The sequence below is a fragment of the Uranotaenia lowii genome, chromosome 2, assembly GCF_029784155.1.
Source record: "Uranotaenia lowii strain MFRU-FL chromosome 2, ASM2978415v1, whole genome shotgun sequence".
Lineage (NCBI taxonomy): Eukaryota > Metazoa > Arthropoda > Insecta > Diptera > Culicidae > Uranotaenia > Uranotaenia lowii.
The window spans coordinates 6,114,169-6,224,814 of record NC_073692.1 but is presented as its reverse complement, the minus strand read 5'-3'; the positions used below and the strand labels follow the sequence as shown (position 1 = coordinate 6,224,814).

General features: G+C 36.6%; 3 protein-coding genes across 8 annotated transcripts; 2 read left to right on the top strand and 1 right to left on the bottom strand.

Annotated features, from left to right (window-relative positions):
* The first annotated feature begins 2,672 nt into the window (after positions 1-2,672).
* Positions 2,673-19,471, top strand: LOC129745514 (uncharacterized). The gene is made up of 5 exons (XM_055738626.1): positions 2,673-2,865; positions 2,932-3,364; positions 3,429-3,764; positions 18,918-19,051; positions 19,109-19,471. Exons 1-5 carry the CDS (start codon positions 2,702-2,704, stop codon positions 19,359-19,361), a joined length of 1,320 nt encoding a protein of 439 aa, XP_055594601.1. The 5' UTR covers positions 2,673-2,701; the 3' UTR covers positions 19,362-19,471.
* Positions 19,472-19,481: 10 nt separating this feature from the next.
* Positions 19,482-98,090, bottom strand: LOC129745513 (apoptosis-resistant E3 ubiquitin protein ligase 1). Of its 6 annotated transcripts, none has more exons than XM_055738624.1 (9): positions 85,554-85,790; positions 76,084-76,488; positions 35,812-35,968; positions 22,871-24,287; positions 22,642-22,792; positions 21,963-22,576; positions 21,712-21,906; positions 21,581-21,648; positions 19,482-21,514 (listed from the first exon to the last, which is right to left on the bottom strand). In XM_055738624.1, exons 2-9 carry the CDS (start codon positions 76,154-76,156, stop codon positions 21,412-21,414), a joined length of 2,778 nt encoding a protein of 925 aa, XP_055594599.1. In that variant the 5' UTR covers positions 76,157-76,488; positions 85,554-85,790; the 3' UTR covers positions 19,482-21,411. The 6 variants fall into 6 exon arrangements, with proteins under 6 accessions (XP_055594599.1, XP_055594600.1, XP_055594598.1 ...); XM_055738625.1 differs by having other exon boundaries at positions 22,880-24,287; XM_055738623.1 differs by lacking the exon at positions 85,554-85,790 and adding an exon at positions 84,941-85,430.
* A 7,730-nt stretch (positions 98,091-105,820) lies between these two features.
* On the top strand, positions 105,821-106,470 carry LOC129747561 (uncharacterized). The gene is made up of 2 exons (XM_055741840.1): positions 105,821-105,981; positions 106,053-106,470. The coding sequence occupies exons 1-2, from the start codon at positions 105,970-105,972 to the stop codon at positions 106,269-106,271; spliced, it is 231 nt and encodes a 76-aa protein (XP_055597815.1). The 5' UTR covers positions 105,821-105,969; the 3' UTR covers positions 106,272-106,470.
* Positions 106,471-110,646: the final 4,176 nt, after the last annotated feature.

Here is a 110,646-nt window from a genome sequence, read left to right as displayed (position 1 = left end):
CAATTGACTCTCCGGGCATTTTCACCAAAGGAAAATATATTTGCATAGATTTGGTTCATGAAGGAGGAAAGATATTGAAATTCTTCGCGGTTTACACACTTTTTTCCCCATTGTGCAATGCTTTAAAAAGCGATAAAAAATCGCAATCAAGTAATTTCCCGTCATGAGAAAGAAAACTTAAACACTAAAGAAAAATAAAATTAATATTTTTTAAAAACGACGAGACGATTCTGAAACACTAAATTTTATGGAAATCAAATCCAAATTATTAAGAATTCAGAATTATTCAAATTCTTAATCAAATTTTGATTAACGACTAAAATGATTCACGAGTAATAATTTCAACTCAGAACTTAAGCCAAAACCTCGAAATCTTATTCCAAGTCTTTAATTCTACTATAGTTTTTCAAAAAATTTCTCACTTATTGATAGAAATTGAGTCCAGAATATCGAATTCAAATAAGATAAGACTTAGCTTGTCAGATTGCCCAGATGTTGCCCGATTTTGTTCATTTTAATTGCAAAATCAATCGCGAATTTGAATCGATTCATTGAAAATATAATTGAGTATTTCATGTCCAAATTTTTTGAGGAAACAACATCAAAATTAACGATTTTTATGAATCTTAAAATATGATTTTAATTGACTGATGTGTTTTGAAATAAATTCTGGATTTTGTAGATCCAAATATGCTTATTTATAATCATTAAATTCGATGTCTGTGATCATATTTCGGATACTTTATTCTGTTTTTTTTTGTTATTGAAATCCAGTTTGGATCATAAGTGGGGAAAAACCTGATTCAAATCTTTATTTCACATTTGAAACTTCAACTAGGGGAAAGGTTTCCTAAATGGGCCTATCGGGTTAAATGACCCTACGGCTGTTTGATGAAATGGCTGACTAGACAGCTTATCTGACCAATGCATTTTGAAGGTGATACGCTTAGAACATAAGGCAAGAAAGAATTTCATGAATTTACAAATTCAAAAAAAATTAAAAAATCATACAAGGTTTTGATACATTTTGATGTAATATTTCGACTTTTAAAAATTGTACGTAAAAAAGCTTAAAACAAAAACTAGAATTATTTTTGTTTCTTACTCAAATGAACTTTAGAAATTAAACATATTTCAGCTTTTGTGGAGGTTTAATAATGATTATATAGTGGAGTAATAGGGTGTTTTTGTATGCCCCCATCATGTTTGTAAAATGCCTCCATCCTAAAATAACAGGTTAAATAGAATAAATAAATGATTTTTATCATTGAACCTTTAAATCTAAGGTCTGAATAACATCTTAAGAGAGAATTGAAGATCTAAAAACAGATTTGATACAGTTTTTCTCATGGATGAACTGCACCCATAGTATGGCAGCCCTAACTTTTGTTTTATTCCATAAAATTATAATATACGTAGATTTTTATGAAACTTCAGCTTTGTCGTACGGAAATTATTACTTTCTAGCAGTTTCAATGAAATTATACGAAAATATTGCCCAAAAAACAGAAATTTTGTTCAAAACATAAATAGGCGCATTTAGCCCGCACGGTTTGAGGTTCGGCATTTTAGACAACACTTATAATAAAATCATTTTAATGGAAACAGAAGAAAATTTTAACATAAAAATTACTCCAATATATAGAAAACAGATGCCTGCACACGTGTATATAGTTTTTGTACACATATTCGATGTGATATTTGATTAAATCAGTGTTCTGCTTAATAGGCGCATATAGCCCGCTCCTCCCCTAAATGCATTTTCCACATCCGGAACTCATATTCGAATCTTCCATTTCGGAATCTGAAACAAAAAATTAAAATTCAAACCATTACAACATTTAAAACTTTTAATCCTTTTGCAGAATTGGAACTTAAGAAAGTTTCATAATGATAATCCACAATTATAAAATCCGAAACAGTTCCATCATTTAAATTTTTTTTTGCTTTATAAATTGAATTTCAAATCCTAACTGAAGTAAGAATTCATATTTAAAGGTGAGAATTCAGAATCAAAATAAGAGATTTCTGGATGAGGGTTTTGATACACATTTCTATTATAAAATAAATCCTTAAAAATCCATTATTTATTATTTGAATCTTTATAAAAAAAAAGAATTTGCATTTAATGACTCTTTAAGTAGCACTAGTTCAAGCAAAACCGATATAAGAAAAAATTGTCACCATACACCCAAAACCCTCCCCCCCCCCACATAAGCTGGTTTTTCCTACGGCCCTGAATTCAGGTGATATGCACTGAAGTTTAAAATGATTATTTCTAGCGTGAATTCACGTCACAAAAGAACCCGATTACAACACAAACGATCTAAATTTTATTATGACCAAATTATGCCAATTTCTAAAAAAAATTATTTGAGACCATACCTGGTACAAATAATTAGTTCAGAAATTCGAGTGTAGGAAGTCATTTTTAACGTAATCTTTTTTTTTCATTTTTTATCCCAAGAATGAAATATTTTCTTTTGAACCATTCTATCAAAAATAGATCTTTCAAGTCACTTGCTGGCTCTAATGAAAATTTTTTGCCTACCTTCCGGGCGTTTTTTCTACAAGCTTGCCTGCTTATTTTTCATACTCTCACGTTCTAATAGAAATTTCGCTACGAGTATCTACCGTTAAAAAATCACAGTAATCCATGGTTAATTTATCTTTTCTACAAGTTAAATAAGCGAAAAGCAAAATGGAGAAGCACTCGAAACCTCGAATCAACCGTTCCAAAACTGACAATTTGCCACCTTTGACGACGCGTCCGGGTACCGGAGGACTTGGAAGATCGAATTCCGACGTTAGGCCCTCACAATCGCGACCTGGATTGCTGAAAGCGGTCCGATCAGCTACAAATTTGTAAGTTTTCGTAGGATTTTTTTAAAGGAAAAATCAAAATTTTGAATCGAAAATTCTTGGCAACAGAGCTCCATCAAAAGTTTCAAGCAACAGGCCTCGGAGTAAATTTACCGTTAGTAGCACCGGGAAGAAAGAAAAGTTTTCTACTTTCACCAACGGGAAACTATCGGTTGAGAAGTCGAGTCCTGCCAGTTCTCCGATACGAAAATTTCCGATTGAAAAATCTCTAACGATGTTCGAAATAGGTTCACCATCTAAGAAATCTGCCCAACAGAACGACCCGGAAGCAAACGTGGACAATGAACGGAAGCAGCATTCCTGCTCGACCAATGTTCTTACGAAAGTCGGCATTGGAGGTGGTACCGTAACAGGAATTGATTCGAATCATACCAGCAAACTGGTCTACGAAACTGGCTTCAAGATGCTAATTAAATGTTGGCGCGAAAAGAAACGGGAAATCGGTCGTTTGAATGCCCAGTTGAGTGTCAAGGATAGTAACGTAAGTTTGAGTTGAAAAATTTATATTTATAGAAGTTTTCCTATAACTCAACTTTCTACCGCAGACTCTGAAGTACAAAAACCAGCTAGAAACAATCCAATCGTTGTACCGGTACGAGCTTAACAAGCATGAATCGAGCAATTCCGAGCTCAGGGCTCTGAAGTTGAAGTTGGAAACACTCAAAGCCAATTTGCTGGCCGAGAAAACGGCCCACCTGAAGACGGTTTCCGATCTGGAGGTGTGTTCCATCGAAAGGGACAAACTGCAGGCCCAGTTGGAGCACACGGAAAAGGAACTGGCGGCAGCCATACTGAACTGGCACAGCTTCGAGTACAAGTTGGAGCTCCGGGAGGAGCGCTGCACTCAACTGGAGAAGGAAAAGCAGGAGCTTTTGAAACAGGTAGGGCATTTTACATTTTTGTCGTGGGAGTTGTGGAGGGTGGGTTATTTTTAGGATCGTCGCGTGAAGAGTCCGTCTGCCATTTTACTGTGTTTAAACGTTGGCGGCGAATTTACTGGCGACTTATTGGTAAATTATTACAGGAGACAGCCTGGTCGGCGGAAGGTGTTGAGTCATTTCGATGTCACTTGATACTAGGAGATATATTAAATCGTTATTTTTACGATGCACGATTGTAGAAGCGGAAAAATAGTGTTAAAGAACTCAACGTAATTTCAAACTCTGACTTTAAAAAACTAATCTACTAAGCACTTAACATTTCAATACGGTGCTCCAATTTGTGAAATTTCTAACTCAAAACATTGAAACCAGCATCTCAAAAAAAGTTATTCGATGCAATACTGTTCTTCTTTTTGCCTGACTTTTGAGCTGATCATTTCACCCAGGATATGATGCAATAAACAAAGATTTCATTGTAGATTGTAGATTTTTATTAAATAGGATGTTATGCTTTTTCATCAACCAAAAACTAATAATGCCGTTTTCGTTTTTCTCCACTAGCTCGGGGCAAAACTTTTTCTGAATAAACAAACAGAATCGTTACCCGGGACGATGAAAATATATGGTTGCTATACTCACCCTTATGTTTACCCCCAACACTGACAAATTTTACGGGGTGCAACCGTCTGCTTGAGGTTCAAATGTCATGCAAAACTAGTGGACTTCTGAATTAATAAACGAACACAATAACAGCAGTTAGGGCAAAACTCGTGGGTAACTAGGTTGCCACTGCCAATAAACGAAAACACTATAATAAAAATACAAATATCAGTCACGTCAAAGGAAACTAGTTCTTTTAAGTTATCTGAATGAACAAATATTCAAATAAATAAATTTTGTCACCTATCATAACTGCTTATCGATTGCTTTTTCAGCAAAAAATTTCTGTAAATTTAGAAAGCGTTTCATTGAGTCATGATTTATCGCAACGAGTTCAAATTTGGTATGGGAATTTGTATGGAAAATCCAAATTTTCTATTCAAAGATCACCAGCAATGTACTAATGATCCCAAACAATATAACTTTGGATGCTCAATATTTCTTGGTTCTTGCACAATATTTTCTTTTTTAAAACCTTATAAACCGTAGAAAAAAATTGCAAAGATTGGCAATTACGTTATATGAAATTATTTAAAACGCTATCAAACAAAACCTGGCATTTGACATGCTTTTTATTACATACGAATTTTATATTTTTAAATAATTTTAACCATAACTTTTTTTTGAGGAAAAATTAAGCTTCTACTCAAATTATCAAAAATAAATAATAATGAATTAAAACAAAAAATCAATAGATATTGAGCAACGTAATGAATTGTAGTAAACCCGGTTTTTTTTTGGAAAGTCGCAAGCGTTTCAAGAAATGTGAATTCGAATGATCTTGGAAAACCAACGAAGCTCATGTGAACTGATATTTCTTTTCATACAAAAGTCTGGAATACAAGTAAGGCTCATTGTATTCATTTTTGGGAAGTTGAATGAATATAAATTTAAAAAAACTTCGTACTAAGTCAACAAAATTCACATATTTCGCAGGTTCCAAGAATTTAAGAGCTGAATTTGACTGATCAGCTATCGAAGCAGCTCTAAAATATTTAAGTTGAAGGTTTTTTTTTTAAATAGGTAATAGGTCTTCATCACTCACGTTTTGGTAAAATTGAAAATTGTTTTAGGATATTTAAAGTAAAGTTTTTAGGCCAATGATAGACTTTCTTCAAGACGTTGTCGTATTCTTAAATTAAGCATTTTACCAAATCTAGAGGCTTACTGGATGAGAATGCTGTTTGAACTGGTTTTCTGATAAACTCTTTTTCGTTGTAATAGGCAGGCTTCTTCGATTCTCTTGATTTATGCTCACTTTTTCTCATCTTTTTCTTTTTCTGCTTGTCAAACGCCTAAGAGAAACATGCTTTCTCACACTTAAACCGATCTAGCAGCCCACGTTTTGTTGCAGAGCATTTCAAAAACGCAGTCACCCAATTTAATTCTCGAAGGGAGAATGTTCATAAGGGGGCATCCATAAATTACGTAACGCTCCTAGGGGGGAGGGAGTAAGCTCGAGCGTGACGAATTGTGACATAGGGGAGGGGGGGGGAGGTATGCTCATTGTTACGTAACGATTTTTTCTTAAAAATTTCAGTTCACTTAATCGCTGCTATTTTGGTGTCATACAATTGTTGCAGAATGATAAACAAACCAAAAAAAAGCTTAAAATTTGTAAGCTTCAACAAGATTGAAAATGGTTTGTAACCTTTCATCTTTAAAGATTTTGAGACAGACTCCGACATGTGTATGGAATATCCGTGAAATATCCGTTGGAAATCGAATATTAGATACATTTACCCCCAAGAGCTCAATTCAAACTTTATAGATAATATTTTACATATTTTTCTCACCGCCGAATATTACGAAATTTAGCATATTTTGCATAATAAGTTATGCTCCTTAAACAAAATAAAGGAAACAAGATAAATCATCACACGGTGTGCCAAAATACGTTATTAAAAAGAAAAAAATGACCACCAAAACGGCACTCGACATTCGAAAGATATAGTATTCAGGCATCTATCCTGAAAATTCGGAAATGTTTCATCGGGCTTTTTTGAAATTAGAGCGATTTTAAATTTTAAGTCAATTTGCATTAGATTTCCAATGAGGTTTTTCGACCTAATGTTCTATGACCATGGATTTTGCTGACTACACAAATTTTATGACAATCACCCAGTTCAATGACTTTATAGAAAATTTCATGCCCGACAACTTTGTGGAAGACTGGAAAACGATTTGAGTTGATCCTGAAAAGTTACTGGCAATTTTCTAAAACTTTATTAGACTGATTGAAATATTTCCATGTTTCTTAAGTTTTTTTTTCAATTCCTCTTCACTAAAAAGCGAATATCTTTCCAGACGTAGTTTGAATCGTTTTTGGGTCTTCAACCATTTTTTTCGTGTTTAAAATGTACTTAGTCGAATAAAGTTAATAGCGTAATATTGGCTTTAAAATAGACATTTTTGATTACCTTCTTGGATTCAACCATAAAAATAAACTATATTTTTTATTTGAAATTAAAAATCAACACAGATGACCACTGTTCTGCCGTGATATGCCGAAGTGACGTATATGCCATTCCCAGATCTCGTCATTAAGAGTGTCTTTCTCCCTTCCCCCACTTTTCACTTCTCCGGGACCCCTCATAAAATGTGATCTGTATACAGTATCACATTTCAAGATTAGTCGTGGAGAAGTGGAAAGTGGGGGAAGGGAGAAAGACACTCTTAATGACGAGATCTGGAAATGGCATATACGTCACTTCGGCATATTACGGCAGTGTTATAGTCCACTACAGCATTTAAGAGATGATCATAGTACAACTTCGATGTATCGGGGGTTTGATATCGTTTCCATGTTTCTGAAAAATCATGATGAACACTCTCCGAGGCTTGCTCTCCGAATACACCCAGCGATTTTCCGGTGTATTCGCAAAAATCCTTTACATGGAATCGCAGAATGTGGAATTTGGAAGAGTTTGGCAGTTTAAGATTCTCCCACACTGTAGAAAACTCATCAATGAGTGATGTGTACTCGAAATCTAAGTTTTCCTTAAAGCATGCCTTGCAAGGTTGCCGAAAAAAATTCTGTGTTTTTGAAAAAAAAATCTGACATTCTGTGATTTTACTCAAAAATTCTGTGATGGTTTTCTGTGATGCTATTTCCTTTAATTTCATTGAAAATCCGTGATACATTGGGTCTTTTTTACATTTAAGTTGGGCAAAATCAATTAAAATGACTAATATTATCAAACTTTTTCATTTCAAAGCAAAAGATCTCAATTTTATATAGACAAAAAAAATTATAATTTTAGAAATCCATTCAAAATTAAAAAAATCTGTAAAATCTGTGATTTTTTCAAAATTCTGTGTTCTGTGACACAGATTCTGGGTTGAAAATTTGCTCAAAATTCTGTGAATTACATATTTTTCAGTGTTTTCGGCAACCTTGATGCCTTGTAAATCTCCTGGAGCAGCTTCAGTGCCTGCGATATCGGTATTTTTACAGTTTTAAGTGTTTTTTTTATTTATCGTTTTTCTTGATTGTCCCCAAATTTTAAGGCACAGATATCCACGTATAAAGACTTTTAATTTGCTATATATTCCTCAGTATTTTCATAATTTTATTATTTTTTCTTAAAACTACCTTAGAAATACTACCCAAAAAAATTTCTAAAAATGTTACCTACCTATGATTAAAAACATGATTGAAGGTGGACAATTAACCCTTCATTTCATGATTCTTTATTTTTTCTTGTAAAAATTCTCAATAGTGCGCAATGATGAGTACATGAAGGGAAAAATAATGAAAAAAGGTGAAAAAATGAGCGAAATAATAACTAAATAATGTTGAGAGCGCAAGTCATATCCGGTTATTCGATATCTGGAAACTATGAGCTGCTTGAAAAAAAATACGAAAATCGTAACACTCATTTAGTTTTCGAAATATTGATCTACCATGCAGCCTAATAACATTGAGGATCTTAACATTCTTCCTTTCAAAGGCTATCGTATAAGCTCAACGAGTAGTTTTTTCTTATGATTGATAGCGTTGCGTGACTCTTGACTAACCCGTCTAGCTTTTCGCGGGGGCGTCGTTAAATCACAATTTCGAATAGCTAATAAACCTCATATTTGGCTGAAGCTTACGAGTAATGATGTTCAAGAGGAGTGAATTCGAATTCTGTTTTGCTGGAAACTAGCGGTTTTACCAAGCTGATAAATTCCGAGATGAATAGTTTTCTACATAGGAAATTAAGAAACTAGCTAAGAAGAGGAAAAAGTTTTTCATTACCGTACAGAACAATCGAAAATCTGGGTTTTCCAGAGGTAAATTTTTGTTTGCCCCTCTTTATGTTTTGATTCGTGGTCGGTGCTTTTCGGTTATCCAAAAGCATGTTACAAGCAATATACCTAGTAATCAAACTAGCTTTTTGTTTTCCCAAATCGTTCCACCAACACAGGATGATGGAGAAAATTCCTAGAACTGTCGTTGATCCAAACACTGTTACAATTCATATTGCCAAATGGATTCCAGGAAGCCGAAAAAACAGCAAATTCAATTGTGCTCCCCTCATCGGATGCACTTTTTGGGGTAAAATGCAAAGTTCGTGGAATTTAACCGACCAAACCCATTTTCCGTTGCTCCAGGAAAGCAGATAATGTTTCCCTTGCAATGTGGCCCAGAGCGGGAGATATCGATTTTTCCTAGCAATTTCCGACCGTTTTGCTTGTTCCATTTCAGCTCCGGCCCCTTTCCAACTGACATTGAACTTGACCGAGTACGCTCGGTGGGCTCGATGGGAAAAGTTTTCCTTCTCACTCCCCTCGTTGGTGGTTGAAAACCGGATGTGCATGTTGGGGTTGCAGAAGGATAATTTATGCATGTGCCAGTCAGTGAGTCAAGTCGATGTGATACGATGCAGTGCAGAAGGAGGGGGAAGGTTTGATTGTCGAGGCATGATGATGATTATTGAATCGGGCGAGAAAATGCTTTTCCCATCTCACAAAGCATGAATGAACAAATGATCGTTGCAGAATGACGTGAAGATAAAATATTTGACAGCTTACACGGAATTTGCAACTGCAATCTAACTACTACGGTACAAAGTTCTGATGAACCAACGGAAGCTGAATCAAATTGGCAATTGTGGGATGCATGAATGAAATCGATTCAGAATGAAAATGGGATTTTCCCAACCTGTTTTTCGAGAGAAATTGTTTCTCAGAAATTTCACATAGGGTAAGTGAGCCCTATATTGGCATGGTCCTTTTCTTGGCATGCCAACATGTCTTTTCAGGTTTTTCAGGCCCAAATTGAGCTAAAAAATTTTGAATATATTTTCATTGCGAAGACAATAATTTGTTTCAAATCTGTGCATACCGAATTTTTTGATTGTTTGTACTTTATCAAAGTAGTTAATTTTTTTCGATCTGCATCCGAGGCAATTATGTTGGAAATCACCGTACGATAATCAGATGAAATCACCTTTCAAGTGCAAATGTTAAATTCAAATGCGATTTCAAACGCGGATATTCATTACAAAAATTTGCAATAAATACGCATACCTACAGTTAATCTCGGATAAAAATCGAAAAATACTAGAAAGACAAAAGAACGAATATTTATTTAGGTTTTGAATAAAAATTTAAAACTAATTTTGTTCCTTTTCTTGGCATGCAAGTTCAATCGAAATACACCACCAGTGTTGGAAGCAGGAAAAAATACATGTTCATTAAAGAGGTATTTTTGGGCTGATGTTTTCCCTAAAAATTCATTTAAAACTACGCACAAATGTTTCCATACTAATTGGGTTGTATGATAGGACCGTTTCTATCAACTTAAGCTTCAAAATAAGTTGGAGAACATAAGTGATTCGACTAACTAAAAGTCATATCCACGCATTGAAAATTCAAAAAATCGCTATTTGGGAACCATGAATCGAAGGTACATTGGTATGCGTGCTAAAAGCATTTGCATTGCAGTCTGCCGAACAGAGACCACGTGGTCTCCTACAGAACACAGTGGTTCGAAATAAAAAAAAAAAAACTAAGTGAAATTAAGCAACTCACAAGACTTAAGATGTTTTTCGTATCTTAAAACTGTTAGATCGATGGCAATTTATGACTTTAGTATATAAAATACATAATTAATTGAGTTTTGGAATCGTTTTCTATTGCTTGGGAACCATATGTATACTCAGATTTAATTTTTTGGATTTTTGTTCCAATTTTTTTCTTGGAAACAACAGTTTTAAGTTCAGGAAAATATCGTTTTCTTTGAAATTATTCCTTAAAATTTTAGGTGTGAGTCGAATCAAAAATTTTTTTAGCAAGGTTTATATTCTAACATCCATTTGGCGTGCCAAACCACTGCGCAGCGCCCCGGGCATTCGAGATGGCTCTTGCTAGAAGCTCATAATCTCAGCTAACAAATTCAAAAGGGCAAAATTTCAAAATACCATTCAAGGAATTTTTCAATTTCTTACTTTATGAAGCCAAACTCCACAATATGAAGATAGTTATTTGGTAGTGCAAATATCCCTATGTATCGCAATCGCAAGTCTCCTAGAGTATTTTACTATCAACTTATGATCAATAAAAACTCAAAAGGAATAATTTAAACAATGATTTATAAATGACAACAAATCATGATGCATAGATCCATAGAAATGTCGTAAATGATTCTGTCGTTAGGCTAAGCATTCCTGAATTTGTCCAGTTAGCATTGAAGTCAGGAAATTCTCCAAAATAAAACTGAGAAAATCTAAGCAATTTTTCCAATATTTGGAAAAAGCTTATCGATGAGAAAAGTTCAAAATAAGATATTTCAATTCAATGTTACAATACCACTTTCACAACATCCACGTTCAAGTCGTTTTTTATAATAATTCGATATGACACGGCTCAAACCTTTCAGTATTACTCCCGTTCAAGTTATGTTTCATTTTTATTTTGAAGAAAATTTCTTAAAAAACTTCGCAAAAAAGATGGACAGTTACATCTCTTTAAAAAATTTCGAGGAATGTGAATCACGGAATACGGTGAATACGGATATTTTACCTCAATATTCTGGCAGCTGGACCACACCAACTTTTTTTTAAACTCTGCGTTGAAAACCTGGGCTAGTCTAGATAAGCCCATGCCACCTGAAATACTTTTCCTAGATTGAGTGGCTTTATTCAGATTATATCAGTCCTTTATAAGTAATTAACTGTATACACATTGGAGAAATTTTTTAAAGCGTTCGGTTTAAAAAGTTTGCTTACAAAATATGTAAGTTTAGACTTCATCAAAGGGATAAAAAAGGGGGGGTTTGGTTGTCATTCATAAACCAATGATTTTTGTTCATACACAAATATTCTGAAACAATCTGAGGTGTTTATAATCATCACTTTGTTTAAATGAATAAAAAGTTTAAAGTTTTAAAAATTTAAAAAAGAATTGCGGAAATTCTGGACTTCCGACTTTTTGAAATAAAAGCTTATTTTGTACTTCCCTTCCAACCAAATTTCATCAATGTTTTCAAAAGCAGTTTTGTTGTATGAGTGAAGCCCGGTGTTCCATCGTCGCATAGAACTTTACGCTGAGCTGACGTCATTCTGTCAGTGGCCTTATATTCAGAATAGCCAACGATTCTGTTAACTGTCAATTGAGCATTGTTGGTAAAGATCTATTGCACATTGCTAGTGGCCAAGAATCGGATCATCAAAACGGCAAACAATTGGTACGGCGGCCAAGTAATTGGAGCACCGCAGTGAGTACTTTGCATGCATTTTGCTCACATTAATGAAAGTTCCATAGAGAAAACATATTTTTGTTGAACTCTAAGCAAGTTAGCAAGTAAATTCTTCAAAGGATGTTCTATGGTGCACTCAACAGGAAGGTTGGAATGTTGAAAAAAAGGTAAACCATGCCTTAGGTGCCAAGGTCGGGTACATTTACCCTAAACTAGTTATAATTTAGAAAGTTTGTTTCTAGGTTTCCCAAGTCTTGGGGGTCTCTGGAGCGGGCAAGCTTTAAATCCAAATTAAAACCATAGCTTTCCTACTAGATTTTCTCATTTCTCGAATTGAAAACACTAAAACAGATATAAACATAAGAACAAAAGGTTTAAAACAAAAACGGTTCAAAAAAACCTAACGAACATATTCCAATAAAGACTTTGACTACTTAACCCTTTATTTACTATATACTACTCCTTTTTTCCAAAGGACATCTGAATCATCATAATAATTGAATCTAATCGAATCGTATGATACAAACATCCTTCTCGTTTGGCTGGACCTGAGTCATCAACCGGCTTCCAAGAATTGGCCAGACATCTCCTGGTTGCTGCTGTTGCAAATAAGAACATCGCAAAGCTACGACGGCATCGAGCAAAAAAAGGATCAAATTTTCACACGCCGTGGAAGCTCGCAAGGATATGCACGTACAGAGTAGCACATACAATCAAAATGCAAAATCATGAATGAGCTGATAGTATGTGTGAGAGTTGGGCAGTTGAGTAAAAAGCATGCTCATAGCATAAGCGCGCCATTTTGCTACGACCAATTGCGAAATAGTATGACGTCCTCGCGTCTGCGATTGGCCAGCACCATCCTTGCAATGTAGGAGAAAGGAATTCCTCAAAAAACGGTATAGCGTAGTAGAAGCAGTAAAATGTGTGCCACACTAACTTCTGTTTGGGCGGAATTCCTTTGGCATGAGTCACGCAATGTTAGATGGAGTTTGTACTATCTCATTAAAATGCAAAAAAAAACCAATGGAATGCGGCCGTTGATTGACTTTCTCGACGAATCAAACATGGAAGCCAATAAAACTAGATTTAGTTAGTTTACATCATAAGACGATTTTAAATTACCGTGAACTGGGGTGAATCGACACAAAAATTGGAAAAGTTGTTGTGAATTGAATTCCATACGTTCTAAGATACAATTTTGCCTACCTGCAAATCGAATACTGTAAACTGGGGTTAGTTTGTTTGCCGGGGTAACTTTGATCAGCATAACATTAATTTTTTATTTGCTATTTATTTCTGATTAACGGATCACATATTCATCCAAATGATTTCATAAAATTTAAAAATTAAACTAAAAATTTAACTCTCAAGTCCCTCTTAGGTTCCCTTAGGCCCTTATCACTTTTCTTCGTAAAACATCCCTGGAAACATCGAAGTCAAAATGCTCCAAAAAACGGTTGAACAATTTCATAGCACCGATGAGCGCGCTGTTGGCTCCGTAATTGTTCATTCGAATGGGAATATACAATTGAAGATCCTGATTTCTGAGACCATTACACTAAGCAGAATAGCTCCCAGTAGCGTGAGACAGTCGATCCGCTATGTCAAGAGATCGGCGACGAATGAGGCACGTGTTGCATGGCTGCGGGCTTGCAGGGTATGAATATCTATGAGGCTACATCGATTTTCGTAGCCTGGCAGGGTCTTGCCAGTTCAGGTGGCTAGGGGCGTATCGCAGAAATCGCCGCTGGATAGCCTCGAGCCCATCGACACCGTTCTTGTAGTAAGGCACCAGATAGCTGATGCATATTCAAGGGTATAGGCTTTTCAGGCAATACACGTCTTTGAAGTCCTTCGCAGAATGAACCGAGACTTCTGGATGCTTTGTCAATCACGTAGTTGGAGTGTACCTTGAATTCCAGGCGCTGATCTAGGATTACGCCAAGATCGTTAATGCGGTTCACACATGCGATGGGTTCGTCTCCGAGGAAATATTCCGCAATTAAGGCTGGCGCTTACGAGAAAAGCAGATGACTGCACATTTTCTGCGGTTTAATGGGGTCCGGGTTCCAGTAGTTTCAAGACTACACAAAGCACTTTCTAAAGATCACTCTAACGGCCTTTTTTTAGTTGCATGTCCACCATCATGATTAAAGTCTTTTTTTTAAGATTTTTTTTACTGGGAGCCAACACTTTCCTGAGCTTTAATATATGATAGCCACTGATAGGATTTCATCTGATAAATTCTATTCTTTCCACGATTATTTCAACTTCTCTGAAATCTCTTTCGAATATATTCCGAATTAAATTCTTGTGTAGAGTTGAACCTTGTACTCAAACACCCAAAAGTAATACACATCACAGATCCCAACTAATTTTCGTATTTGTATTCAATTCTTCAGTTGGGCACTTTTCTAATGCCAATCGTGTTATGATCTTTTTTCTGTTCCAATTCTGGCGAATTCGATAAACTTAACTATCTTAAATCGGAACTGGCAACACAAACTAGTCTAGTTTTCCTTATTTAAGCCCAGTTCTACTTATCTCCCTGCTGAGTTTTGCACTCATCGCTGTGTTTCCTACACTAGTGATAAACATGGCTTAATGCTATTGTCACACTCTTGTCACACTTGATCCAGAGCTCTTCAACACAAGAGATACACGTAGCTTCCTGCTACATTCAATGTTATGTCTAGGCTTCCTGATCTTATTATTTTGCTCACTCTTAGGGAGATCGCCAATAGCCCCTAGTTGTTGGTCAAGCTACGGCAACCGTCTTTGGTGGGCTTCATACGCCTCTTTTTCTGGGCCAGCTAGAGTAAAAGAAACTTTTGAGCTCACGGTCGGCTCTCGCTGCAAAGGCACTGGTCGGATATTCAAGGAAGAACACAAATGTTCTTTAAAAGCAAAATGTTATGTATTATAAACTTACTCTGTGTAGTGTGGGTGTGTAGGGTGTGTTCTGCTTTGCTGCTGCTGCTGGTACCGGCCGGCCGTAACAGGTCTATTTCGTCGCTGCCCTTCCAACCGCGGTCATCGACTGATCATTCGAATCAAGGGAACCGGGGGATGTTGCTTGAATTCTCGCGAACCCGTTTGAAGGGATCAAACAACACCTTCTGGAACCAGATCGAGATGAGTCTGTTTGGCGGTTATGGTTGGCCGTCCTCGTGGTGGATGCCAATTTCCAGCTGGTGCTCTGGATGGTGCCCGCAGTGCTTACGCTCCGCAGGCTCCTCGACAGAGCAACGGAACCCAACCGATTACTGTAGGCTCTGGGCTGCTGGGGATTTTTCGCTGTAGTTGCCCACTGTTTTCGCTGGATTCTTTGCCTCTTGGGACGGCAATTTGGTGGACCCAACTAGCGGATGAACAAGGGATGGTCGGAACCTTCTGACCAGTGTTTCTGCTAACCTGCTCAGTTGCCACCTGTAACCGGAGTTGGTTGAGTCGCCTTGGTAGGATTCGTTGCCTGGAATCCTCCTGACTCAGGATGGCAATGGCAGAGTAGCGGATTGAAATGCGGTGATTTACTGGCCCGTTTGCCTCGTGCGAACGGAAGCTCTGTGGAACCCACTTGGCGGGATTCTATGGCCTGGCTCTTTAGCCAGAATCTTCAGGCAAAATCTTAAAGGGTCCTGGATGGTAACTATAGCTAAATAGGAGGGGTACTTTTTATGGATGCTACACCATACTCACTTGACTTAAATGCTTTCGAATTTCACTCTAACTTTCCACTTTTAAAATAATGATCTTAGGGATCATCCATAAATGACGTAGCTTTTTTAACGAGTTTTTATACCCCCCTCCCCCCTCGTAGCATTTCGTCACAAAGTCATAGACCCCGCCTAGATAATAACGTAGCTTTAATACCCCCCCCCCCCCCCATTTTTAAAAATCGTTTTTTATTTTTTACTTTTATTATCAGCATTTTGCAAGAAAAATACAAAAAATAACAAAAAAAGGGAAAGAAGTTATAAATGAAAGTTTAAAAAAGCATATCAATCAGTCAAAAAAAATCAAGCTTCCTTTCAACAAACAGGATAATTAGTAAGTATTCAATCAGTTGCGTCGGTCCAAATTATCTCCATTTGGGATTCCAATGAAATCGTTGGGCAGCTTTCCTCCATCGACTGTTTTTTTTTATTTTAATTTTTTTTTTAATCTGTTCGGCTGGAATAATTGCATCTGCGATGTTAGCTGCCTCCACTCACTCTCTATCGTCCTCCGGAGTGATGACCAGCACTTCGTGTCCTCTTTTGCCTACAATTCGCTTTGGACGAATTTTTCTATCCGAGACTGGGGCCTTGTGAATTTTGCTATGCTCCTTTTGGAGAACATTTGAAGCAAAATATAAATTGCATTTCTTGCATGTACGCTCCTTAATACGCTTGAAAACAGTCGGGCAGTAGGAGTCAAAAGCTACATGTTCCGACTGGATTGAATAAGGCATATTTTTGCTCAATTTTGATTTTTTTTATTATTTAATTAAAGCTACGTAGCTTTACTTGAACCCCTACCCCAACTCTCGTCACACATCGTCACACAAAGTCAAACTCCCCCCCTCCCCCTCAAATGCTACGTCATTTATGGATGTTCCCTTAACTGTCTTGTAACTTAGTTGTAAAGTAGTTAACAGTGCGCTAAATGCTGGCCACAGGTGGAAAGGAAGTCTTTCAGTCTTTTGTTAATGAGTTGGCAACCCCCCCTTATCCAACATCCGTTCCATTTTCCACTGACGTTTAGTTGCTGTCATTCCCGTTTCGTTGAGTTTGAGCTTTGTGTGTGTTTTTTAATTTTAAATTTGAATCTGCTGAATGTTTTCCCTGATATCATTTTAATTTGGAGTGTCTAATATATTTATATTTTTAACTTACTGAACCTGTCTAATCAAACCTTTTACAAATTTTGTTCCTGTGAAGCTGAGTTCTATCGGAAAATTGTCGATGAACTGCTTGAACGCTTTGAGTGATCGGAATGAACACTTCAAAATGGCTTGCTCTATGGGGATTTAACGGGGCAAAATAACCTAAAGGTTACAATCTAGATCAATCCTATTTAGCTCGCTAGCTAGTTTATCTCGTCTCTAGGCCCATAGCTCTAGAATTATCATATTTAGTAGGCACATTGGCATCTTTGACTGTACCAACCAAGTTTAGCCCTAGTCAGTGATTTGTTTGTACAGTGAATGCAGTAAGTTTCCGAATTCGAACGGCAACTATGAGTCTGTGGAGTATCGAAATTGTTTGCAGTCAGCAATGATAACCGGCGCTTTTAGCGTTCAACCCAGCGACAAAACGGACCGAAAGGTGAATGATTGAGTTCTATTAGTCCTTTGAGCGCCACCAGAGCTGCTAATGGTCGGACCACCCCGAAAGTTCATCGAGCGATGAAAAGTGTCATCTGGACAGTGGTTAAATTTTACTATTTCAAGTTTTTTAAACCCTAGATAAAGCAATGTAAGAATTTCGAAATATGTTCGTAGAGTAAATTTGGCATCAAGTGTTACGCTTGATTGTTAGTTGTACCTCATGCATCAGCCAAATCAAAATGTGTGCAGTCACCCAATGCTATGCTATGCTATGCTATGTTTGTAGAGTAAATTTGAGAATACTGTTTTATCTTAATTGACATTGTTTCTTCAAACAGGAAGGTCCACTCGCCTTACGGTAGAAATTGCCCAGAGCGTCAATGGACTTCAAAACTTAACAAAACATTCGAATTCAGAAACAAAAATTATGGGGATTATGAGCTTATATCGTCTGAAAAGACCAGGCGATTCCATTTTTTTTTTAATTAGATCATAGAAATAGAATCTTATTCAGCTTTTGACTGGCTCGTTAGAGGACGAATGACCATGCGGGTTAATTTATTTTGAGTTATTCGTCGATAGCTATAGTTAAACCCCAATACAGATATTTGTTAAACTTTTTTTCAATTTGTATCGTCACCCGCTGAATGTACATGCAAGTTCTCGTGTGTTGGGAGGGTTCTTATTCTTGGCAACTTGAGGACAACTTGAATGTTGTTGGCGGCATACCACTCCATGGCATTTTTTTTCCATAAACGCTTTCGATGACACTCTTTCATGTAAATTTCTTGGTAGACAATTCCGGTTGCACCGAAAATGTCGCTTTTCAAGCTACAGGTACAGTTTTTTATCCATATTCGGATTCGAAGTTCTTAAACTTTATTCTTATGCAGGATTCAAACGTTATAAAGCTTTTAAATGGCAAAACAGAATCTAAAACTTATAATCATCATTCAAAATTCAAATTTTTATTCAGATTCACAAGTCGGATTAAAATAAATGTTTCAAACTTTGAATAACATTGAAACCCAAAATTTGAACAACAGATTCATAATTGAAGAGTTTAAAACATTTTTTTATCGCAAATTTAGCATTCTGATCTGGGATGTAGATACAGATTCAAAATTAAGAATTTAAATTCAGGTGTTATCGGTGAAAAGTGATGTCCTTTTTAGTGTGAACATCTTACAGACTTTGAAAATTTATAGACGAATAGAAAATTAGAAGAACTGAAAGATGGTGAAAATGAGTGTGTCGAATTTTATTTAGAAGCCGGTTTTTTTTTTTAAATCAACCTGGAATAAAATTTTATAATTATTGAAATATTTAACCAAAATTTGCCTTTCAATGGAGTCCGGTTATGGATTTTAGAATATGGAACACAAGTTAGAGAAATTAATAGAAAAAATCCGAAATTTGAGGCGCTAAAGCAAATGAAACGAAATAATCTGAGTAATTCGTTCTTAAATAAAATTTTTCGTTATTATTTCAGATCGATACCCTTGAAGAAAATTTCCGAAATTTTGAAAAAGACTTCGAGAAAACCATTGCAGTTCAGACGAATAGCACAAAGTTGCTCGACAGCCGATTGGAGAATTATCAGAAAGAACTGACCGAAGCTAATAGGTAAGTGTGATAAAAATAGGAGTTTATTTACAATACGTAAACCATCACTTTTCGCAGTAAACTGGAAGTGTATGAAACCGATTGTCAGCTGCTGAAGGAGTGGAACGTGCGTTTGGCTGGAGAATTGGCCCAGATCAAGAGTACCTACCAGAGCAGCTATTCGTATCGTATGCGCAAATTTTTCTATGAACTGCCCCGGAAGCCTGCGTTTTATCTGCAGTATGCCCTTTATCTGATGGTTCGAGGAACTCCCGCGCCCCACTGGCCCCAAGCGGACAGAGTGTTGCTTCCCTATTCGAGTGTTGTCTGATTTGAATTCTCGTGTTTTGCTTTTCGAATGAGTTTATTTTGTATGCATAGTCAAGTATGATCATTTTTAACAATTGAGGACATGTGATAAAGAATATTTTAATAAGAGCTACAACTGATCTAGTGTTTGTTCTACTTAATGAAGGTATATTTATTAATATATTTATTCATTTGTCGAATTTTCTATCCCAAGGTTATTTTAGCAAATATCGTTTTGCAACCACATTTTTCGAATCCAATTACAATTTATTGGTGTAATATTTTTTTCTTATTACTACGCATTTTGATTTGGTTCAACTGTGGAAATCTATTTTTTTTCATGCTAGTTTTGTTGAAGAATTTTTAATCCGGTTTGAATCAAAGCGAAAGTAACCTTCGCGTGAATAAATAACTGCATTTGTTTAGATGTTGTCACCCAGGGTGATTTGCTTTCATTTTTTCACATCGGTACTTCGAGTTTTCCTATCTCCAGTATTATAGCACGCAAAGTATGAATGAAAAGCTCAGTTGCTATAACTTGTGACGAGCTTTTGGCTTGAAAAATCAACTGGTAAAAGTGGATTCCGATTGAGTTGGAAACTGTAGAGAACAACTTTGACGCGATTGGATACATGAATAGTTTAGCTGCAGGATATAAAAAATGAAAGAAGTAATGTTGCGTCTCTCGACATTGGTTTTCTTATTTTTAGTAAAAACTATAACTGTTGATAAAATGCTCATAATTTCTTTTATTATTGAACCTACGACGAAATAAGAACCATCCATAATTTCTTATCGGTTTTATCTCTTAGTTTAAGTTTATTTTGGTTTTCTTTTTGAACTATCACAGAATCAGAGTTTTTGTGTCAGATTCTTCCGTACTTTTTATACTTATAATTCTACAATGTTGTGCTTGGTTTTGTATTCCGTCCCCTTCCGTCGGCTTGAAATCTTTGCTTGACATGGAATGATCTGTAATATTTCTTTTTTACTCTCTTTCCCCAGCTTTCGTTTACCTATCTTCCGCCTCTTTGCTAAAGCTTTTTACTTCCGATTTCCTCTAAACTCATCGATTGATGGAGATATTCAGTGAAATGTTTGCTTGCGGTTTTGTTTTTCTGTCTGATACGTTTCGTGTGAGCGATGATTATGTGTTTTGTGTTTATGTGTGTTTGGAAATGAGTTTTATAATATTAATTTTAATGTTTGGTATATTCCAATTAACGCTTACAGAACTACAAATCACAAATTTGTTACTTATTTTTGCTACCTTGAATTATTATGTTTTAAATTATGCCTTTACGAGATTTTCTCTCTTCAATTTATTAATTATCGGCTAAATCTCTTAAAAAGATTTGTAACTCTGCTTTTTTTCTATTTCTTTAGTAGATTTTTAAGGCGCATTTTGAAATATTGTTTCCCAAATGACATTTCTTGGACAAGACCTATCTGGTCGTGGAAAGGATAGTATGAGGGTGATGTTTTGGCACTATTATTTGGAGTAAATGAAGGGAGGAACGGCCGCTACGTGGGATGAATTGACCAACTAACTTGCACCTTTCGAATGAGTTTGCTTTTGGCACCAATATTGTTTATGGAAAGTGTGGACCGATTGCTGTTGACTTGATTCTGCGATGAAACTCTAAAAGTGTAAATGCGCGCATCAAGAAAGATTTTGTTGATTCTATCATAAATTTAAAACTGCTATTATTGCAAAAGCGATTTACAGGAATCAATTGCACCGAATAAACAGGTTTGGTTTCAATCTGTTGAACTTGTTCTACGGAACTAGGCGGCTGAACTGCACTTTAATTTTCTGTTAAGAATAAATTATTAGGTTGAAATATTCTGAAATCAACTATCAATGTTTTGTCAAGTATATGTTTGTGTTTTTCGATTACGATCTGTATTATTCATGTCAGAGAATTGACAATATGTGGTTTGTGGTTTTGGTCATTTGATTTCACATTTGTGCATTGGACTTCAGGACTATTGTTGCTGTTGCAATTATAATGCATTTAAAGGTTTTTTCCTTTTAGATTTTGGTGTTACTCGTTTTCTATCGATGAATTTTAGACCATTCCGAATCCTTCGGTTCCCTCGCTGATGGCAAACATCAAGGCCCGCTCAAAGTGCTCGTAACTCTCGTAATCTGGCAGGCAGAGCTGATTGAAGCTGAAAACAGGAAACTTTCACTATGAACTACTCCCAATAAGGTTTATTTTTTATCACTTTACTTACCACGTATGAGCAGTAGGAAGATTACCAAACGTTGGAGCTGCAGTGATTTGGAACCGTGGGTTCAATTCCTAAAAAGTACAAAATATATCATTAAATATGTCTATTGATATAACAACTCATCAGAAATCAACCTGAAACCCGCCAGGAGGAAGCTGTGAACAACCCGTGGTGAATTGAAGCAATCGAGCCATTTCGGTTTGGGAAAAGTTACCGACGGCAGCCCAAAACCAGCCCAGAACTCTTCGAAACTCGGGCGATCCTCCATTGATTATGTGGTTGGCTCGGAAATCGGCAATAGAATATTCACCAGTTCCACAAAGGAGTAGCTGTGAAATAAGGAGGTTTAGAAATGTTGTAGTTCTATTAAAAAATGGCACCTAACCTCCAGTTCATTCTCGTCGAAAATGCTGAGTAGATTGTCCGGAATGATTCCGTTCAGTCCTTTTAGAAAGCTGTCGACCTCTTCACGTACACTATTGCATAGTCGCTGCTGTGCCAAGGCATCCAAATACTGGTTTTTGGTCGCATTGGTGACCCTAGTTTTGGCCCCGTTCGGGATCAGCTCGATAGTCTTGACCAGCTGTCCACTGGTGTCGTAGATTTCCTCGACAAAGTACAGCTCTAGATTATCGCTAGCATCCAGATCGGTGTCCAGAATGTACTTAATTTTGGAAAGATAAAGATCCGGGTCGTCCTGTTCGAAGTATTTATAGTGCACTCGCAGACCGATCAGTTGAGCTAGGAACGATCGGGAGAAACGAGCTCGCACCAACTGCCGGTAGGTTCCTCCGAGTGCACTTTCATAGAGACACTTTCCTACGACTTTCCCGGCAAACTCGAAATACTTCAGCTTGAGCTGAGCCGGTCGGTTTGGGTTCGGGTGAACCAGGGCTTGCCGTTTGTCGTGGAATGTACAGAACAGCCCACCGCGAGGATCGAACAGGGCACTGCAGATCAACTCGAACCACTCCCGCCGAAGGCCACCCCAATCGATACCTATAGTGAGAAAATGGGATTGTATTATAAGGTTTTTCGATTGAGCTTAAGGTTTATCAACTTACCTTGTTCACCCTGGAATGTAACCTCAAAGTTGCCACACCAATCGGAAACCGAGAAATGTTTGGTGGCCTTCATGCTGGACTCGAGAATCTTGTCCCGCTGCACCTTGAGGGAAATCTTCTCATGGTAGTAGTTGGAATGGAATTTTCGTACCTGAAAAGTTGAATGAAAAAAGAAGAAAAAGTTAGGTTAGGTGTCGTTTTGTTCTTGAACATTTGGAAACGAGCGTACTAGTCTTACTTCGTGGTAGAAAAAGTCCTGCTTGTCCTTGAACGTTTCCGATCCGCCAATGTTCTTGAGCAGGAAGTGTGTGAAGGTGGCCGCAATCACGTTGCGATCCTTGGAGGCCAGCTCGATCTTGGGCTGGCAGCCATCGTCGATGATGAAGATGGCCCCGTGGTTGTTGTTCAGCTGAATGTTGGACGGTGGCAGAAACTGGAACTTTGTTGACGGGCAAAGCCGAAAAGTGGCAATCCGTTTGGGAATGATTTTCAGGATCATTTCTTTGATCGTGACCTGCTTGGGGCCCACGTAGCATAGCACCTTGCGAGGTTTGGACCATTTTTGCTGACCAAAGATTCCAAAAAGTTTGGCTTCATAGCAAATGTTGTGCTTCCTGGAAGCAATATTCTTATGTACTAAGGTCGTATCACTGCTGCTCAGAACAATGATATCGAAATCTCCGTTCGGGATCTGGTGGTTGGCATAGCTTATGACCGCCCGAAGGCAGACTGGTTCAGGGAAGAGCGCTGTGAGGCTGATCCGGGCGTTGACTTTGTCGTACGACAGCGTAATTGCATTGCAATGCTTATCACTAGGGTTGCCATGTAGATCAAATATTTCGATGTTGTACCCCTTTATGGGATCACATTCAGTGGTGAACTGACAAGTGTTGCCATGTTCATCACGGGGTTCAATGTGCAAGAATGTTGGAGCACCGGCACAGCAAACAACCGTACTGGCTGGACGAATCAGTCGTGATCTTCGGGCGTCCATAGGGCCAGGGATAAATGTTTTGAGAAAGGGTGACCCGGCAATGTGACTGGATCCAATCATAACAGAGATTTTGTACTGACCGGCAGTTCGAACCGTAAACTTGATCTTGGCAATGTTGGCATTATTTGGATCTGTCGGAGAACCAAGTTCACTGATGGTGATAATCTTCCGATTGCCTTCGGTGACCTCGACAAAGAATTGATCGGTATCACAGATGGGATAGGCTTGGCCATTCCGCTGATGAAAACGTACGGTAAAGCACATGGTTCCACCGACGATTGCTGGATCCTGCCAGTCCCAGTGAACCTTACAGTTAGCCGGAAGCAGATACTTTCCGGTGACGTATTGCAGCAGTGAATGTCGTGCTTCGGGAGCCAAAGAAGGTTGGGTCATTGCCGCCAGGGTTACCAGACCGGCCACCGAGACCGACACAACCAGCATCCCACCCCATGTCCAGGCGTCCTGATGTTGGCTGGATTTGACGACCGTAGACCACAGGTCGGCTTTGAGGGCTTCCAAGTTCGCCTTGGATGTGGGCAGCTTTTGCCGGGCCTGGGACCATATGGACGAATCCTTGCCCAAGATTTGACTGGCTCGGGAATCCTCCAACCAGTAGACATCTTCCAGTGAAGTGACCTCGATGGAAACCAACCTGAAAAGAGAGAAAAATGAAGATTTTTATAGTGATTAGAGTTCTAAGGGAATTTTGTCTATGGTTGGACACTGCATATGGCCGGAAAACATAGATTTTTTGAAAACGCATATGGTGCGCATGTACATAAATAGAAGCTTAACATTTATTTATTTATTTATTATAATTGAATTCATCGAACATAAATTTTTAAATGAAAAGGTTTAGTTACAATCAAATTAGTGAAACAATTTGGACTGACGAATTCGACGAATAAATTGGCTGGATGATTCTTCGAACTGATGCAGGTGCTCAGCATCCTGAAACATACGCATCATTGCACTGAGTGGCTCATTGTAGCCATACGATGTTCGGTGGATTTGATGTGACAGCAACGAATTATATCGCAGAGTTCTCGATGGGGCACTGAGGTTTATCATCCTTAGAAGATTTGGCGATTGAACTTCTCCATTTATAATCTTAACAACGAAAGGAGCCTGTTGAGTCTTTCGGCGACATTCGTGGGTTTCGAGACCCAAAAGCTGACACCGATCTGAATATACTGGAAGATATTCGGGATGACGCCAAGGCAGGTGTCGCAAGGCGAATCTGACAAACCGCTTCTGTACACGTTCAATCCTCAAAATCTAACTTAGTTGATACGGAGCCCAAACTACAGCAGCATGCTCAGTTATAGATCTGACGAGGGCGCAGTACAGTGATTTCAAGCACAAATGAATTCACGTGACACTTTGGTGATGAAGCCGAGCTGACGATTCGCTTTGTTGATAACTGAAGAGCGTTGACTGTTAAAAGTAAGCTGCGCATCGAGGATCACGCCAAGACCATTCACTTCAACGACCCTTTTCAAAAATTGGCTGCCGATACTAGCGACTAGCGACTTCAAGCACAGCGGATCAGTAAATTCTCGTGCTATTTTTGAAATGAAAACAAGTTTTCGATTGGCTTTATTTATAACGTTTGTTCGATGGCTGTTGAACGTGAGCTGTGCATCAAGGGTAACACCTAGATCGTCAACTTCCAATACCCTTTTAAGATGCTGATGATCGATGCTACAGTGAGCGAAATAAGAATAGCACCACTATGTGTTTTGCTTGTTAAAATATGAATGATTGAAAATTACGAAAATTTTATTCCACAGATTGTTCTGAATTGCTTAACGGATAAATCTAGCATAAGTTTACTTTTTTTGGACGAAGCAATTGACGTTGAGGACCAAAAATGTGAAAAAGGGGTGCGAAATAAGAATAGAACCACTTGAGTTTTTCCAACAAAAACAAGATTATTTTTAAAAATTTACTTTGTAAAAGTGAATAATAATGCTTCTACGAGTTATTTGAATAGATAACTGCATTTTAGGAGTTTCCCAGAATTCCAAAGGATTTCAAAAGTTTTAAAATGGGGGTTATAAGAGATGCTCCTCTAGAGTTAAGGAAATAGATATTTGAGCTATAAAACTTTATCAAACTGCTTGATTTCTTCATTAACATTCATAAGTATGATGCAAAATGATGAAACATAGATTTGAGGCTTAGTTTGAATCCAAAAAGCAGGTTGGAATTCAAAAATACTAATGTTTTTTAATAATCAAACACTATTTCTCTAGTTTTAAGTCATAGATGGCAGCACTATCTTGCCATTAAACCAAATTCATGCCCATTTTCGAATATCTGGGATTGATTAAGGAGTGCTGGACGATTTTGGTCAAGAAATAAATACATGTACCGTGTGAACGCTTTCGAAATTCTAAGATCACTAAATCCAAAAAAAAATAGAATTGCATCAAGGTCACTAAAAGTGAATTTTTTGGACCGATTTTCAGAATAAAATTTCTTTGGGATGCAGCTTGATGGACCAGACGGCTAGCAGTATTATTGGTATGATTTGCAATTGAATTGGAAGTTGAAATGAGCAGGAATTTTAGCGGTTGTACATTTTTATGCTGGTGATTCTTTTGCAAATCCGGAAAAGCTTTCTGCAGCGTGAACTTCCACAAAACTGTAATAAGAAAATACCTCAAAATGATGAATATGGGCCTAAATAAACCTGGAAAATCAATAATGAGACAAAATTTGGTGTTAACTGCAAGATAGTGAAAAAAAATGCAAGATAGTGCTGCCATCTACGACTTGAAACTGGAAAAAAGTATGGTTTACTGAACAAAATCAATGTTTTTTATTTCCAACCTTTTTTTCTGATTAAAAATTAACCCCGAATGTTTGTTTCATCATTTCACGTCATTTTAATGAAGAAAGTTAGTAATTTTATAAAGAATTACAACTCAAATATTTAATTCCTTAACGCTAGAGGAGCATCTCTTAAAACCCCCATTTTAAAACCTTTGAAATCCTTTGGAATTCTGGAAAACTCCAAAAATGCAGTTATCTATTCAAATAACTCGTAGAAGCATTATTATTCACTTTTACAAAGTAAATTTTTAAAAATAATCTTGTTTTTGTTTGAAAAACTCAAGTGGTTCTATTCTTATTTCGCACCTTTTTTTTCACATTTTTGGTCCTCAACGCCAATAGCTAAGTCCAAAAACAGTAAACTTATGCTTGATTTATTCGTTAAGCAATTCAGAACAATTTGTGGAAGAAAATTTTCGTAATTTTCAATCATTCATATTTTAACAAGCAAAACACATAGTGGTGCTATTCTTATTTCGCTCACTGTATAGTCGTGTAGAATGGGTGATTTTTTTTCGATGGAAGGTTATTACATAGCTTTTAGGGATACTAACCGATAACTTATTCAATCTACACCATTCACTAAACCGATCGAGCAGCGATTGGAGCTGGGCACAATCCTCGGTGCATTCTATTGGAACACTGACTGTAAGTTTGATCTGTCTACACCATTCACCAAAGTGGTTCAGCAGAGATTGGAGGCGAATGCAATCAGCAGTACATTCCACTGGCAGAAATATTTTAAGGTCATCAGCGTAACCAATTTTCTTTCCGTCTTCTAGGCTTGTAATCAAATCGTTAGAAAATAGCGCAAATAATAATGGCCCCAAATTACTCCCTTGAGGGACGCCAGATCGATTGGTAAAAGGATATGAAATGCTAGTGCCGTACTTGATCCTTGTGCAGCGCTCGGTAAGAAAGGATTTCAGCCAAGAAATCATGTTGTCATGAATGCCAAGCTCAGCGAGCAAAATCTTATGGTCAATCGCGTCAAAAGCGGCTTTGATATCTGTATACACCGCATCGACTTGTTTTTTATTTTCCAACTGGTTGAGGCAAAACGACGTGTATTCTATGAGGTTAGTACTCACCGATCTACCAGGCATGAAACCATACTGTTCAGGTGCGATGTACTACGATGAAGCGCGTAAAAGGGCTTGACCAACAATTATTTCAAAGAGCTTAGACCCTGCAGACAAACTGGTAATACCACGATATTGCTTAACGTCTCGACGATCGCCATGTTTGTACACCGGAAACATAAACGAATTTTTCCATTTGTCTGGAAATTTTCTTTGCTGGAATGATCTGTTGTAGATTTTAGCCAGAGGCAAGGAAAGAGCTTCGATGCAGCGACGATAGATAACAGCTGGAATCCCATCAGGTCCAGGAGCAAATGAGCTTTTAAGCTTTTTCACAGAGCGCTCAATAAGATCTTGATTAATTTCAAAAGTATTCAAGTCAAAAACATCGACAGGTACATGATTGATGGCTTCACTGCACTCTCTTTCGGATGAAACGGTGTTCAGAAAAACTGACTTGAAATGCTCTGCAAATAAGTTGCAACAGGTATCTGGGGAGTTACCGACAGCATCATTGTAGAAAACGGAAGTAGGTAAACAGCTCGATCTACGTTTTGCGTTTATGAAAGTCCAAAAACTTCGCGGGTTACTGCGTAAACTAGATTGTAAGCGTAGGATGTGGAGCTTATACAACGATGCATTTAGTCTACGGCCGCCGCTTGCTACTTTGAACTGATGAATCAAAGCAATCGAAAGATTCCTTTTAATTCAACCACGGTAACTACCTTCTTCAGTGAACGTTTTCGATTGATGAGTGTGTATCGTTTCCCTCCCTTATATTGTCCGAGTTAGGTAAGCTACTACTACACAGCAAAAAATTTCTAAAAGTATACGCAATCTTAAATGTGTGGCATCTATTTTTTCCCCATGTGTAATTAAAAACGATGTAATTTCAAACTATTTTTGGTCTATTTTTCCTCGCTTTCAAATAAAAAGTAAAATTAAACTCCATGCAATAAATTTAGACTGCCTGATCTAGAAACCAATGTTGGGAGATAATTTTACATAAAAAACGATGTAAATAATGACAGATCCTTTGTTTTCCTTTCTTTCGCGGCTTAAGTTTAGAGTAAGGTGGGGTAAAAGTACGATTCGGGTAAAATTACGTTTTGAGATAATCACAAACCGAGAACAGAAAAATTAAAAACTCTGGCGTGGATTGCTAGTGATTTGGACTGCCTTCATCCAGACAAAAATTTTATTTGGAAAATTTTAAAATACTCCGAAAAATGAGGTAAAGCAACTTTTTTGCCCAAATGATGTAATATTTAAATTAACGGCAAACATGTTTGAGCAATCAAAATTCTGGCTTTCAATGAAAGTCTTAATGTGTCTGTTTAGTTGTTTTCAACCACTAGCAAATGCCGAAGAAAGAATTTAATTTATATGTCTCTGTTTTGCACAATTAACTGTGAATCACAAGAAACCTTGAAGGGGCAAAAGTGCGAACTGCAAATGGGGCAAAAGTACGAATGATATACAAGGTCTACTTAAGTAAATCTGAACGGAAAGTTTTCACTTTTTTCTAAAATTCACTGGGAACAACAGCGCATATTTTTGTTTCTATAAAGACTTACTCGCGCGGAAAACCGCTCAAATACGATGAGAACTGGATTTCGTAAACCTGTTGAATTTAGACAATTAGTGAAGAACTCCAAATCCACGCAGGTTGTTTACCCATGTATAGGATAGGTATCAGAAGCGAACACAGAAGTAAGCAAAGATTGATATTAAATAATTTTCCTCTTGACTTCATGCAAAATTGTAGAATTCTGAATGGTCGTACATTTACCCCACATCACTCGAACTTTTGCCCCAGAGGTGGGGTAAGAGTACGTTTCGATAGCAGTTAGGCATTTTTTTTCACTACTGCTATCAAATGCGTTGATCGATTATCTTCGTAATTTTTTAGAAGAGAGATAAAAGTCTAAGAAATCCAATGATGTTCTTGGTTTTTTAGAAAAACAACTGCAAAATTTTCTAAAAATAGAATGGCACTAAGGTCGTACTTTTACCCCACCATACTCTATTTGTATTCATTCGAGGTGATGATAGTGAAATTAAAAAGTGAAAGTCTGTCGAAAATGGGAACTCAAGTCCCAGCCTCTGCCGTAAGATCCCTGAGGTTTCAACTTTGAAGCTCCACACAGGCACCGTACGAGCAAGATTTGCAAGCCCGAAAATGCAATGGAATTCCGAACGGATGAAGGTAAATGAAGTGAAATAAAGGGAAAAAACTCAATATGTCGAAATTAAATAGTTTGGATCCGGATTGTCCGGAACAGAAATCCTCCCAACAATACGACTGGTTACACTGACCAGGGTGGACATCTTTGTCAACGTTTGATGCCACTTCCGGCGCTGCCCATTATGTGTTGAAAAAAATTATTTTACTGTCTGTAAGTGCTTTGTTTCAAAATAAATGTTCAATAAAAATATTGATTGTATCTTTGTATTTTTCATAAGGCTTTTAATATTTGAAACCAGAATATTAACTAAAAATAGCAAATATCCAGAATGAATTCTAAAATTTTACATCACTGTGTATTTTTACACGACAATAAGCCGTTTGATTTTCGTGCATCGCTTTCAATCTAAATTTACACGCCGTGATAGAATTTTAGATCAAAAACCATGTTCCGTTTTCGTGCATCGTTTCCGATCTAAGATTACACGAATTATTTTTGCTGTGTAGGTAGCAAAAACCTCCGAAAGCTCGGCAGTTGTGCCGTTGTCTGTTTTTTGGGTCTACCTACCCTATTCTGGGTGTTTTCTGGTAGTGCTAAATTATAATTTTCTACCCGTTTTTGGGCATTTTCAGGTAAATTATTGTATTTCTTTTTACCTAAGAATTTGAACAACCAAGTGTGTCCTGGTCCGGTGTCTGACTGATTTTTCATTGAAGATTTCAATGCTTTCAGCAACATCCAATTTAAGCGAATTACTATTCAAAGACCGGATCAGCGAGACATTTCCTCGATCAATAGAGTGACCAGATTCACACATGTGTAAAGCTACTGCAGATCTAGGATTCTGTGAAGGAAGAATTTTCTTCTTTGGGTCAGATCTAGTTATAGCCATGTGTTCCTCGAATCTATCAATCAACTTCCTTTCCTTATCCTTATCACAGTCGGAACAACTGATTTTGTACACACCAGATCTATGAAGGAGCTCCACTGGATCTTTTTTCGATCCTAAGATGGATTTCAGTTGATTATTAGAGCTAGTGAACACTAGTTCAATATCAAACTTTGTCAACTTGTGTCGCAATTCGACTGCGTTGACACTGTTGAACTCCATGGACCTTCGTTGAAACTCCTTCTGAATAGGCCAGCCAAAAAACAAAAATGGTTCAAAAAGGGTGTTGGGATTTTTACACAACTTTCGTGGGCTAGCTTGTATGTCTGTTCTCTGTGCTTATAGTAAGTTGCTATCGAAAAACCGGTATCTGAACTATTAATTGCAGTACAATTTATCAATTGATTCAATTTATACTGCATTGTTCGGGATTTCTATGCAGAAAAACCTCATTTTCACCCACAGAAGGACGAACTCACAAGGGCCAACATAAAAAAAAGCACAGTAAATTTTAGCAAATGTGCTTCCAACGTGAATATTTCATACATTTTATAATGATGGAAACGTATGGTAGCGTTGCCCACGTTTCTTCCTCCCTAAATATGTTCCAGTTGTCTCTGCGTCCAATAGTGCACAGTGGGCCAGGCCGAGTTAAGATGAGTAGTAAATGTAATTTTACTACTCACTTGTTGTAAATCCAAGAATCAAAAAGGTTATCCCTATTGATATCATTGAAGTTACTAAAACTTTGGACTGTTGTCGATGACCGTTTTTTTTGCCAACATTTTAGCAATCCGTTTCCTGCAACGGAACAGTAACTAGATTTTTGATTCTTAAAAAATTTCAAATTTATGACCTTAAAAGTTTTATTTTATTTCAATCTTTTGTTGCCCTGACCTAGCACCTAGCACCAGGCAACGTTTTATCAATAATTAATGCTCCGACTGCGCTTTTTCTCTAGCCACAATTGCATCTGTAGCACATTTCAGTGGGGAGCTTTATTACAGTCGTAGGCAACTTTCGCCAAAAGACATGAATGATGGCGGCATGCGGCTTCAGGCAGTTAAAATTACCAGGTAGGAACAATTTACAGGGATATGAGCCTTGTGTGTGGCGTACCGATTGTGTTTCTTCAACCTCAAACTCCTCCTAGCATTTACTCAGCCTTGCTGACTGAGGAGGTCTTCGGCATTTTCATCCAACCAACATCAACCCCTCAGTGTGACCCGCTGCAATATATCAAATTTTTATCATAAACCGAGCTCACTTCACTGTATAGTGCTATTGTTATTATTGCCGTTCCAAGGAAAAATGAACGAGAAAGACACGTGATAAAAATAATTGCACTGCTCCAGTTCGTTTGTGAATAACCTAATAGATAGGTACAGTCTTTGAAAAAATGTACCTTGCTGTATAAATCGACTGATCCCTAGTCGTAGTCGGTAAGTAGTGCAGTAGTAAAAATCCTAGTAGGCTTGGCATCCGTTTGGTAATGCGAAAATCAAGTAGGGAAGGGCAACCACGTGTCGCAAAGTTCAAGCTCATCGGTTTGCCAACACTGGCACTGGACAAAAGAGGTGTCTCAGTAGGCCACCCACGCCGCCAGTCAGATTGTCGTAAACACATTGATTGTGCTGCCTGCTTGAATGGTCTTTAGGTGAACCTATTCGAGAACATTTATCGTGGATGGGTTGGGCTTGGGAAAAGATAAGTAGGCAAGGGAGCAGCGAATGAAATATATTGTGTCGTGGTAGTAGAAAAAAAGGAGCTCTTCAAACAAAAACAATTACCGGTTGGGCAGCGAAATGCACAATACCCGATAAGAAGTGTTTAACAAAATTATAATTTAAAACTATCTCGTGATTTTTTTAATAATACTTTTCTTATACACTTCACACATAGACAAGTGGACGTCAATCTGAATGAGCGGAAGACCGAATATATGTATTTCGGTCATTCCGGTAATTTGAGATAATTTATCAATTGGTGTATTTCTGACCATTTTTATGATTTTTAGGGTGTTTCATTATATCTGAGCACGATTTTGATACTACCCTGCTCAATCCGGAAAAGGTTTAAACAGCTGATTTCTGCTGTGTGTTATTGTTACCATTTTAACTTAAAAAGCAGTGAATCGTGAGCTTCAGTTTTCAGTTCAGTTTTCCTTCGTGCCAAGGTAAGATTGGTTCTTAAGCAAAGTTGCCAGATTTCCCGATTTTATCCGGTTTTGCCCGGATATTTAATTAAAAATTTGAAAAAGTCCGGTCCGACCAAGTTGCACGGATATTATTGAAAAAAGACTGAAGCCATTGTTGTCATTTTTATCGTTTTTGTAATTTTTGTCATGTTTGTCATTTTTGTCATTTTTGTCATTTTTGTCATTTTTGTCATTTTTGTAATTTTTGTCATTTTTGTCATTTTTGTCATTTTTGTCATTTTTGTCATTTTTGTCATTTTTGTCATTTTTGTCATTTTTGTCATTTTTGTCATTTTTGTCATTTTTGTCATTTTTGTCATTTTTGTCATTTTTGTCATTTTTGTCATTTTTGTCATTTTTGTCATTTTTGTTTTTTTTTGTCATTTTTGTCATTTTTGTCATTTTTGTCATTTTTGTCATTTTTGTCATTTTTGTCATTTTTGTCATTTTTGTCATTTTTGTCATTTTTGTCATTTTTGTCATTTTTGTCATTTTTGTCATTTTTGTCATTTTTGTCATTTTTGTCATTTTTGTCATTTTTGTCATTTTTGTCATTTTTGTCATTTTTGTCATTTTTGTCATTTTTGTCATTTTTGTCATTTTTGTCATTTTTGTCATTTTTGTCATTTTTGTCATTTTTGTCATTTTTGTCATTTTTGTCATTTTTGTCATTTTTGTCATTTTTGTCATTTTTGTCATTTTTGTCATTTTTGTCATTTTTGTCATTTTTGTCATTTTTGTCATTTTTGTCATTTTTGTCATTTTTGTCATTTTTGTCATTTTTGTCATTTTTGTCATTTTTGTCATTTTTGTCATTTTTGTCATTTTTGTCATTTTTGTCATTTTTGTCATTTTTGTCATTTTTGTCATTTTTGTCATTTTTGTCATTTTTGTCATTTTTGTCATTTTTGTCATTTTTGTCATTTTTGTCATTTTTGTCATTTTTGTCATTTTTGTCATTTTTGTCATTTTTGTCATTTTTGTCATTTTTGTCATTTTTGTCATTTTTGTCATTTTTGTCATTTTTGTCATTTTTGTCATTTTTGTCATTTTTGTCATTTTTGTCATTTTTGTCATTTTTGTCATTTTTGTCATTTTTGTCATTTTTGTCATTTTTGTCATTTTTGTCATTTTTGTCATTTTTGTCATTTTTGTCATTTTTGTCATTTTTGTCATTTTTGTCATTTTTGTCATTTTTGTCATTTTTGTCATTTTTGTCATTTTTGTCATTTTTGTCATTTTTGTCATTTTTGTCATTTTTGTCATTTTTGTCATTTTTGTCATTTTTGTCATTTTTGTCATTTTTGTCATTTTTGTCATTTTTGTCATTTTTGTCATTTTTGTCATTTTTGTCATTTTTGTCATTTTTGTCATTTTTGTCATTTTTGTCATTTTTGTCATTTTTGTCATTTTTGTCATTTTTGTCATTTTTGTCATTTTTGTCATTTTTGTCATTTTTGTCATTTTTGTCATTTTTGTCATTTTTGTCATTTTTGTCATTTTTGTCATTTTTGTCATTTTTGTCATTTTTGTCATTTTTGTCATTTTTGTCATTTTTGTCATTTTTGTCATTTTTGTCATTTTTGTCATTTTTGTCATTTTTGTCATTTTTGTCATTTTTGTCATTTTTGTCATTTTTGTCATTTTTGTCATTTTTGTCATTTTTGTCATTTTTGTCATTTTTGTCATTTTCGTCATTTTTGTCATTTTTGTCATTTTTGTCATTTTTGTCATTTTTGTCATTTTTGTCATTTTTGTCATTTTTGTCATTTTTGTCATTTTTGTCATTTTTGTCATTTTTGTCATTTTTGTCATTTTTGTCATTTTTGTCATTTTTGTCATTTTTGTCATTTTTGTCATTTTTGTCATTTTTGTCATTTTTGTCATTTTTGTCATTTTTGTCATTTTTGCCATTTTTGTCATTTTTGTCATTTTTTGTAATTTTTGTCATTTTTATCAGAATTGATATCTTAATTTGAAATGATTTTGTTATACTATTTTGATCGGGTCGTTTTCTTCAGATGTGTATTTGTTAACCGTAAGTAATATTCAAAAAGGATGTATTTATAATTTAATGTTGCATTGTAATTTCAAAAATCTAATGAATGGTGTTTTACACGAAAAATTTGAATTGAATCCAGAAATGAAAAATACTTTATCTGATTTTTATCATCCGGACAATCTACACGAACTTCGTAAGTCTTACACCTGTTTCAAACCGGACGTCCGTGACATTTGTCGTGATTGGGTCGAGTCGCTGCAGAGAACTTATGGAGTCCTTCGGGTTCTCCCAACCGGAGAAGGTAGATTATGGTACTTTGTCACTAGGACTTCCACCCGGCGATGGTCGTCGTCGTCGTAGGTGAATGAAAAGGAAAATTGTTGGAATAATCTACATTTTTGCCCAAATAGCTCATTCATTTCGCAATGAGGTCGGCGTTTGCAGCCAGTTTAACCTAACCTCAACTCAACCTTCCCGCACACACTTTATCGCTTACAACATGCCGTGGGGCGGACTAAAAATGTGCTCCGAGGTTACAAAACCGAACGACTTCCGACTTTGTGAGAGGGCTTTTGTGTGGGGTCTTTTTTTCTTCTCTTGGCAGCTTTTTCCGTTTTTGTTTTTGTTCTTGGCACAACGTTACATTGTTTTGGTGCAGTATGGAAGGCATTCCTGGAAGCCAAGGAAGGAAACTGTTCTATTGTTCTAGCGACGATTTGACGAAACAGAAGGAGGCACAATGAGTGAGCAATTTAGTCTTCTTGTTCTTCTGTCCGTTGGAGTTTTGTTGGGTGAGTCGGGGAAGTTGGTTTTATTATTTCATTTGCATACTCATCGTTGGCTCTTACTTAGTCATGGGCGACGGGAGCCGAAGATTGATTGATTGTTTCCTAATGGGGGAGGAAGTGCTAATCCCGCCAACTATTGGTATTGAGCTTAATTGTTAGAAATTTGGGACTACTGGGGAGGCTCCTACCTGGAATAGTGATGCTGCAGGCGATGTTCCTTGAGCCATTCTCGGAGGATGAGCTTCTGCTGGAGATTAAGTGCTGCCCTTTGGAGGCGCTGCTCGTCGCCTGGAGGCAGCTCTGGAAGTCGTTCCGGATCTCCGCAGCTAGACAGTGACGATATGCCTGGAAAAGAGCAAGAGAAGGGGAATGATTTAATTTGAATGGATTATGTAATTAAAAATTGTTATAAATCCTTCTGGTCGATCAAAACACAATTTTAGTCCCCAAACACGTGCTTCCAACAAACAAAGAAATGCTCCCTAAATCCTAAAGCTTACTTTGATCTACGAATTTTTCCCTCATCCTATGGTTTTCATCGACATTGACCTTTATTTTTCTGAAGGTGTACTCAACATCGTGCCAAAGCTTTAAGCCACCGATAAAAAAAACCCTTTCAAATCCCCTGCTTCAATAATTGCAAAGCGATGACAGTTTGGCAGTCTGTCAAAAAGGCTCCGCATCGCTCCAGACAACAAATTGTTCCGTAATCTCTACTGGACCAATTCCGTTTTCTCCGTAGAAATGCCCAATTTTCTGGCATCGATTCAATTGGCGCATCGCCTACATACTCACACGCTATGTGGGTGCCTGCCTTAGTAAAATTTCGCCGTCAGCATCATTCTTCGATGGAGCAAATCAGGACACAGCAAGCAAACCTACTCCGTTTTCCTGATTTCATCGTCGGGAAATACCGAGCTTCTACCTACCAACTGCTGCAGAGTGGATCAAAGAAAGACAATCCAAGCAGGCCGATAAAATTTGCTTCGTTCCACGCAGAGTGCCAAATAGGCAGAATGCGATCCGAAGGCTATCGATAGTTTTGCGCTAGACTGACCAGTTTTTGGATGACCCTGTCCGTTTTTTTAATACCAGAAAATCATTCATATGAGTTGTTTTTTTTCCAAATAACATCAACACTTTGTGAGTAATTTTTTTGTTTTTCAAATTCCAACACATGTTAACAGCAACGGTCAATTATCGAGCAGAACAACAATCAAATGTTTTTCCCAAGCACTCTTTGATTTTTCATACCATTGAACATATTTTAAATTGATTTGGCGTTAATATACATACATATGCACGCATGCATGCCCCTCGATTCGTTACAAATTCAGAGTGCATCGAAATTATCGGGTGCAAACAGAAATTGCTGCACTACACTATTCATATCCCATAAAAAAATGGGCAGCGGGTTTCGTGAATACCATTTGAATTAGCTCAGCTATGTACACGCGACAACGACATATTACCAATTTGGCTTGCGGTTTTTTTTTTTTTTGAAAAACGAAAACGAACACAAACACATACAGGATCTCAATGAAACATGATGTTTCCTCGAAGAGATTCCTTTTTTCTTAACTCTAAGCGTACATCTTTCGAGGATATGATGGCTAGCATCTTACAAATGCTAAAACCACCAATCCACCGAAAGCGTACTATGTATGCCGTGACCGGGATTCGATCTCACGCCCCCTGGCTTAGAAGACTTGAAGGCTGTCCTCTACGCCACGGGCGGCGGCAAAAACACTGTCGTGTTTTTCTCTGTCGTGTTAATTTTTTCAATTGTGCCGCTTAATTAGCATTTGAAGTCAAGGTAGGTACTTACCTAGCTACAAACATATGGGAAGAAAAGCGAGGTGAGGGTAAGATCTGACATTTTATCGCTTCATTAGAGTCGCTCAAAGGGAGGACTCAAAACACAAAATAAAAACCAAACGGAAATGCCCAATTTGCCAGAGCTGGCACAACCCAACTGCACTAATTGATACTGAGTATTTTTTTCGTAATTTGGAAGTAACAGCTTTTGCTGGCTCAATGATTGAATAAAAAGTGCACTTGAGAATAACATCTTAAAAACATTTTTTGATGAACTAACGAATGAGCTTCTTTTTACCTTTAAAGATATATTTGATGTATCGAAGACTATAAAATGTACAGATCTCAAGGACCCAATTGTTTATAACTTGCTTTATTTTCTCAATATTTGTAATATGTTTTTTTTTTCAAGAAACCTTCATTTGATTCCTCGGAAAAATCGCAAAGGTAAATCTCATTTGATTCCAAATTTTCAATTCCAAACATGCTTTTTAGGGGGGGGGGAATTGAGGGTAACACCTGATAGCTGCAATCACAGAGAACAGACGTACAAGCCCCCGAAACTTGTGTAAAATGTTTTATTTACGGCAAATCAGTCCAATTAATCTTTATAAACGACGTTTATTTTATTCCGACGTTTCGGTGTCTATTAACACCTTCATCAGGGATCCTACAAGGTTTTTTGATAATTAAACTAAAGTGTACTGTTTGTGTTGATTGTCCTATTTTCTAAGCCTACTTACAAAGTTGTCGTTTATTACTTGTTTTTTGTAAAAACGTACTGTCCGGATTATTTGGTGTAGAATCACTGTAACGGTAGTTGGTAATGTTAGAAAAGATCACTTGAAACTGTACTATTTCTTACATTTGAAATTCAAAATTTAAATATATCTCCAAACTTTCTATGAAAAGCACTGTTGTGTACTTTCAGGCGGTACTACTGTTTTGCAATATTTCTTCTTGCGTTGTTTTTGGTTCGTTCTGACTTTCGATATTTTTGACATCTTTTCGATTTGTTTTCTTGTAGTTGTGTTGGTTCAATATGTTTAATACAGATGCAAAAATAGAGTTCAGATTGTTTATATCTGTTCTTTGGTTAACTGTGTTGGGTGTGTTGAAAATATGGCACATTTCGAGAAAATTTAAGGTGTATTTGTTGAAACTTGTATCTAATACTATTGTTTTATCGATGTTGAATGTGTGGTTTGTTTCTATAATGTGGTCTATGAGTGCTGTATTGTCTCTCTCTCTCTGGTTTTTTCCGTTGCTGTTGTGTTGTTTGTATTTCTATCCTGTTTCTTCTTTAACATTTTTATGTTGCTCTTGTGTCCGGAGAGTCGTTGATCGAGAGTATTTTTGGTAAGGCCAATGTATACACTCGAACACGGCTCTTCGCATGGAATTTGGTAGACGACGTTTGATTTCTCACCAACAGAGCTTAAAAAAGTTGACAGCCTTGCGTGAATGTGAAATTTCCCTCCATTCAGAGTCTTCCGTTTGCGTTTCCTTTATTTCCTTCTCTCACTCAATAAGCTCTCTCTGACTGACAGCCTTTACAATTTTCATTCGCTCTTCTTCTCATTCCATTTGGACAAAGGTCACAGTCACTTCGAGCCCATGACTGTGAGCTTCGATGTAAACTCAGTCATTCTGATGTTGAATGAATGGAATCCGTTGGAGACAAGTTGAACGTTGTTCTTTGACTTCCTGGCGCACAAAGTGATAAATGGAAATAAAAAACGTTTTAAATTGATAGCGGCTAAACGGTAAACTATAGAAAGTCAGTGTCTTCGAGACAATTTATCTACACATCAAGGTCTTTCATATTCTTTTAAAAAAATGAAAAAGTTGTCAAACAATTTTAAGTTTTTCTTCAACATATAGAACATGTTATCCAAACTACAAATATTCTAAATGCGAAAAAATTGCGACTTGTTCAGGAAAGTTTTTGTATTTTTTCGTAGTAAATCTATTTGTTTACATTTTGTTTCATACGTCACGTGTTAAGCTTGAAAGGAGATGAAATAATTGTTTTTTTAAATACTGAGTTTAGACACTCGATGCATTAAAAAAAGATTAAGATTGTGTCCTTTGAGAAACTTTGTGGAGGAAATCATCGAAATCGAATAAAAAACAAAAAAAAAGTTATAAGCATTTAAAAAACAAGCTACCGTCAACTGGGGCAACATGCAACATTTTTCAACTTCAATGGTTTAAAATATTAACGCTTACAGATAGTCATACCTCTTGTAAATCAAAAGTTTTAAGGTTTATGGGACACCAAACTGGCGTAGTCTGAAAAATAATTGGTTTTATATTATTTTTAAATATAAAAAAATATGCGATTTTCACCCTACTAAGAGAAAAAAAATCTGTAACACTAGTTTACAGCATTTTTGAACTCAGTAAACTGACGGTTATTTCCAATGTAAAATCGGGCGCTGAATCCGAAAATGAAATTCAAAAAAATCTCAGTAGAACGGTTTTTGAGTTATGCTCCAAATATGAAATTTCGGAAAAATTAATAAAGTTCTTGTACTTAGATTAAAATATCTCGGACGGCATAACAGTAATTTGAAATATCTCTTTTGCATATTGAAGGTGAATAAATTTTCTATCGATCATCTGAACACTGTTTTTGCGTTTGACTAACAGTATTGTTGATATTAGTGACTTTATGAGGAAAAAAATTATAAAAAACGCATTTTTTTAGAGAAAATTTTGTTTCTACGAAAGTTTTAAACTCGATGGTAGCATTTAAAAAATCTGATTTTCTTTTGCTTCTAAATGTCAATTTAAAACGAAGATTTCAAGTGGTTATTTATTAAAATAGGTTGAAATTTGAAGAAGTTATGGCTACTTTACCATAACTGTATTTCTTGCAGTTTTTAATAATTTAACGACCGGCAGTACACTTATCATAGTATAGGAAGAATGAAACATGATAAATCTCACTCGCACCAAGTCAAAATTATTTATTAGCTTACCAGAAGGTCTCATGCCAAGTTTCAGGAAGATCTGACCATAGGAAGGGGTTGCTTGAGTCTCAAACGTGAATAAAATTTTGAGGTATTTTGCCCGGAAGGAACGAAAAATACTGGTTTTTCATCAATAACTTTTTTCATCACTAGCTGATTGTTTTTTATGGTTAATTTTCTTAAAGCCTAAGTTGAGACAAATATTTCACCCGAAGAGTGTAACTCGATTGGATTTGAAACAGAAAAGTTATTGCGGTTCAAAGATTGTATTTTGGTCGAAAATTGTCGTATAAATCGCAATGGGTAAAAAGTACTCATTGCGTGTTGGACCAAATTTGCGGCCTTTGAACCGAAATAACTTTTCTGTTTCAAATCCAATCGAGTTACAGTCTTCGGGTGAAATATTTGTCTCAACTTAGGCTTTAAGAAAATTAACCATAAAAAACAATCAGCTAGTGATGAAAAAAGTTATTGATGAAAAACCAGTATTTTTCGTTCCTTCCGGGCAAAATACCTCAAAATTTTATTCACGTTTGAGACTCAAGCAACCCCTTCCTATGGTCAGATCTTCCTGAAACTTGGCATGAGACCTTCTGGTAAGCTAATAAATAATTTTGACTTGGTGCGAGTGAGATTTATCATGTTTCATTCTTCCTATACTATGATAAGTGTACTGCCGGTCGTTAAATTATTAAAAACTGCAAGAAATACAGTTATGGTAAAGTAGCCATAACTTCTTCAAATTTCAACCTATTTTAATAAATAACCACTTGAAATCTTCGTTTTAAATTGACATTTAGAAGCAAAAGAAAATCAGATTTTTTAAATGCTACCGTCGAGTTTAAAACTTTCGTAGAAACAAAATTTTCTCTAAAAAAATACGTTTTTTATAAATTTTTTCCTCATAAAGTCACTAATATCAACAATACTGTTAGTCAAACGCAAAAACAGTGTTCAGATGATCGATAGAAAATTTATTCACCTTCAATATGCAAACGAGAGATTTCAAATTACTGTTATGCCGTCCGAGATATTTTAATCTAAGTACAAGAACTTTATTAATTTTTCCGAAATTTCATATTTGGAGCATAACTCAAAAACGGTTCTACTGAGATTTTTTTGAATTTCATTATCGGATTCAGCGCACGATTTTACATTAAAAATGTTTGTCAGTTAATCAAGTTCACGATTTTTTTTAAATTTTGTAAACTAGTGTAATCAATGAAAAATCAAATGAACACGAACAAATTTATAGTTTTTGATACATCTGTTAAGTCATAACGCTTAAAGCACCAATTGCAGTAAATTTTGGTTTTGTTCGAATTAAATTTTAAATTTTGTCTGTCAAATTTTTTTAAGACAAATGTTTTAATCTGCTGCATACATTCAGGGGTAAAAAATACATACTACAAAAAATTCATTTAGCTTAAATCATGAAAATAAATCTTAGGATGGATGAAATTTTAATGTTAACAAACGCATAATGCAAAATAATCATATCCCAGCATATGGAAACGCGATCTATGAGATTCAGTTCTGATTTGCATTTTGTTGCATTTTGCCCCATACAGCTAATTGAACTATAAAAATATTTATTTAGAAAAATTTAGTGATAGTCCGAAAAAAATATACACCAACAGTGTTGGTATAGAATAATAAATGCAATATATAGTTTGTAGATGATATATTAAGTTTTTAACGGCATCGAAAAATGTTAAAATTTGTCATCATCAATTTGTTATCATTCAATGTTAACTTTATTACAGTATATTGAAATAAAAATTGAATAAGTGTTGTGGTATACAAATGTTGTATTTAACCTACTTTTGCATGATGCCCCGTTTGATGGTATAATTTTTCAGACTTTTCTTATAAAAACTAATTGTTTAAATCGCAAAAAAACAACAATTTTGAAAATTTTATGCCATCGATCCGGCGATTGGAAAACGAGAAGAAGAAGTAGAAAATTTTGAATACATTGTTATTATTTATTAACATCAATATCAAAGGAATGTTAATTATAGTGCCAACCTCCAAGGGCAAAAAATATTGGAACTCGGTCCCGAGTGGAATAATCGCAATCTTAGTGTGTAGATAAGAAAAAACCCTAAATGTTAATTGGAAGTTTGCAGTAAATCTAGTGAAAACTAATGTTTCGTTTCTAGATCCTTTGAAAGTTAATTACTTGATTAATAACATCCAGTATAAAAACATAAAAACTCAGTCGATCTCTTGATGTTATAGCTGCATTCATGTTTATTTTCAAAATGCTTGTTACTTTCATATTTTTCATCTGATCGCAATAATGCCCTCGACAAAGTTCGTAAGAAATGCACAATCTTTAACTTTGTTCAATGTATCAAATGTCTTAATTAAATATATTAGTAATAATTATTTTATCTCCCATCTTAGTAAATTAATCATTTATTTTTCAATAGAATATGAAAGCTTTTGTTGCGTTGATAAATTGCTTCGAAGACATGAAGTTGCTATCGTTTACCGTTTAGCCGCTATTAATATTGATCGCTTTATTTGGTTCATGAAAAGTAACCTAAGCGAATATGATTGGTTCACACATTCAAAGAGGGCCCAGCTGAACGATTTTTCTAAGTTTGATCCTGTCACGACTTTGCGGAACGAATGAGTGTGGAACGAATGGTGAAAGAAAGGAGAAGACATTCACAGTCAACATGAAGGTCATCCTCTCCATACAGAGTACATTTCATTGACTGACGAAGGAGATGAAAGTGACAGCTTTTTCCTCTCACATTCAATCAGCTCTCTGTCAATGACTGTGAATGTTTCGAGCACTGCTCACCAATTCTCTTCGGATCCTTTACTCTGCTGTGCATGTCTCCCACTGTCATGTTCTTCCTGCTGGCGATCTTGACATTGGGGTAGTCTACGGCATAGATGCCACACCTACCGATTTTTCGGTATTCATACCGATTTTTGGGCAAATTTTTATCCAAGAATCGGTATATACCGAATACCGATTTTTGGCAAAACATACCGATTTCATACCGATTTTTGAGATTTTGATACAAAACGTAAAATATCTTTCAGTTTAAGCGAGACTATCGAAAATATTGGGTTTCTGTTCGATTGAAGACGACCTAATTATATTATTTGGCGTTTGCTAAGGAAGAAACACCTGAAGCTTTTGTGATAAGTGCACGTTTTTCAATATTTTAATCGAAACACTCAAATTTTAAAGGAAAGAAGTATTTTTGATAGTCGAACTATCCGTTGGAATTGGGAGGTAATTTTTTCATTGAGAATGTTGGAAAATTGTCGTTTTCTATAATATATTCTATGATTTTTATAATTGCGCCAAGATAGCTAGCGGAAATTAATCTCATGAGGTTGAGTATGTATGAGTTTTCAGATTTTCAGAATGTTGAAAACATAAAAAAAATGTAAAGAACACTCTATAAGAATTACACCTATAAGGAAACATGTGCTAATCGATAACATGAAGAAATTTAATGATTGAGAATATTACAAAGAAGCTTCAGGATTTTTTAAATAGAGAATTCCACAAAAACTTTTCAATATGCGATTTTTTTCAATTAGGGCCCACAGAGCCAAAAGAGTATAAGAGCTAATGATCCATGAGTTAATAATACGGAACGATATTTCATGTTTCAAACTATATTTCATGATTTCTTCTGATTTTTAGAAATTTATTTTCATTCCTTAATATTCGGAAGAAAAATACAAATTATTTAAAAACGTATGGAAAATAACCAAACACAACAACTTTATAGCGTTTTTTCTCGAAATTTGCTTTTATGCACTCATACACACTTTTGGCATTAATGCAGTTATTATGTAAATCCAAATGTAGAATCGAAAGGAAACTGGCGGATTCGACACAAAGTTTGTAAAAATTTTCTAAAAATTATAATAGAGAAGAAAGAACAGTATAAACCTTCTAAGAACACTTAAAAACGAATAAAAATGTATAAAAACAAAACAAAAACGAGCACAAAAAATACAATAAGGCATTTATTAGAAAAAGTATTAAATAACAGACTTCAGAATCAGTTCCGAAATTTTTTGGATCGCCATAAAATACCGATTTTTATACCGATTTTTCAGATTTCCATACCGAAAAAAGAATTTTTTGGGTTCAAAAATACCGATTTAAATGTGGCATCACTGCTACGGACAGGCAGTGGATCAGTCGTTCGGTGAGAAGCGGGATGTACGGAACCGAACGATAAATCTGTTCTACTTTGATCATGTTGCTGGAAGCTGAACTAATATCGGATGGATGGATGATTTGCTGGTCTGCTGTGAAGATATTTTGCCGGGCTGCTATAAGAATGTTGTGCTGGGTTGCTGATTGGATGGTTGCTGGATCGGGTGCAGGTTCGGATGCTGGATTGGATGTTTGATGGTTGATGGATAGATTGGACTGTTCTGAGTGATTTTGTGGCTGTGATGATGATAATTGGTTGAGATGATCGGTGGATGAATGGTGCGGTGAAAGTTGTTGCTCGATGTTGTTGGATGGTTGGTCGGCGCATAGTTTTTGGTTTTGCTGTTGTGATTTTCTGTTCTGGATGTTCCGATTCGTGTTTATCAGTCTGTTTATGAGTTTTTTAGGGTAGTTGTTTTGTTTCAGGTGTTGATGGATGATATGGTAGATGTTTTGGTTCTCCTCATTTCTAGATAGCAAAGCGATGCGGTTTATGAAGTTGTTTGCGACATTTAGTTTGTGTTTAAGTTGATGACATCATTTCAAGCGCGATAAACAGACTACCATTTCCAGTTCCTATAATTCGGAAATACGTGGATGATCTCTTTCTAGCTATTCCACAAGAAAGCTGCGAACAGGTCCTCCAAATATTCAACCAACAAGAAAAACGGTTACAGTTTACCATGGAAAGAGAGCATGAAAACCGCCTCCCATACCTAGATATGGTTGTAGTGCGAAATGAAAACCAAATTTTTAAAAACGGAATGGTACATTAAACCCATAGCTTCGGGGCGTATGTTGAACTGGTTCTCTTGTCATCAACTTAAACACAAACTAAATGTCGCAAACAACTTCATAAACCGCATCGCTTTGCTATCTAGAAATGAGGAGAACCAAAACATCTACCATATCATCCATCAACACCTGAAACAAAACAACTACCCTAAAAAACTCATAAACAGACTGATAAACACGAATCGGAACATCCAGAACAGAAAATCACAACAGCAAAACCAAAAACTATGCGCCGACCAACCATCCAACAACATCGAGCAACAACTTTCACCGCACCATTCATCCACCGATCATCTCAACCAATTATCATCATCACAGCCACAAAATCACTCAGAACAGTCCAATCTATCCATCAACCATCAAACATCCAATCCAGCATCCGATCCTGCACCCGATCCAGCAACCATCCAATCAGCAACCCAGCACAACATTCTTATAGCAGCCCGGCAAAATATCTTCACAGCAGACCAGCAAATCATCCATCCATCCGATATTAGTTCAGCTTCCAGCAACATGACCAAAGTAGAACAGATTTATCGTTCGGTTCCGTACATCCCGCTTCTCACCGAACGACTGATCCACTGCCTGTCCGTAGACTACCCCAATGTCAAGATCGCCAGCAGGAAGAACATGACAGTGGAAGACATGCACAGCAGAGTAAAGGATCCGAAGAGAATTGGTGAGAAATCAAACGTCGTCTACCAAATTCCATGCGAAGAGCCGTGTTCGAGTGTTTACATTGGCCTTACCAAAAATACTCTCGATCAACGACTCTCCGGACACAAGAGCAACATAAAAATGTTAAAGAAGAAACAGGATAGAAATACAAACAACACAACAGCAACGGAAAAAACCAGAGAGAGAGAGACAATACAGCACTCATAGACCACATTATAGAAACAAACCACACATTCAACATCGATAAAACAATAGTATTAGATACAAGTTTCAACAAATACACCTTAAATTTTCTCGAAATGTGCCATATTTTCAACACACCCAACACAGTTAACCAAAGAACAGATATAAACAATCTGAACTCTATTTTTGCATCTGTATTAAACATATTGAACCAACACAACTACAAGAAAACAAATCGAAAAGATGTCAAAAATATCGAAAGTCAGAACGAACCAAAAACAACGCAAGAAGAAATATTGCAAAACAGTAGTACCGCCTGAAAGTACACAACAGTGCTTTTCATAGAAAGTTTGGAGATATATTTAAATTTTGAATTTCAAATGTAAGAAATAGTACAGTTTCAAGTGATCTTTTCTAACATTACCAACTACCGTTACAGTGATTCTACACCAAATAATCCGGACAGTACGTTTTTACAAAAAACAAGTAATAAACGACAACTTTGTAAGTAGGCTTAGAAAATAGGACAATCAACACAAACAGTACACTTTAGTTTAATTATCAAAAAACCTTGTAGGATCCCTGATGAAGGTGTTAATAGACACCGAAACGTCGGAATAAAATAAACGTCGTTTATAAAGATTAATTGGACTGATTTGCCGTAAATAAAACACTAAAACATACAGTCGACATCTTCAAAATCAACTTGCGTAAAATTTCCAACGATCGTTTTAACCAATTTTTATTTTTTTTCTGGCTGGGCCACCAGATGTCTCAGAAAACACCAAAGAGAACTGTCAAAACCAAACTAAAAAAAAAAAAAAAATTTGGTCAGTTTTAACAGGTCGTACGAACTGTTTGGCATGTTTCTAGAAAATTGCTGTTGCTGTCGGGTTGCATAATGGAAAAATATCTTAAAAGTTAATCGCTATTTCCTTCAAGCCAGAAGTGCTGAATTTTGGACAATGGGATGCAAAAGTGATACTTGAAGGTAACCCGTAAATCAGTAAATTCATAAGTAAATCAGTTCTGATGGGTAAGACTGATCGTTAAGAATATTCCTAATTGATTAGATATAGCCGATTCGTCCTCTGACGATAACTGTTCAAGAAGTGTAAAAACTTATTGTAAAACAGTTAGTTATTTCGACTGCCTCAGTAGTGCAAAAAAAAGGAATGAATAAAAGTTTATCACCGGTACTTTTTATACGGTTCTTACTTTCTGACTTTTTTCGATGAGTGAGCAACTTTGTTTTATTCTTAAATTTACGTAACGTTTCGGGTTACTCTGGGGGACATCTGATGATGGGTATACGTAAATTTAAAAAAAAGTTGTTTCATTCTCCAAAACTTATAAAAAAGAAAGTGAAGTTCTGTGCAGTCAAAAGTAACTCGTATTGCATTTATCTAGCAATAAATTGAACCCGTCTTTTTAGAGTGGAATTAAATTAATTATTCATGAGTTCATATACGATTACGCCTTTTCGAAAACTGGTCACTTGAAAATTTGATTTGTAAATTTTCCAACGTATTTTTTGCCTCGAAGTTATCAGGAAGGTTGTTTTGGGCAAACTTACAGCTACTTCATCATCCAAAAATGCATTGAAAAACAGTAGCAAGAACGTCCAGCAAGTTAACGATTTCAGACTTTGCTTAATCTCGAGAGTTATTTGGAAACTACTGGCCAGACTTTCAGTGAGAATGGATGAACTTTACCATTTTGATCCAATGTCACTGGTCTTCTCAATTTCTCGACTCTTGCATGTAATACCGTTTTTGTTTTTCTTCACTAGCGCGGGGCAAAACTTTTTCTGAATAAATAAACAGAATCGTTACCCGGGACGATGCAAATATATGGTTGCTATACTCACCCTTATGTTTACCCCCAACACTGACAACTTTTACGGGGTGCAACCGCCTGCTTGAGGTTCAAATCTCGGGCAAAACTAGTGGACTTCTAAATTAATAAACGAACATAATAACAGCAGTTAGGGCAAAAATCGTGGGTAACTAGGTTGCCACTGCCAATAAACAAAAACATTATAAGTCATCACTTTATCCTCGCAACACTTAATAAATCGAAAGACTTCGACCATTTCAGCAAAACTACAGAACTTTTTCTTGTGATGAAAGGAAAATTTAAAAACACGAACACGAACACCTACTTTGTTCATTTTGATTTTGAACGATATTGGAGACCATGAAGATATGATGACATGATCGACATGATCGATGTTCTTCTATTCGATAGCAATGAACTTTAGTATTGACATTGCCTAGCTTCCTAGCGTTTTGCGAAGAATAAAATATCAGTGTCCTGTCTGTTTGTCTGTGGTTAAAGTATGCTGGATTTGAACTGGACAACTGCATATGAGAAATCTAACACACTGTACATGATTGGAGACGGTATAATGGCAATTTGTTTTGTCAGCTTCTTGAAGCAGGTAGGTCAGTAAATAGGTCAGTAAGATATTTCGATTTATTAATAAAAGATATTGTTCATGCATTTATGGTTCGAGGAAATGTTAAGGAAAAACCTTGTTTAGAAAAAAAAAATGGTACAGGTTCGGGTACTAAATAGTACTCCAGAAGCCTTAGGGAGATGAAAAAACCAAGAAACAATCTGCAATATCGAGGAACTAAAAGCGAATGAAGTTGGCGAAACTACAAAATTGAAAGAAATGAATACTCGTGTGAAATAAAACAGGCTAAAATCCAATTGATTCTAGATGAAAACAAAAAAGGGATCGGCTGCCTCATCTCCAATTAAGGACATGTGTTTCAAATGTTTAAAAGTTGAATCACAGTTATAAATCTGTTCTCGGTTTGCTAAAGTGCCACAACCACACGCCAGTCTAGAAACAGGTTATCTTGAATGCTGCCTGCTTCGTTGAGGTAAGTACTTTCAGATCTTGGTTGAGAAATTTTTTGTGCTATAAGTTAGTGAACCTACATATAAGAGAAGCGACGTCTGAAACACAAAATTCCAATCGATACAAAAGAACTGTCAAAATCGATTCCAATCGATCCGAGCATTTGTCGCAGATCTTTTACCTTTCTTATTGAAAACTCAACCAAGGATGGTATTGTGATTGTTGTTATAGTTAAAACAGGATTGTTATGTTCAAGATTTTGTCGATGTTGCCACATACTTTATTTTAAAAGGGATCAGATGTCGCTTCTCTTATATGAAGGTTCACTACTATAAGTGATAATTGTTTTACCAACAAATTGTGATTGATGTAGCAACTACTCGAACCATTTTTCCTAAATCACTCATCCGACCATACACTTACAACACTCAACAATAAACTATTTTTAATTGCTGCTTCTACTAATCCCCAGCAATCGAGGAAAGCTTCTTTGAAATCGCTAATCCGCCGGCTTTATGGCACACTTTCGTGGCGAACTATTTACAATTGCAATAAATGGACATACGGCAAAGAACAAACACACTTCATTAGTCACATGGGTCCTAGCAGATTGCAGTGTAGAGTAGAGTGCAGCAGTCGTGGTTGAATGAATATTTTATAGAACTTATGATTCACCTCCAACGGCCAGCCGGGGTTGTTTCCAGGTGGCGTCCGGCGATCCGGGGCTTCCGGCTGCTCTCGGTGGACGCAGAATTAGGAGAGGTGGTTCCGCCTTTGGGGAAGTTATCAGGCCATCACCTCCGAAACAGTAGTTCCTAACGCCACCGAAAATATCGATGGCATTCGGAGACATGATCGGTGCGAAACTTCACCGACACCGACTGTCTTTGGGGGAACAACTTTGAGGCACAGCAGCAACACAATTTCTTGAGACAAAAATGTTTCGATATCCGACTTCGACCGTTAGCTGCCAAAGACTGATGAAATTCTCCCATTTGTAGAAATCCTGGCAATAACCGCGCCGCGCCACCCGGAATCATGTGGACTGGATTGGATTGGATTGGCCACTGTGTTGCCAGCACTTCTGCTGCTGCTGCTCCTGTTGTGTGACTTTGGCTTCGATGCCGATGGTGATATCGTGTCGTGACTATCGTGATGATTGTTGGCGGTGTGTGGCGTCGTCGTCGTTTGGAGCTGATTTTTTTTGTTTCCATTCCACGAGCAGCCACCAGAAGAAGAAGAACCAGAAGCGCGCCAATGAGGAAGTAGGTACGTGTGCTGTGCGGTGATCTGCTGGCTGGTGGAAGAATAGAGCAGGTTTGGAAAAGCCTTTCCGTCCCGCGTCCTCTCGCGTGGAGTTTCGATCCCTCGAACTCATTGGTGTACGTCATCAATGGTTGACAAAGTGGGTTTAGCGAAGAAATTAATGTTCTGGAGCATTTGCAGTCGGAAATTTATAAAAAGAAATGCTCATGGGTGAAAACCGTAATTACGACTGGAGGTATTGTAATGTAGGTAAAAAGTTGCAAATAACTTAGCATAAAGATTGCAAAGCTAACTGTATTTTAATACTTTTTGTTCAAAAATAATTGATCACACACATTTATCACACCTATCAGTATGTTGATATAATAAAGATTATACATATGTTTAAAAAACTAATAATTTCTGATGAAACTAAGCTGCAATCAATCCGTTGAGTTTTGAGATTTTTTCGGCAGATTTTTTTTATATGAAACGTTTTAATCAAAACATAGTAACGGGTGATTAATGATTAACAGTTTCTTTTCCTCCGACATCGGCGAATGAACGTGACTGAAATGTGTGAACGACTCCTCTTCTCCTTGTAGACGATGATAGGCTTCTACCTGATCGAAGTGCGTGTAATTGCTTGGAAGGAAATGCTAGCGTATTTTTAATTTGAATGATGACCAGATCCGAATAGTCCCACGACGGAAAGCGCTGACTTACCATCGCAGAGCACCACCCTTCAAGAAATGCTTGATGTTCTTTAGAATCAACTCTCCCGGAATGCCCTCCAAGTTTGCTAAAGTTTCAACCTGTAGCAGGAACGTGTTGAGTGAAACTCCATCCGTTTCGTCTGAACATTGCGAAGCGTTGAAGGAAGGGCTATTGCTCGGTTCGTTCCCTTTTTCGTCGAAACCCCGAAAAGCACCTGACGAATTAGTTTGCGAAGTTGTCCTTGAAATCACTCCGGTTTTCCTGGCTGGCCTTCTTCCTAAGTTCGCTGTTGCTTTAGTTTCCTCTCTGACATTTGGTGGACCACGCATAATAACTGCACACTTTTCGCGTTGACAGATTTCGTAACACGTTTGTTCTTTCTCCCGTCAGTGTCAATGTCTTCATTGCTTTTTGACAGAAAATAATGTTTTCTTCAACGTCCGTGCCTGGCATGACGATTGATTGATACACGACGAGGAATGTGGTAAAAAAAAGTGGGACTTACACAAAAAGTTGCACGAAATAACTAATTTCTATATATACTTCCTATTACTGAAAAATTAGATTCTAAGCAAGCCTTGGTTGAGTGCGGTCGTGTTTTTCTCGCCCGTGCAATTTTTTTGCGTTTAAATTCTCGGGGAAAATAAAAGTTCATATTGATAATTTCTTATTGCAGTGAAGTCCGGTGTGATCGAAATTTATTCTGTAAATTTATTTCGTATGATTGCTTAAACATTTTTTCCCGAATTGAATTCTGAATCGTCGTCCGCCGATGGTAGTAACAGTGAAAAGTCGTGGCATTATGGATTTGAAAAAGACCGCAAGTGTCAATTCGTTCTCTTATATTTATTCCATGGTTATCAACACCCGTGTGGATGGTTTCGCATCGTAGCATCTCTCATTACATCGAAAAATTGGTGAGCTCTTTCCATTTTTATTTGTATTTTTGTGTTAACTTAATTTTTTTTTCTTATTCATCAATCCTATCTGCCAAGTAGGATTTCCTTTAACATGAATAACCCTTCCCCTTCCTGTCTGAAACAGCACCTTTATCTGTAGGGTCGCATGAGTTCTCTTGCACCTGAAAAGTTTATTCAGCTGTTTAGACTATCCCTATATGATTACATTGACTTGCCACGGTGTGCATTTTGGTACCATATTGATTCTCAATAACAACACTCGAAATTAGTACTGAATCCAGGTACTCTTTTTGGCGTCTTGTGTTGGATTTGATTGTTAGTTGTACCTCGTGTATCAGCCAATGCAAGAGGTGTGTAGTCACCCAATGCTATGCTATGCTATGCTATGCTATACTTCCTATTACTGAAAAATTAACGACCTTGTTCTAGTAATAGATTCATTTATGTTGGGCGCCAATGTAGCGGGTAAAAGACTCTTTAAAATTCTGGTGCAATCTGTGGCTAGAACAAAAGGACAAATTTAAATCTTGTGAGTTAATAGAGTTTTAATTTTGGTATTTTGCCACACACCATTGAGAGAATCGTAATTGGAAACTTACATGCACTCCAGCAGGGCTGCTCGTGCCCTCGTGATATCGACAGCACGGACGTTTCTCTGCCCTCGACTAGCATCCGCTTCATGCGATCTTGCGCACCCTCTCTTCTCGACGATTCCTGAAGGTTCCGAAGAGATCGCCAAGGAACCTCGGCCGAATGTGACTGGGGTCATTCACCAAAATCGTCGTTCTCCTTTTCACTTAGCTCAACCGATACTGCGGATACTGCCCAACTGCGATACTGTGACAAGTCCTGGGCGCTCTCAGTAGCCGGATGACGTTGCTAATAGCCGTCGATATGCTAGTCACGGTCCGGAGTGATACAACCCGGAACGGTGGAAACCGAATGATGGGGACCTGTCCACTCTGGGGCGATCGAGCCCTGACGCGAATTCGCACACCGATTGAGCCCGGATCCGCGTAAGCGCAGCACACCATCGGGACTCAAAGTTTTTTTGCACTCGGCTCTGGTTTTTCTCCCCCGAGCTCCTTGTGGCCACGTTTTTCACCCCGGATTCAGCGTAAAATTTTCTTTCCGCACGCGGCGCTGGTTTTTCTTCACCATTCTCGTGGAAAATTTGTCATTTCCCTTTTTTTCTACTTCTCGTTGACGTTTAAGCTCCTCCCCGTTTTCTCGCCAGGCAACTTGAGGCTTTCCGGGCGTCGAGAGATTTTCTTGCCATCGATACACGCTCGTTTGCCATAACTTTATTTTGGGTGCTTTAATGCTACCTCTTATTGCTAGCGCCGATGTGGTCTAGCGGAAAGGCTGGCGCGAGTCTGGTTCTAGTATGCCAGGCGTACTGGGTTCGATTCCCGGTATCGGCAAGGAAAACTTTTGGGTTCGAATCCCATAAGTGGCCGACAGGTAAGATGTGTTTCCCTATATATAATTGACTATATAATATATGTAATAAGAATGTAAATTAGCCCACCTGATTGACTCGTTCTTCCAAAAATATACATATATCCACACATTACATTCACTCCATAACAGTTCATACGAAGCCATGGGGCCCGGGTATGGTGTACGCGTTGCATTGGAGATTTGTCGAACCTAATAATCTAAAGAAGGCATGTGAGCACATACTTAGGCAAAAACTGCGGTGAATCCGTGCACCCATGGTGGATAACCAACATACAACATACATTTAATGCTACCTCTTATTGCTTTCTTATCAGCTTTACTCAAAACGTTACATGCACTTCAGTGGTGTGTGCCTCTTTAGCTTATTGTTTCGATGTGTTTTAAATTGGAATCGACTCACTTTTTCGAAGCTGCTTTTCCAGCGGTGCAATGCTTCTCGCGCTTCTCAGTGTTCCATCGATGGATATCATACGAAGGATACGTCGATACCGATAGGTTGATTTTCCAGTAGCTTTCTTTCTCCTAAACAGTGACGCTGACGTAGCCGAATTGACGACATAAGAGGCTGATTGATTTCACGCACTCCAAACTGGAAGCTTCCGATGATTGACCGGCTGTGGCCGGCGATCTGTCTGCCCGGCCCTTTTGCTTACCGGAATCTGCTGGTTGTTTCCTCCGTTGGGTCTTCCGGGTTAGATTGGCTTTCGCACCTTCGCCTCTTCCCGATGCGTGTAACCTTCGTGGCCAATTTACGCATACTGTGGGTTGTCGTGTTTGATGAAAAATAGACTCGATACAGTGCGCCAAACCTAGTCGAACAAGTTCACGCTCGGTTTTGTTTTTAATTAAGGTTGGTTGGGGGTTTGAACTATATTTTGAATTATTATTATTTTTAATAAAATTGAGAAGTGTATTGATTGAGGTTTTTCCTGAGTTTATAGTTCGAACTCTCTGCGATCTTCTATTGCTAAGCGTGCCTAAGCTGCCTTGAGGACTAATAAAGGGAGTCCCTATAACGTCAGTGGGAGTGGTAGGTTTTATAAGGCGTCGTACACAAATTACGTAACGCAAAAAACCTAGTATTTAGACCCCTTCCCCCTCTTTGTAACAATAAGTAACGTTTGTTAGGACCCCCCTTCTATAGTTACGAAACGCCAAACCCCTCCCACATATTTAATTTTTGAAATTAAAAGTAAAAGTACACAAAGTAACGGGGGTTCTCATCTGCACACTCATTTGGGGGAACACTTCAACAAGTGTAAAATTGACCCATTATTGCGAACCTCCAGGATCTGTCAAATAAGGGGTCATTTTGTTAGTTCAATATTACACATTTTTTGGAAAAGCCCGAATACGCTTCAAGACGGGTAGTTTTCAATCTTGTGAAAATGTCGCCGTCATCTGAGAGGAAAAAGTTGTTGGCAAAACAAAAAAAGGCAACGTCGGATTGCAGTAAATGTTATTTTTTTAAGTTTTGTGTTGTGAATTGAATAAAATCAGTTTTCATTTACAGGGCCGGACATGAAAATATGGCACAAAATTTCGAACGTTCATTGCTGGCAAGCTGCGAACCAGAGGAAAGTGGAAATGATCGACGCAGCAAAAATCCATGGCGCATTCCACTGATAAAGGTTAGTTCATTCGTCTAAATTCAAAATAATAAATGCGAAAAAAATGGCATTTTAATATCTCCTGAAAAAATACGATTAATCTAATTGGTTTGAATTTTTTGCAGATTTTAACATCCTGTTGCCTGCGATGTTTTGCTGCTGCAGTTTAAATTTCAACTTTAAAAAAGTGTGTAAAAGTGTTTCAATATTTGTGATTATTGAATAAAATATTTTATATTTAACTTGCTCTCAATTATACTTTTTTTGCATGCAACATTTCATATCACACAACAAACTGCTCACATCCCCACTGAGTGGGCAAACGTTTTAAATAATGTGTAAATTTGACTCGACGTCAAGTGTAAAGCCTCTGTACACTAGAAAGGGTACAAGGGCTTTACATGAAAAAGGAGTTGACCCAGTCTTATCCGATAACGCATCAAAACTACACTATATGAGGTTGCCCAAATGAGTGTGTGGGCTCCTGTCAACGGTTATAATAACAATGGGCTTGATCTCTTCTTGATAACTCATGATCTCATCGAACTCTGGTAGTTCACACACCCCGTTGAAATCCAGTCCACGAGAAAAAGTTGTTGATGAACAGTGTTTCCCTGAAAGCACCTACTTAACCACCAGTGACGCTTTCGAACAAAGGGTGCGTAGATTTGCTCGCCAAAAAAAGAAGATTACAATTCTTTTCTTAATGTTTTTTGTTTCCATTAATTTGTTACGTAACTGTCTCTCCCGTATGTATGAACGATAAAATATAATAGGCAATCCAGAATTGTCGCGTTGTTGAGAAGATAATGACAAATTCGTAGGTGAAAATGTGTGAAAGCTCTTGGCCTCATCATGAAAGGAATTTATAGAATAATCGATTTGGAGACAAGGAGTGGTGTTAATGGCCAATCTGGCCGGTTTCGGAATGAAATATTTCAAAGTTATCTAATCGAGACTTGCGACATATGAAAAGGAAGCTCTTGGATTCATCATGAGGGGAATACAAAGGAAAATCGATTCGGGGACAGAGGATTTTGACCATGGCTGATCCGGCCAGTTCCGGAACGAAATAGGCCAAAGTTATCGGATCGAAACTTGCGGCATATTGGGGGAAAGCTCTTGGTCTCATCATGATGTGAGAAAAATGAGAAGTGAGAAATGAGATTGACATTTCACGGCTTACTCCTCGAGTCTCAATTCTCATGTTGCTTCCCACATTTTCCTACATGATGAGGCCAAGATCTTTCGTTTCATAAGCCGTCTCCAAATCGATTCGCTATGGATTCCCTTCATGTTGAGGCCATGAGCTTCCTTCTCATATGCCGCAAGTCTCAATCCGATTAATTGGAAATTCGTTCCGGAACCGATCAGATTGGCCATGGCTGCAATCTAGTATTCCCGTATCGATACTCCTCTGGATTCCCTTCATGAGTAAGCCGAAAGCTTTTCTGCAATATGCCGCAAGTTTCGATCCAATAGCCAATTGTTATTTGCCGGACCGCTTATCCTTATTATTTTCAATAGCAACAAGGGATTGTTAAAGAAATATAATGTCGGGATTCATGAGTAGATCCTGTACTAATGTCATACATCAGGAATCTTTTGAATCCTTATTTTCCTCAGATAGGGAAGAATGCCTCAATATGGTAAATATACGGACATGTCGAAAGCTTTCGATGCAGCAAGAATAAAGGAACCTGCATCCTATAAAGCGTCCTCTGGAGTGCCTCAAGGTAGTCACTGGGGTCCACTTCTCTTTATTTTGTAAATGAATAACTTACCTGACTTTTTAAATGATTCATTCGTTTTGATCCACGCCGATGACGGGAATTTATTTTTACCCGTATAAAAGATGGAAGATTGTAAGAAGCTTCAAAAAGATTTGGACGCGTTCTCTGCTTTTGTGAACGGATGCAAGCTGAAAGTAAACATCTCCAAATGCTCAACGATTTCGTTTACCAGAAGCAAAACTCCGATCCTGTTCAGGTACTCCTTTGGCGGCGATGACATTTAAAGAGTTACCAGCATATTGGGCTTATGCGTCACTTTGGATTCCGGATTCAGTTTCAGAGACCACATTAATAACTTAATATCGGATGGACTTGCACTTTTCGGTGTAGTCCATCCGATATTGCTACGCTCACGATTGACAGCTAACACCAGCAATGTGGTCTTAACAAGACCAAGACTTTACGCTTCTGAGAATCGCCGAACAAACTACAGTCGCAACGAACCAGTCCTTAGGTTCATGAGGGAAATAAACAGTGTTAACAGTGTCATTGATTTCAATTTGAGTTTATCTATAATCAAACATCTTTACATTTTATTATTAAGAAGACAACTGTATGTAAGATAATTTTAAGATAGCCGGGATGACGGGCTCAGCCCATATATCCGCCAATAAATAAATGAATAAATTCCCCAATAAAAAGTGATTAGCCAGAATTTTTGTTGAAAGACTCAATAATAAAATACTCAACCAACTATATATCTTAATATTTGACCATTTATGATCGGAACCTTCTGTTTTAATTTCATTTTTTCCAAACAGCTAGTCCCACTGTACTCGAACAGGGCCTTGTAAGTTGGCTCGTTCTGTTCATGCGAGCATATCTTTGGGGTTGACCACAAAAGCGAGCACCCCGAAGATATCAGCTGGCGTTATTCCCTCAAGGCAAAAGGGATGGCTTGGCTTTGTCTCCACTGCCCTTCCCTCCCTCTACTACTACTGCTGTTGCTGGTTGGTGGTTCTTCCGTTTCCTCGATGGACTCGAGTCACGCAAAGCTTCCCCCGAGATAACGAGCCAAGCCACAGGCCAGGGCAGGCTTTCTAGGCGATTTCAACGTTGTTCTATATACTTTGTGTATAATGACACAAAAATGTCCAATTGATAAAGTTAGAGGGGAAGGGCCACCCAAAAAGAAAGTAGAAAGAAGAAAACGAAGATCTCTCCCTCGTGTATGAAATATTTAGACTAGGTTTTACGTAGTTAAACACCCCCCTTCTGCTGACCGAATCGATTAACGAATTGTTTCCAATCGATAGTTATGTAAAGAGATAATCACTCAATGGAAGTGCCTCTGCTTTCTATTGCTTCTGTTGAACTCCATCGGGAATTTTCATTCATTTTTCTTGAAAAAAATATGAACAAGTACAAATCCACCCCACAGCTCGGAACAGTGCGACCGAAATTAAACTGCGAAGCCATTAGCAACACGAAAGAGGAAGAAAATCAAAGGAATTCCGGACCGGAAGCAGGGCTCAATTCATCGTTCCTGATCCCGGCGTGGTGGCGGCTTCAGCGGAACCATAAATACGCGACTGTGTACAACCGACATGTTCCACGCCGATACGGTTCTTTCCAGTAAACAACTCTACAACAGGCAATGTCCCATTTCTTCGTCGACAAGCGAAAACCTCCTGTGGAGCAGATAAAAATGGCCCTGCTGGCATGTTTCTACTGTGGGTGTGCTGTATTTCATTAATCATTTGAAAATCTGTGATAAGAATAGTTCTGAAAGGTTTTGTTTTTATAATTACAAAAAAAAAAAACATTGAACTGGCAACTTTGCCTTTTAGATCAACAATTGTGGCTTTGCTATTATCTAAGATTGGGTTTTGAACTTTTCAACTGGCAAAACTTTTACCGATCGAAGTATTTCAACGATGCATCGAACAGCTTTTATGAGTCACGAACGTTAATCAAATAGCTAGGGTAGATGCATCTATACCGTTAACTGTTGGAATTTAGAACATATTTTTAAAGCAAAAATAATAATGAATGTTCTTGCCATTCTTATTAACTGAGCATAACAAGGTGACTACAGGCCCTTAGTTTAAATATGATGACCTTCAGCAGGCACGGAATAAAATTCATGAGATTTTGTTTTGATTATAATCTAAACTAAATAGGTTTAAAAAAAAATATATTTTGGTCATCAGTATTACTGATTTATATTTTCAAATAAATGAATATCAACCGCATTTTAATAAAACCCTTTTTAAAGATTTCTATGTCACTTTTGATTTGAGATTTCTGACTGAATATCATTTCCAAAAATTGGAGTCAGAAATCTAAGTTACGTAGTGACATCAAAAATAAAAAAAAATGGATACAACATTTAAAAAAATTGTGTAATCTGCGAAAAATTGCTAAAATCTTTCATCTTTGACGCACTATATTGTGTGAAAAAAAAGCTCAAAATTTTGTGAAAATAAATAATTTTATAGCCACTTTGGCCAGATGTTGTTGGATCAAAGCAATCATTACGTATTTGAATTTCCATTTTTATATGATTGATCACAGCAATCGTTTTCTAGCTGGTGCATTATGAAAACCATGAAATTGTCTGTTGTGAAGTTCGTCTAGGTTTTGTTCTCAATAAAGTGACACTGTAAACTAACAGTACATTACAAGTTATATTCTTGAAGTTTTCAGACAAAACAAATTGGCAGCAGCGAAGATTAGGAAATGAAGCGATGGCGATATTCGGGAAGCAATTCTCCGGACGGCGGCGTTCCTCCAAAAGCTAGCGCAACAAACCCCACCACCTTGCAACCCGGAGCAAACACTAGAGGTCTTGGCAAAGAACATCAGTGAGTTTTTCTTCGACCCGGAAAATGAAATCAATTTTGACAAGTGGTATAGCCGGTATGCGGATCTCTTCGAATCGGACGCCAAGAACCTAGACGATGATGCCAAAGTTCGATTGCTACTGAGCAAGATGGACACATTCAGTACGTCAACTATATTCTGCCATAGCTTCCTCGAGATGTCAATTTTGACGATACCGTCGAAATCCTTCGGAAAATCTTCGGAAGGCAGACCTCAATCTTCAACAAACGCTATCAATGGAAGACATCATCAGCAACGGCGGGAAGGTCAACAGTACCTGTGAAGATTTTGACTTCAAAAACGTCAAGATTGACCAACTCAAGTGTCTGGTTTTCATTTGCGGTTGCAAATCGCATTGCTGCACACCGACATCCGAACCAGGTTACTACTTAGTTTTGTTCTCAATAAAGTAACACTTATAGTTTACATTACATAACAAGATTCATTCCGGAAGTGTCTAGAAATAAAAGTTGTAAAGTAAAATGGACTCCACGCAAGAAGAACGGGCCTTTAAAATGCTTCGCGGGCACCTCGAAATTGATTTGTGTCCCCCGTCGCAAATTGTATTATACTTTTAAACAATGCTTATTATGCCATAAATAATCGCAATTTCTTCCATGGGAAATGAAGATGGAGAAACCTTCTTTCTTTGGAGAGGATTTGGTTTTAGAGTAAATCTTCACAGATTCAATTTTTTAGTGATAAATGTCAATTTAAATGTATCAAAAGCTTTAAGATTATCAAACAAGATTGCTTCTCATGATTATATGCATATAGTTTAACAAAAAATCTATATCTTTCACTTGAAATTTATGTGACATGTGGGTGCATTCACCCTACCGTATCATAACATGAAATCCTTCCATTATTTTATTTTTACCTCATTTCCCATTGTGTTTGCACTTTCGTACGTAGGTGTAGCTACACAAAGGTCGAATGTAACCGAATCAGAATATCTAAGCTGTGATTAAAGTGAAGCCAAATGGGCGAAGTTTTTCACCGGTTCGTGGGCAGCTACTAGATTACACTATTAAAACGCAACCACGATAAGTTCCTCCTTCACTACACCGGTAGAGCCCCCAAATACGGGAGACCATAATTTCCTTAGTCGACTTCTTCCGAATCAACCGGAACGACTGCATCGAAGCAGTCCGCGCGAATTTGAAGGCCACCACCACAAGGCGGGAATCGTTATTATTATTATTGTTATTATTATAAAACGCCCAGTCGAAGCAGGCGCTTCTACCAAGTTTGACCTTTGATTGGATTGGTCGGGAAAAGCAGAAGCGCGGATGCGAGAGGATGGAAAAATAACAAATTGTCTGAGGCTTATCTTTCCCAATGGCGCCTACTTGTCTGCCATTTGTAGCTTTTGGGATACGGGCATAACCTTAGCGAAGCGACATCATGGCGCGCTTTGATAATTTGATGGGAGATTTTTTAACTGATTCCCGCGGAAATTATGTTATCTCTAATGTTTTTTTTAATCCGATAGTCGATATTTGGGACGTTTTGAAAATCATTATGACTAGTCATCTTTAAAAACAAAGGATAAGCTTCATTCAGGTTTAAGTCCTGAGGAAAATGTACACTGTTTTCCGTCACTTTGCTCAACCCACATGTCAGTATTGGTTGTTCTAACTGTTTACAATGTTCAAGTTGTCCAAGAGGTAACCAAACAATCACGGCTTTTGTGATTTGTTTAGCAAACGACGAGAAACTTCCGCATCGACATCACTGCAAGTAGGCTAGGCAGCACAGAGTTGGTACGAACAAATAGGTACTACATACTTAGTAGTAGGCTGTGCTTAAAGATTTATCGGGGTATTCTGTTTGAAATAAAAACTTTGGTAGTGTCATCTACTTGACGATCTCTCAGCACGTGCAAGCGAGTCTAATCACAAAAACAGCTGATGGAACTAAATTTCATGTTTACCGATTGCTCGAGTAAGTTCAAACAGTCCAACGTCTGTTCTCTGTGTAAAAATAAACTGGAGAGGATTTCGCACCATGGATCTAATGCAACGTGCCTTTTGCTCGAATCTTTTGTAATCAAATGGTATAGCCTTTGAAAACGGCGAAAACAATCTGAGGAATGCGAGATAAAATGTCTTAGATAAAACGTGATTGAAAATTATTCATGACTTAGAGCTAAAGTTGTGGAATATCATAAAGCATACTGGATTCGATTTCTAACGACGGTTATTCGATAGTAAAATTTACGACAAGATATGTGCTACAATATAATGATTCAAATTTTCAAATACGAATATATTCGTTTTGGACTTAGGTTACTGCCTTGAGGATTTTTTTTTTTCAAGTTTGATAAGATAGTAGATTTTAATGCTGGTACAAGTTCAATTTAGATGAAAATTTTAATTTGACTCGTTTTCACTTTTCACACTTCAAATTCAGTTTTGATCATTCAATTGAACTTTTGACTGGATACTGAACTGACAAAACTACATCCAATTCCAATTCGATTGGAGTATCGATTGCTTTCGCTGGCGAAGCGCATTATCGCACATCTCTTCTGCCTGAACGCGTTTTAATTGCAAAAGCCAACAAAATCTGACCTATAATTATTATTGTACACACACATAAAATCCGGTTGTCTCAATTTGTAAACCAACAACTGTTTATCGATGGATGGACGCGACCATCTGACGCGGCAAATCGTTTGGATCTCTGGATTTGCGACGGAAAAGTGAAGGAAGACAAATAGATAGTGAGTTAGCTTAGTGGCCATACTGAGCAGTAGGCCAAGAGTAGCGTAAACAATCCCGTTTCTGGTAATTATAGTCGGAAGGGCTAAAATATAGTTTTCATTGCATTCCACAAGCGGAAAATGGATTAACTTTTCAGAAAAAAAAACTTAAGGAAATCTTTTTATAGAACACGTTTTTGTTGTACTTCAAAAATACTATTTAAAAGTAGTTTTCTCGGTAGTTAATTTTTCACAATTCATTTGACCCCTAAGGCCGTGTCATGCCAAATGTGCTGCATCAACGTCATTTCCTTCAGCAAGACCAGATGAGAATGTTATCCTCCCATCCAAGTTGGCCGCGCAAAACCGATAAAAAAATAAATGACCAGAAATTCGATACAATTTGATGATTAAGTTTGCTAAGCGATTTTGGACGGATAAAGAAAGAAAGACACGAGGAAAAGGCGGATTGTAAACAAACCATCGATTATCTCGGCAACGTGCTCTTGGTAAATAAGCAAAACGACTGTAGGAGGGTGTTTTTTTTTCGGCGGGAGTGTTGAAAGCATTCTGGCCAGTTGAAATGTTCCCCAATGCCAAATTACACATCTAGATATCTTCGATACCGGGAATGTATTTATTGCCCTATTAAAACAATCAACTTTTGTAGCTATAAGGAGGTGCGAAAAGAAATACCGCATTTTGACAGCTGTTAATTAGTTTTAAATGAGAGACTTCACTTTTGGTTGACTTGCATCGAAAGTTATGGCGTTCCTCATCTACGTTTTTCCTTGCGAATCACATTATGAATCATGAAATGCATAACTAATATTTTTGAGTGTTTGTAACTTCATCAATTTTTCATTGAGCTTAAGACATTTTGAAAAATTGTACTAGTTACATCCAAGGTTGCCGAAGGTTGCTGTGATTTTGCAAAAAAAAACTGACATTCTGTGATTTTATCCGGAAATTCTATGATGATTCTTTGTGATGAAGCATGAATTTCTTTAAAAAGTCATGAAGAAATGAGTTTATCTTCATATTTCACTCAAGGAAAATCAATAGACATTTTTTTAAACGAACACAAACACTCAATCTCAATCAAACTTGATGTTTCCTCGAAGAGATTCTTTTTATGATGGCTAGCATTTTACGAATGCTAAAACCACCAACCCATAGAAAATGTACTATGTATGCCGTGACCGGGATTCAATCTCATGCCCGCTGGCTTAGATGACTTGAAGGCTATTCTCTACGTCACGGGCTGCGGCTACATTAGAAATTTTGAACATGATTTTCCAAAATACAGTTTGGAGTCCAAAGTTTATGATAACATAACATATACAATTTTGGTAATCTGTGAAATCTGTAGTGACACAGATTCTGTGATCAAAATTTGCTTAAAATTCTGTTAATTTATAGATTTGTTTGTGATTTCGGCAACTTTGGTTACATCTTCAGTCTGAAAACTATTTCAAGCAAAATCTTTGCCTTTAACATATGACCGTGTGGTTTTTACAAAATATGCCTAACGAAGCACGTGCTCTCAATTCTCCCAGTGTTAACTATCGCTATTACGAACTTTGGGCGAAAAACGCGCCCGAATCAAAATGTTTATCACATATTACAATCATTATGGTTATGGCTATTATTGACTCAAAGCCTGACCGAGAAATACATTAAAACCTTTGACCGTGCCAACCTTTTCACCGCAGCTCTTTTACAATGTAATTTTATGGTGTCGAATAAAAATGAAAATTAAACGTTTGGGTCGTAAAAGTGTCTATCGACTGGGTGTTGAAAAAGAACGCAGTAGACCGGAGAATGAAGGGTTTGCTACAATCTAGAATGCCATGCAAAAAAAACAGTAATAAAAATCCCATAGCATAGTGGAGTGTGATTCCAGCCATTATAATATCTACTTTCACTACCGGTCAGTGGCTACTTTGTTCGAGCGGAAAGCTTGATGTCGTTGAAGCAAATGAGGCACCGTGGCATTTTGCAATGTTGCCTTGCTACTTTCTTTATTAAAATGTATTTCCATCATCTTTTTATTTAAGACCAACTATAGTTATTTTTATGCCACTGCGATTTCAGGCTCCATATAAAACTACCCTAACAAAATACTATTCAGAAAAAATACACATTTTCCGAGTGTAAAAGTGCACTCATCAACCTTCGACCTTTCCGTCGTATCTTCCCTGGGGGATGTTTACAGCCGAGTCAAGGTTGACCCCATCCGATGCACTTGTTCTGTGAACAGGTATCGAGATTAAAAGCAAACACCTTCGATGTGATCTGGTCACGCAAAGGTACCTCGACAACACTCAAGCCAGTCCAAATGGCGCTAGGCAAAATAGTCCTCCCCCTCTATCCGACAACCTTGGAATCGGAACATTTCAACAGGTGTACCATGTGCCCAGTAGTAACTCAGCCAGCTTTCCGGTGACAGGTACTGTGCCGAAACAATTTGGCTGTCATCGACCCAAGCAGGCGACGGATCGCTTCTCCTGCACCGATACAAATCGGCACCTGTAATTGAAAGCAATTACATTCCGCCATTAGCCCGACATCACCGAACATTTCTTCCCTCGACAAAGTGGCAAACGACCACGACCCACCACAAGCTATGGAAATTAGCCAAAAATGCTTTTTACGTTTCCATTGAAAAGAAAAACACTTTTTTTTCTTCCCTCGCAATTGGCACATTCTTTGGCTTTGTGTTTTGTTTCGACGTTAAGTTCTTGGCAGGGAAAGCGTAAAATTTCATTGAGGTTAAGTTCACCTGACACCCGACAACTGTCCCGATCCCCTTCTTGTTTCGAGTTTTCTTTTTTCTTCCGGTCCGACACGACATCAGTAGCGAGCGAGGAAAGCTTCAGCTCGTGCAATGTGAATGGAGAATAAATGAAAGCGGCAAAACGGAAATCCTCTAATAAGCGTGTAATGAATTCGCTCGCACCCCCAGAAAGGTGAAGGTAGAACTTTTGGCGGTTCATAAATCAAAAGCCGAATCTGTTTCCGGTTGTGATTCACTGGGTGTCAGCTAAGCAATGCAATGGTTGGCGAACTTTATAGTTGGTTTGTTTTTGGATTGTACTTTTTTCTATTCCAAAAGCACTCAACAAGTTTTTGGATGGAGTAAGCCATGATTTTTGGGCGACACACGCGTTTTTTTTCATCCATCAAAATTTTGAATTAAATTCGATGTAAACTAGTAAATTTAGAACTAAACAGTGGAAAACGATTGAATAAGTGGCCGACGGAAGTTCCAGGACTGATTTTTGCTTTGGTTTAGAATGCTGAAACTTGGTTAAGGGAGTGCAGAGGGAATTTTAACGACAGCCGGTACAGACTAGAGGAAAAGGTACAAAACACGAAGACTTATTTGGTGAGATCCAGCTTTTTCTACTTTTGTAAACGTTTATATTGTACAATTATGAAGGTCTTCATATGGATTACTATAAGAAACGTTTAGTAGGGAACTCCACGCTTCATTCCTTTCTTCATTGGACCGTTGACCCTAATGATTAGCACTCATACAGTGCATTCATGCCGTGATAACGAAATATCAACACGGCTAGCGCATCGATAGAACCATTGCGCGCAATAGGGAAGCTTTCTGGAGCTTAACGTACGCCATATTTTGCCCGTCCGGAGTATACGTGTTCACCACATGTAGACTTCGGACCAACCAGATTTCATTGTATAGGTTAAGGTAGTGCCACCTCTATCCCGGTACTACTTCTCCTAAATAATGAAATGTTGCAGGGTAAAGTATGGTGTACGTTAATAAGTTTCCTCGCAAAAATGCTCTTTCGCTCTTTTCAACATCTGTAAATTTTCTTCTCACTTCTCTATCCATCTTTGTCAATTTCATAACTACTTTTCACCGATATGCCGAAAAATAAATTTACAAAATTAATTAACGGTGGTTAACTTATCTTAAAAATTTCTTCGTTCCAGAATCTTTTCTGGTATTTGGCCTGGTCATAGTTATCCCTGCAATGCATATTTTATGTAACAGATATAACGTTGAAAAGAAAAATGAAGGCAATGCAAAAATGACAAAACTGACAAAAATGACAATAATTACAAATATTACAAAAATGACCAAAATGGCAAAAATGAAAAAAATGACAAAAATGACAAAAATGACAAAAATGACAAAAATGACAAAAATGACAAAAATGACAAAAATGACAAAAATGACAAAAATGACAAAAATGACAAAAATGACAAAAATGACAAAAATGACAAAAATGACAAAAATGACAAAAATGACAAAAATGACAAAAATGACAAAAATGACAAAAATGACAAAAATGACAAAAATGACAAAAATGACAAAAATGACAAAAATGACAAAAATGACAAAAATGACAAAAATGACAAAAATGACAAAAATGACAAAAATGACAAAAATGACAAAAATGACAAAAATGACAAAAATGACAAAAATGACAAAAATGACAAAAATGACAAAAATGACAAAAATGACAAAAATGACAAAAATGACAAAAATGACAAAAATGACAAAAACGACAAAAACGACAAAAACGACAAAAACGACAAAAATGACAAAAATGACAAAAATGACAAAAATGACAAAAATGACAAAAATGACAAAAATGACAAAAATGACAAAAATGACAAAAATGACAAAAATGACAAAAATGACAAAAATGACAAAAATGACAAAAATGACAAAAATGACAAAAATGACAAAAATGACAAAAATGACAAAAATGACAAAAATGACAAAAATGACAAAAATGACAAAAATGACAAAAATGACAAAAATGACAAAAATGACAAAAATGACAAAAATGACAAAAATGACAAAAATGACAAAAATGACAAAAATGACAAAAATGACAAAAATGACAAAAATGACAAAAATGACAAAAATGACAAAAATGACAAAAATGACAAAAATGACAAAAATGACAAAAATGACAAAAATGACAAAAATGACAAAAATGACAAAAATGACAAAAATGACAAAAATGACAAAAATGACAAAAATGACAAAAATGACAAAAATGACAAAAATGACAAAAATGACAAAAATGACAAAAATGACAAAAATGACAAAAATGACAAAAATGACAAAAATGACAAAAATGACAAAAATGACAAAAATGACAAAAATGACAAAAATGACAAAAATGACAAAAATGACAAAAATGACAAAAATGACAAAAATGACAAAAATGACAAAAATGACAAAAATGACAAAAATGACAAAAATGACAAAAATGACAAAAATGACAAAAATGACAAAAATGACAAAAATGACAAAAATGACAAAAATGACAAAAATGACAAAAATGACAAAAATGACAAAAATGACAAAAATGACAAAAATGACAAAAATGACAAAAATGACAAAAATGACAAAAATGACAAAAATGACAAAAATGACAAAAATGACAAAAATGACAAAAATGACAAAAATGACAAAAATGACAAAAATGACAAAAATGACAAAAATGACAAAAATGACAAAAATGACAAAAATGACAAAAATGACAAAAATGACAAAAATGACAAAAATGACAAAAATGACAAAAATGACAAAAATGACAAAAATGACAAAAATGACAAAAATGACAAAAATGACAAAAATGACAAAAATGACAAAAATGACAAAAATGACAAAAATGACAAAAATGACAAAAATGACAAAAATGACAAAAATGACAAAAATGACAAAAATGACAAAAATGACAAAAATGACAAAAATGACAAAAATGACAAAAATGACAAAAATGACAAAAATGACAAAAATGACAAAAATGACAAAAATGACAAAAATGACAAAAATGACAAAAATGACAAAAATGACAAAAATGACAAAAATGACAAAAATGACAAAAATGACAAAAATGACAAAAATGACAAAAATGACAAAAATGACAAAAATGACAAAAATGACAAAAATGACAAAAATGACAAAAATGACAAAAATGACAAAAATGACAAAAATGACAAAAATGACAAAAATGACAAAAATGACAAAAATGACAAAAATGACAAAAATGACAAAAATGACAAAAATGACAAAAATGACAAAAATGACAAAAATGACAAAAATGACAAAAATGACAAAAATGACAAAAATGACAAAAAATGACAAAAATGACAAAAATGACAAAAATGACAAAAATGACAAAAATGACAAAAATGACAAAAATGACAAAAATGACAAAAATGACAAAAATGACAAAAATGACAAAAATGACAAAAATGACAAAAATGACAAAAATGACAAAAATGACAAAAATGACAAAAATGACAAAAATGACAAAAATGACAAAAATGACAAAAATGACAAAAATGACAAAAATGACAAAAATGACAAAAATGACAAAAATGACAAAAATGACAAAAATGACAAAAATGACAAAAATGACAAAAATGACAAAAATGACAAAAATGACAAAAATGATAAAAATGACAAAAATGACAAAAATGACAAAAATGACAAAAGTGACAAAAGTGACAAAAATTACAAAAATTACAAAAATGGCAATGGGTAACAACACATGTTGGAATAAAATCCTCTTTGAATTGCTATTCGAGACTCCATGTTCAACCTTAATTTAAAGTTGTTGCTCCTGAATTATGTTGAAACATGAATACGATGCCTACAAAAAAAAAACAAAAATTTAATAATTTATATAAAATTACATTTTTATTTGAAAGGTGCAGGGTAAGCTTTTTTTCATCATAAATAAAACCTTAAACTTATTAATGTGTAGTTCTTATAATCATAACGTTTTAAACAAATTCTGTTTTTTATGAGTTTTAGAGATTACCGTTCGGTGTGAATATTTTATCGAACCGTTTCCAAGGCATGATGTGGATTTTCAATTTTCCACGATATCTACAATTTATCCAAAACACTAGACAATGCTCGTCGATCTACCGGTTTTTACAAAAAAAAAAAAACACGAGATATCAAAATCATTGATGATCTCTTTTAAAACTGTTGCTATGGTTTTTTTCTTCGCACATTTTGGTCTTAAGATGATGGGTTTAGTTTAATTAGAAATGTCTAAAAGTTGAAAAAAAATGATTTTCTGACTGTAGGATTTCACAATTTTTGAACTTATTCAGTTATAATTGAGCTAAAAAGATAAAATAAACCCAGGAGTTTTTCCAAAAAAAAAACCTTTACAGTACGGTGATAATTCTTACAAATCGATTCATTCCCAATAGACAGGAGAAGGCTTCGATCCCTCAAGGTTTCCCCACCATCACAATGGTAAAGAAACAAAAGCTGTGCATTCTACGCTTGTCGAAATCCAAACACGGAACCAAAAGAAGCCGAATCGTTTTTCCCATCAACAAACAACAGTCGTAAAAATACGATGGAGTTAATAAAATATAGTTTTATTCGTGCCCCGTGTCTCTGTCATGATTCGAGTTTATGACCCCATGGCTTCTGATTCCTTGGTTTCTGTTGATTTTTTTTTTTTTGGTATTGTTTTGATCAAGACCTTGGACTTGTGGAAATCATTTTCAATCTATGGAATTTTCTGAGTCCCGAACTGGAAAATTCACGATTTTTTCTCCATTACGAAACTGGGTAATTTACTTTTTTGGAATAAATTGTTTCGATTGCAAGTACCTACATTTGTTTTAAACTTTATTAAAATCGTGCTGCAATGCAATCAATACGTTCAGTCCCCATAATCGACTGAAAGGAATCTGTTTGAAAAAAAGGTGGCGAGAAAGTGCCAGGTATTTTCCAATAAATTCATTTCTTTGTTTTGTCACCGTTTCTCAGTTATCGGAACGGGCACGAATCAATACGCTCACCAAACGCCCCTTCGATTTCCCGAATGATGGCTTTTACGTGACCTGGATTATTAGGTTGAGGACTCCCGGGCGGCGTTCTTAAAATAATACGATCGAAAATAAAGTATTACCTGATGTCGGTGCCGTCGGTGCTTTCAACTGTTTATCGTGGGTGGCGCACTTCTCCAAGGACAGTTTATCCCTCGATAATGAAAAAAAAAGAACACACACCGAATTCACAACGGTTGCTGTAAAAGGAATCTAATCGTGTGGAAAAAGACAAAATAAGGCCACTTTTTATTCCGCTTGGGATGAGTAGGAGCAAATTATTCCGGCAGATGAAGTACCCACTCAATAATAAATTCGACAAACCAACCCAACGAGGTTCTTAACACTGTTTGGGGGATTGTTTTTTCGGGTTTCTAGCAATCATAAAAGGAGGTTTATTTTGAAAAATTCAAATCAGTAGGATTGAACCTTTAAAAAAAACCTTAATAACTTCTATGCCAAAATTCCAGCCAGGCTATTTGACTTTTTTTTTCAAATCAAAGAACGAATTTTAGTTAAAATAAATGAAACATTCTTTAAGATGTACTTTGGACAAGTTCCGGGTCGAAAATATACTTAGTCAAACGTTTCTTTTCGAGTCACCCTACTGATTTTGATTCTAACAAACGTGGACACGTTTCAACAGTTGAGGGAAACGAAGAGCATTATACATTTATGGGTCTTGGGATTGGAACGCCCACGTGGCTAAAACAACCTCACGTAAGACCCTTACAGGAGAAGGAAGAAATCCTGGACTCTCAAGGCTTTTATCACATGATTACGAACCAATTGAAGGTAATCAATGAGTGGGCAAAAGGTCTACTGCTATTTTAAGAATATATAAGAAATAAATTACTTGAGATTAAATTTTCGTTAACAGGTATTTATTTCGGGGATCGATTATAAATAATTATTCAAGTCGCGACTATATTCGAAAAAAAAATCCAGTAAATAGAACTCAAAAGTCATTTGTATTTTTTGTCATTTTTGTCATTTTTGTCATTTTTGTCATTTTTGTCATTTTTGTCATTTTTGTCATTTTTGTCATTTTTGTCATTTTTGTCATTTTTGTCATTTTTGTCATTTTTGTCATTTTTGTCATTTTTGTCATTTTTGTCATTTTTGTCATTTTTGTCATTTTTGTCATTTTTGTCATTTTTGTCATTTTTGTCATTTTTGTCATTTTTGTCATTTTTGTCATTTTTGTCATTTTTGTCATTTTTGTCATTTTTGTCATTTTTGTCATTTTTGTCATTTTTGTCATTTTTGTCATTTTTGTCATTTTTGTCATTTTTGTCATTTTTGTCATTTTTGTCATTTTTGTCATTTTTGTCATTTTTGTCATTTTTGTCATTTTTGTCATTTTTGTCATTTTTGTCATTTTTGTCATTTTTGTCATTTTTGTCATTTTTGTCATTTTTGTCATTTTTGTCATTTTTGTCATTTTTGTCATTTTTGTCATTTTTGTCATTTTTGTCATTTTTGTCATTTTTGTCATTTTTGTCATTTTTGTCATTTTCGTCATTTTTGTCATTTTTGTCATTTTTGTCATTTTTGTCATTTTTGTCATTTTTGTCATTTTTGTCATTATTGTCGTTTTTGTCATTTTTGTCATTTTTGTCATTTTTGTCATTTTTGTCATTTTTGTCATTTTTGTCATTTTTGTCATTTTTGTCATTTTTGTCATTTTTGTCATTTTTGTCATTTTTGTCATTTTTGTTATTTTTGCCATTTTTGTCATTTTTGTCATTTTTGTCATTTTTGTCATTTTTGTCATTTTTGTCATTTTTGTCATTTTTGTCATTTTTGTCATTTTTGTCATTTTTGTCATTTTTGTCATTTTTGTCATTTTTGTCATTTTTGTCATTTTTGTCATTTTTGTCATTTTTGTCATTTTTGTCATTTTTGTCATTTTTGTCATTTTTGTCATTTTTGTCATTTTTGTCATTTTTGTCATTTTTGTCATTTTTGTCATTTTTGTCATTTTTGTCATTAATTCACTAATCACTAATCACTAATCGTACTTCCATAGCCAGAACTTATGTCTGAGTCCCAAAGAATAATAAACGTGTCTTATTATTCTTCTTGTCTTTGTTCATGTCTTCAATTATTTTAACATAAAAACATTAAAATGATCAAAAACACAAAGTGGTTGGGCCTACCATGGAGCAGAGAACGCAGAGACATCCGGAACACAGGAACAGGAAGAAACGTGGACCACCAGTACCATACGTTTCAAAGGGGCAATATCGTTGGAAGCATGCTAAGAAAAATGCTCCTTGATGAAGTAACCATACGTAAAGTGAAGAAACTCATCCGATCACTAGGACCATTCTAAATAAAAGGGCTGGAAATGATTTATTTTGTACACAGAAATCCTAAGCTTAAGATTAAAAGAATTTTAAAGATTATATGTTATAAAAAAAGGATCTTAAGTTTTATTTTCATTGCTAAACTGTTGAGGATTTCAGTGTACAATCATTTCTGGTCATCGACCAAGGATAAAGCGCCTTTACTCGCTCTTGAAAATAAAAAAAGAGAAACGGAAAATATAAGTAGATCATGAAACCTTTCGAGGTCTGTTAAGAGCTCGAAAAGTTTCTTTTTTCATAAAAAATATTCCCCCTCACATTTATTCTGCATGATATATGTACAACAAATAGAAAAAATCCTGGAAATATACTCCGCATGCCTTTTAAATATCGGAAATTTTAACATTATAATGCAATCTTCTTGTGCATACAGTAGTCAGAGAACGGGCTCACCCCAAACGTTCCTTATGCTTTATGTACAAAAACTATATAAAATCATACAATACAGAAGATTAGAATTGTAATAAGGTTGGATCTCACCAAATAGGTCGATGCAAACATTCTTCGCTGATTTGGAACCATACATCCAAAAGCCACGATTTCTCATTTTTTTTTGTACTATCCGGTGATCACACATGCATAATATTAGGAAAAACCACATCACATTGTGGAAATCATGTTATTTCACTATCATATGAACCTAAAGCACTTTCTTTGAAACCCAGATTATATTCCACCTTGATTTTATAAGTTTTCTGCGCTTTTGCTTTTATCCGACGTGGTTAGAGTTTGTCTTAATTAAAATTTTCTTTTTCACTTCATTTCATGGACAGAATGGTATGCTTTTAACACTTCGGTCTGCTCATAATTCACATCGGAACCCATTCCGATTAGCTTTGCACATTTAAGCAAGCGTTGAGAACTAATATTCTGCACTTCATGTTGTCATGACAATGATTTTTTTCTGTTTATAACTAGCGAAAACATTCACTTTACCGCCATGATAATTGCTGTGCTGTGATAACTAATTGCGTAGATTTTTCCGAAATGATCCGATGTAATGTACAACACTTAAAATCTCTTCTTCTGTGGGGGAAAATTTAATTTCACTCAATCACGGTTTATCGAGCTTGTTTAAGAATTTATCAATGCCGTACAACTCTTTTCTCCACACGAACGCAGACATTATCCAACTGCTGATTTGTCACATATTTCATCCCAAGTATCTTTATCTTAAATCCCTTGAACTTTTCCTCAAACTTTATGTTATTCTTCACCGGTAAGGCAAAATAAAACTTAAAACCAATTCGAAATTAAGGGGTTTGATTCTTCGGACACCACATTCTTGGCCTGGAGTTCCACTGTTTCTGAATACGCTGTGAACTGTAACTGGTAAGCACATCCAGTGTAAGCTCCATGTTGTAAATAGAAGCTATTTTATCGAAATTTATCCACGTTTATCTTCACTTTTCGCGATTTCAAGTTAAAATTTGGAAATTTTTCGCGACAGAACAAAATAAAAATACGTGCGCTTCGATTCAGCCAACGCCTACTCCGCTCTCCATCCTGTTACAGACCTTGTCATTTTTGTCATTAATTAAAAAGAAAACATTTCTTCGAAGCAAAGGAAAATGTATTTCAATCTAAGTAATTTTTATATGTCCCAAAGGAAAAAACCCTTTGTTTTTACGGCATTTTCCTTTGAAAGTAATTTTTATTTTTCTGCCTGTAGGTTCTAATGCCATAAGTTGCCGACAGGTAAGATGTGTTTGAATGCATCTGGGGCTTATCTGAGGAGACTATTCATCTAATGTGTTTTTTTATGGATTCATTTTTCTACTAGTATAATCCAACCGTTTTTGATTTTCGAAAAAAAAATCGAATTGATTTCAATATAAAAACATTCCGAACTGAACGGGTGAAATTTTCCGAACTGGGACAGTATGGACTACTAGATCAGCGTGCCTCCGTGAATCAGCAACAGTGCTGTGTCAAGTGCTCGCATTAAGATTCAACTCGGACTAACGGATTGGACCGCGTCGGCTTCCAGCTGGATTGGACCGACCAAAACAGATTCGCGTCCACTTGAAGCCGGTCGTTTTCTCGCAAAGTCATTGCACCGTTCTCCAGATACTGGGAACGGATTGTTTGATTGTTTTTATCCACAGTTTTTTTTCGAGTGTGTTTGATATCTTATCAGTGTAATAACTTATCCCCGAAGTAACTCGTTGAGATTCACTATGGCTCAGCCATTCTTGAGTAAAAATTAATTTTCTGCAAATATTATCATCTGAATGAATAAATTAATTATAAAGTTGGCCTTTCATATCGCAATCAGTTACCATGGCGACAAGCTCATTCATAAAACGTCAGCTTCTCGGGGCGGGAAAAAAACATTCGCAGAAATCATCAATGGGGAAAACGTGGCAAAATGAAATCAAAATTTCCAGGCAGATACTTGAATATTTATAGGAAAATTATGTTAATGATGCCTTGTTCTGGCCGCGCTTTTTTTTTTTGCAAATCCAAGGCATCAAAAAAGGATGAAGTTCATGAAACGGTTTACCAATTCATAGGAGGTCACCTTTTTTTCCCGGAATCAGCAGAAGACACGCAGTAAAACTTCAACGAATGTTGATTGTCTTTCATTACATGAACACACACAGCTCACCTCATCTCGATACCAGTCAAGTGTCAGTCAGTCAGTCAGCCAGTCACTTGACATTTTTGACATTGACATTGATGCGGTTGAGATATTAAATGTCAAGAGCTTATGTTTGTTTATTCCGATGTATGGTGGTATCGAAAGATCGTTTGATTGATATGAAATAACCGTAACATTGTATGTATTAATAAAAACTGTTAAGTTATAATAAACAATAAGTCGTTCCTAAATAATTAGGTCAAGGTTTTAAACTATCTGCATTTCATTCTGTGCTATGAAGTTGTTTTCAATGCTACTAAAGGCCCAATGTTTTTTCAACACGCTTGAACAATAAAAGCACGAAATTCCGTATTGTTTTTTTCCCAGCACCACTCGCAAATTTCCAAACTCATTTGTCGTAATTGAACTTTTTCTTTCGGCAAAATGGCAAACAATGCAGGAAGAATGACACGAGAAAAACCAACAGGAACTTGCATCTGCGGCATACAAATTATTCGAAACTGGCCGAAAGAAAATTGTCTGACTTTTGGGCTGGCAGCAGAACAAAGTGTATAGCGTTTTTTTCTCCCTTCCAGTACCTACAGGAAAATTTATCTATTCTGGTTGCCGTTTGGGCCAAGACAAATAGTTGTGTTTTTTTGGGTGTTTTCAACTTTCTACTGCAACTGGCATCACAATAATGGAGCATGATAAGTTCGCAATTGGTCAATTTAGTAAGCAGCTGACATAACATTTATCTTTTTTATGAATAGTCTTTTTTTTTTCAAATATTAACTTAATGTAAAACAAAATTATATGTCTTTTAATACTCACCGGAAGACGCCGACAACGAGTGGCGCATCGTCGTGAAGGCTATCGAGCTGATTTCCGATTCGGGGGACCACATGTTGGTACGGTTTTTTTTCAACACAATTTTTTAAAACTTTTTACCCATACGAGTATGTTCTGGGTGTCAATTTTCACCGGTTAAAAACCTTTAAATCAATAAATGCTGCACGCTGCGAGTTGAACTTTTAAAACATGGCACATGCGGTTTCTAATCCTATGCTGTTACTTCTAGCAAGAACCAATCGATCGGCATACGAAATGCTACTCACAACAATACTGTAACACGTTCGACGAAGAACAGGAATAGTAGGCCTTGTGTGAAAGTTTACTGTTTTTAAATGCATATCTTTAGTTGTGCTTTTTTTGTTGCTAGACGGACTACTTTGATCACTGGAGAAAACAACAGAAAAAAAGAAATGAATGTCAAATGTTTGTCTGACACCGGTTGCGCAATATCGTTAGAGCATCTGGAGATGTTTGTCTACATTCAATAGTCTTATCATCCGAAGATACAGGTAAGTTTTCCGCATGATTTGGTAAACTTATCATCGAGCGACTGCTTTCAGTGAATGAGAAACTTTATCTTGTTTGCATAAGATAAATAGACGTTTGGACGTGACATTAACAAGTTTCATGAGACTAAGATAAACAAGAACTTTTGATCCGAGAAAATTTCAATTTAACTTTGATCAGCTTTCAGCACAAGGCAATTATATGGAATCACTCACAACGAAAGACGTCATCCCAAGCAATGATCGAAGAGTTAAAAAAAATTGTCTACCCGTTTATCACAAATGAAGATTTAATCAGACAAGCGTCACCCCCAAAACCGTTTAATTGGTATAAGACATCTGATTACACTGTCGTGCGCGTGCTTAAGACGAAAAAAAAAGATTTGACTGATAATTTCTCGCAAAACTGGATCTGATTTGTTAGCAAAACTGATAGCGATTTTTTTTTGGCAAATTTTATGGTCAACTGTCTGGGAAACTTTATGGAGGAACGAAATCGCGTGGAAATAATTCAAGTTGTTAAGGAACTGTGTGAACTCGTAAATTGGGGGTCGTGCAGTAAAAATTGTCTGCGAGATAAGGTGCTCATACACTTGATATCAATCAAGTTGCTTTACACAAAGTGGCTTCACACGAAATTTGCAGTAAATTTTTTTAATGTTCAGGATCAGGAATTTCAAATTTAAAATCAACACAAGAAATCGTAATCACTGCGGTTTTTCTCATTATAAGCAAAGATTTCTTTTATTTGGATAATCGAGAGTCGAACTATATATTTGACACTTCACGGTTAAAAATTCATCTGAAACTACAAAAAAGTCACACTTTCTTTTTCGAAAAAATAGTTGGATGGATGGATTAAAATTTATGACATTTCACTAAAACGACCTAGTAATTCAAGGTTTTGAGACGATCTGCCTAATTGTTTTTCGAGAGAAGTAAGTCATGACTTTTTGGTGTAGCACGCGTTTTTCTTTTCCTCCATCAACAATGTTATTGAAATTTAAGCTTAACTAGGAATTCAAAAAACTAGTGAAAAATGTTTCAATAAGTGACCGGTGAGAGTTGCCGAAGTATTTCCCGGTGTATTTAAGAATATTAATGCCTGGTTAGGAGGAGTGATGAACGTGGTATATTCTGATAGTAGGTACATATATTTCCAGTGCTGTGGGGAGGGAGTTTTGTGTTTTCTTGGCTGGTTTAGTATGCGGAAAATTGGGCAGTTTAAGCCATTTTGGTTTGCGATGAAGAAAAGTGTAAATAGTGAGGATAAATATTGCGAACAAATAATTTGTGAATGGCATTTGCAGCAATTTTGGTAAAACCAATTTTTCAACCATCCCACCAAGTTTTAGGTGGTTTCAAATGGAGAAAACATGTGCACAGATGCAGTTAAATTGTAAATCCATGTTGAAAAAAGGGTTAAGTTTTGAATTGTAATCATGTGATTGTTCTAGAGAAATATTGTTTTTTATTCAAACGTATATAAAAGCCGATTTTAAAGAAATTCCGGAGTTGGAGTTTTTTACCGGCAAGATCTTTTTTGATGTGGACGACAAATTTAAGAAGAAGAAAATGTCAAAGTTCGCCTCCAAATTTCTCGTTTGGCAGGCCATTGACTCTTGCGAACTGAGCCTTTCATGACAAAGCGCACAGTAAATGGTGAGATCTACAAATCTGAGCTCTTGCAGCAGCACGACGAAGATCCGCTATTTTGGTCAGATTTGGCATCATGCAAAGTGTTTTAAAAGTGTGTTTTAAGCAAGATCTTGGAACAACTTCTTGCAGCTCGTGTTACGCAATACCTGAAACAGCACCATTTGTTGTATAGTTATCAATACGGGTTCCGGGAAGGCTCAAGCACACTAACCGCAGCGACCGAACTGGTCGACGATATTCACACTGCCCTTGAGCATCGAAAATTCATGGGGGTGTTGTTCCTTGATTTAAAGAAGGCGTTCGATACTGTTAGCAGCGCCAAGTCGAACCCCTCGGTTGATCGAAAACGATCATCGACGATCAAGTGACAGATCGGAACACACGGTTGATAGATAGATAGAGTGACGAAGCATTTATCAGATTTTCCTAAGAGTTCACAGTGATGATCAGCCAAGCAGTTTTTTCCTGCATTTGAAGTTATAATTCTTGTAATTTGATAGCGTTTATTTGCGGTGTAGTAACGGTGAGAATAATTGGACTTTGCTATCGATCATTTAACTTAAATAAGTATTTTATATCCTGTAGCCAGCGTAGTAAGAAGTGCGCGTTTGTAAACGATCAAGTTGAGGTTGAGGTTATCCTTTCATTGAATTTTCTTAACCGGTAAGGTCAATCACAATTTGAACTCCTATAATTGAAATTAATTAAATTAACATGATCCTACAGTCTATAAATATCTCCGGTATATTGTTGATGAGAATCGCCGTGAATTAAAGTAATATCTACACTAAATGTAAGTTACCAAATCCACATTGTAATTCCATTCTCAGAACTCACTTCAACAAAATCTTTACAGGAGATTTTTAATCGTACGTTAATAAACACACTGATTCAAAATCCAGAAACTACATATTCTTTTAAAATCGGCAATCTCAACAGATACGATCGATCATTCGATACTGCTCAAGAAACTGGATGTGCATGGAATCAGGGGTATAGCGAATTCTCTCTTTGCAAGCTATCTCACGAACAGGAGACAGTTTGTGCAAATCAACCGCACGACAAGTGATTTGAGAAACCTACCAGTTGGAGTTCCTCAAGGCTTCAATTTGGGGCCCCTTCTCTTCATCTTGTACGTAAACGACTTAAACAAACTTCAGCTGAATGATAAATCTAGACTTTTTGCTGCGACACTTCATTTTCGTATGAACACACTGATGTTAGCAGAATAAAATCTACAATGTCAGAGGATCTCGTTACTTTACAAGGATATTTCGACGCTGACTGTCTCTGAACCTTGAAAAAACTAAATACAACCTCTTCAAATCAACGAATCGGAAAATCGACTGTCATAGCCAGCTCCAAGTTGGCCAAACGGTGATTGAAAAGGTCAAAAGTTTCAAGTACTTCTGACTGATCTTTGACGAACTTATCAAATGGGATGTCAAAATAGAACGTTACGGAAGAAATTTAGTGCTATACACAGCATAATGTGGAAGATATCGAGATTCGTTCCTACCAAAAATCTCATTTGCCTGTATCATGCATTTGTGCAATCTAAATTGCAATAAATGGTTTCCATTTGGGGAGCCGCAAGAAAAACCAATATAAGATAACTACAAGCTATGCAAAATATATGCCTCAAGGCGGATTATAAAAAATCCAGACTTTTCGACACGCTTAGCTTGTTCCAAGATGCATCGCCGTCTATTCTACCTATAGCCGGACTAAGAGAACTTCAGAGTGTCGTAGAGATCCACAACCTGCTGCACAATCCGCTGTTCCACCACAACAAACAACTTTTGTATCAGGATCATAGGTTTCCAACACGTTCGATAGGAAATCTAATACAAATAAGGGCGAACACCGAGCATATGAAGAGATCTCCTGAGTATTTTAGCAAAATGAAGTACAACAGTCTACCACAACACCTGAAACTCATAGGAAATAGAGCTAGCTTCAAACGACAAGTAACAGTCCACCTGAGGACTAATTTAAATAACTTACTAGTGTAAAGTTATAAAAACAAACTCGATCGCTCAATCAGCCACAGATCCATCAATTCTCCAAAGCCTCCCTAACAGAGGGTAATCTCACTGGAGGCTCAAAAAATGTCAAGTTCATCACTTTAAAGATTACTTTCACTAATTGCCAATTGTTTTATGCCTTCAGGAGCATGGTCTTGAAAATAACCAACTCCCGGGGGCTTTTCCCTGCTCTATTGAAAAAAGTGTCTGTGGTAGGAGGCCTATTCTGGGTATTTTGTCTCAAAGGACATGAACCCGCCAAACTGTCCGGAGCTGCGCCCGGTGGAGCAGTACTGGGCAATAATGAAGCGGGAACTTCGGAAGAGCAAGAAGACAGTCAAAGACGAGAAGGATATGTTAAGAAAATGGAGAAAAAAACTCAGAAACTAGTACAGGATGACACCGTCAAGACTTTGATGGGGGACATCAAGCGAAAATAGGTTCAATTTTACACTCAAGGCTCCATCGATTAACTTTTCTTTTGATTTTTGAAATAAATATATGTATAGAACTGCCCTAAAATTTCGGTTTGGACATTTTCAGTGTCGCAATAATTTCGTGTTCAACCTTTACACATAAAATATTTTGAAACTGGATATGAAAAAAATCAAAGCACTAAAATAAGTGCGCTTGAGCTCAAAATCCCGATGTTTCAAAAAATATTCTGCTACCCCGCATTTTCCCAATCGAATTTATATCCTTATTTTTCCGGTTGGCAAACCAGAATAAACGCCCATGTGAATGTAAATCGTCTGAGAAATTTTTGGTCATGATGAAATGAAAAAACTTTAAAATTAATATTTAAGGCTTATGTTTTCGACCGTGGATGAAATAAAGAAATTTGAATTTGGCTTTTTCGATCTTGGATGAAGATCAAACAACGATTGTTTTTGAAATACCTCCAAGACCAGGAAGTTCTTCAAAAACAACAGACCGCAAATTCCCTTGAAAAAGTCTTATAAAACTGGTCGAAACGTCGGTTTTTATCAAAAACTATCGTTGTTTGATCAATATCCAAGTCCAAAAAAGTCAAATTCAAATTTCAATTAAAAACTCATTAGATTCATGATAGTTAGCCAATGAAGAAGTTTTTGTAACTAAATTAACCAATAAACACCCAAGAAAATCCCTCTGTTGTGTTGTGAGCCTACTTGGTTGAAAGATTCAACTTAATCAAAGCAATCGAAAGATTCCTTTTAATTCAACCACGATAAATGAATAGTTCATATACCGGTATTTCGAAAGCAACTTACTACCTTCTTCAGTGAGCTTTTTCGATTGATTCGAATGGAATTTATTCGAGTTCAATCGAAAACGCTCACTGAAGAAGGTAGTATGTTGCTATCGAAATATCGGAATATGAACTTTTCATTTACCGTGGTTGAATTAAAAGGAATCTTTCGATTGCTTTGATTAAGAAAATCCCAGTGGAAGACAACTTAACTGCTGGGAATCAACGATTCGACCGAATAGTCAATCATTGAGAAGATCTAGTGGATCTGCGGTTAGTTAAAATTTGACAAAAAAATTAAGAATTTGGATTCCATGAAGGTGAGGAATATGAAAGGCTTAATCATTAGCAATTCAATATTTTTTTTACAGCTGACAAAGCCACAGGTCTGACTTCATGTCTACAAAGAAAATTAGTTTTCCATCGTTGAAATGAAATACGGTGGTCAAATCGTGTGGAACATATATACTCGAAGAATTTAACATCGAAACACTGCATCATTAGACGATTCCCTGTCTATATCAATGTTGAGTAGCCAAAAACACCAATTGTGGTGGTTTTGTAACTCAATTCGATCAAAGAAGTAGTGTATATATTCGAAAAAATTCAACACTTTGATTTGTGAATAACTTTTTAATGCATTGATGGAATTGGATGAAATTTTCAGTGAAGCTACCTAGTGATGTAATGTAGATATATGTGTATCTGGTGACAATCTGTAAAGTGGTTTTTATGATAGCGTCCAATACTGTAGTTCAAACGCTATCGATTAAAGTCTGCTTCATTTAATATTGGAACAAATTCTTTTGCTCATTGTGGCGCTCCTACTGGACGGATTTGGAAACTTTTTTTCACCCACGTGTCGGGAAATTCATTACCTTTCACCATGTATTTATGTCATAACACCAAACGATAGCATTTTGTAAACAACCGCCATGGAAGCCGAACGGAGAGATCAAATTGTGCACAGTTTTCTTGAAAATCCATTGTTGTCGGCATCGAAGCTAGCTAAACAGCTTAAAATGCTCAGAAATACCGTATGGCGTGTTATCAAGCAGTACAAGGAAACATTGACGACGGCTCGGAAGCCGTATTCGAAGCGTCGGAGTGGAACTGTCGACCGGAAACTGCGTGGGAAAGTCATCAAGGCCGTCAAGAGGAATCCCAATCTTTCAGACCGCGATTTGGCCAATAAGTTCCAGGCCGCTCACAGTACGGTGCGACGAATTCGTCTCCGGGAAGGAATAAGGTCATTCCGAGCCAGCAAACAGCCAAATCGGACGCTGAAGCAGAACAATGTGGCCAGAATCCGTGCTCGAAAGCTGTACGACCAAGTGCTGACCAAGTTCGACGGATGTATTCTGATGGACGATGAGACCTACGTGAAGGCCGACTTTGGGCAAATCCCAGGTCAAAAATTTTATTTGGCGACGGCTCGGGGGGATGTACCTGCAAAATTTAAGTTCGTGTTTGCGGATAAATTCGCCCGCAAGTACATGATTTGGCAGGGGATATGCAGTTGTGGACAGAAAACCAAAGTCTTTCTCACTGACAAGACAATGACATCAAAAGTCTACAAAAAAGAGTGCCTATAGAAACGGATTCTGCCGTTTATTCGTGCCCACGACCGTCCAGTAATATTTTGGCCGGACCTCGCAAGCTGCCATTACAGCAAAACGGTTATGGAATGGTACGCAACGAACGGGGTCAGCGTAATACCGAAGGACCTCAACCCCCCAAACTGCCCCCAGTTCCGGCCGATAGAGAAATACTGGGCAATCACGAAGCGGAGGCTTAAGGCAAAGGGAAAACTTGTTAGGAACATGACTCAAATGAAGAACTGGTGGAATCAAATCGCCAAAACAGTGGACGAAAAGGGTGTGCGCCGCCTAATATGCCGTATTACGGGAAAAGTACGAGAATTTCTTCGAAACAGCAATGAATAATTTTTTTAATTTTTTGTTTATGAAAGAGTAAAGAAAATGCTACATTTGTATGAAAAACAAATTATGAATTCGTTAATAAATGACTGAACTACACGCAATTGTTTGTGTTCCAATATTAAATGAAGCAGACTTTAAGCAATTTACAAGCTTATACTGTAGTTCATTGACAAAAAAATTTGGGCAGAATCGAGAGAAATCCAGAAAAATCCCATTGGGAGACCCAAAAGCAGCTGGAAATCAACTATTCGACCAAAATTCACAAGCTAAATTGTTTTGGAAGTCCTAAGGGATCCAATAGAGATCTAAAATTTGAATAAAAGTTAAGATGATTGATTTCATAGAGTTAAGGAATGAGAGAGGTTTTTTCAAGCTGTGTCCGGGAATATCAACAAAGGAAGTGATAAAAAAGATAAGTTTTTCTGACTGATTTGTCTAGCAGACTGAAAAACAGACCTGACTTAATTTCTTCAAGGTAGAAAAGCTGCCCGCCGGTGCAATAAACAAAATACGGTGGTCAAATCGTGCCCAAAATTTTCGGACTGCTAGTGGGGAGATATTTTGAAAATAATCGTAATGGACAGCAAAACGAACTCTCTAGCGGTCACCTGGCAGGTTTCCAACCAGAAACTTTTCGTTGATAGGTCTCGCCTGTGTTTTCCGGAGATAAACAAGGAGAAAAAAACGAAAAAAAATAATGTTTAGTACTTAAGGACGCTAACGATCTGCAAATCACTCAGTGTTTCATAACGATTGACACGATGAATGGCTAAAAATACAAAGTAGACTGCCTCCAAATGCGACCATTTTCTCTGCGAAGCACTTCAATAGGTCCCACAAAGTTAAGTTTATACTATGTTTAAGTTGTTTTTAAAAAACATTTTCCCTTTTGTTTTGCGCCATTTCCTATACTTCTGTATGTAAAAGATCTTAGTTGAATGAAAATTAGTTTATGAAAACTGGTTCTAAATATTCGTTGAAATAAATCTCAACAAGATCTCCACTTAAGTGCCTAAATTTCGTCACTGACATTGAGCAAACAAATGGCGAGGAAAATCGATGACGGTGTTGAAAAAACAAATAGCAGCGTCGACTGGTCATTGATTTTTGCGTTATCTGCTTCTTTCAGTCCGTGTGAGAAACTTTCTCGAAAACATTCGAAAGATGGGGAAAGTTTGTATTTTTTTTTTTCATACAATGCCAATCTTTTTCGCTACACAATGAAATCTCTTCGCGATGACTTTTGTTTCATCTTTTTCGTTCATGGAGTAAATTCTGAGGCTTCCAAATTTTAATCGAACAGTTACCAAATTTAGGCGAGACTTTCATATATGTTTGAAGTGACAGTGAGTTTTTTCCTGTTTGAAATAATCCTCGTTAGAAAAGTATGAATTTCATCATCATCATTTTTCATTCACTGAAGCTCATCGTCACACTTATGACATCACACATGCACTAATGATTATGTACCATTTGAGTAATTATTGAGCAATCACGATAAAAAAATGAACTTTTCAAAACACCAAATACGACTAGAAAAGCAAATTTTCCACTGCCGAACTAGAAACTCAACTCAAATCTTCAACTTTTTCCAAAATGGACCACTAAAAAAAGGCGAACGCGTACATCGTATCATCCCGAAACAGTCAAAGATTGACAAAGGGCGAGGACAAAATAGTCAGTGTGTTCTGCTTCTGCTCTGGTTCAGTCAGAAGAATACAATTTTCGCAATTTCTAACCCAGCATTTTTCACTCAGCTTCTCTCTCGGTCTTTTGTTTTCTCTCTCCCGGGTGGACCACAATCTTCCTCACTCTCATTTTCCAGCATCCGAAAAGTTGTGATAACTTTTCGAGCCACACGACGGAAAACAACGATTGGGAGGCTGTGGAAGTTGGGACGAAATTTCTGAATGAAACGCACAGATACGTTCCTCGATTGAGAAACTGACTGACTGACTGGCAGTGCGTCTACTTTTGAGATTCTTCTTTGTTTATCTCTCGATATTTTCACGTGTTCATCCCAATCAAAGCTTGGTGGGGTAGACTACGGCTACGGGTAATAAGTATTAATCACATCACTAACCGTCGGAAAACTCAGCACGTCACTGCATGAGATAGCATAATACGAGATGGTTTTCCGGACTGGCTTTTCCCCCTTCCAACGAGCGCCACTTGGGTAAACAATTGAAACACTTTCCCACCAGCGAGCGAACAATTGAGTAGGTCACCAAAATGTGCACAACGACGCTTGAAAAAATTCTTGGGGATTCCCCCGTTCTTCCTGTCAAAACAGATACACAAAACAACCACCGTTTCCGATTACAGACGAACGGCAACTGAGTCAAACGACGGGATTAGTTTTCCACTTTTGTATGGTCGTCGTCGTCCATCGGATTCGATTCGGAAAACGCTGACCTCACTCATACACAACACTGCGGTTTTAGTTTACTCTCCCACTAGACATACTCGACAAAAGCGAGGGAGAGCGAAATTCCCGCATTCTCTGCTAGCTTGTTGTTTTTCTCTGTATATTTTGCGATTTTCCCAATCGCGGGAAAATCAAAGCATGCATTGCTCGGGTGGCGTTCGGTGTGCTCATGGTTTTCCTGCTGACGGCCGCCAGCCAACGAATGGGAGGCATTTGACCTAGTTGCCGTGGGAACACGATTGGGTCAGTGGTACCGCTGGGAACAAATTGCTTTTCTTTCCCGTTTGCGAAGGGAAAACTTCACTCGCACGGCGATTGGGTGTAGGATTCGTCTCAGCAACCTGAGAATGATTGGAATTGCTAGAGAAAAATGACAATTCCATTCAAAGGATAGGGGGATAGGTTTAGTACGAAATTATTTTCGGAATTTCAAAGTTGGTCGTTCTTGGTCGGCGTATTTTATAGGAAAAAAACTCTTCGAGATTAGTGGTTATTGTTGGGAGAAAAAAACTGCTTAATCAGCACCTCAAGACATCGAAGTTGTGTGATGAATCGAATTAAAGTTTATCCATTTTTACGAATTTCACTTTTTAATGTAGTTTTATGCATTTTTAAACGAATTTTTTCTATCGTATATAAAACTTTTCGAAAATATCAAACCGTTTCTACAAAATTTCGGAAAAACGGAATGGAAAATCTGCTTTGAATACGCCCAAAGGAAAAATTTCCAATCATCTTTGGAAGAAATACAGAAAATATAGGAACCCACATATTTTTGAGCATCCTTAAATAAAAAAAAAGCTTTTTCACATGATGCTCTGTTTAAAACAAAAGATAGATCCTAAAAAATGAGGATCTTATACATAATAACGTTCAATTCTGTTATTTTAGACCTTGTTGGAAACTAGCACCCCTGCCTGATCGCTTTCCGACAGGTCGCATAAAAAAAATCAGTTCAGTGGCTGAAACTCCAAGCGTCGCTACAATTTTTCCCGCAATTTCCATGAGTTTAATAAAAAAGAGTGTAGAACTTATATTTATCGTTACTATTCATAGTCAAAGTTCAAGTAGTTCTGTGCATATTGTAGTTCATTTAGTGGCTCTGCGATAGGAACCGCAATAGGACAATCTCGCAAAGATGTTTCCAGAATTTTATTTGCCTATACGATTTTACATTATTCGAACCTATAAATATGGTTCCAGTAACTACGAACTACCTCAGAACAAATTAAAATACCTCACTTTAGTGGTACACGAGTAACAGCTAGGTACGAACTGTGAAATCATAAATTCTTAAAGAAAATTTGCACAGTTCATCCTCACTTAAATCAACAGATAGCTAGAAACCACGCCAATTATCTAAAAGATATTATTCATGCGCCAAATCTAGGAGATGAAAACTGAATTTGTAAGTGAAATCTTAAAGCAAAATTACAGCTTGAAGCTGATCACATTCGCAGCTAAGATTCAGCAGTTTATTTTTCTCGCCCCGCAACAGAACTTGAATAGAATTCAGTACTGAAAACATCACATTTCGATGCTTGCAAAAATACAGTTTACGACCTTTATGATGAAAAATTTTCAGTCATTTTCATGGTCGCCGACATGAAGCTATTTGTAATGATACGATTCTTTTAGATTATTGAATTTATTTTTTAAGTTTTTTTTTATATATACAACTTGGTTCAATACTCTCTTTTCGGCAAATCATCTCTGACCTTTGATCTAAAATTCAGAATTCATTGGCTCTCAAGTTTGTGGGCGAGTTATCGATGAATCCAATGTATACTATGTACTAGAATATTGCTTGAATAGCATTTGCTTTATATTGACGCCCAAGTAACACAGATTTAGCCAACTAGCTTAAGGAAGTTTTTTATGGTTTTATTATTGCATTTTCTTGTGCAGCTCGTTTTAAGATGGTTTCATTACAGTCATGAAAAATGATTTTATTCGTGTTTCGACCATTTTTGTCAGGTAGTTTTGACAACGTTAATAAAGCTTTTACTGTTTTAGTTGTTTTGAAAGAGTTGTGAATGCTCTGTTAAAACTACAATGAACACAAACTTAGAAGTTTGCTCATAGCTTTCGTTTGCATGTTTTATAAAGGCACTCAGTGCCTCATCATAAAATCGCTATAAAACTTAGTGACAGTACTCGATCAAGATGTCAAAACAAGACACGATCAGGTTAGATAGAACATATTTGAATAGGAATTCCCATTTTCACACATTTTTGATAAGTTATGTGTGTTGGTTTTAAGTCAAAATAAAAAAAAAACTCCAAATTATCTATCGGAAATGGTGTGAATATCTTTACAATATTAGTATTGAGTGAAAGGGCCCAACTAGTATGAACAAAATTTGTTGCCTGACGCCATCATTAATACAAGATGGCGGCTTCCGTTTTTTTTCAAAGCTGTAAATTATTGAAAATCTCATGAAACATCCCCTATATGGGTATAAGGTGAAAAGGCCAAACGAGTAGAAGTTGAATTCCGCTGTTTGTTTGAATTCCAAGGTGGAGGCTACTTGAAAATAATGTCAATGAATTAAAATCGCTTAAAACTCTTACAATATCGATATAAGTTGAAAGGGATCAACAAGTAGAAGGCGAATTGCACTATCTGACGCCATCTTGGAATCCAAGACGGCGTCTTCCGATTCACTTTAAAAATGCTATAAATCACTGAAAATCGCATGAAACTGCCACAATATGAGTATAAGCCGCCGACCGTGGCCTAGAGGATAGCGTTCAAGTCTTCTAAGCCAGAGGTCATGAGATCGAGGCTAGGTCACGGCATACATAGTACTCTTTCTGTGGGTTGGTGGTGTTAGCATTAGTGAGATGCTAGCCATTAAATCCTTGAAAGATGTACGATTTAGTCTTATTATTTTTTATTTACATAGTATTCCGTCTCACGACATAACTTGACGAACATAATTCCTAAAATTCACTCGGTTCATAGCAACCGTTCTCCAATTTCTCGGGCACCCCACGTTCGCCAGATCACGCTCCACTTGGTCTAACCACCGCGTGGTACCAGCTGGGGTGCGAGCAACCTTAGCGGGGATCGGGTACCCAACCCCGGTGGATGCTTTGGTCGCATGCAGAATGAGTTAGGGGGCTTCGTACGCGTCTGTTCTCCATGTTAGGGGCGGCGTGCGGAGTGCAACAACGTCCTGGTGGTGTTCGGAACCCAAAACAGCAACATCACGACGGTCCTCCTGCGAGATAGTGGGGTTAGCTGCGGGCCTTGCGAGCCTGTGACTACTAAAAAAACATAAGCAACGAATAACGAACAACAAATTTCGGATGGAAATCGGCAAAGACCCACGCGACGAAAGGGTGAGGGTATTCGGATACGATAAATGTTTCTATTGTAAATTGAAGCCCCACTTTTTTTCAGCGGAAAGATAAACTTGGCATCAAAAAGTATATGCGTACGAAAAATACTTCATGAATATTAAGCTCTCCCCTCCATTCAATGGGGAGAACGGAAGAAGGGATGGTACTTCCTTTCAAGTTTATGCATAACTCAAGAATTTACTACGCAAATGAAACCAAATTTGGTATGGGATGGTATATCAATACGAGAAATTTTTCTATGTGAAACAATTCCTTTCTTGCATTAGGATGATAAAATTGAAAATATAAGAAGGTAAGAGGAAAGCTTACATTTAACTTTTTTTTACAAAATCCGAGAAAAGGACAAAAATTACCATGAAAAATCATTTTGGTATGATTCTATGATTATCTGACACACCATCCTTCTTTCTGTGAGTAGGTACATAGGAGGAGGGAGGTGAACCCAATGCAATTTTGTTAGCATAAGTTCTCAATTCATGCTAACGAAGCCAACAAATGGAAACAAATATGGCATGGAAAGGTACTTGGTTACGAGATATGTTTCTACAATTGTTATAGACACTTACGCTTTACAGTGTAGAGAGGGGAAGAAAGGAGGAGACTTCATATACATTTTGTTGTAAAGCTTAAAAACTTATTAATCAATGGAACTATATTTGGTACAAGTGGATTTTCGGGAACGAAAAAAATGGGTATGATTATTAAAGATCACGACCTCCATTCAGCAGGGAGTGAAGGAAAAGACAGGGGGGCTCTTTTATCAGTTTAGCATACATCCAGAACATATCAAGCAAAAACAACAATATTTTATAAGTTAGATTGTTTGCGTACGATTAATTTGAGTCCCTCCAGACAGATTAAAATTATCAGATCTTTAACACAAATTAAAAGAGCAAGATTCAGAATATTATTTTAAATTATGTTATAATTTGATTTAAAATAATGCCAATAAAACAATAAAAATTTGAATAATTTTTAAAAAAATATTATTTGATTTTGAAAGGTGTAGCAAAGCACACCGGGTCAGCTAGTGGCTTATAAAAAAAAATTATAGAATTTCTATCAATTGTTCGTCAAAACATCTTCGCTGGTATGAAATTGAGACACTTCCAACAGGTAATCTTTTCATACCAAATTGTTAATTCTTCTTAAAATTTTTATACATTGAAGTTAATTTCACTTCATCCAACAAAATACATAGTTTTACGTAAAAAAACCATCTCCGTGATTTCTGGAAGAGACCAGTTCAGGTTTTGGAGTTAATTTGAGCGAAACAACAAATGTAAAATTTTTGTTTTCTGTTTAATTTGTCCAGAGCTGAATGATAAAATAATTGATATATCAGATGAATGGCGTTTTTTAGAAAACCCTTTTTCTAAAGTTACTGCGTATAGTTAAAAATGATTAATAACACTATTTTTCACAATTGATAAAAATTGTGACGATTAAAAAAAGTCATTAGTTTTGCCGTTTTTTTTTTGGTGTAAAAATTGAGAAGGTTATAAAAAATTGCAGGACAGAAGTCTTTAAGCCTTTTTTCGACACATGTGAAAGTTTTAAGAAATTTTGAAGGAACAATTAAGCCAAGTCTGAATTTTTTTCGAATCAACAACTTTTAGAAAGTTCAAATGTTGTGAAGTATTGAAGATATGCTTTGATTATAAATGCTCTAGAAATTTAAGCTGCAGCTCGTATAAAACATCATACATGGGACAGAGCTGAACTTGTACCGCTAAGAAAACCTCACGGAAAAATGCATCGAATTTGTTTTAGCTATGAACACATCACGAGCGAAAATCTCTCTTTCAAACCTAAATTGAGAATAAAATGGCCAAGTTTGAAAAAATTTCTCAGTCTTGAGCTGAAATTCTCGGAGTTTTCCCAGTTTCTCGGTGAAGCAACTGTGGGACCAAAGATGGGCTTGCTCGTAGAGCCTAGTCCACACTCGGCAACTTGAACTGCGATTCTGGTCGATGAGACTTGTTTATGTTTACATTTAGGATGCTGAAAGTCTCCCATACTTGTCGGAACACTTGATTCATGCATCTCTTCGTTAAGTTCTAAATGTAAAATAAACAAGTCTCAGTAATCCAAAATCGCTCAAGTTGCCGAGTGCGGACTAGGCTTAAGGAAAATATATGACCTATTAGAGCAAGTTCACTGGTGTTGGGGGAAAGTAGTAGAAATTTTGACACTTGTAGCACATATCGAAAATTTTACCATGCATAAATGTTTTCAAGATCTTTTGGCGTTGTATTTTTTACAGCACTGTTTCTATTCCAGTCGTATGTGATAGAAATATTGCTATTTTTGCATCACAGCATGCGAGAATACAACACGTGTTGTAAAAACTCCTGAAGGCCACAGATCTTGAAATGCTTTCGCATGGTAAAGTTTTCAAAATGTGTTAAAGGTGTCAAAATTTCTAACACTTTCTCCTAACACCAGTGAACTTGCTCTTACGAATAACCAATATACACTCTCCTAAACAGCATCTCTCCTGACGACGGCCCTCTAATACGCGCCGATTCAGCGACCAGCCGCCATCAGAGCATATCCGCATGCAACACTGCTTGCGAACGAGAACTCCAAGCAGCTCCGTTCGTATCCGGTGCCATGCATTTTACGTGCGCACAGCAACAAAATTTAAAAGTCTTCCTCGGTCCGCTTGCAACGCTGTAAGATGTAACCATATTCTCCGCCACTGGAGCTCTCCGCCGCTTGTAGTCTGCGCGGCTTGCTGTGTCTGGCTGATCTATGCCACTACACTTGATGCCGAACAAAACTGCTATTCGATATCGGTGTTGGATTACCACTGGTGGGGCCCAACCAAACGCCGATCGAAGAGCAGCGCACTCTGTTCAGCTCGACGGGCAAGCTGAGACTGAAACCGAGACGACGGCCAAGCCCTTTGATTTATACCTTCCTAAGGTAGGGAAAACAAAATCCATCAAAGCAGGCTTGATGAAGACGTCATTATCTTTTAGATAGGATATCCGTGAAATGGAAAGTTTTCGTGACGCGAGATCTGTTCGCAAATTTCAATTTGCCCCCCTATAGTGTTGCCGTAAGACGTAATTCTACGTCAAAATACTCTTGTCTGGTCGCTCATCGATCAATTTGATAGCGATAGTCGAATTTTTAAATAGCAATAAAAAATTCTTTCGAAATTCGAAATTCTTTCGAATTTTTACCCAATTATATTTTTTTCCGAAAATGGTAACGATTTTAAACGAGATGAAACTGAGATTAAAAAAATAGTCATATGAATCGTGAAAAGACAGAAAAAAATTACGACAAATTTTATTTAACATTTATGTATTTTCCTGTTTTAGTACATCCGTTTACAAAATTCAGTTTGAAAAATATTTGTTTTTCTTTAACCATTTTCCTTAACCTTAAATTGTTGTCCTCTTTTTGTTCGCACCATAGTTTAGAACAAGCACCTATTCTTTTCTGAAAGTCTAAACCATCATGATAGTCTTATTTATCAAAAAAACATAAAAACTTTTGTGAAGTCTTTGAGCATAATCAAAATTGTAAGTTGTTTAATAAGAACAAGTAAAATAAGAACGCTTAAAAAGCTTGATTGAAAGCGTAACTCGAATGATTGCGTTAATTAGCCAAAAAAGTTTGGAACTCATCGCAATTTTACGATTCCTATGAATCTCAACTTAGAGATTTACTCAGTCACGTCTATCACTTACAAGAATAGATCGATGACTGAAGCTTTGTTCAATCGTTGGTAAATATCGGTTTTATCTGGTTTCTGTCAACTGGTAGATGTTCAACGAGCCAATGTTTTGGTCGAAACTAGTCAGGTCGATGTTCAGTGGAGCAAGTTGAAACTAGTCAAAACCGATCCAGCTCAACAGCAGGATTCGTTTCGACCTGGTAGAAATCGGTCGAAGTCAATTGGAAAGAGACAGATCAACTGTCATTCCATTTCTACTTGTTTCGATCCGTTTCGACCAGACTTCATTGAACAGACTTTGAGTTTGTTTGTTTTTTGTCTAGTGTTGCCAAAAAAAAGTTGCTTTAAAAATTTATATTCATTCTAAAGCCTAGTCCACACTAGGAGACGGTTCGTCTCGAGACGGTCTCAGCGTCTCCCATTTTCTTCGAGAGACACTGAGACCGTCTCAGGTTTCCAACAACAAAAACAACAGACAACAAAGTTCGACTCATAACAAAAATCGCAATTCATGTTGCCTAGTGTGGACTAGGCTTAATATGTATCATGTCCAATAACAACTGTCTCGTACCGAACCCGAAAAAGACTCAAGCTATTGTGTTCAGTAAAACCGGAACTGTTTTGCCGAACGTGGCATCAGCTTTTAAAGCAGAAGCTGTACCACTTTCAACCTCAGTCAAGAACCTTGGAATTTACATGGACGTCAACTTCTCATGGACCCAGCAAGTGAATGACATCGTAGCAAAGGCTTTTGGTACTCTGAGAACCTTTCGTCGCTTTTCTTCCGTACTATCTCGACCTACTCGCCTCAAACTGGTTCAATCCGTAATAGTTCTTTTGTTGACGTACTGCGACATAATCTATTATCCAGGATTAACAGCTGCTCTCAAGAAGCGACTAAATATGCGTTCGGAAATACATCCTTGGTCACGAGCTGGACTCCAACTATCAACTGTGAATATGCTGTTTTATGCGACAAGTTTATCACAACATTCTTCCAGGATATGTTACCAGGATTATGTTATGCAAAAAGGACGTCAAGAGTGGACCCATGTTTATGTTTAATGTTGCCAAATACAACTGTAGCTTTATTTTATTTTTATTAATTTTGATTTATTTTCTGCACATCCTTCATCTCATCTCTACATTACTTCTCACTTCTATTTTCAATTGAAACTATTGACTCATTGACTTTTGTTTTTTTTACCAGCCTTCCCATCCAGAAGGCCATATCAAAACAAATAATCAGCAGCAGCCTTAAAAATCTTCACTTCCTCAGCCGTTCTGTCTTTTTCCACACGAAAGCCAAATCAACGCAAACAATCAGCAACAGCAGCAGCAGACTTGAAAATCTGCGCTTTCTAAGCCAATTCCGTCTTTTTTTCTATCGGAAGGCCAAATCAAAACAAACAATCAACAGCCGCAGCCTATTCCGTCTTTTTTTTTTTTTTCATCGGAAGGCCGAATCAAAACAAACAATCAACAGCCGCAGTCTTTAAAACCTGAGCTTCCAAAGCCAATTCCGTCTTTTTCCACCGGAAGGCCAAATCAAAACAAACAATCAGCAGAAGTTGCCTTAAAAATCTGCGCTTTGGAATCGCTCCGTCTTATTTATCGAAGGAACAAACAATCAAAGCATCAGCCTTGCAAATCTGTGGTCATTTTATTTACTACGCTGTTGTCGTGATTTTACAATTCTAATGAATCTCAACTCAGAGATTCACTCAGTCAAGTCTATTACTAACAAGAATAAATCAATGACTGACTTCATTTGTTTGTTTTGCTTGGTGTAGCCAAAATAACAAACGTTGCCATAGAAATCTATTTCATTCATCTTCAGTGCTGCCAAGTACAACTATTATTTTATTTTGTTTTTATTAGATTTGATTTATTTTCTGCATATCCTTTCATCTCATCTCTACTAAACTTTCGAAGAATCATCCAAGAAGGGTAGACTCTAAGTTGTTTTTCTATGATTGTTGTCGATAACTCATATTCAAAACAATCTATTTAAATTTAATTAAGGTGTTTTGGAGACGTTGGAGCAGCAATACAACAGTCTTAAAGAGAATGTTTTGGTAATTTCTTATGAAAAATATTTGTAGAATATATTGAAATCGTTTAAATGTTGAGCGACTATTTCAACAATGAGATACAATCTCAGAAGTTTATTCGCTCGAACATTCAAAACTAAATCACTTCATTCCTCACTGCCACCTGTTTAACTTTGAACCATACCAAAAAAAAATAAAAACAGTTCAAAACGAATAAAGAAAAAATAAACATTTTCCGGGACCAGTCAGGACCGGAATGTCTACCAGTCAATCGTCTTACTGATGATGAGTCATGCAAGTCATGCTTTGCTTCAGCGACGACCGACGATTTGGAGAAGCGGGAAAAAAACTTTAACTTGGGGTACACGAATAGTTTTCCTCATCTGGTTTGAGTCTGAGGGAAAATCGTCTGTTTTTTTTTTGTGTTCGCCTCACAAACCTGCACTTGGCACGGCACGCGGTTCATCACAAACTTGTTGAAACCTCGAAACACAGTCAATGTGGAGTCAACAAATTTGCTTACAGGTTCTGGGGATAGTTTTGTAGCTAATGGATCTCTCCAGGGTGGTTCGACAAAGAGCGCAATGAATTTTTGATTATTAACAAAATTGATACTTTTGAAACATACTGCAGATTCATAAAGTCATGAGGTCATGAAATCATGAGGTCATGAAGTCAGTTCTATTCTAAAAGAAGGTTTGAAGAACCTCTTAGCTGAATGAAACTATGATTTCAAGGTAGTCGATGATTCCTTTGTGGCTGAATTCAAAGAAATCGTCGACTACTTTGACGTCATGAAGTCATTAATTTAAGTGTTACAGAAAAGTGGTCCTTGGTGACTACCTTGTGGAGCATTTAGCAAGATATAAAACAAAATCGATTTTTTTATTTTATAAATAACGGCAGTTCTTCTTTATAGTTGAGAGAATGTGAGATTTTCGTAATGCTGTTACACCCTAACTTAAACGCACCCTTGTAAAAACCGTTGGCAGTTTTGTACCCTCCGATGTTCGAATTTGTTTCTCAGCGATGCTCGTTAAATGGCACAAATCGATCTCAATATCCAAACCATCATCGCGAAGAAAAAATAATAATAATAAAATGGACAGTTATTTTTGTGAGTTTCGCAAGCGAAACCCATTTCGTGACTCGGTAGTTTTCGTAACGCAGTCAGTGTAATGGATATAGAAAAAATATGTTATTGATGGAATTTGACAAAAACCAATCTGGTAGCATAGAGAAAAAAAAACATTGAAAGGTGATGAGTTGAAGTGTGCTTTACTTTTGTTGATTCTTGAGTCTTTTCATTCCTCTGCTGTTGCACTTCAGTCACGCGATTGACTCTCTTCTTCCGAACCAATCGATGGCATATCTATACATGAGTATGCCTTCAGGCTGATACATTTCCGTTTGCAGTGGCTAGATATAGGAAATATGCCATTCGTATCAAACGGTTCCGACAAAACAGAACGACTTTTGTCGATCCCGAGTACCATAAATTGCAAACTAAAGAGGCAATTCGGTTTCTTTATAGCCAGAGAAATGGTGTACATATCTTGAATTATTGCCGGTGAGGTGCTCTGTCAAGTTGCTTGTTGGGTTTTCGATAAGTGGTAGGGGAAGTGCACCTTTATTTATTTTAACTAATAGTTACAGGATTCAGAAGAGGAAATACGAACATAGTGCACAGCAGTTCGTTATTTATTTCCAAAACTCAAGACGACCTTAACTTAATAAGAGTTCACACAATCTAACCTATCAAAACGAAAAGTACATTCATTCAATGTAAACAAACGGCAATCGAAGCATGCTTTGGCTGGCACATGCGCGGTTTGATGTTTTCCAACTTGAATTGGTCATTGAATAGAGTATTGTAATTTCATAAAAAGTGAAATAAGCATTTTTTTATCAATAATTTTTTAAATTTGATTGTGAAACCAGTTTAAATGAGCAGGTTAGCAAAACAAATAAGAAAAAAATCGGTATGAGGAACAAAATTGAAAGATATTCGAAATTAGTCTGAATCAAAATGGTACTTTAAAAATTAAGAATTCAAAATAAGAAACCGAGTTGAGAATCAGAATTCAAAATAAAAGTTTCGCATTACGAAAATGTAAAATTAGAATTCGGTACCAAGAAGTCATGTAGAAGCTTGATCTCTTTGGTTGTCAGTTTCACATGTTGGCAAAAAGGTGTCCCTCATAATTGAATTATTCCAGCCGACCGAAATTGGTTGAGAATGAAAAATGACTCCGGTTTTTTTTTTCTTGAGGCCACTTCCTTCCGCCTTGGTTTTGCCTTCGAAAGTTTTGGCCGCAATCTTTTCCGGCGTCTGACATGGATCACGTTTGTCATGTTGAGGATGAGCCTAGGATTTTGCCAGCCAAAAGCCGACTTTCGAGCCACAACAAGATAGATGATGCACACTCGGAGAAACTTTTTCGAAAGCTGTCAGACGGAAACAAACGATGAAAAGACACGGAAACTTACCTCTGTCACGGAACAGCTGTTCGTACTTTCCTAATTGGTTCTGCTCCAGCCAATCGTCCACGAGGGACGAGGAGCGGCCCATCCGGTCACCACCCGGGATCGAACCCAGATTTCCCGTCGTTGATCCTCCGGCACTCCGCCCATTTGGGTACAGGATCTCGTAGTCGGCCGAATGTTCGATAAACCACTCACTCCAGACACACAGCACTAGCTTGGCCAGGGACACGGTGAACATCAAGCTCAGACCGACGGCCAGCAGGATTTTCACACATCGGACAATCATTTTCATGGAAGCCACCCACGCGAACCGGAAACTAGTTTTAAGACCACCCCTCACTCACGAAAAAACCACAACAACACTGCATAATATTATATCACCCATTAACAATTAGCAGAACGACCCAAAACTTCTGCCTTCCGCTGATAATCATAGCATGCGTTGAATTAGCACTGTTTGGAAAATTCTTCCATCGAACTAGAACTCTGTTGCCATTTTGATAAAACGACTTCTCACACACTCTGGGCTGGTTTGTGGAAACATTTTCACACGCACACACATTCACTCGGCAGGGAAAACATCAGGCTCAGAACTTTTGCTTCATTTCAGAGCGTCTGTCATCGTGGGTGGTCGAGTGAGCTGAGCTGAGCAGCGTTCATTCCCACTGGGCTGGACAATCAACGTGTGAAAAAGTTGCCGCCGCAGGAGAGAACAACAACTATGCTGATAAAGGCTGCTCCACTTGGTTGGAATGGAATGGACGCACTACTGGCTGAATGTGGGATAGGAAAACAACACTTCACCCACTCTGAGAGAAAAACGCGGTGAGAGTTAGAGAAATTGAGAAAAACGAGAACTCTGAGATGGTAAAAGCACGTGCTTTTTGGAAAATGGCTGGGTGGGAGGAAGTAGCTCTTTGTATTGGGCAAGCAGCTGTCTCGTAGTAGACCACGGCATCCTAGATCAATTTTCATCTTCATAATTCAATTTACAGTTTTTCTTGCATATAATTTATTAACCAATGGATTTTAGAATTCCATTTTTATTTTCGCAGTTTGGAATAAAGTAGTTAAACTACAAGAAATTGCAAACGTGCCTTGTTTTTTATACATTCCTGTGGAGACGACCTTACAGAAAACCCAACGGGCCGGCTACATTCGAAGAGAGAAGAAGCGCCATAAAGCTCAATTGAAAGCTTTCCTATCGAAGACCTACAATTGTCATTTGCATTTTGATGGAGACGCATGATTATTGGTTTGGAGCAACTTGAGCTATCTGAAGCGGAAAACGTTAAATTGAACTACCTAGTAGGTATGAAATATCTTTGGATGAAATCACAGAAGGCCAGGAAAATGTTCTGGATTGTGAGCTTTTAAATACAAATAAAGAAGATTGAATTTAACAGTTACTCATTTTAGAAATGCAAGTTTTGTCTTTTATTTTTTATTAAATATGATTTCAAAATTAGTCATTGTAGTGAATAGTTGTCTTCAAAATAATGAAAACTCTTGGTGTGTTGGTTAAATAGTTTATCGGGAACACCGGTAATAGACATCAATTTCAATCCTTGAATTTTTGTTAATTTGTCGACTGAAGATGTCATATAGATCTGGGAAGGAGTTTTGTTCGATCTGAAATGAAGATTTGTGTGAAATTATTTTGAATCAGTGTTGAAGATGGAGAATTTAAAGTGATTTTCAAAAAGTTCATTATCTTTTTCGAAAGGGAAAATATCAATTATAAATAAAATAAGAGTGCCAGCTTCGAAGGTTTGTTTTTCCGCCGATTGCTTAGATTTCTTCAAGGCGGAAGCAGGTCGCGGAAGAAGAGGTTTTGTTCAACAGAGGAATCAAATCAGCTAAGTATAACTTAGAGCATTGATCATTTTCAATTTCATTATATAAAACAGTAAAATACACTGTATCAAAAAATTTTCCGTACAGCACGTACCTTGAAATACAAACAATCAATAAGTGCACTTTTTCAGTCAATAAAAGTACTACAATTACATCATTCGCTGCAGAAACTAGTCCTTTTTGTAGTTAAGTAGTAAAAATGTTTTTGAATTGAACCTTAAAAATAATCCAATTCATTTTGTATAGAAAGTCCCAAAAACGACGTCAAAAAATTGTCCGTACACTGAGGCCTTTGTCAAATATTAGACAATTAAAAAGTAATGTGACAGTCTGTCAAACGCAGAAACGTGAGTTGAATCTCAGCAAAGACAATATCCAGTGTTCTGAGAGATAAATACGGTAAATTGAACTTTATCTAGCATAAATCAGTAGATTTCAACAATTTGTGGATTAAATTAATATGAAAATGTCTGCTCCTCACAAAAAAAATACCCGTTGACATCCGGAAATTGATTGTTGACCTGAAGAATGACGGTAAAAGCTTTTCCGAAATTTTTTTATTTACTTGTCTTCGAATTACGCATAGAATAGTAAAACGGCCATGATCGTGGGTACAGTTTGTGCTTCAGAAATTTAAGAAGACTAACTCCCTGGAGACTAATCGTATGGGTTGATGGTTGGTTTGATCGTATTTTCGGGTCAGAACCGAACAATCATATTTATATTCCTGTAGACGCGTAATATGACTGATAAATCTATTTATTTTTCTCCGTGAATGAATGTCAAGTTTCCGGTGCCATTTGCGCTGAAAGCACCCCACACCATTACATGGCCACCACCGTGCTTAACTGTCGGTCGCAAATTTTTCGGATCCAATTCAATATTTGGATTACGCCATACTCTTACATGTCCGTCAGACCCAAAATTATTAAATTTGCTTTCGTCAGTGAATATGACGTTCTGCCAGAACTCTTCCGGTTCCAGGATATACTTTTGAGCGTATTCCAGCAGCTTTTTCTTATTTTTAGCAGATATAAACGACTTCTTAAGAGCAACACGACCTCGGTATTTTTGCTCATGAAATATGTTCCGTACCGTTTGAGGATTAACCTGTATGTTTTCAAAATTCTTCAGGCTGTCAGCTAGTTTCGGGGCACTGATTTTAGGATTCTGACTGATTTCCCTGACAATGATGCGATGGTGACGATCCGTAAGCTTCAGTTTGCGGCCTTTTCCTGGAGTAGTCTCCAGGGAGTTAATCTTCTTAAAGTTCTGAAGGACATGCTGAATCGACGACGCTTTTACTGTCATTCTTCAGGTCAGCAATCAGTTTCCGGATGTCAACGGGTATTTTTTTGTGAGGAGCAGAATTTGTTAATTTTTGTGGATTTAATTAACAGGAAAATATCTGCTTCTCACAAAAAATACCTGTCGACATCCGGAAACACGAAAATCTACTGAATTATGCTAGATAAAGTTCATTTTACCGTATATATCGCTCAGAACACTGGAAATTGTCTTTGCTGAGATTCAACTCACGTTTCTGCGTTTGACAGGCTGACACATAACTGTTTACTTGACTAATATTTGACAAAGGCCTCAGTGTACGGACAATTTTTTGACGTCGTTTTTGGGACTTTCTATACAAAATGAATTGGATTATTTTTAAGGTTTAATTCATAAACTTTTTTAACACTTGATCTACAAAAAGGACTAGTTTCTGCAGCGAATGATGTAATTGTAGTACTTTTATTGACTGAAAAAGTGCACTTTTTGATTGTTTGTATTTCAAGGTACGTGCTGTACGGACAATTTTTTGATACAGTGTAGCTTAACTCTATTATAGGGGATTCGTGGGGGGTAGGACAGGGCATCAAACAAACGGAAAACTAATATACAATGGATTATGGGTTCAAGCCAGCCGGAGTATCTCGGCAAATTTGGGATCTTGAGTAGGTAACTTAGGTACCTTTCCAAGATGCTTCATTTGTTTCGAACAGTTTGAAGGGAGTGAGATGAGTCCAACCTGTCCCAAGGCAGTGGTAACGGATCCCTTGGTTGTGCTGCAAATGTTGTTTATGAGTTAAGCATGAACAATATTTGAATATTTGATTTGCGATCGAGCCTTCCCGTACCGACTCGGGTCGAAAGACCTATCATCCAACAAACATACATACATACATACATTTTAGAAATGCAAGTTTTGTAAATTTAAATTTTTTCCGTCAGACACCAATAACGTAAATTTGAATTTATTTACATTGAAATTTAAATGTTCAACTGTTAAAAAATTTCATGTTTATCAATACATAACAATAAAATTCAATATAATTATTTAACAAATTCAATTAAATACTTAACTTTAAAAATCGGAAAATGCTGCTTTGTGTTAAAAAAATTTCATATCAACTTTTTATGCTGTATTAAATCAAATCATTGATATCTTCTGAACTAACAAGATCCGATTACGTGTGAACATGCATTGCAGAGCCACGGCCAGGCTAACCATGTGGTAAATACCGCGATACAAGGTGAGAAATAAAGCGTGGAATTCTCTACCAAACACTACATATATGTAGATAGAGGTAGTCAGATTTTTTACAGCACGTATCTGGGTCAGACAAACCCGTGCAATTTGATCTAAAAACCTGGCAAAATCCGGGCTGTTGATTTCAAAGTTATCTCCCAAAAATCCGGGCAATATTCCAGGTAAATTTGTAAAAAATTTAAGACTAAAAATTGATTTTTTTTTTCAGGAAATTTCATTAGCAAATTTTTTATCGTATTTTAGGATCCCAAAAAACCTTTATGATTATTTCTTTTTAAAACTTGCTCATAAAATATCGTTTTGGATGCAAAAATAAAACTTTTTACAACACATTTTGTTTTTTTAAACTTTTTGGCAAACAAAGTGAATAAATCCAGGCAAAATATAGGATTTTTTCAATGAAATCCCGGCATCCGGGTCGGATTGGACTTTTCCCTGCTTTTGTATTAAATATCCGGGCAAACCCGAATAAAACCGGGCAATCTTGCAACCTTAATATAGAAAGAGCTTATTGATACACCTAAACTATGGTTGCCAGATTCTCTGTTTAATTCTGGTTTGCCCGAATATTTAATACTATATTTGGGTACAGTCCGGCACGGTCCGGTTGCCCGGATTTCATTGAAAAGTGCCCGGATTTAGCCCGGATTTATTCACTGTTTTTGGTTCATTTAACAAAACAAAAATGATGTGATGTACTTTTTTTTTATTCATGCCCCTAGAACTAAATTTTTTGAGAGTTTTATAACATTGATCATGAAAATTTTTTTGGAAGCTTAAAATAGGATTTTAAATCAGTCGATAAGTTTTTATGAACAACATTTTTTGATGATAATTTTTGTTGAGTGGGGTTCTGGGTGTTGACAAAATTTTACCGGATATTGCCCGGGTTCACGGTCGTTTGTTTTGAAATCAAATGCCCGGATTTTGCCAGGTTTTTATATGAAGTTTTTCGGATTTTTCCGGCCCGGATACATGCTGAACAAATTCTGGCAACCTTAACCTAAATAAATTAAAAGTGGCCATATAAATCAGACCGAACTGTTGTGTGGAAATCATAGAATATAAGCATTCGAAATAGTAGGAAAGGTCGGATCACATTAAATAAGTCTTCGTTGTCTAGAAACCTCTTCCCCTAGTCCGGATCGACTGTCGTTAAGATTTCTTCAAAGATTTAGCAGGGTAAAAGCTGGTTCTAGTTTGATACCTCTAGCACTTGAATTTCCACTTTTCCGCTTCCAACATGCATCCGTCACACGAGTTTTCGAAGTCATTTTATTAATTGCATAGTATTTTCTCGATTTTGTTAACCTTTGGGATTACTAACATTTAAATTTATACATCGTTAATTCACCTACATATGTATACACACTTCTTTCACTAGATTAAGAAAAGAAATTTCAACGGAGCGATCCCGATCGAAAATTTGTGACATCCATTCATGCTTACTCATCTTTCCTCTGAACAAAAAAGAAACTTTTGAATCTTGCTATTAAGTTGTTGAAAATACCCACAATCTTTGAGAAAGTTGAAGGGAAGGGAAACTTCAAAAGACGTATGATCATATAAATAAAAAGTTAAAATTTATTCGTGATGCGAAGAATTTAAGACCTGATTTTGACTCTACTCTGATACTCTAATAAAAAAATGAATTTAAATGATTTTATGTTGTGTAATCAGTATTCAAATTTTCGAGGGTAGCAATTAGTTTTGAATTTTGAAATTGAAGTGACAGAAGTGTTATTTTTGTTTCTTCTTTACCGTTTGGTGAATTATCAAGAGTTGGGAGGAAATTTATAATGAATTCCAAATCAAAACTAAAACTTTTTTACTGTCTTATAGAAGCAAATACGTGTTGCTGTGTTCAACAAAGTTGATGAATTAGGAAATAACAAATGCTTAGAAATTATGCAGTTTGAGGATACGAACTGCAGTGGTGCCAGAATTGTAATTAATATTTTTGCTTATTTGCCTAGATATTTCCATTTTGAAAAAAAAAAAAAACTTCTACAATTGTAAGAAACACGAAAAAACTACTGAATTCACTTAATAAGGTCTTTAAGTATTAGATATTAAAATATTTAATTCATTCAACAGTTTTGATGAAGACTGCGAACCGAATTCACATTTGTTTAAAAAGTATCAAAATTCAATTCAATTTAAACATTTTTTGAGATTTTGTATTAATTCCCGAATTTTAACTGAATAGAGGGAAAACAATAGGAAAACTTTAAAATTTTTAATATCAAAATATTTTTAAATAATTTTTAAAATTGTCCTGATTGCAAGAAGTGATCGAAAAATCAAGTTGTAAAGTAAAATCAATTCTTAAGTTCCTTGCACCTCAGAACAATGTGAATTTTTTTGGCTTGTGTTACCAAACCAAGCGATAAAAAAATAATGAATAAGAAATCTTGAATATGTTGAGGCAAAATTTTTCTTCGATACTGCAAAAAAAAATCAGGCAAGCCTAAATAGATTTAAATTGAAAAGAAACATCAAATCTAATTCTAGCAGGCCATGGGTGAAACTTTTCGGAACAGTAATTACTTTATAGTCATCTACACTTGCGCATAGTTTCCGTTTATTGACAAGTTTGTCGAGGTATCCGAAGTCATCACATTTCCGCTAAATTCCTAAATCGGGGTCCAGTTGAATCAGTCCATTGTTCTGCTAGTTGACTTAAGTCCGTCGACTTATTCCATTCAATAGTAGGTGGCATAGGGATAAGCTCCATAGGTCGAGTAGGTGGCAGCAGGAGCAACATAGGCCGAAGAGTAGGCGGTGGGCACATATCCAGCCGAGTAGACCGAGGCAACTGGCTTAACGAAGCTGGCTCCGGTGCTGTAGGTGGACAATCCGGGATAGAAGACCTGGGGCTTTGGCACGGCGAAGGCAGCAGCAATCAGGGCCAGGACTACGATGACCTGTTGATTGGAGGTGGAAAAATTGAAATGATTAGCTTAGGACAAGTTGGTTGAATTTGATTCTTTGCAGAACTCACGTATTTGAACATTTTGAGTTTGGGTTTTAGGTGGTTTGGTTGCGTTTAGAACTGTTGAGTTGTCTTGATTGACTGATACCTGGAACGATCCTGTGGTCAGTTTATATACCAAATCCCGCGGGATTGGGATAAAGCATAAAAGCAAAACAGACAGGATCACAAAAGCTGGATTCCGCTTTTGTGCTCGGTTTCCAGGTGGATGAACTTTAGCGTAATCTTGTTCTCATGCATGCCATTTATCTCGCTTGTCTCTATGTACCTTCTTCTAATTAATTGATTGAACGTAAGGATTGTAGACACTTGGGATTAGTTTGGAAAAAAAGACAAAATGTAATTGGTTAAACCGAATGCTTGAGGAAAGATCATAAAAATGACGAAGAATGAAAATCGATACACCTTTTTTAAAGTACCTATTTATTTTCGTTCCGAAATACGAACTACCCCATTTTTTCAATTTTGAGTATGTGGGTTGAAAAATAAACTTTAGCTTGTAACAATTTAAGTGCTTTATAATAAATCTTTTAAATTTTAGCCAACGATGTTCGATATAACTTCTTAGTTTTATAACTTGTTCCCTCTCTATGGAAATCAGGCAGCGTAGTCTATCGGAATCACACAGCGTTTTTTTCAAGTTTGAGAACTGATGCATCACTAATTTCGATGTGCACAACCGTTTTGAGTGATTTGTGACAAAACCTGGAACTGGTTGAAATTTAATAATCCTCATGAAGATTGCATTACCGACTTTAAATCGGAACAGCTGGTCTAACAAAGCAGGCTGTGAGTGGGTTTTGTTTTTGCTGTGAATGTTATTACCTCTAGAGTAGTTTGAGCCAACCGGTTCGGGTTTCGAGCTTATTTCAATTGCAACCGGCTGTGCGTTTTTGATAAGAATTGATCCAGAACGCAGAAAATCGGGATCGGGGATTCGATCTTAGGTTACTCGATTAGGTAGCTTCCTATATAAACCCTTCGGGATCTAATACACAGTATCAGTGTCTTCAGATATCTTGAAGTGTTCTCAACGTAACAATCCACCAAAATCAAATCAATTCAAAATGTTCAAATACGTAAGTTGTGTAACGATAACCAAATTTTATTGATTAATCATTATATTTTTTTTCAATTCCTCAAAAATTAGATGATCGTCGTTCTGGCCCTCATTGCCGCTGCCTTTGCCGCCCCAGAGCCAAAGCCCCAGTACTTCTACCCATCGGCGGCCTCGTACAGCTACAACTACGCCAAGCCTGCTGTGTATTCTTCGGGAGCGTACTATCCCAGCGCCTACTCAGCATCGTCGGCGTACTTTGCACCGGCTGCCTACAGTGGAGCTTCCTATCCAGCCTATGCCTACCTGTAAGCCGGAAATCGACATCCTTCCCCATCTCTTGATCTGCTGTGTACTTCTGGTCACCTCGCGAAAACTTCTAATCTTTTTGGAACTTGACTCACTCTATGGAGGACTAAAATAGCAATGAACGGAAATAAATTTCTTCGACTTTCGCGGTGAGATTTTAAGAAATCCTGAAATCTTCCGGTGAATGTTTGCTGGCAAAATATTTGTTAAAACTTTTTATTGTTAAATCACAACCTTCCGTTCAACCTTAAGGTGGGCCTTATCGAAAACAGAGCGACGACAGTATTTTTCTTGCAGTAAGAAGTGTACATTATTTGTAACATAATCCTAGCTTATGAATTGAAGCATCAAATACATAGTTTTGGTTTTTTTTACCATTCAGGTTACAATGTATATTGATTTTTTGTTGACTTGGATTGAAGCCTCATTTTAATTTTACAAAGTTTAATTTGATGCATAGTTGCCGTAAGGACAAAAAAAAACTTTTAAAGAGCATTTGCCAAGAATTGAGTTTCAGAAATTCAGGAAAATATATTGCGGAAAAATGAGATAAATCGGGACAATTTATTTTTATTTCTTTTTTCAGCACCAATAAGTTCCTTGATTCGAGGTTTTAAAGTACAGTCCCCCACAATCATAGGTCACACACAATTATTAGGCAATTGTCAGCAAATGGCATGTTATTTCATTTAAATATTTTACAACAGTCATTTGTACACTTAAAAATCGATAATTTGCTGTTTTTCAAATTTGATCTAGTATGCGCAATTCTCTGTCAAAAAATTCCAAAAAATTCACAAACGCAATGTGAAGAACTAAGTTTCGTGAGTGAATGTTTCATTCATTTACTGTGAGTGAATGGTTTCAATACCAAAACGAAGGTAGGTTAAACGTTTTCCTTTAAAAAAAATCCAAATTTTAAGCATATTTTGATAAATTATAGACAAAATAAAATTGACCCATGATAATTCCTCTAGCCCTCAAGTTCCACACAATCAAGAGTCACTTTTTTCTGTTAAATCTTTGAATGTTTTCAAAGTTCTGATATAAAAAATTTCGAACATTTTAGCACAATAAAACGGAAGTAATCTCCTCGGAAGCAATACAACGATGGAATCCTTCGACTTACTATTGAGGAAGCCAAGAACCGGAGAAATACGGAAATCTGCCAGAAAACACGATGTTCCGATTTCAACTGTTCAACGATATAATGTGAATGAAATCATAGATCCTGTATAAGTCAAAGGCTGGTTTTCCAGTTGTGGAAATCGACGTGTACCACATAGTACCTAGTGGATTATGTGGACAGACTACGAAAGACACGGAACATTCCAAACAACAACTTTCTCTAAAGCAGGTCGGACTGGACCCAAAGACTTTTGAAAACACACAGACTTTAGAAATAAAACGACAATAAGGCTTTTAAAAGTAGGTGCCATAGTTACAGAAAATTAAATACGCAAATGGTTTTTGAAATCGAAAACACCCTCGAAGAAGATGGTGTAGCTTTGACAATCTTCGACGAACCGATAAGAATATTTAACTTCGACAAATCTGGTTTAAAACTAGGGGAGATAAGGGCATAACGAGCACCCAGGGCATGATAAGCACTCATCTTTTCTACAAAAGTACGTATTTTCTTAAATAAATTTTTATGAGGATTTGATTCGTACTTCCTGTAGTATTAATTTTTTCACAAAAAAGGGAGCCTCCTTATCATCTTTACAGAGATATTTAAAAAAAACCAGCTAGGTTCTCAAGTGACATAAATATTATAATTTTTGAGCATCACGAAATAAGCTCTTATGATGCAATGTACGCACTGCAACATGATGTTTCATCATAATTTTTTTTATTTTTCACTTAAATAAATTTTAAAACACGTTTTTACTTAAATTTGTTGGTACGGGGCGAACAGAGCACTATTAATCGGGGCACGAGGAGCGTTTTCTGTCGTATAATCTAGCATCGAATTCAACTCGATGTGGTCAACTGAATTATAGAGCTACAGTTTGAATAGTTTACATCTGACGATGTTTACATCAAGCACCAGAAACATAATTTACGAGTGTGTATGAATTGATTGTATTCTACAAACAGACCTAGATTATTTTGTTGTTGCTTTTTTGATGAATCTACGACTCACCCGACTTCATCGAGTTGAATTCGCTGCTAGATTCCCCGGCAAAAAACGCTCATCGTATGGAAATATATATGAGAGAGTGGGGAATCATAGGCCACTTTTTTCGTTGTTCCATAACTTCTTTATTATAAAAGATAAAATGAAAATAAAAAATGGTATGGTTTTCTACATTTTCAAGGTATTATAAGGTATTATTTTATAATTGTTTATAAGTTATTTTCCTCAAATTCTGACTGTTTGAAAAACAAAAAACCAATATTTTTTGGATTTTGAAAAATGGTGGGGAATTGTGGGCCACCAAATCCAAATTGACCAAATAACATGCATAGTTTATGAGTTGACCCAAAACTGCGATTTCCTAATTCATTTCGTTATTTTAAAGCAATTTCAGATGATGAAATAGAAAAGAGAGCTTTGTATGATCGCATAGATTCTAAAACCTGGCTCGCGAACGCTTTGACAAAATTTCTTATATAGGATGGTCAAAATATTTTTCATAACTCTTCATTTGGCATAAGAAAACTTTACAGATAGGAAAAACGTATTCTTCCCGTCTCAGTCGACGGCATCCACCAGCAGCAGGAATTAAAGGTGAGTTGCGCCTTCACTTAGCACCAACAGCTGATCACCCGCTCGGGGGGAGATTTTGTTTGCACTTTCGGTGGCAGATTTTGGGTGAGTTTGCAAGCTAGCACACACGATGTAAACTCACGAATACTCAATCCGATTTCGGATCCATTCGCTTAGTTGGACTTAAACTTTGATTTTATTTGAAGACGAAGTAAAATTCCGTGCTATTCGTTTCAACGTACTGATCTATTCTAATCTAATTAAAATGGCTTACATACTATTGTGTAAACTCTCTTCGCGATGTTCGCTATGTTGCGAGAGAGAGTTGATCTTATGCTAAGGTACGATCACAAATAATGGTGTTTACGAGCAAATGGATTAAAGTGTCAAGGGAACATAGATTAAGACACATATTAAACAACAAGAACATTATTCATGACCGGTGCAGTACCGATCATAAGCTCTGAATGTGTATAAAAACATAAAAATATAGGTGGTTCAAGATGTGTGGCCCACAATTCCCCACAAGCTATGATTAGCAAATTGGTTGCGTTTGTGTGACTTATTGATGTTTCATCAAAAATTCCTTTTCCACGTGAAAGATCATGACAAAAATAAGATCATAAGCGTATGAGCATATTTTTGTTATGCACTTTAGATTCCCCATCGATGAAATTAGCGGGTGCTTTTTTTAATTATGAAAGTAAATTTTCCTAACTTTTTTTTTAGCTTGATAAATAAAAGAAGCATATGATGCGTATTTCAGTAAACAATATATAGAAATATAAGCTCACGCCAAGCAACGACGATGACAGTTGGTTTGAGATTTTTTATCTCAACACACATCTGAGATATTAAAAGTGGCCCACGTTTCCCCATGGACCACGATACCCCACTCTCTTCTATGTATGGAAGTATGGAAATCGTAACTGTTGTTTTATTCCATAAAATGATGATAGACATAGATTTTTATAAAACTTCAGCATTGGCGTACGGAAGTTATCACTTTTTAGCAGTTTCAATGAAATTTTACGGAGTTAAAAAATACGGTTCAAGGTTTGGCATTTTAGACAACAATTATAATAAAATCGTTTTTTCGAAAACGGAAAGAAATTTGATCAAAAAAATTACTCCAATGTACAAAAAACAGATGCCTGCACACAAGTATAAAGTTTTTGAAAACATATTCGATTTAATATTTGATTAAATAGGTATTCTGCTTAACAGGCGAATATAGCCCGCTTCCCCCTATTTGCGTTTCTGTTGATCAGTCAAATGACACTCAAGGTAAACTAAAATAAAATTTCCATACAGTTTTTCAAATGATTTTGCTTTTTCAGCTGAAACTACATTGATTTGCCAATATCCTCAGAGTGAAAATGAACAGCAATTGGACGAAAGAGTAGAATCAATTTGAAGACGTTTTCATTTGGCCCAATGTAATCGACAGATCAACAGGCCAAAAAACACGTAGAGTAAGGTGGGGTAAAAGTACGAGTCGCGTGAAAGTACGTTCATAAATCTGGGGTGGATTGATAATGATTTGGACTGCATATATCCAGACAATTTTTTTTTTCGTAGAAGTAGGAAATACTCTGAAAAATGAGGTAAAGTTGCTTTTTTGCATAAATGATGTAATATTGAAAATAAGGGCAAACATGTTTG

Bases quoted from the DNA above. Each gene is read 5' to 3' on its own strand.
- LOC129745514 (XM_055738626.1), top strand. From the start codon at position 2,702: ATGGAGAAGCACTCGAAACCTCGAATCAACCGTTCCAAAACTGACAAT. The intron at 2,866-2,931 runs GTAAGTTTTCGT...TCTTGGCAACAG, and splicing joins GTCCGATCAGCTACAAATTT to AGCTCCATCAAAAGTTTCAA. The intron at 3,365-3,428 runs GTAAGTTTGAGT...TTTCTACCGCAG, and splicing joins TGAGTGTCAAGGATAGTAAC to ACTCTGAAGTACAAAAACCA.
- LOC129745513 (XM_055738620.1), bottom strand. From the start codon at position 97,794: ATGAAAATGATTGTCCGATGTGTGAAAATCCTGCTGGCCGTCGGTCTG. The intron at 24,288-35,811 runs GTAGGAGCCTCC...CTCTCTTTTCAG, and splicing joins CTGCAGCATCACTATTCCAG to GTTGGTTTCCATCGAGGTCA. The intron at 22,577-22,641 runs GTAAGTTGATAA...TTCTCACTATAG, and splicing joins TACATTCCAGGGTGAACAAG to GTATCGATTGGGGTGGCCTT.